Genomic DNA, 143,457 nt, shown 5'->3' with positions numbered 1-143,457 from the left:
TTTGTCAGTCGTGAGGGTTGAACTCAGGGCCTGGGCGCTGTCCCTCTTTTACTCAAAGCTAGCACTCTACCACGTTGAGCCACAATTCCACTTCCAGTCTTCAGGTAGTTAATTGTTTGATTTTTTTTTTTTTTTTTTTTTTTTTTGGCCAGTCCTGGGCCTTGGACTCAGGGCCTGAGCACTGTCCCTGGCTTCTTTGCTCAAGGCTAGCACTCTGCCACTTAGCACCACTTCTGGCCGTTTTCTACATATGTGGTGCTGGGGCCGTTTTCTACATATGTGGTGCTGGGGAATCGAACCCAGGGCTTCATGTATAGGAGGCAAGCACTCTTGCCACTAGGCCATATTCCCAGCCCTTCAGGTAGTTAATTGAACATTAGAGTCTCATGGACTTTCCTGCACGGGCTGGCTTTGAGCTACGATCCTCAGATCTCAGCCTCCTGAGTAGCTAGGATTACAGGTGTGAGCCACCAGCACCCATCAGGTTGTTCTTTTTCTAAGTAAAAACTACCCTGTTTCTGGTCACTTTCCTAAGCATGCTCAGGGCCATGCATGCTTTAGCTTACCCCACAGGAACTCCGCCAAGGGCTGCCTTTCTGACGGCTGTCTTCCTCCCTTGAGATGGAAGGAGGGCCACTGTGTCTCCTCTGTGACCCACTTCTCTGTGATTATTCCTCTGCCAACAATTAAATGTCTTTTCTGTCATTTATTGTGCTAAAATACACATAAACTTTGTCATTTTACTCTCCCTCCCCAGTTCTAAGCCTGGAACTCAAAGGCCTTGCTCTCACTTGGCTTGCTTCTTCTTGTCTGGTACTCTACCACTGGAACCATGCCTCCAGCCTGGCTTTTTGCTAGCTAATTGGAGTTGGAAATCTCTTTTCTGCCTGAGTTAACTTTGAACAATGATCTTCCAGACCTCAGCTTCCTGGGGAGCTAGAAATCACAAGAACACCCGGCTGCATTTTGCCTATTTTTCATTGAGTTGTTTGGGAGTGTTTTTGTTGGGGGGGGGGGTTGTAGGAATTCTTTATTAAATATAGTTATTAACTTCTTCCCAGATATATGCTCTGCAAATGTTTTCCCCCTCCTCTTCTCGTCCATTTCTATCATTAAAGCAGATTAGTGGGTGTGAGGTAATTTATATAGTAAAGATGTTTGTTTTGGTATGGTTCTGGAGGCTGGAAGTCCATGAGCAGATGGTTGCATCTGGTGAGAGGCCTTTGTGCTGTTCCATTGTCTGTCAGAAAAGAGAAAAGGCAGAGAGCAGTGAATATGGAGAGGTAACAAGTGAGAGCCAGGCTTGCTTTATGACAATTTGCTGTCCCAGTAACTAATCCACTTCTTTGAGGAAGCATTCGTTTGTTCTAATGCACTAATTACCTCTTTAAGTCCCTTTTCTTCTGACCACTCTTACATTGAGGGCCAAATTTCTGCACATGTTTTAGAAGGGACAAGCCACATTCAAACCATGCCTTTTCACTTTCGTTGTCGTGTTCTTTGGTGCATAAATGTTTTTATTTTTATTTTTGGCTGTACTGGGGTTTGGATTTAGAAGCCGTTTGCTTGCTAGGCAAATGCTCTACCTCTTGAGCCACTTCCTCGGCCCTTAATTTTGTGTGTGTGTGTGCCACTTCTGGGGCTTGGCACTTGGCACTGTCCCTGAGCTTCTTTGGCTCAAAGCTAGTGCTCTACTGCTTGAGCCACAGCACCACTTCCAGCCTTTCTGAGTAGTTTATTGAAGATAAGAGTCTCACAAACTTTCCTGACTGGGATGGCTTCGAACCACGATCCTCTGCCTCTTGAGTAGCTAGAAATAAAGGCATGGGCCAACAACCAGCACCCAGCTCTGCCCTTAATTAGGATGAAGTCCACTTTATCTAATTTCTAATTGCCTGTGCTTTTAGTGTTATACTTAACAAATTAGTATCAAACCTATTATCATAAAGGGTTTCCCTTCTATTTTCTTCCAGAAGTTTTATGGGTTTAGTGAATCTGCAAAACAAATCATATTTATATATATATATATAATATATATATATACACATACATACACTTACACACACATATATAGTAAAATAAGTTTGGTTCAGATATTTTCTCTAATAGGTGGAAGTTAGAACCAAGATATAAATATACATGAAGATATAAAGGGCCATATGCATACATCCACAACCAAACTGACTATAGTATACACAGGGGTGAGTTCCATGGTGTAACTTCTTTGAACAATTAACAGTCTAAGAGAATATTGGGAGGGCTGGGAATATGGCCTAGTGGTAGAGTGCTTGCCTCGTGTACATGAAGCCCTGGGTTCGATTCCTCAGCACCACATATATAGAAAAAGTGAGAAGTGGCGCCATGGATGAAGTGGCAGAGTGATAGCCTTGAGCAAAAAGAAGCCAGGGACAGTGATCAGGCCCTGAGTTCAAGTCCAGGACTTGCCACAAAAGAAAAAGAGAGAATATTGGGAATCTAAACATGTCTTGTCTCAGGCAGTGGATATTGAGGGCTCCAATGAATAGAGAGATAAGTAGTGAGTGAATACAGTCATAATACCAATGTACATTGGTACAGAGTACCAAATGTACTATTGGTACATTTCCTAGTTCCTGGGAAACTGGAACTGGGAAATTTTGGATGAGTAGGGTTGGGATAAATGAAGGATAGATAGACAGTGATCAAGACGCATGGTATACATACATTGACCTATTGAGTTGATGCCCTTTGTTCAAACAACTATTTAAAGGTAATTTTAAAAATTATTTAAAAAGAAACAAAATTAAAATATCCTGACACACACACACAGAGTTTTATAACTTTTATGATTAGATATTTTCATTTTTAATTCATTTTTGTACAGGGTATAAAGTAAGATCTAACTTCATATAATTATGTGTGGATATCAGTTTTCTTTGTATCATTTGCTGATTAGACTTATCTTTTCTACCTTGTCAAGCCCTAGAAACTTGGCTGAAACTACTTACCCATATTAAGCAGCTCTTTCTTTTTTTTTTGTTTTTTTTTTAAATTTATTTATTTATTAAACAAAATTTTTTGACAAGGTGTTGTGCAAAAGGGGTACAGTTACATAGTAGGGCAGTATGTACATTTCTTGTGCTATCTTACACCATGTTTTTCTTTCCCTTTCCTAGGTCAGGTAGACATATATACAATACACAATGTACCAAGAACATATACAGTAGCCACGTGGCCTACGCCAAAGAAAATTCACCTAGGTCTTTAAATGTAATGTCTACAATAGACAGTATGTCGACAATAGTCTTATTTGAACGTACATATATAGCTTTTGAGCTATTGTGATCCACTGAGAGGTCAATTTTTGACCTTTATATGTTGAGTAGTTGTTTGGTTTTAGTTACATAATATAGGGTCGCTGACCCAAACCTGTGGGAAATACCATTTGACAAGAGGTTTTTGGTTTCACAGACCTGGTCTCTACTGTATCCCCCGTCACCTCATCTTAACAGTCATATATCAGGGAGATCATGCCCCTTTGTTTTCTGTGTTCTAGGCTTGTCTTGCTCAACATTATTTGTTCAAGTTCTGACCATTTCCCTGAGAATAACAGTATTTCACCATTGCTAATCTCTATGTAGTATTCCATTGTGTATAGGTACCATATTTTTTGGATCCATTCATCTGTGGAGGGGCATCTGGGTTGATTCCATATTTTGGCTATTGTGAATTGTGCCGCGATAAACATGGAAGTGCAAATGTCTTTTTGATATCTTGGGACCTGCTGTTCAGGATAGATGCCTAGAAGTGGTAGGGCTGGGTGATAGGGTAGGTCTATATTGAGCTTTTTGAGAAACCTCCATACTGTTCTCCAAAGTGGTTGTACTAATTTGCACTCCCACCAACAATGGAGAAGGGTTCCTCTTTCCCTGTACCCCTTCCAGCATTTGTTGTTGCCTGAGTTCAGAGTATAGGCCATTCTCATTGGAGTGAGGTGGTATCTCAGGGTCTGTTTTTATACTAATACCAGGCTGTTTTGTTTGCTTTCTCTATTTCAATGAAGAATGTAACTGGGATTTTGATAGGGATTACGTTGAATTTGTATAACAATTTGGGCAATATGGCCATTTTCACTATATTGATTCTGCCTACCCATGAGCATGGGAGGTCTTTGCATCTCCTTGTGTCTTCTTTGATTTCCCTTATTAGATTTTTATAGTTCTCATTAAATAGGTCCGTCATGTCCTTGGTTAGGTTGACCCCTAGGTACTTTATTTATTTATTTTTTTGGCTACTGTAAATGGAATTGTTTCCATAATTTCCTTTTCTGCTTGTACATTGCTGGTGTACAGAAAAGCTGCTGACTTTTGTGGGTTGATTTTGTATCCTGCTACTTTGCCAAAATGGTTTATTAGGTGTAGGAGTTTGGGGACTGAGTTTTTTGGGTCCTTCAGATAAAAGATCATGTCGTCTGCGAATAGGGATAGCTTGATTTCTTCCTTGTCGATGTGGATCCCTTTGATGTCCTCCTCTTGCCTTATTGCTATGGCTAGGGATTCCAGCACTATGTTGAAAAGAAGTGGGGAGAGTGGGCATCCTTGTCTTGTTCCTGAGTTTAGGGGGAATGATTTAAGTTTAAGCAGCTCTTTCTTGAAGTCTTATCTCAAGAAATGTTGATGAATGACTTTTTCCTCTCATCTTGCTCAGAAAGTAGAGTTTACATTTTCTATTAATATACATCAAACAGTATTTCAGTTCTTCCATCTTGGAAAGTAAGAAAGTGAAAGTCTTATTTATGGTGTACAAGTTCACTTATCTTTCCTCAAAAGAACATAGCTAAGCCAGGTACCAGGTGGTCACACCTGAAATCCTAGCTACTCAAGAAGCTGTGATCTACAGAATTGCAGTTCAAAGCCAGCCAGAGCAGAAAGTTCATGAGACTTTATCTCAAAAATTATCAGCAAAAAGTCAAGCTGTGGGCTGGGGATATAGCCTAGTGGCAAGAGTGCCTGCCTCGGATACACGAGGCCCTAGGTTCGATTCCCCAGCACCACATATACAGAAAATGGCCAGAAGCGGCGCTGTGGCTCAAGTGGCAGAGTGCTAGCCTTGAGCGGGAAGAAGCCAGGGACAGTGCTCAGGCCCTGAGTCCAAGGCTCAGGACTGGCCAAAAAAAAAAAAAAAAAAAAAAGTCAAGCTGTGGGCATGGCACAAGTGATAAAGCACCAGCTGAGCAAGCAAACCTAGGAAGTGCATGATTCTGAGTTCAAACTCTGGTACCAACCAACTAACAAACATCACAGAAGTAATTAGAATATGAGTTTCTCTAATAATGCAAAATGCATTGCAAAGAGAGGGAGGAAGAGGAGAAAGGAGAAGGAAAAGTGGAAGGGGAGTGGACAAAGAGAAAGAGAAGGAGGAAGAAAGAGAAGTTGTGATAGTCTTTATTTGGGATTATGGCTTACCCATTCCACAAATGTTTCAGAGGCCCCAGGCAGTGGACCAATGGTATACACATATGCTATGCATTGATCCAACTTGGCCTGACTATAGCCATTTTGGTGACAACCACCACTTTGCCCACCAGGTAACACTGGCACTCTAAATCCTACAGGGCAAACAAAATGAAGATAGTATCGTGCTTTTTGTCACACCTGGACTATGTCTTAAGTGACATTTGACATGTTCATAGTTTTTTGAGAAAGTCCAGGGACATTTCGATTGATCTTTGTATCCTGTGTTAGGATGGGACTTCTGTCTTCTTGTTGCCAAAGACACATTTCTGTCCGCCAAGTCTCTAATACATTGCAACCTGTACAGTCCTCAGTGTGTGTGTGTGTGTGTGTGTGTGTGTGTGTGTGTGTGTGTGTGTGTGTGTTTCTATCTCTTGTCACCCTCTACCTTTGGTGGCTAGTTCTCCAACACAAAGGGTTTTCTAAAAACCTTCTCTGTATAAGTGTGAGTGTGGTGAGATTTTACCTGAGAAATTCCTTTTTCTACTCCATCTCTAACCCTTGCTCCTTCCTGAAGCAAGAGATAACCTGTGAGAGTGTGTCTCCTATTGGTTGTGATGTCCTAAACAGTGTGGGAAGTGGTGGAGAAAGGCAGGTGGTGGAAATGAGCAGGTCAGCTCTCAGGACTCAGGAGCTTTCAATGTATTTCTCCAGAAGTATGAACTTCATCTTCAATGTGTCTAACAAAAACCACATTCTTATTCCTTAGGGCTAAACGATTAAACAGCAAAGACTGACTCCCTGCCTCACTTCTACAGCATCCACATCCATAATCCATTTATTGCTTTCATCTATGACAGCCTCACAAAAGCAGGACTTGTTGAAAAGGTTGAAGTGAGTATTACCTCGCTCCCCAAGATCTCCAATATTTCCTTCCTCCAATTGACTCCTCAAATCAAAGAGAAACTTATTGTATTCTTTGGGCTTGGACACTGTCCCTAAGCTTCTTTTGCTCAAGGCCAGCACTCTACCACTTGAGCCACAGATCCAGTTCCAGCTTTTTTGAGTAGTTTTATTGGACATAAGAGTCTCATGGACTTTCCTGCCCAGGCTGACTTTGAACCACAATCCTCAGATCTCAGCCCCTGAGTATCCAGAATTATAGGCATGAGCCACCAGTGCCTGGTTTCTACCCTTCTTAAGAGCCATGGACACACACATTAGTTTTCTCTCTACTTTCTTCTGCTCTTGACTCTTTCATCATGTGTGTGTCTATTCTCTCCAGAGATACAGAGACTGCGTATGACTCTAGAATCTGGTACCTGGTAGTTAAGTTTGCTAATATTGATAGAAATGAAATAGGTGGCTGGTGCAGTGTGGGACCATTTATTTTTGAACAAAAGGAGAAAAAAGAAGAAGAAGAAAGAAGAAGCAGAAGAAGGAAGAAGAAGATGACAACCACGATTATGATGCTGTTTTGATCTCCATTTTAGGGAATAAGAAATAGGCACAGATTGGTTATGGAACTTGCTGGAGATTGTATAAGGAGTAGGTGTGTGAAGCTTGGTCTTCTACCATGATTCTATGCCTTCCTATTTCTCAGATTACACCCCACAAATGCCCCTGACCATTGTGAGGGTTAGATGAGTAGCACAATGTCCAGCACATAGCAGCACAGAGTAGATGCCTAATAACCAATAGCATCTTACCAAAAAGGTCTCATCTACTGATGCAGTTCAGGCTATCGAAAGCTATACTTGGCAAGCTCGTAAGGCTGGAGGAATTACCCCTGGCAAAAAGTATGCATAGTAATAACAGAATTTCCTTTCAAAAGCATTGTTGCTGACTACGTGAACTCCTTTACACCTTGCCCGTCAGTTTCTGTACGTGTGATGTGGCCCATGCAGTAATGTGGGGGACTCCAGTTGACATGCTCTGCTACTTCCTGCTGCCTGGGGCAGAAGTTGCTTCTCCTCTGTGACCTTATCTCCCTCCAAGTGGCCTTAGCTGTTCTACTGGACAAAGAGTGGCCACACTTCCTAACTAAGATGCAGGACACTGGTTAAATACAGAAAAAAATGACAGGAAACTAGCATTGTGTGTGTGCGTATGTGTGTATGTGTGTGTGTATGCATGTGCACGTCCAGGTATTGGGGCTTGAACTCAGGGCCTAGGAGTATGTCCTTTAGCTTTTTCAACTCAAGGTTAGTGCTCTACCATTTGAGCCATAGTTCCATTCCATCTCCAGCATTTAAGAATCTCAGGGACTTTCCTGCTTGGGAAGGCTTTGAACTGCAACCTTCAGATCTCATCCTCCTGAGATCTGAGCTAGGATTACAAGCGTGAGTGACCCTAGGGTCCACAGCTAACGCTGCCATTTTAACTGTTTTGGAGCATGAAATTTGGTGTGATTTAACAAATTTCATCTCTTTTGGCTGATGCTAGGGAGCTATCGTGCCAGCTTACATACTACTTCTTTTTTCTTTAAAAAAAAAAAAATTAGAGCCACAGAGCCACTTCTGGCCATTTTCTATATATGTGGGTGCTGGGGAATCGAACCCAGGGCTTCATGTATACGAGGGAAGCACTCTTGCCACTAGACCATATTCCCAGTCCTACATACTACTTCTTAATACTAGACATTATGTGTTATTTATATGACATTCATCTTTACCCAGTGAACATGGCAGCTACTCCTGAGAGCCCTAGCTGGGCACTCCATTAGTGATATGTCTCCAGCCAGGAAAGTTTTATTTAGCACATTTGTAACCAAATTGATTTAAATCTGAATAAAAGATCTAGAACAGGAGGTGATGGAATCAGTGGTAGGTATTAGGCCTTAGGTCAAACCTTAGCTGAGAAAAACAGCACACACACACACACACACACACACACACACACACACACACACACACACACGCTAGGAGGCCCCACCCTTCTGTAGCTGGATCCTGACTGCTGCAGACGGAGACCTACCCATTCTTCAATGACCCCCAGTCCAGCTATCAAAACCTCTGTGGGTGGGACGTCTCTTCTCACCAGCCCCTGCTTCCCAGAATTCCCCACTGCTCCACAAAGCAGGCCAGGTATGTCCTTCAGTCTCAGGTGTGCCCCCACCCCGACCCCTGGGGTGACTGGTTCCTTGTGCTCCTCCCTGGCTCCTGCAGTCTCCTCCCCTCCTTCTCCCCCGCTTCCACCCACCTGCCCCCCCCCACAGCTTCCCCCCCACACCCAGTGCCCTGCCTGTGGCACGTCTGTCACGTCCCTTACATCTGCCATCTCCTGCCCGCTCCCGCCCCCTGCCCCCTTTCAGCAGAGACAAAGGAAAGAAAAGGGTTGGCTCTGGCCACATTCAGTACTTTTATTAGTGAAGGCATGAACCAAAAACAGCTGGCCCTGCAAACGTTCCTGCTGAGCTGGGCTGCTGGAAGACAGGATGTGAACTTAGCATTTAGGTTTGGCCAGGGACTTTAGGAGCCAACTAATCAACTTACCATGTACAGAACAGGGGGTCCTTTCCCCAAATCAGAGACACAGACCCGAGACACGGGGCTCGGGGCCTGGTGGAGTGCATGGCTAGGCTACACAGCTGCCTGCAGGGACCAGACAAGAGTCCTTTTACCAGGCAGCTCTCAACCAATTCCTGGGCTGCGCCTGAGGCACTGGACAAGCTCCCACTGCTGTGGTGAGCCCTGCTAGGCACTTGTAGCACAGTCTGATGTCACAGGACCTTTGGTCTTTTTTCCTAGCAATTCTTCATGATTTAATTTTGGGAAGCCTTCGTCCGTCTGGCTTTTCTGCAGAGGCCATTGGAAAAGCAATGTTTTAGCAGATAGTAAGGCTGTCTGAGTTTGGAAAGATTATCCTGCAAGTGCAGTAATTTCTTCTCTTTGAAATGGCTATAATAATGGCCATGGTAATACAAGCACTGGGGAGTACTTGAAATTCCCGCCCCCCCCCCCCATAAAAGGAGGCATGTGTAGTAGCTGTTGTTATATTGATTATTTGAGAAGGCTTGCATTTATTTATTGTCAATCCTGGGGTTTGAATTCAGGGCCTCAAGCTCATTTGGCGGGAACTCTCCCACTTGGAGCCATGCCCCCAGCCCAATGTCTTGCTGGTTATTTTGAAGATGAAGTCTCTTGGTCTTTTCTGTCCTGGTTGGCTTTGAACCTCTATTCTCTGGATCTCAGCCTCCTGGAGGGTTACAGGCATGAGCCACTGGTGCCAGCTTGTGGATGCTATTTCTCCTCCTCCTCCTCCTCCTCCTCCTCCTCCTCCTCCTCCTCCTCCTCCTCCTCCTCCTCCTCCTTCTCCTCCTCCTCCTCCTTCTCCTCCCCTGCTCCTGTTCTTCCTCCTCTTCCTTCTGTTCCTCCTTTTTTTTGGCTGGTCCTGGGGCAGAACTCAAGGCCTGGGCACTGTCACTGAGCTTATTTTACTCAAGTGCTCCACTTCTGGCTTTTTTAGGGGTAGTTTATTCGCAATAAAAGTCTCAGACTTTCCTGCCCAGGCTGGCTTTACATTGACTAAACCTTCAACATTATTGTCCCCTGTTCTGGGCTGGTCTTTTAATCGTTCTGGGAATTTCTAAGTACTTAACTTCTTTCCCACTCCTTGTTTGCAGATGTAATAACGGCTGAGCTTGAAGTCCTTTCCAATCCATGGACTGAGCTTACACACGAGGCCCCAAAATACTAGGTGGGAACACTTCTGTCAAGTCACTCAACTAGTGGAGATTTGCAGCAACAAATATGAAGGGTCCAGTCTAGTCCAGAGCCAGTTGCTCAGACCTGTAATCCCTGCTACGCATGAGGCAGATATCAGGAGGATCAAGGTTTAAGCCAACTCAGGCAAAAGAATTCATAAGACTTCTGTCTCAATCAGCAGTCAGGCAAGTGCTCACCTGTCATTCCAGTGACACAGGCAGGGTAAATAGAAGGATCGAAGTCCAGGCCAGTCTGGGCAAAAAGTGAGATTTTAGTTCCCAAATGACCACTGCCAATGGGCTAGAGGTGTGGTGCAGGGAGTAGAGTGCCTGTCCAGAAAAATGTGAAGCCCCGAGTTCAAACTCCAGTACCACCAAGACAAACAGACAAGAACAGTCTACTTGAGCCAGTATGAGGAAGTTTGTGTTGTTTTAACCTTGTAAAGTAACTATAGGCTGGGAATAGAGCCCCATGGTGGAGGGTGGGCCTACTATGTGTAATACCCTGAGCTCCACCTTGAGCAATGAGGAAAATTAAAAGGAGAAACTGAGATAACCAATTCACTTTCTGTACCTTTGTTGTTCCACCAAGGCAGGGGGAATGAGTTGCCCAGGCACTGACTTCTCCCAAACCATTAATATTGTGTCTGACACATAGCTGGTGAGTGAATGGCTCCCCAAATCCCTCGGGCTTCCGGCAGGTTTATGTCCATCTCAGATGCTTGAATGCCATATTGGCTCATCTGGTCTGCTCGTGCTGGGTCCCAGCATGCACTGCGGTGGGAGGAGTTCCTTGTCTCAAAGAGAGACAGTAATCTGGGAAATGGGAAACACAGAGTAACAGGCCTCAACTGCCTCAAACACAGCATACTATGTTAATCTTACTATCTAGGTAGTGTCCATCTGTGGTCCCAGCTCACCGGGAGGCTGAGGCAGGAATGTCACGAACTCAGGATTTTGAGGTCAGCCTGGGTAACATAATGGGACACAGTCTCAAAAATAAAACATGATAACGAAAACAACACTAAGACTCCATCAAAACTGGATCCAGTGGACGTTCGCTCGTGAAGGCCAGTCACCTCTCACTTGGTGTTTGCTCCTAGAACGTTCTTGACCTGGGGTCAATTACCTTAACTTTGTCAGAGGTTTTCCTTCCTCATCTCAACAGAGGAGATAATAGGAACTGTGTTGAGGTTTGTTTTTCTTTTCCTCTTCCTTTCTTTCTTTCTTCCTTTCTTTCTTTCTTCTTTCCTTCCTTCCTTCCTTCCTTCCTTCCTTCCTTCCTTCCTTCCTTCCTTCCTTCCTTCCTTCCTTCCTTCCTTCCTTCCTTTCTTTTTTGAGAGCAATCCGGTTTATTCGGGAGGGGCTCACAGTAATATAGTAGTGATGACGAGGATTGAGCATGAGCTGCGATAGGCTGGCGAGCTTGTCCGTCCAAGAGCAGCTCCCAAGGACCTCCCTCATGGGCTAACGTCACTTCCCATAGTACCGCCCTGTGTGCTCGCTGGCGCAAGGCTTTCTTCCTTTCTTTCTTTCTGAATTCAGTGAAATTACTTCTGTAAATCACATTGCTATCCAGGTACTGGTGGTTCATGCCTTGTAATTCTAGCTACTAAGGAGGCTGAGACCTGAGGATCATGGTTTGAAGCCAGCCCAGGCAGGAAAGTCCATGGGGCTCTTATCTCCAATTAACCACCAGAAAACCGTTAAGTGGAGCTGTGGTTCCAAGTAGTAGAGCACTAGCCTTGAGCAAAAAGAACAGGGACAGTGCCCAGACCCCGAGTTCAAGCCCCATGAGTAACAAAAAAAGAAAGTCACATTGCTAAGAGACCAGTGCATAGTGGACCAACTAGGTGTGCCTCTTCATTTCTCCTCCCTTATCCTGTTCCTGCGTCCTCTCACTTTTTCTTGTTATTTACCAGCCAGCTTCCTTGTGCTTCTCTGAAAGAGCAATTAGCCATGGTTAAATAAATCCAGTCCTGCTTCCGTTCCTGCTATGGCTTGGATGTTGAATGTCCCCCCAAAGACTCATATGTTAAAGGCTCAGTCCCAAGGATTGTACTGCTGGGAGGTGCAGGAAATTCAAAGTTCTTAGAGAGCCACTAGCATAGTGCTTCCCCAGCATACACAAAGCCCTAGGTTCAATTCTCAGCACTGGGAAGGGGAAAAAAAAAGAAGCAGGACCTAGGGGAGGTCTTTAGGTTATTGGAGATGTTGTCATAAGAAGAATTGAAAGACCCCATTCTCTTCTTCTTGTTGTGTACTGGTCATGTGTTTTTTTTCCATAATATGCTGCTGCCTTCCCACAGGCCCCAAAGCAACAGAATCAACATATCATGGGCTAGAAAGTCTAAAACTATGAGCCAAAACAATACTTTCCTCTTTATAAGTTAATTGTACTGGTAGTTTTTAGTGCCAAAAAGCCAATGCAACTCCCATATACATAGAGAGCTGTTCACTTGGGCTGCAATTTTGGACTGCATGTCCTCAGAGCCAGAAGGTTCCAGGTTCAAGGCTCCTATTGGGAACTGTGCTCATTTCCAGCCTCCATGGCTCAGTATGTGCAGTGTGTCTCTCTAAATCAGGTGTTACTCTGGCCTTTCCTTGATCCCACTAGTGAGTAGTTGATGGGGTGAATGGCTGTCTGCTCAACCCTTCCCCTTCAGGCCACTTCAAAGGAAATTTCACATCCTCCTCTAGCTTATATTTTAACCAAATCATTTGATATCAGCGCTCTGGACTGGGCAGTAACATTTTTATGTAACATGGAAACAGGTAATTGTATATTTTCAGGAAGACTTCTCTGGGATGACACTAATAGAGAAGACTTGAGCAAGCTTGGGATTTGGGTTATTGAAAAGTCCTGAGAACAGGGTGGGGCCTGGAGGCCTGGCTGCAGCTTCCGGGGGAGGGTAGGTTAACTTCCTGTCTGATTAACTTCCTATCTGGTGTTGAGGGTAGCAACTGTGAGCACAACTTGGGAGATAGGAATGAAGTGATTCTAGCAGGTCCACCTCAGCCTTCCAAGGCTGGTTGTGTGATTATCAAGACTGACCCCCCCCCCCCAAATGAAATGTACCTACTCACCTCCCACTGTGGCTCAGAGGAGCCCAGAACCCAAAGGGATGGGGGCAGAGCCATCAACAAACCCCAGTGTGTGGCTACATCATACGGCTCTTATCTCTGCAAATATTGACTCGTGAGGATCAAACAAGTGACAAGAAAAACAATAATATTTTCCTCCAGAGAGAAGGTCCTGTTCCCAGCAGCCAGGACTAAGCAGAGTGGGCAGGCAGTGACAGACCACACACCTGGCAGATGACACACTCGCAAAGTGAAGGACTCCACACGTGGCTCTGTGAGACCCCCAGGGATTGTTTGTGAGAAGGGCCATCCGTGGCCCCAGATAATATAGACATCTCACATGCTGGATCATAGTTTCCAAAAGGCAGGAGATTGCCCTGAGAGGCCAGTGACCCCATAAAGACGCAATGTCAGGCATGGCACACGTCACGGTAGCCTTGTTTGGGATCAGATTCCTTCATGAATGATTCCATTCAGTCCTGACAAAAGCCCAGAAAAGAAGATGCTCTTACCCCTAGTTTGTAGAGGAGGAAACAGACTCCAAGCAGTTTGGTAAGTTGCAAAAAAAAAAAAAAAATCACCTGATGGGGCCAGAGTTTTTGGGTGTACTCCTGCTGCTGTGTTAAGCTCTGAAGTTCTTTTGTGTCACAACTCCAATGCCCCTTTATACATGGAATGTCAACAGAGCAGGAGTCTGGACAAAGAGCAGGCACGGAGGTCATTGACTTGGCTGAGCCTTCGGCTTGTTTATTGTTATTTTGTAAAGATGTGGATGGAAATAATGATTGATTCTCCATTCTGGCTCCTGGACAAGAGGCACAATTCGCAAAGTATTGGCAAATGCCCATTGCTGCTCTAGCATAGCTATGGTGTGTGTGTGTGTGTGTGTGTGTGTGTGTGTGTGTGTGTGTGTGTGTGTGTGTGTAGGTGACTATTGACTTGACTTTTCAGTAGTGGTAGATTCATTGTGACTGTTAATTTCCCCTTCTGCCCAGGACAAACCTTTTAATCTCCCCACCACTGCGGATCATTACAATATAGGAGAGTCAAGGCTCTTTCCTGAGAAAGCAAGGAGCTGTGTTTACAGAAGGAAGCCTTCAGCCAGAGATGAGGGGAGAGGGATGGGAGAATGGGGAGATGGAAAATACCCTTCTTCAGAAAGCTTGCAAAGAAGGAGGAAAAGAGAATGGGGGGAGGGCTGGGAATATGGCCTAGTGGCAAGAGTGCTTGCCTCATATACATGAAGGCCTGGGTTTGATTCCCCAGCACCACATATATAGAAAACGGCCAGAAGTGGCGCTGTGGCTCAAGTGGCAGAGTGCTAGCCTTGAGCAAAGAGAAGCCAGGGACAGTGCTCAGGCCGTGAGTCCAAGGCCCAGGACTGGCAAAAAACAAAACAAATATTAGGGGGGAGGGGGGTATGAGGGACAAGGTAACAAACAGTACAAGAAATGTATCCAATGCCTAACGTATGAAACTATAACCTCTCTGTACATCAGTTTTATAATAAAAACTTAAAAAAAAAAGAGAATGGGGGCAGAGAGAGAGAGAGAGACAGAGAGACAGAGAGACAGAGACAGACAGACAGAGAGAGAGAGAGAGAGAACTACAGAGCCCCAAAGAGGAATTTCCCTGGCGACAGTGTCAGGCTGGCCTCCAAAGGGAAGAAGGCACACTCTAGAAGGCTGTGGGTGAGAAGGGCAGTGTGTGGCACCCCAGAGACACAGCTCAGTCGCCTCCCATCAGCTTCATGCCCCGCCAGCCACCAGCAGCCTCCAGAAAGGCAGTTCCCAATAGCACCTCTTGTCCATGGCTGAAACCCAAGTTAAATGTAGAGCTGAGATGAGGGAGAGAGAAAGGAAAAGATTCCAGAAATGCTCTCACAAGTGAGGAGACAGCTGATGTCTTTCTCCTTTTGATTTTGCTTTATGAGACAAGGTCTTACTATACAGCCTATGCTGGAGCCACGTTCACGATGTGGTTCACACTGCCCTCCAATTAGCAACCCTCTTGCCTCTGCCTCCTGAGTGCTGGGATTATTGAAGTGCACCACTGTGTCCTGGCTGAGACAGCTGATTTCGAACACCTCTTCCAAAAGGCCCTCCTAGCCCTCTATTTAGGCTGAAGAGTTCTCCATTCTTCAAGAGGTACACTGTCCCTTCTCTGGGTTCACAGCCCCAGTGGAAGTAGAAACGGGGCTGTAGTTCCCTATAGACTCTTACTTGTATTTTTCATGTGGGCGTGTATTGTTTCTTTTAATAGTCTATACATCTCTCTATTTTTGTTGTATCTTTGCAGTTTCTGGTGCAAAGCTCCTGTTCTCTTGAGCGTGTATAGTACTTTAGCAATGGATGTGCTTAAAAACTTCCAATACTTACAACATTTTATCCTGTCCTCCCAAGCATGTCTTTTTTTTCTCCCCTCTTGGTGCTTGGGATTAAATCCCAGGCCTTAGAAACACTAGGCAAGTGCTAAGCAAGGACTTTACCAATACATTACACCTCCCAATTGTCCCAGTCCCTAGCCATGGCTCCTACTCCAAATTCTTTTCCTACTTGAGTTCTTCATACTGCCATGGCCCCTCCTAGAGTACTTCTTATGTCTTGAAGGCAGAGCAGGCATTTTCCAGATCAGAAGACTGAGCCTCAGAGATGGGCTTGTCACTTAACCTGAGCAAAAGATTAGAATACTTTCTACATCATATACCAACATACAGTGCACAACCTGATTTTTAGATGGTATTCCAAGGAATATCTCTGGGTTTTTTTAAGGTGCTAGGAATCAAACCCAGCATGCCTCAAGCATGTTTTCTACCACTGAGGCATATCCCTAGCTCTCAAGGGACATCTTTCTTCCTTCCTTCCCTTCCCTTCCTTCCCTTCCCTTCCTTCCTTCCCTTCCCTTCCTTCCTTCCCTCCCTTCACTTCCTTCCCTTTCTTCCCTTCCCTTCCTTCCTTTACCTCCCTTCCTCCCTCCTTCCTCCCTCCTTCCCTCCTCTCCTCTCCCTTTCTTTCTCTCTCTCTCTTTCTTTCTTTCTTTCTTTCTTTCTTTCTTTCTTTCTTTCTTTCTTTCTTTCTGTGTGGGTCCTGGGCTTGACCTCAGGGCCATGGGCACTGACCCTGAGCTTCTTTTGTTTCTACCACTTAAGCCACAGCACCACTTCCAGATTGTTTTTTTTTGTAGTTTATTGGAGATAAGAATCTCATAGACTTTCTTGCCTGGTGGTCTTTGAACCTCAATCCTCAGATCTCAGACTCCTGAGCAGGTAGGATTCTAGGCATAATCCACCAGAGCCCAGCTAAGGGACACCTTTTATTTACAAGTTATGCATTTTGTTTCTGTGTGTAGATGGAAGAGTCGTATATTAAACCCTTTCTCTCAGGGACATTGTTGCTTGCAATATTTTATTTAACGACATGAGCTGGTTTAAACACCAATTATAATCAAGGTTGCTCAAAGATAGGACAAAAATTAGAAGCTCAAACCTGTAATTCTAGCCACTGAGGAGGTTGAGATCTTAGAATCTTCAAGGCCAACCCAGGTGAAAGTTAAGGGTCTTACTTATTAGGGATAGCCTCTAAGGCTGATTCTTTGTTATACCCCACCTCATGGCCCAGTGTTCAAATTGGACTATTTAATCATTTCCTCCCACCACTCAAATCTTCTTCCTTTCTTCCTCAACCCTACTTGAACAATGACATTTTCACTGACTGACCTCTGATTGGTGGACAGAGACTATGGCCTAATTATAGAGCAACTAAGAAGCCAGACCTCTCTGTATATACAGGCTTGCAGTCTGTATGTCCTTTGTTCAAGCAGAGAAACAGATAGATGTAGTGTATACTAATTTTTCACCACCATCTAACAGCATTTTTTTTTCTTGATGACAATACCAGGGCTTGAACTCAGGGCCTAGGCTTTTTCTCTCCAGCCTGGCTGGCACTTTACCACATTAGATCCCAGCCTCCCGGAGTAGCTAGGATTACAGGTGTGAGCCACCGGCCCCTGGTTCCCGAGTAGCAATTTCTTCAGAAATCAAGTGTATATCTGAGAACTTCTTGTGGCTCTCTGCTGAGGTGAGAGATTTCTTGGAAAGGAGAGGTAAAGCAAGGAATATCTACTATTCTGTGGGGAAAGGCTAAAGACAGGGAAATGGGGAACACAGATCCTGGAGCCTGCTTTGCAGAAAGTCTCTGTCGTGGTTTAGGGTTTAGCTATAGGAGGAGCTCAACAGTGAGTAAAAGTGTGTGTGTGCATGCGTGCATGCGCACGCACACACACGTACCAATGGGGGTGATCAATGCCTATGGGGAGAACCAGACAAGCTGAGTGGTAAGTGTGTGCTTTTTCTTTGCCAGGGCCTTGGAAACACCAAGGCTAGGACATTTTCCTTCTTTTATTTGTTTAGCTTTGCCTGTTTCTCAGTGGCCTCCTGCGAGTGAGCGTGAGGATAACAGGGAGATGAGGTAATTGGGGGCGGGGAGCTGAACAAGTTTGCTCCTACAGTATTGTATGGCTGAGACAAAGCAGGGAGAGAGAGAGACAGACAGACCCTTCCAAGAGGAAGAGGAATGAGATACCAAGCACCAGCATGAAGGCCTGGATGGATGATCTGCTGGTCTGCAGAGGGCTGAAGATGGCAAGTGAGATATCCTCTTTGGTGAGGGCTGGGGAGGAGGAGCAGGAATTTGCCCAAGGGGAGAGGGGGACAGGGAATAGATTCAGAATGAAGAAGTTTGCTGTGTCATAGGAGCTCCCCCAGAGGAATAAGATGGACTGTTGTTTGCAGGGGCTGAAAGCAGTTCCAGATAGACTAGCCCCAAACAGATGTAGTCTTGTTCCTCGAAAGAAAGGCCTATGACTGGGAGGAAGGACCAGGCCCTGCTAATGGAGGCAGCGCCCAGCTCAAGTTCTTTATAGAACTGCCCAAGGAGGCCTGCTCTGTCCTGCTCCGATCCCTCTCACCGGGTCATCTGCCTTGCCTCTTTCCACTGTCTATCTCTCACCTTCCTTCTTCCAGAAGTCTCAGGGAGCGCCTTTTTTTTGGTACCCAACCCTGTCCAAAATAAACCAACAGGCTCTCTCTGAATCTGGCCAGTTGCCCAGTTGGGCTAAGATTGTCCTCAGGATGCCGGGGACTCAGAACACCTCACAGAGGGACACTAGGAGACAGTAGGGACCCAGAGAGTGGGGATCCTTGTGAAGTTCTTGACTTTGATAGAGTTGGCCCTCTCCATAGCCATCTTCCTGTTCCCTTGGGTTACAGAGTAGGAGGGCTAGATGCAGGTTGCAAGGTGATACTTCTGGCTCTCTGAGGGCTGCTGGACATGGGAGGCTTTGAAAATCTGCTGTCTAAAAGTGAAGGGGTCCCATGGCAAGGATTGGCACAATATAGTCTGTAGGACAATTCTGGCTGCCATAAATAAGTTGCATTGGAACACAGCCATGCTCATTTGTTTGAATATTGGTCCTTGGCTGCTCTTGACGATTATGGCAGAATTGAGTAGTTGTGATAGAGGCCATATGAAAACTGCAGAACTTAAGATACTTATTCACAGAAAACTTATCACAGAAAACTCCTAGGCAAGGCTGGGAATGTGGCTTAGTGGTAGAGTGCTTGCCTAGCATGCATGAAGCCCTGGGTTCGATTCCTCAGCACCACATAAACAGAAGAAAAAGAAAAAGAAAAAAAGAAAACTCCTAGGCATTTCTGCTTCAGTATCCCTATCCTTTTGTGCAGTGGGTCTCATGGTCCTAAATTCATTGAAGACTTTCACAACTCCTTGCTCTTAACCTTTCAAAAGCTCAATGGATAACCCTGTACTCAGTGCGTGGAGATCTGCAGTACTCTTTATGGCTGGATGAAAAGCTGCTTCATGGTTCAGATGGGTTGCCTCTAGAATGCAGAATGCTTGCCCCTTGCATGGCCAACAGTTTGAGAAGCAGAGGGCAAATGGAGTGACAGCTTGATGCTTCCGGAAACGACCTGGCTTGAATACAGATGTCCTCAGTAGTGAGGAGTGTACAGAGGCAGCCATCATTATGCTTTCCAGAGATAGCCTCGACCCTATCTTCTATCTCACATGCTATTTCTTCACCTTCTCCAACATGGGCTGCTTTAGCAGTGGAATGTGGATGATAGGACGCTGGGTGATGTCTGGGCACTAACCCCTTGCAACTTCCATCTGCTGTCTTGGGACACTTTCTCCTGAAACCCAGCCACCATGCTCTCAGAAGTCTAAGCCACTTGGAGGAGTCATAAGTAAGGACTGCTGTTGACTCAGCTCCCAGGCAGCAGCCAGCTTCGATGGATCTCTAGATGACTCCTATCCCAGCCAGTGGTGACTATAACCACAGGAAAACTACTCAGTTTTACAAAAGACAAGTGGTTGTTCAAAGACAAACTTTTGAGAGGTGACCACAGTAGTGGCTGTGTGGTTGAATGTGCCTCAGGGTATCTGGCCATTTGGTAAGTTCTATTGATTTGTTCCAGCATGGAAACAAGAAGGGGCTGGGAATGTGGCTTTGTGGTAGAGTGCTTGCCTAGCATGCATGAAGCCCTGGGTTCCATTCCTCAGTACCACATAAACAGAAAAAGCTGGAAGTGGCACTGTGGCTCAAGGGATAGAGTGCTAGTCTTGTGCAAAAGAAGCTCAGGGACAGTGCCCAGGCTCTAACTTCAAGCCCCACCACTGGCAAAAAAAGAAAAAAAGAATGGAAACAAGGTTTTTTTTTCATTGGTTGTTTTTCTTTTCTTTCTTTGTGTCTTGTTTGTTTGCTAATCTGCCTTTGGGAGAGTATAAGTGGAGGCACAGAAATGGAGGGACAAAGGGTGAACAAATGCAGCCATGGTACCCACTGGACACTATGTTGAAAAAGAACTATACAACTTGTCATTGGAGACAGGAGGGAAAAACTGGGAGACAGAGAAGGAGGGGGTGACACTGTCCAAAAAGAAATGTACTTGTTACCTGACTTAAGTAACTGTAACCCCTCTGTATATCACCTTTATAAGAACAATTTTAAAAATGTTTTTAAGAAAGCTATCTCTACTATTAGAACTTGGGCCAAGACTTGAACCTAGGTAGTATGGCTCCAGAATCAGTATGATTCACCCCCTAAGATTACTTCTGTAAGTCATCTTCTTCACCCAGCACCTGAGAACATCTGGTCAACCCCACCTTCCTTCAGAAGGACTCAAATGAACTTAGAGAATTTGAATTAGTGTCACAGTGTTTGAAGCCACCTACTTTGAGTTAGGGGGCTCCTCTGGGGAAGAAGAAATGTGGAGTTTCACTGTGCAAATTGGCTGACCCCAGACAGATCACCTATCCTTCCTGAACCCCCTTTGATTCTTATGAGAATAAAATGAAATAACACCCGTGGAAGTGTCTGCACAGCCTGACGGCTGTTGGCTTTGTTCCTTTCTTCCTCCTGCCACTGCGCTTCACTACCCTTTACTAAAGCCTCTAATTTATAGATGGGTGAAGATTCTACTGGGCTAGTTCCTCCAGATCGCAGTGTCACTGGGCTGGAAGTTCACACCTTTGCTTGAAAGTTCTGTGCATCTGGTTGCTCTTTGTCAGCCTCACCATACACTAAGAGACAATTCCCACTCTTTCTCCCAAGCTGTCCCCTGAATCTTCCCTCTGCTGCCAATATCTTCCCAGCTCTGTTAGAGGGAAGGGTAGAATGTTTTCCTGACCTTGCCCTGAGGAACTGTCAACTCTGTGCTCTACACTTGCATGGTATGAAGGACATGGGCCCCTTCTCATGCGAGTTAGGTAATAAGAATTGAAAAATTATCTTTGAAAATTGAATGCCAGGCTAGATTTCACCTTGATTAATTCATCCATTCTTTGCAGTCACTTTCTAAAACAGGTACTAGGATATCATCTATTTATTACAGATGAGAAAACTGAGGCTCGAAGTTGCATGTGAATCAAGGTACCTTGGCTCCAAATTCCTTTCTCCTAAACTGTCTGTCACTTCTGGGGCTTGTATTCTGATTCTTTCTCTCTTTTGTATCTCTATCATCTGGTCCTTTTATAGTCACCCAACCCGGTTTGGCAGAGATATATAAAGGTCTATTCTAGAGCCTAGGGAGGAGCACTGGCCATAATTTTTTGATTCAAGAATGAGGATGACCAGCAGATCAAGCAGCTGGAATTCAAGGCTGGTTCAGAAAATTGCCAAGGAAAAAGGAAGATGGAGGGTGAATAATTCCAAAAGTAGGGCTGGGAATATGGCCTAGTGGCAAGAGTGCTTGCCTCCTATACATGAAGCCCTGGGTTCGATTCCTCAGCACCACATATATAGAAAACGGCCAGAAGTGGCGCTGTGGCTCAAGTGGCAGAGTGCTAGCCTTGAGCAAAAAGAAGCCAGGGACAGTGCTCAGGCCCTGAGTTCAAGCCCCAGGACTGGCAAAAAAAAAAATTCCAAAAGTACATTGTAATTAGGTATGTAGGTGATATAAGGAATCATAGTAAAAGCTGTTGATGGCTAAGGGATGGAGCATGGGGGAAGAAAAATCAATAGCGTGGGCTATTCTGAGCTAACTATAATATATAACATATCTATATAATATATAATAATATAATATATAATATATGTGTTTATATACATCTACACACATATGCATATATATATATATATATATATATATATATATATAAAACAGAATACCATGGTGAAATCTCTTGGTGCAATTATACACACTATAGAAAAAAATGAATGACAGGAAAGTTAACCAGGCTTCAATGGGGTAATGGGTACTGTGGAAACCAGTGGGGTAATGGGGAGGACTGAGGAAGATGGTGAGTGAGTTTGAGTATAGTTGGAGTCATTTATTTATTTGTCTATATGCAAGTAGGACAATGAAAGCTGATGCAGTTGTTTTAAGAAGGGAGAGTAGGGTGGGGGAGAGTGGTAGAGGGGATGAGACTGATGGGAATAGATGGTATACATGTGTGGAAATGTCAGAATAAAACTGCCCTTGTAAAACTAATATATGATAAGAAAAATGATGAAGAATGAGAAAAAAAAAAAAGGAAAGCAAATCACCATCCAAGTGTGAAGTCTTGATCTTAGCACATTTTCCTGCTCCATCATTTCCATGGTGATGCTGCTCTGTCTTCCGTTATGGATTTCCCACCAAGTGCCTGAGGTATTAAAGCCAGATTTCCTCACCACTGATCATTTTGTTTCACACCTAACTGAGGAGGAGGTGGTGCTGATCTGCCGCCAGTTTCTCAGGAATATAGAGACTAGAGGACACTTCTGCTCCTATCATTTGTGCCTCTTTCCGTAAATCACACCAGCTGAAAGTCAAACAAAATCCCTCAAAATGAAATCAAAGTAGGCAACTTGTACATTTGAGGGTGTGTGTGTGTGTGTGTGTGTGTGTGTGTGTGTGTGTGTGTGTTACCTAAGAAATTCAAGGTAAGACAGACAGGTAGGATATTGGCCTTGCATAACACTGTGTGATTCCCTTAAAAAAGAACTTCTTATTCTAATCCTATCATAGAAAAACATGTTGACTGTCATTCATTTTCAGAATAGAACCAAAGGAACTAGAACTACATATCTGCTATAATAGAGAAGTCGAAGCTGGATAATGGCTCATGCCTGTAATCCTTGCTACTCAGGAGGCTGAGATCTGAAGATCATGATTCAAAGCCAGCCCAGGCAGGAAAGTTTGTAAAACTCTTATCTCTAATTAACCACCAGAACATCAGAAGTGGAGCTGTGGCTCAAAGTAGTAGAGTGCTAGTCTTGAGCAAAAGAAGCTCAGACAGCGCCCAGACTCTGAGTTCAAGCCCCACAACTGACAAAACAAACCAGTTGAGAAAGGATTGAAAATACCTACTGGTGGCAAAGATAGGGAACAAGGGCTGGGGATATGGCCTAGTGGCAAGAGAGCTTGCCTCATATACATGAGGCCCTGGGTTCAATTCCCCAGCACCACATATACAGAAAAAGGCCAGAAGTGGCGCTGTGGCTCAAGTGGCAGAGTGCTAGCCTTGAGCCAAAAAAAAAAAAAAGGAAGCCAGGGACAGTGAGTGCCCAGGCCCTGAGTCCAAGGCCCAGGACTGGCCAAAAAAAAAAAAAAAAAAAAAAAAAAAGATAGGGAACAAATAGAGACCACATGTACTGTCTATAGTTGTATCAATTCACCCATTTACTTGGCAAAATAGCTTGGCTCTGTCTCCTGCAGGCGAACATATACATACTGTATGACACAGAAATTCCACTTCTAGGTGTAGAATCAACAGAAATGGGTGTGCAAGCCTAGTGACTTGGGAAGTTCATACAGCTGTGCTGGCCACAATGAACAACTGGAAAATCTCTCCGTGAGCATCGATGAGTGGGAAGTAGTCATCTCATGAAACAGTACCCATAATGAGGAGAAAAGATCCACAACTACACCCAAGAATATAAGTAAGTTCCATCTTTGTGATGGATGCTGACAGAAGAATAAATCAATCAGAAAGAAAGACAGACTGCCAAAATAGGCAACATTCATCCAAGCTAATAGAAGTAGTGTTTACCCTTGTGGCAGTTGGAGGTAATGACAGCAAGCACAGAGAGCTTCTTTCTGCAAGCTCTGTGTGTTTTTCTTTCTTGGTCTGCATGCTTGTTAAATGGTCTAACCAGTTTGTGAATATTTATCAAGTTTATGATATGTGTACTTTTTTGCATGCACATTATAATCCAATAAAATGTTTTTTTAAAAAAATATTCCTATCTTTCTGATGACTTAAAGGGAAAAGCATCTCAGCGTGGGTCTGGCTGTCCTTTAGCATTTCTCTCACACTGGCTCATCTTCTTTAGCCAGAGGAGCCTGGCTGTACCAGGCCTGGAGGCTTCCGCAAGCAAGAATATCCAGCTCGAATCGAATAACATCGTTTTGTTTTTATTGTGTTTATTTTTATGGTTACCAGCTGTATATGGCCATCCTTACTGGGTTCCCATTTATGGTAATGATATAGAGTTTCCTTTGGAAATGGCCTCAAGTTAAAAAAAAATTAAAAGGAGTGAATTGACTTAACTTTAAAGGTCATGTGAATAATAGTACAGCTGGTGTTTAGTTATGGTAAGCTGTACAAGTGTGGAGTCTGAGCAATATTGTTCAAATGGGGGAGGGGGAAGCAGGGATTAGAGAGAATCAGGAAAACCAGTCTCATCTTGTCCCAGTGGGCACAGACAGACTGCAAACCCTATGAACATATCCTTTACCAAAGGCTCATGGGAAACTGGAAGTAAGGAATGTTTTAGGAACAAGGAGCAAACAGGAGACTAGAAACAGAGATCCTGAATTCACTCAACAAATACAATGATTGATTATGGGCCGGGCACTGTTCTGCAGAAGTAAGCAGACTGGCTATATGCAAGGTTAGCCCATAACGAGGACTGGAGACATGGCAAAGTTCCTCTAGGTCTCTAGGCCTCAGTTGATTAAAATGTAGCTCAATTCAAATGCAAAAAACAAGGGCGAGGGCACAGTACAAGGCCCTTGTTCAAACCCCAGTACTGTCAAATGCAGAAACAGTAAAGGCAATAAAATAAGAATTTTATTTGAGGCTTTAGATATTGCAGTTTGGAGGCACAGGATCAGAAAACTCTAAATAAGTCAGTATCCAGGAGGAAGGTAGGGAAAGGGAGTGTGCGTTATGGCTGATGGGAAGGACCCAGGGCCATGTGTCTTGTGAACCATGACTGTGACTTAAGAGGATAAATAAAGGCTGTATATATACCACATGCTGCTGTCTCACACCTATAATGCTAACTAATCAGGAGGCTGAGACTTGAAGATCACAGTGTGAAACTAGCTAGCCCAGGCAGGAAAGTCCATGAGACGTTTATCTTCAATTTGAAATGCTAGAAGTGAAGCTGTGGCTCAAATGGTGGAGTGCTAGTCTTGAGCAAAAAAGCTCAGGGCCAGTATCCAGGCTCTGAGTTTAAGACCCAGGCCTGTCACACACACAATAAAAGACTGCCTTTATTGAGTGAAAACATATACATGTTTATGTATATCCATAGCACATAAATCCTTTTGAAATGCATCCTGAACTTCTGTATACAATGTAATTTCTTTGGTCCTTCTACTTGACTTCAGTCAAAGGTTGGAGTTTATGGAAGTTATTGCCCCCAACAACTTGAGATGTGAAGTTTGACATAGGTATGCACGTATGTGTGTGTGTGTGTATGTGTGTGTATGTGTGTATGCATTTAGACAGGGGCTTGCTGTGTAGCCTAAGTTGGCCTCAAATTCACTATGTAGCCCAGGCTGGCCTCAGGCTCAAGATCTTCTTGTCACAGCCTCCAGAGTACAGTAATTGAAGACACGTGTCACCTTGTCCTACTTTCTTAATGACCATTGACTCCATTTATGAAAGCTCCTTTAATGTTGCTTCCCTCGTGGTTTTCCTTTTATTTTCACATAAAAGAAAATAAAAAGTCAAGCCCAGTGCCAGCAGGCTTTTCTAGAATGGGACTCTGAGGCTCATGGGGATTAGAAAAGAACTTACAGGGATGACGTTGTGTTGAGATGTACGTATGTGTCCTTGGGAGTAGCCGAGGACAAAAACTGGCTATTAACTTGAGAAGTAGAAGAAAGGAGTTAGGGTATGGTCTTCCGATCGATCAGAAAGAGAAATCTCAGCCAGGCATGGTGGCACACATCTGTGATCCCAGCCCTCTGGATAGGCTGAGGCAGCCAGGACTACACAGTGAGAGGCTGTCTTAAAAAACGAAAATAGAAACAAAAACAAAAGGAAAGAAATCCCATTGAGTACATTTGTTAAGTCAGCATTCTTTTGCTGTTCATCTCCCCAGTCCTTGGCTAAAAGATCAAGAACTTTTAAAGGAGATGGAAGGAACATGAATTTCAAAAGATAAATGAGCAGCTGCAGAAATGAGCAAATCAGTGCTTCTCTTAGTCTCCCAATAGATGTGTCCTTACTTTTAATGCCAACTGCTGGCCATGATGATGGAGATAAGACAAGGAAAGACCCTGCTAGGAGTAATTTTAGACAGTACTAAACTCATTCAACAGATACCAGGCACTCCAGTTTTGATCTGTGGCCTGCCTAGTTTGGTAACCACTGGCCACCTTGGCTCACTGAGCATTTAAATTTTGGATGGTTCAAACGGAAATGTGCTATACACATAAGGTGTGCATCAGGGTTTGAGGATTCAGTGTGAAGAAAAAGAATGTTCAATCTCTCATTAATAGGTGTAAACATCGGTCACTCATGACATGGTCATACGTGGGTTATACTGAGTTCAAATATATTATTAAAATGAATGTCACCGATTTCTTATTATATTTTACTGTGACTCCTAGAAAGTTTAACTAATAATGTAGTGGCTGCAGTCTATAGTAGATTTCCACCGGGCAGTGTGGTGCCACACCCTGTCTCTACTCTGAAGGAGTACTTGCAGGTGGGGGAGAATGGAAGCAGGTCTAAGACACTAGGGTGCCACAGAGCTCAGCCAGCCTGTGTCTTTTTCCTTCTGTGAAATCTGCATTGTATACAACTCTAGATTGCCTTGGTCAAGCTCTGTCTAATTTACCCTTCTGCTTGTACATATGTGGATGCTGTCTGTCCCTACCGTCCGCAAAATTAAGCCAAACTCTCACACAGCTTCCTCAGGCGCCCTGCCAGAGGATGGATGAACTTCCCAGTGTTCAAACTCACTGTTCCATCTCCCTGTCTTTGGTTTGGCTGGACCCTGTGCTCCCACTCCTGCTAACCCTCCATCTCCCCTAAGCTTCAATTCCTATTCCTCCAGGAAACTCCATTCTCCTATCAGCTCTCCATCTGAGTTAGTTCTCTTCCTTAAAGCCTCTGACGGCCAGTTATTTATTTGTCTTACCAAACTTCCCCATAATGCTTCCGCTCTTAGTTTCTTAAGATCCAGGACATATTAGGATTAGGAGGCAAAAAAGACCTAACCTTCAGGGTTAGGTGACCACATAATGAAAGTAGTGGCTTAGAAAGAATAGAACAAAGAGGTATGCCACCAGAAGAATTTGGGAAATCAAACCGAGACTGGAGGAACTTAGTGGCCCTGCAATGTGGGAATCTTTTTGACTAAGGTCTTTCGTTGTCAGTGTCACCACCAGTCCCAGGTTGGACTGATGGGGGTGGGGGTGGGGGTGGGGTGTTCAGCTTGGCTAGATGACTGAGTAAATAAAACAGAACAATGGTGGATGGGGATAACTTCCATAGGGGTTGGAGGACAAGAAAGGAGCAGATTTCTCAAGCATGCAGAAAACGCACTTCTGGAGTTCCGTTCTGTTGGGGGGGGGAGGGGGAGGTACTATTTGGGGCTAGCCTGCTCTGAACCTTCTCCGGACTCATTCAAGGTCATTGTTCCAAACAATCTGTCTCACCGAGAATGGTACCAGGAGGATGGAGGGGGCGGATGAGAGCGCCGCGATCCACCTGAAGGTCAAGGCCGGGCCACCGCGTCGAGTTCCCCCCCCCCCCCCCCCCGGCAGCTGGCTCGGCGCCGGCTACGAGGAAAGCGCGCAAAGTCCTAGCAAACTGAACTACAGGCAGGAGACAAAAGCCCGGCTCTTCCTCTCTCCCACGCCTCTCCTACCCAAGCTTGCAAGTTATTCTTAACTCTCCCGGGCGTCGGCGAACCCTAGAGAGACCAGAGATCGGGGAGGACCGGTGGACCCCACTGGACCGGGGAGAGCGGCCGGGTGGGCCGGGTGGGCGTGTGCGCAAGCACGTGTCCGCGCGCCGGCGAGCCGGGAGGAAGGGGGTGGTCTCCAAAAGGGGGAGGGGAGAAGGCAAGGGGCGGGGAGAAGCCGGCTTTTTAGGACCCGGAGGCGGGTGCCGGAGGAGAAGGGAAGGAGGCGGCCCCCGCGCTCTGCCCCGTGCCACCTGCCCCGCTCGCCCGCCGGTGCGTTGCGCTCGCCCACCGCCGACATGCTGCCGAGACTGGGCGGCCCCGCGCAGCCGCTGGTCCTGCCGTCGTTGCTGCTGCTGCTGTTGCTGCTCGGCGCGGGTGGCTGCGGCCCCGGGGTGCGCGCCGAGGTGCTGTTCCGTTGTCCGCCTTGTACCCCGGAGCGCCTGGCAGGTTGCGGGCCCCCGCCAGTCCTCACGGTGTCCGGGGAGGCGGGCGATGCCTTGACGCCCTGCACCGAGCTGGTCCGCGAGCCGGGCTGCGGCTGCTGCTCCGTGTGCGCCCGGCTGGAGGGCGAGACGTGCGGGGTGTACACCCCGCGCTGCGCCCAGGGGCTGCGCTGCTACCCCAACCCCGGCTCCGAGCTGCCCCTCAAGTCGCTGGTCAACGGCGTGGGCACTTGCGAGAAGTTCCAGGACTCCAGCCCCAGCCGTGACCAGGTGGCAGGTAACGCGGCGCCGGGACGGCTGGAGATGGGGGTTGGGGGGGGGGGGAAACTTGGAGGGCTGCGGGCGGTTTTGTAGGAGCGCGCGGCTCGACCTCGGGGATTGTGTTAGAGGAGAAAGAACGCAGAGTCCTTGACTCGATCCTGGGGGATTAGTGAGAACGGGAACCCCCCGCCCCCCGCGCCCCAAAGGCAGACCTGGGGGTAGGTGGGGGCAGGACTTAGAGTGGGCGGAAGAGCCCTAGCTACTAATTAGTGTGGGGAGATCTTCTTCCCCGCGTGGAACACCCCCCCCCCTCCCCGACTTGAGGAGAAGGGGTTTGGGGGTGGGAACTTCAGGCTTATATGGGGGACACAACCTGAGTAGGTGACCGATCGTGGAGTCCGGGCGGGAACGCTCCGGGACCTCGGTGGGAAGGGAGAGAGGGACGGAGGCCCCCCGGCCCTGGGAGGGGGCCCAGCCTTCTACTGGCAGGAGGAGGGCGGAAAGCACTTGGCGCATTGTGGGGGTGAATTGCATGCTCCTTGAGAGAACGAAGGGGGCTCTGGCAACATTATTAGATGAGAGTGAAGCAACACATAAGGGCGAGGGGACTTGGGAGGCCAGGAGGTGACCCCAGTCGTTGAGTCTGTGTGACTTAAGACGGGTCGTCAGTCAGCCACATTCCTGGAGGGGCAGACGGGCCTTGCGGCCGAGCCTCTGCGCCCCAGGTCTGGAGGCTGGAGGAGTCCGGGTGAGGGGGAAAGCCACGACTCTTCTGTGAGCGTTACACCCCTTCCCCCGGCTCCCCACCAAACCCAGGGACTTGCTCTTATCTCACTAAACGGGGGAGCCTGAAGTTCTTTGTTAAGGGGGCCTTCGTCCCTTTCCAAAAGTTATTTGAGGGGTGCATTCAGGTGGTAAGTTCACTTCAAACGACAACGTTATTTAGTTTAAAATTTTTTTTTTGTTATAAATCTTCCCTCCTCGGTCTGGAAGAAGCTGTAATTATTTCCTCTCCTCTTGTAGACAGAGCTAAGTCTTATGGCCCTGCTGCTGTTTTAAAAGGCAAACGTGTGTGCGTCTCCAAGTTTCTCAAACTGAGAGGGGAGATAAAAAACATTCTTGTTGCTTCAGTTGTCTGGTCGCCCCCCTCCCTCCCCCTGGACTCTGCATTTTCCCCCCTCTCCCTGGTTTTCCTTGGGTATGGAATTAGGGGTCAGGGTTAAAATCCTCTACTTCCCTCACACATTTTGACCTTGAGTACAAAGCAAGGTAGGGCTTCCTGTGAGAGGAACCCCTCTGTTCCTTTCTTCTTTCTCCTGGCCAGCTTTGGAATTAACCCTTTCCTCTGGCTTCTCTTTGAAAGTAATAAAAGGGGAAAAAAGGCAGAAGTCCTTTCCTTGACAGGAGCCTATCCCCTAGTCCGGAAACCACCCCCTCTGCCCCTTCTACCCCCACCCCCCACCCCACAGTCCTTCCCAGAGGCTTTGTGAAGGTTGGGGCGCTTTCTGAGCTCAACTCAGGCAAACTAAACATCTTCCACAGCAGGGTGAACTTCCTCATTGGCTCTGTAGAATCCTCTTTATTTTGACCGTTTTAATAAGGTGGGGTATGCTTTCCTTCTCTTCACTGAGGCTCACTTGGAGCCCGAGGTCTCAGTAGCTCTCAGGTCTCTTTTTGCAGGCGACAGATGTGGGAAGTTCTCTCCCTTCCCCCATTCCCCCCCCCCTGCAGCCTGAAAGGGGGGTGGGGTGGGGTGGAGGGGTTGTCAGGGAAGCTGGAGGACAATGGGGTGAGTTCATGGGAAGAATGTCACTGTGGATTTTCTCCCTGGTTATGGGCTCCCACCAGCTTGCCCCAGCTGCTCCTTAGGCTTTACCTAAGGCCTGGGATGCCATCCCACATTTTTTCTCTTGGGTCCCAGTCTGGAAGAGGGGATGTCAATCAGAGGTAGGGGGGTAAGGAGTCGGGTTGAAAGCACATTAAGGCTGGGGGAGGGGGTCCTGTGGGGAGAAACTTTGGCTTATACAGGGGTCCTAAAGGAGAGCCGGCAAGGATGGAAGTTCTGGACTTGTCTGTGGGAGTAGGTTTGGGCTGGGGAAAGGGGACTGGGATTGCGGTTTGGAGACTGTTGAGGTCTAATTTGGGGATAGGGTCCCCCCACCACACACACACCTAGACCTTCACATTGAGCACTGTCCATTGCTCATCTCCTTGGAGTACTCCCCTCCATCCCCCCCCCCCCCCCCCAGCCGGCATTCCTCTCTGAGCAGGTTGCTTTTGAGAATTTTAAACATACCCTCTTATTTCGAGGCAGCAAACCCCAGCAGTTCCGGCCTTGCCGCTAGCTCTTTTGTCTTTGTTCCCAAGACTCAGGGGTTGTGCTGCTGGCTTCCTGGGGATGGCACGGATGCAGGGCTGGGGGGGGGGGCAGTCAGCAGAGAGAGCCAGTGAGTGGATGGTGGCCATTCTGCGGTGGGGGGCAGGGGGGGAGGAGGAGGTGATGGGCAGGGGCTGGCTGGTTCACAGAAACTGAAAAGTCAGACTAGGGGGGGTAGGGGTGGGGAGGCCTGAAAGCCAAATGAAAGGACCCTGCGATTTGCCAAAAGTCCGGATCTTAAAAGTATGTGGGTGTGTGAGGTGACAGAGTAGGCAGAATGCCTTAGTTGGGGGGGTTGGGGTGGGGAAGTTGGGGAGGGGGATGGGCTTGGGCTAGGCCTGGTCCTTTCAGAATTCAGGCCTGGCATCTCCCCTCCTTCCCTCCTTCCCTCCTTCCCCCCGGGGTGTTACAATGCTGGGGATTATTCTGAGGGGCGGGGCGCCCAAGTGGCTGTCTGGCGCTGTGCACATAGAAAGGTACTATAGAAATGTGCAGTCATTCAAGGTCTCAGAGCCAACGGGCAGGCTGGCCCGCGGCTGGGTGAGGAGTGGGGAGGTCGCACATCTGCAGTTGCCGCGGGAGAAGGGGAAAAAGGCAGGCCCTGATTTACAGTGGCTCAAAAATAAAAAGGGGGTGGGGTGGGCGAGAAAACCAAGGGACTTCTGGCTCCCACTTCTGCTTTGCATCTCCTCTTGCATAAATTTGCATACCGAGTTCAAAGTCGTAAAATAGACTCTAGACTCCAGAATGAGCGGGACCCACTGTCGCTGAGTGTTTGAACACCATTACCTTCTGCCTCCCCTCCCCCTTCCCTGGACAGGACTGGAAACCAGCTCTGCTGAGCTGCTGGGGCAGGGGTGGGGGTGGGGGCGGGGGGACACCTGTTGGGGAGCACGTGGAGTGTCTTGGTTAAGAGACTAAGCCATGAGTGGCTCTAGGCCTTTGAGGCAGGGCCAGGGGCATCCAGGTGACCAGAAGGGCATTTACACAGGATGCTCTTGTGTCCTGTCTGGCCTCTGGCCCAGGGTTGGTATGGATGAGGTCTTTGGTTGGAGTCACCTATCTACCTATGTAAGCCTAAACCATTCCTGTATGGTTTCCTTTGCGTGGTAATAATGAACAAATTCCATAGACAAGGTGTTTGAGGGAGAAAGCACTGAGGGAAAAAAATAGCCAATATAGCATTGAAGTTGTTAGAAACTTACACCTACTTTACACAATCAGGGTAAGGCTGCTCTGAGTTAAGCAACTGGGAGAATCTGGGGAGAAAATTCACTTGTGGCCATGAGGGTCTACTTATAAAATTGTTCTTGATCTAATTGTATCATGATTGAGTGTCATGGCAGGCGCAGGAGGATGGATGGTCAGATGGCTCTCACTGTGAGTCGTCTACCTTAGCTTTGAGTTTAAAAATAAAATATCCAGGTGAATAATGCCTCTGAGGTAGGAGACTCATGGAAATTAGTCCCATTGAAGTGCTGTGGATTATCTTTGGGGGTGGGGGTGTCATGCCTCTCTTATGCCTCTTTCACTATAGGCCCAGCTGGAATACCTACCTCATGCTAAGTACATGGACAGAACTCACAAAAAGGGACATGGAAAATATCTTGGCTTCCATCAGAGTGATACCACATAGGTGACGTGGAGACGGCAACAGGAATGTTGAACAAACCTCAAGTCCTTGAATGGGGAGGCTCGGTGACTGGCCAGGCCCAGGCTTGGGAGCAGCTATAGGCTGAGGACGAGGCAGTTTCCTTCTAAGGCACCCATTATGTCTCGTGCTGCGTCCACTAAAATGAAGGCACAGAAGAACCGGGTTATGCTATGCTTCTCCAAGGGAGCCTGGGATGTGGCTGGCAGATGTTCTAGGCCTCTGCTTCCCTTTGTTTTCTCTGGCTGGAGTTTTCTTCAGGTGGCAGGCTGCCATCAGAAGACAGTCATCCCGGCTCTGTCCTGTTGAACTGGTGGCCTCTTCCTGCTTGGTCTTCTGTCTCTTAGACCCTTTAGGGGAGGGAAGGTTTGTACCCCCATCTCTCTCATTAGAAGAACTAAGTAAGGAGAAAGTCACCTGATTATCTATTGCCTCCTTCACTTTCTGCTTCCATGGCTAAGCCAAGGATTGGGCTGTTGGCAACAAAAAGCTTTTGGACCCCTTGGTCAGAAGAAGTTCTGTGCCTGGACACGGGCATTATAGGACGGCCCATAGTACATCATGGCCAGATTTTTGGTTATTTGGGTTTTCTTGACTTTTTAGAGACCTAAATCCTAGAACTAGGAAACCTTAAAAATGTCAGTGGCCAGCACACAGTAGTTAGAACAGAAAGATACAAGACAGATGGGTCTTGGAGGGTCTGGCTAGAACAAGGAGCAAGAAGACAGCAGCTCATGGCAGAAGCAGTCTGGCCTTTTGCTATTGTTGACCTGGTTCCAATGCAACGTATGTCAAAAACGTGTATGTTGAACAGGGGCCAGGGTTAGTGAAATAGGAACGATTTTACCCCCATCTTGGGGTGTGTGTTGGGCCACTTTTGACTATCTATGGAAAGTGTCCAGCACTTATTTTTATCCTTATCCTTAATCTTGGTGCCATCTCTCTGATGCTCGGTCTTTAGGTTGAAGGCCGAACTAGACAAGTCAGGCAGTCTGCTCATCTCTGGAGGGTCCCATCCTAGATGTCTACCTCTGGTCACTGGATGCAAGAGGCTGATTTTATTCTGCCTGCTATCTGTAAATCAGAAATTGATGGTCACCTCTACTGGGTCTCACACTATGTGGTATATATGTCAAAGGAACTAACAGATGAAAAGCTCATCATTTGCCCTTGGTAGTGAGTCACATAATGCCCCTATCTCTACCTATAAAGAAGGAATATCTATACTTCTTTGGCTAACTTTTCTGGAGCTGTGGTGAGTCCTTTTGTGGAAGAGGTAATGAAATTGTACTTTAAATTTGACTGATAATAAATTGTTCAAAGGTAGCTAGCTTTTTTTGGGGGGGGGGCAGTCCTGGGGCTTGAACTTAAGGTCTGAGCACTGTCCCTGGCTTCTTTTTTGCTCAAGGCTAGCACTCTGCCACTTGAGCCACAGTGCCACTTCTGGCCATTTTTTATATACGTGGTACTGGGGAATTGAACCCAGGGCTTCATGTATACAAGGCAAACACTCTTGCCACTAGGCCATATTCCCAGCCCCCCCTTTTTTTTTTAAAGTGCTAACAGCTTAAACTCAGGGCCTTGTGCACTTATTTGGCTTTTCTTCAGCTCAAGGCTTATGCTCTACCACTTGAGCCATACTGTCACTTCTGGCTTTTTGGTGGTTAGTTAGAGATAAGAGTCTCACAGACTTTTCTGCCTGGGCTGGCTTCAAACATTGATCCAAAGATCTCAGCCCCCGAGTGGCTTTTATAGGTCTGGCTTGCACTATTTTTATGGTTGAGCTAGGCAGTGTGTGCACTTTAGAGCCCGTGTCCTGTGTCTGGGCATGTAGTTATACTTGGGAGACAGAGATGGCCCAAGAGAGCTAGAGCTGTCTTTGCTGCTTACAAACATATGGCTGGGTCAGGTCCTATCTTCACTTGGTCAGCCAAACTGGGAGACTGGCCTTTTAGCTATTGCAGTCTGGAGATGACCTGAGGCACACGCTGGGTGGCAGTGGGGGAGGTGGGTGGAGGCTACTCTCTATGTGGCCCTTAGAGGATACCCACTAAGACCCAGCTTTCAGAAGTAGAGGGTCAAGAACTAATTGAAGTGCTTCTAGCGCATTTGGTACTTTAGGTGGTCAAAGCCACTGAAGAGCTTGGAAAGATGGCTCCAGAAAAATGGCTCTTTCAGACTGGCATCTCCGAGCCTAAGATGCCCAGAAGTTGAACAAAATCCTGGCAAAGAAACTGGATAAATCTTTCCAAGATGATGACTTCTTACATCTTCTCCAGAGCTGACTTCACTGCTGACGGGGAGCAGCCTTTCATTTTGTAGAGTAGGGGTGCAAAGCTCCATAGGCGTCTCTGGTTGGGACAGTTTTCTGGGCACCGGGGCCCCAGAAAACCCCATGTGGTGTCCTGTGAGAGTACACCACGATGATGATAATGATGATGATGATGACTGGATTTTGGCCTCTGGTGAAATTTGGCCCCAGGAAAGCAGGGAAAGTAGATGCTTGTCTTTGGGATTGCATATACTTAGGGTGAAATCCAGGATAGTAGAGACACAACATTGCATGTGCCACTCGGAATGTGGGCGAGATAAAACCCTTATACTCTGGAGCCTCCATGGTGGGGAAGGGAAAGGAACGACCTCTTCATGTCTAGATAGGCCCCTAGGCCCACGGAGATGTGCAGGTTTTCAGATTACCTGTATAACTCACTCCGTAATTAGCAGAACACATAGGATGTGGAAGGCTTTTCTTTTTGTCTCACGTGTGGACCATCTCCCATGCTCTTCCCCATCCTTGGATATTTGCCCCTTCCCCCTTTTCCTTCAGAAAGCCAGGGAAGATCTGGGCTGGCTCAGCCTGGTGTTAGTCAAGCATTGGAGGGAGACCATGCTCAGAAAGCTGCACCCCTAGGACAGTTGGCCACAGTGAGGCACATTTTTTTCTCTTCCCCTTATTATTTTTCGGGGAGGGGGCAGGGGACACTTGGAAGGTTTGGGGCCCTTCTGGCTGCCAGCCCCACATCCCTTCCTGGCTGTTGGGAAGCAGGGCTGGAGGAGTGAAGGCTGGAGAAGGGGGCAGGAGCTGGCAGATCTCCAGCTGCCGGTCAGAGGAATTGGCCCACAGGCCCTGGTGAAAGTTGGCTGGGAGCGAAGCCTGGGGAGGTTTCTAATTAGTGGACGGCCGTAGGTGTGTCAGCCTTGTGTTCATTCAAGGAACTGAGCAGAGCCAGGAAGTCGAGGAGGGAGGAGGACTGAGTCCTTGAAGGTTTTGGCAAGTTGAGGGGCGATAGGGGGGAGGGGGGAACAAGAGGAGCCTGATGCATGTGTTCATCTAGATGATGTGTGAAAATTAGGGGTTTCTAGCTCCAGGGATCTGAGGCTGACTTGTGGAGGTACATGGCAGTAAGCAAAGGGTACCCCCTAAAAGCTAAGTGATAAAACAATAACAATTCATATGATTTTGTTCTAGGTATCTCCTCCTGTTAAAGAGTGCCCTGCTGTTGCAACACTTTTTCCCTTTGCTCTGTTTTAGCCTAGGATTCTTCACAGTTGTCAGATGAAGAAATCGAGGCTGCTGCATACAGGTTCAAGAGCCAAGGCGAGCACAGGTCTCTGGATTCCTCTTCCAGTGCTCCATTCCATGAGACTCACACCCGCGCAAAAGCAGTGATTTATAGAGAAAAGCTCCTTTTCCCTGGGAGGCAGTCATTAAGGCATAACTTCTCAAAAAATACTCCTTTCTGCAACTCTCCAGGAAGTTTCCTGTAGGCTTATGTCTTTACTTCTGGAGCAGGTGCCAAGTTGCCTCTGGATGGCGAACTTGCTTTCTAAAGTGCCGGAGGCCAAGAAAAATGAGAAGGGCAGCTTCCCTGTTCCCTGGGCCTAGCTTGCTCCCATGACTTGTCATTTAGCTGCACAAGAGGTGGTTTCTATAGCAACAGTGGAGGAAGGTGCGGCAGGTAGGATAAAAGGATGGGTGGGCAAGTTTTACTGGGTCGTAAAGGCCTTTGGGATTAGCTGGCATATGATTGGCTTCCTTCCCTAAGGAGATGGAGAACAGGGATGAAACTTTCAGGGGTGGGTAGTGTTCTGCCTATGGGGTTGTAGAAGAACCTCAAAATCTTTTGACATGTGTTGGACAGATGGTCTGAGACCATCTGTCTATATTGCTAATTTCTCATGATCTTGACTTGATGTTATAAATATCCATATGACCTTGGGCCAAAAAAAAAAAAAAGGCTTTCTACCCTAAAGATTAGATGACGCTGGTGACTAGATGCCCTTCTGATGGGTTAAGAACTATGGAGCCAAACAACCGGGTTTTTAGTTTTTGCTATGTCACTGGCTTTGGGTAGCTGCCTTTCCGTGGGTCTTTATTATCAAGTATAAAAGGGGATAAGAAATTATCAACCTCAAATGTTTGCTTGACCACCAAACAAAGTTCCACAAATAAGTCATGTGGCATGGAAACTCAGATAATGAAATGACATTATACACATTGTGACCCCTTTCTTTTCCCTGTGTCAATACAGAAGCCAGGTCAAAGGCAAATGTTTTGTTCCTGTGTGTTCTGATTGGTCATTTAAGAATCCTGTTATGGGTGTAGCTACCTAGATAAGCTGCCCTCTGCATTGGAAAGCTTGCAGTGAGACAAAATTGTGCAGGTCAGTGGTAGAGAGGTTCTGTGGGGAGTTGTAGCCCTGAAGAGAGATTTGTGCTCAAGGCTCTGCTAGTTGGCCATACTTAGTTTTCTGCTTCTTGAACCAAAAGAGCATAGCCAAAGAAGGTGACGGATGTGTGCAGTATTAGATGAGACACAATCAGTGAACTTTTCCTTGAAGAAAGTGAAAAGCATGGTGACCTATTTAAAGACACTTATTTATATTCAAGACACTTCTTGTGCTGGTTTGAGAGGGTGGCTGGCAATCCTGGACATCTTTGCAGGTTTTAAATTTCCTATTGCATCCTTGGGTTCAGTGTGTCAGGCAGGATGGAGTACTGGGTGCAGTGTTATGGGAACTGAGCGGAGGCTGGCTGAGGGAAGGTGGTGGGAGAGAGGTTGGCAGCTGGGTGGTTGGGTTGCAATGTAGGGATAGTGCTTTGCATATGGGTGCTAGGAGAGGCAAGTGGCCTTCCTCCCTGCCATCTGCTCACCGCCTTCATTACCCCTAACCAGTCTTACTGCTATGGGCCTAGAAGGTAAAGGAGAGGCCAGAGAAAATGTGAGAATCAACGAGAAGATCCTCTAAGTGGGAAGCTCTTAGCTTAGTCAGCTTTTTTTAGTGCTTTAAACACTGACTATGGGCCTATGGTGTGCAAGCCAGCATATTGGTTGGAGGAAAAGTTCTTTTTTTCTTATTGTTGTTGGTGGTGGTCATGGGGCTTGAACTCAGGACCTGGGTGTGAGCCACCAGTACCCAGCTGAAAAGTTCCTAATATCACCTGCAATGCATGCTTTTAATACCAGAAGGGGCAAGAAGAAGTGTGTGTGTGATACACACACACACACACACACACACACACACACACAGGTCAAATTCATCCCTTCTATATAGTACTCTTGCTTACAACTCTTCCTCTAGGAAGATGTGGCTATTAAAGAAAAAAGTCCTTTTATATGGTGAATAAAGGCATAGGTGTAAAGGAGTTGGTAGATATCTGTTCCTTCAGTTTTACAAAAAAACTCGTCTTTCTTTCCCCTCCCCCCACAAAAACCAAATCACCAAGTTGAACACACAGAATATTTCCCTTCCTGTCCTTTGCACGGGTTAAGTAAAAATATTAAGACTCTATAGAGACTTAAGACCAAGCTCATATGTTCCAAAAGCTTCTGTCCTTCAGAGGAGGAGGAGAAGCCACAGATCCGCTGTTTTTTTGCTGATGGGTTCAGGCTCAAGTGTGGGATGGAAGTGGAGTTGAGTTATTGGGGTGCTTTCCCCAGTGACGTCTTTCATCCTCCTGATCAAGTGGCCCTTGTGGCCACATTGTTCACCTTTGGTCTACTTCAGATGGTCTCCCTTATACTATAGCAGGGGAAGTTGGGAACTTTTTCCCGACAGTCATTTGTCATTTCTTCTTTCTCGTGACACTTGCAGTGATGCTGTTTTTCTGTAAAGTTGTTTCTCCTCTGGTCCTTGAGGAGACAGCAGCTGTCTCCTTTCTCTTGGGTATCTCTGGCTGTGGGCGCTCCCACCGTTCTGTACCTGCTGACCTCCTGATGTCCTTCAACCAGGAAGAGTGTGTCCTGTGGCTTTCTATTCTCTGGCCTGAGCTGCCTTTATTCCTGCATCTTGCCCTTCTTCAGTCAGTGTCCTCTCTCCATGCATCACTCTTGTCCCATTTCTCCCTCCGTGTCATGGAGATGTGACAAGGAGGCTTGGTGGGCAGGAACCCCGGTAACACTGCATGAGCCAATGAAAGTGGCATTAAAGTCTGCCGGTGGTATTGAGGAGACATCATTAGGCTGTCTTCCAGCCAGGAGCGTTCCAGGGTCATTCTTAGTTTACCTATCACTAGTACCTTCCATTTGACAAGGAAAGTGGGGTGGATGGCAGAAATTCAAGGCTGGGCATTGAATCCAGAGACTCATGAATTCTAAGCAAGTGCGCTACCAACTTTGCTACACCGTTAGCTTTAAGAGATGACTTTTTTTTGGGGGGGGGGGTGGTACTGAGGCTTGAACTTAGAGCCTTATGCTTGCTAGGCAAGTGCTCTACCAACCAATTGAGCTGTGCTCCCAGATCTTAGTCATGAGCCACTGGTGCCTAATTGAGAGATGACTTATTTAAAAGAAAAAAAATTAAATGCAAAAATGTACTAAGAATAATGTAATACCAGTCTGCCATATAGACCTTCAAATGGTGATTGTTTTGTCTATTGGTTTTGTCTAACATGCAGTACTTAGTATTTATCTTGGCTAAGCAGATTTGTATACATATACATGACAGATGAGACATATGAATGTATTAGCTTGTTATGCATTAATGCACATATGCTTGCATGTTTATGGATGATGGATGACTATCATCAGCGAATTTATTTGTATATGATGGATGACCCCTATTGGTGAAGTTTTTCTCTGAAAACAAGTCAAAAAAAATATATAGAAAGCTTCATTTTCCCTGTCAACATTAGGTTCTTGAGATTTACTCATGTTCCTAGACACAGAGAGGAGCTAGTTTTCCTTATTGCAGTGTGTCATTGATCCTACTGATTGTATTTACCTGTTCATGTCTTAATACTTTCAGGTCAAGTTGCTGACAGTTTACAACTACAAACAAGGCTGTAACGAACATTTTTTGTATGTGTGGTCTGTGGATTTGTGGACACAAGTAGAATTTCAAGGTCAGGTGCATTCTCTCTTCACATAGCCTGTGGTCCAAACTCAGGTTCTACTTACTTTCTTGGGCCTTGGCTTAAGTTGAGCTATAGGGGAAATGTTCAGGAGTGAAAGCTGAGAGTGTTGTTTGCCATCTTGATATCACTTTCTCGGACTCTTCAAGGACAGCTTGGCTCACAGAGTCCCAGAGGACCTGGGCTGAGTTTGAGCATGTTTTTGTTTTCTCCAACTGTCTGCCTCAGCCCTGACCCTCCCCAGGTCTTCGCGATTCCAGGAATGACCCTGGTGTGTATAAAGCAAGCCCTTTAGAGCGTGCGCAGGCAGGGAGGCTCCAGGGAGGCTCCGGAAAGGCTGTGCTGTTTCTCCTCACTCAGGGGGAGCTCGAGATGAGACGGCAGTGTGAGGGGCATGCTCTAGAAATCTCCATGATGCCTGGCCAAGAAAGGCCCCCTCTGCATGTGTCCAGGCATGCACACGGGCCTCTTACAGACCCAAAGGCCAATAAGGAGAAAGCTTGGGAGGCTGAATCTCCACATTCTTCAGGAAAGCCAGGCAGGGGACAGAGAATCACAAAAGGAAAGGGGGAGGATGGGGCTAGAAATGTCAGCTTGAAGGGTCTTGTTCAAAATACTGGTTCCTTGGTTCTTACTCAGGCTTGCTCTCTCGGAATCTCCAGTGTGCTCTTCAGATGGTCTCTGGTGGTTGAGCTTTGTTCGGAAGCCTTGGGTCTAGTCTAAACTGCCTCAACTTACAGATAAACACATTGAAGACAACCTTAGCCTCTCTCCATACTGACATCATTCAGCTTCTTGAAGAAAGTGTGGGTCGGACTTTGGTTCCTCTGACTTTCAAGCCAGCAGTATTCTTGCCAGATGAGAACCACCCGTGAGTTAGTGTTGCAAGGAAATGCACCAAAAATTGAGGTATAGGGGAAAATCCTTGGCCAGTAGGTTGGGCGCTCTGCCCTCCTTCCCTGCCCCATTATTCTTACATGTGCAAGGGTAGTACTGGGCCCTGCTTAACTTTCCATTAGATAGTTAACGGAGATCTTTAGCCATCAGCTGGCGTCAGGCTTGTGGGAACTGCGAGATGGCCACCAGGTAAGTGGAGACTTGTAGATCTGTGAGATGTATAAAATGACAAGTTTCTTTCCACAAGGGAATTCCTAGAGGAGAGAGCTGTCTGCTGTGGGGACCCTGGACTGCTGGCTGAGGGTGAGTTTTCCCGGAATGTAGTGGCATAGGAGAGACGTAGTGGCATCCCTTGAAGGGAGCAGGGCTTCAGGATTTGGAATTTGGAACAAATCTGTAATGTCTGCAGGAGGTAGGTGAATCCCTCCATTGAAAAGAGCATTTGTTAAGTGCAGTGTATGATGAGGGCCAGCCTACAGGGTGATTGCAGACCCCCTTATGCGTTATTCAGAATTCCATTTCCGTGGGCCATTGTTGTCTGTGACCTGCTGCCTGTTTGTTGTCTCTAACCTTTGGGAGCAGGGAGGAAACAGAAGGTAGGGAGAAAGCACTGACCATGTTGCTCACCCAGAGAGACTGAGGTCCTCCAGTTAAACTTTAGCTTGAAAAAACCAAGTCTTCCTCCCTCCCTCCCTACAGCACCAAATGCACAGCCAATTAATTAGTGGGTTGGGTTATGGAACATTGTAGATATGTAGATGGAATTTGGTAGCTATGTCAGCCATCTAAAATCCAACAAAAGCTGTTTCCTGTGTGTGTCAGCTAGTTTACCCTTGCTTGCAGGGCACTTAGGAACTATGGCCCCCTGTGTTCTCTGTCTCTGTCTCTGTCTCTGTCTCTGTCTCTCTCTCTCTCTCTCTCTCTCTCTCTCTCTCTCTCTCTCCCAGTCTTGCCCAAATACTTGCATCAAATGGCGGAGAACTTGGACATTTAGAAACACACAGTTTATACTCAGACCAGGGATGTGGCTCAGTGGTAATGTGGGTGTTTCTTGTGTACAAAGTCTTGGGTTCAATCCTCTGAACCACAGACACAAAACAAAACCACATCATCTGTTCTAAACGTCCACCAGATGCAAGGACTACTTTAAACGGTAAATAAATGAGTACAGTGAATAAGTGAATAAGGCAAGAAAAAAATTTAAAAGACAGGGCTGAGGGTATATATAATTCCATGATAGAACACTTGCTGAGCTTGTGCAAGGTCCTAGGTTCTATCACCAGCACTGCAAAATTAAAAAAATTAAAAACAGTTAGAATTTAACCAACAAAATCAAGCTCTAGAAGAAATATCCAAAGAGAGACAGTACTGAAGAACTATCTTATAACTGCCTTTTCAGTGTATTAGATCACTTAGCAGTGGATGAAGTATCGCCTACCCTTGTCCCTCACTAGCAGATCAATCTTTCATTTACCCATTCGAGAAATAGAGCGTTCATAATGGAGAAGGTGAGGGAGGGAGAAGGTGGCTGAAGTAGTTGATTGGCATGTATGAAGATAGGACAAGAAAAGCTATTGAAATGGTTTTCAGAAGGGGGTAGGAGAGTGATGTGGGTGAGGTTGATGGAGTACATTCTTGGCAATTAAGAAAATGTCACAGGGGCTGGGGATATGGCCTAGTGGTAAGAGTGCTTGACTCGTATACATGAAGCCCTGGGTTTGATTCCCCAGCACCACATATATAGAAAATGGCCAGAAGTGGCGCTGTGGCTCTAGTGGCAGAGTGCTAGCCTTGAGCAAAAAGAAGCCCGGGACAGTGCTCAGGCCCTGAGTCCAAGGCCCAGGACTGGCAAAAAAAAAGTCACAACGAAATCTTCCTTGTGCAACTAATACATGCTAATAAAATCTTCATCAATAAAATAAAATTTAAGAGGGGGGAAGAAATGAGATAATTTCTTCTAAAGCTTAATTTTGCTTGCAATGAAAATTGAAGTGATGTTACTGAAATGATATCCTTTTTAAACAGTAGCTGTCATGTAAATAGGACTATTCCTGTTTTCCACATATTAAGAGTTCAGAGAAAAAATTTAAAGGATTTGGTCAAGATCCTAGTTGAATGGTAAATGGCAAGTTTGCTAATGGGTTATTCATGCCATAGGTGTTAGTAGAGAAGTTGTCCTGGTGGAGGAGTGTGGCAAGAGGAGGGAGAGGGGGAGGGGAGGGTGGTTAGTATTCATTTGCCTAGCTTCTATCAAGGTGAAGTGCGTCCGAGGAGGAATTCACAGGGAAGGTGCCATGTAAGTTCTGAGCCCAGCCGGAGTAGGATCAGGAAAGCAGCCAGCATTCCTTCTTCTGGCCCAAGACTGGAGCAATTCTTGAAAAGCCTGGAACGCAGAACCTGTGGAAGGAGGTAAGGCTGCTGCAGACCACAGTGGCCAGCTTTCCAAGATAATCATGAGAGACAAGGAGAAGGCTGGGAAATGGTTAGGGTTTCTTCCGAAGGAATGGGAGGGTGGCGTGTTGGGCAGTTAGGAAGATGCATGGTAGTGTGGGGAAAGTCTCCTGTTTTCACTAGACCTGGATGAAGAAGACCAGGCAGAGCCTCCCATTTCAAACTCGGGTTTGCTTTTTAGATTCCCCAGACCTCTCTTTTTAAGAGTGCTTTGGAATTTCTCACAGGTCAGGAATAGCAAACTACCAAGCTGGGCATTGAGGTCAAGAACGGGGTGCTAGGAGAGAGAGCCTTGTGTCCACTTCTATGCATTAGTACCTCACTTTCAAACTTACTTTGGGCATATATGCCTCCCCCCGACCCCCTGACATAACCTGTTCAATTGTAGCACTAACAATCTCCCTCGGTGAATCAAAAGTGTTCGTGCTCCTCCAGGAAACTAAAACAAGAGATTTATTCTTGGTTGCTGTGCTGTTTTTGTTTTCTTTTCTTTTTGTCTTGTTTATCCGTCTTTGGGAGGAGGAGAGTGAGCACAGGAGTGGAGGGACAAAGCGTGAGCAAATGCAGCAGTGGCACTCATTAGACAACGTGGAAAATGAAGGACACAACTCGTGGGTGGGGATAGGAGGGGAAAACTGGGAGAGAACGAGGGAAGGGGTGCCATTGTCCAAAAAGAAACACACTCCTTACCTGACTTGTGTAACTAGCCTCGACCAGGTCTCCACGGCCGGGTTAGTATGGGGGGTGGAGAGAGGGGGCGTACCAATTGAGAAGCATCTCTGAGGAGCTTCTGGTAGTAGGGAAGGTACCTGCTTTCTGCAGATCCAGATGGCACTCTTGCTGGGCCTCAGATTTGCCACCTCTAAAGTGGCTCAACCCTCCATTTCCTATCATCCTAATTGCCTTTCTCGCCTCTGGGTGCTTATGACAGAAAGATGGGAGAATGTAACTAAGGCAGGCTTGGGCGCTTCCCACGCAGGGCTACTGAGATCAGCTTTCGTCTTTCCCAGTTCTCTTTAGAAAAGTTTTACCCTCTGTATATGATTATGAAAGTCCCTGCCTCAATATCGCAGCGCAGGGGAGAAGAGGTAAGCTTACCAACCCATAGGAAGAAGTCTTGAAATTCCTTCAGGGACCTCATGAAGAGTCCCTGTTAGTTATATCCAAGCCAAAGCCTTTTTCCAACTATACCCATTGGGTTGCTGAGAACTGTTTCTTTTCCTTTCTTTCTTTCTTTTTTTTTTTTTTTTAATTGGCCGTGGGGCTGGAACTCAGGTCCTGCTTGCCATCCTTGCTTTCTCGCTCAAGGCTAGCATTCTACCACGCTGAGCCACAGAGCCACTTCCTGTTTTCTGGTGGTTAATTGGAGATGAGAGTCTCATGGACTTTCCTGCCTGGGCTGGCTTCAAACTTTGATCTCCTCCAGATCTCAGCCTCCTGAGTAGTTAGGATTACAGATGTGACTGAAGGACTGTTTCTTATAGTTACTTCTGCACTGTGGCCTGCTAATCTGCATGTATAAGTGGTTGCTCAATAAATATTATTCTAGATCTAACCCTTAAGCAGAAAAGAATGCAAGATGGTATTTTTTTGTTCTGAGAGGAAAATTCCATCTCTAGTTGGAATTCCACATCTGGAATGTTTTCCTGTGGATTGTTCCCATAACCTATAAGAGAATGTATGGGGGTGGGGAGGTCTTGTGTCAGGATGGTACTTGTCCAGTTGAGGTGGAGGGTTGGCAAGGAGGGAAAGAACCCTCTGCAGAGGTACTTCCACTTGAGACACTCCCTGAAGCCTACTAGGGTTGGGTATCATTTGTCCATTTCTTATGGATGAGTGGTGGAGGCACAGAGCACTTCAGTAACTTGTTCAAGACTACAAAACCAGGATTTAGGCTTAGTGGATCATGGTTTGGACTTGAGCTCTTGAAGATATTTGGAATAGCAACAAGGCAGCCAGGCTTTGCTTAGCCCACTGCCCTTTCCTATATCTACTCGGACAACATTGCATTGACTTCAAGATGTGTTCAGCGCTGGTCACAGGACTTGGGTCTTAAAGCCTGTTCTAGAGAAAGAAATGGATGCTCTTAAAAGAGCCCATGTCAACAAGCCAGGCCTGTTGATTTCCTCATCTTATTGCTATGTTGGTTGCCGTGGTGAGATCACTAAAGGAATGGAATGAAACATCCTTGAATCTAGGTGCCCACTGTGAGGGTGGATAGGCTAACCTTTACCTTAGTGAGGTCTGGGGCATCTCAGGACAGGAGGCTACTTCTATGCTGCCACTTCTATGCTCACCACAAGCCCTAGATATTTTGTCTTTGTGGACTCTGTCTTCCAGAAAAGCACCTAGAAATCATGTTACAACTGGCTATTTATAAATGCATCATTATGTATTAGGACTTTTCTTTTTACTGGAAATTTTTTTCCTTTGGATTTTAATAAAACATTTTCATAATCTCTTAGCACTGCACTTGTTGTGCCTGCTGGATAGCTTGGCCCTAAAGAGCTTAAGCTATGAATGCAAGTAGATCTGTGTGTCCCTCTAGAAGCTTTTTTTTTTTTATGGTACTGAGACTTGAACCCAAGATTTCACACTTGGTAGGCAAGTGCTCTGCCACTTGATTCATATCCCCAGCCCCGTGTGTGCCCTCTGTTTCTTCAAATACATTTCCACTCATTCTGAGTGTTAGATGCTGGGCTAACCTCCAGTACTCAAAGGATGCTTTCCTGTGGCTTGACCACTGTCTGAGCTACAAGTACCCAGAAGAGGGGAAAGTGGGGATAGACTTCTTCCACATTGTCAAGTGACCTTCTGAAAGTCCTGGGCTTCATTCTCACAGAATGGAAGAGTCTAGAAATGATTGTTATACTAAGAGATTTGCAGTGACCTGGGAGACAAGATCTTGTTCTGTAGCCCCCAGCTTGTCTAAAACCTGCTGTGTAACCAACTCAGGCTGCTCTTAAACTTGAGATTGTCCAGTCTAGGCCTCTTGAGTGCTGGTGTTACAGGCATGTGTTATCATACCTGGTTATCCCTCCTTGGCTTTAAACTAGCATGTGGTCAGAACATAGTTTCTAGCCTAGAAGTGCTAGGAAGGTCTCCAGAAATTCTTCTTGCTTCTGTTGGCTGAAAGCTCTGTGGTAGGTGACAAGGATTTAGATGAGGTCAACTGTGTATTTGAATTTTGCTTTTCTCACTTTGATCCTGGGTGGTTGCAAAGGTACGATGCTGTTGGGGACTTTTCTAGTCACCTTTTTCTCCTTTGGTAGTGTCTGCAGCAAGGGAAGGTGAGATCCTGCCGCAGAAGGTGGACAGAAGCGGGACCTGACGTGGCAGCAGGATGGGAGTGGGGGTGGGGTGGGGCTGGGGGTCAGTATCCCCTAATGTGCCAGCACCTTCACGATGCTTCAAAGGTTAGTTTTAGGGAGGTGATGGAGAGTTCCCTGCATCGGTGCACTCTCTAGAGTTTTCCAGGTTTACCTCATCTCACATCTCCCTGAACCTTTTCTGACCTGCACTTTTGTGTCCCTCTAAAGAAGGCTGAGATAATCTCCTCCATGGTTAGGCCCAGCTTCCTGACTGAGTCCCTGAGGGTAGGTAACCAGGTAACTGCACTGGGACCTGGTGGTACTGAGGAAATCATGCTTTGTGACAGGGTGACTTGCTGTTCCCATTCTGGGGAACCTGGAAGGCAGATGTAGTGACTCTTCTGGGGACCTTGAGTTTCCAAGGTCCATCTCAAGGGGCAGACTGTGCCGAGCTGGGTCCTAGGTCTGATTAGACCCTGTTAGAACAGGATTCCTCTCCAGCCTGGATTGAGTGCTAAATCCTTAGCCTTCCCCTGCTGTGTGTGGTGCTGGGGCTGCTGAAATGAGATTTAATCCGACTTGATGGATAGTGAATCCCAGGCTCTCCAGCCCCACCCCCCCCCACCCCCGGGGAGATAGCCTTTCTACATGGAAGAATTTTCCAGGTTTCTGAGGGTTTAAATATTTAAACACATCATTTAATAATTTTGGAAAGAAATCTTTTCTAAGGCTGATGACTCTCTTGCTTTCTGTGATACCCCAAGTTTGTCGGGACCAGTAAATACACTTCATATTCTAGGGTATGAAACGTGGGAGTCATCAGTGGTTGTGACATTGTTTGCCAGGTGTGAAAAGTCCTCAGAGTTGTGGGGGTATTTTTTTCCTTTCTCTTTTTTCCCTGTTTTTGGGTATTTTGTATATTCCTTTTTTCTTTTCTTTATTATCTTTAAGTGGCATAAAAATGAGTTGTCACTCAACTAAGCAGTTTATGAATAACACTGCCTCTTGATCAAAGTGACTCCTTTCACCGTTCTCATGCAGTCCTCCTAGCCCTCCCCTTCTCTCGCTTTTCTTCATTAATTTTTAATTTTGCTTATTTTCTTCTGGGGGATTTTGGACATTAAATATCTAGAAACCAGGCTTGCTGGAGCAGTTGGTATAAACCACAAAGGTTCTTCATGATATAGTTTTTGTGTGGAAAATGCCAAGAAATTCAAATGCATTCATATGGGCACAGCTATTATATTATCCAGTCTTGTTTGCCTCTGCTTCCTGGTTCTTAGTCATGTTCCACATCACAAGTAGTGGACATTGTCATCGTCATTGTCTATCTCTCTCTCTCTCTCTCTCTCTCCCTCTCTCTCTCTCTCCCTCTCTCTCTCTCTCTCTGTGTGTGTGTGTGTGTGTGTGTGTGTGTGTGTGTGTGTGTGTGTAATTAGCAGTCCTGGGGTTTGAACTCAGGGTCTTGTACATGCCTTGCTGGCACTCTATCACTGTAAGCTATACCTCTAGTCATGTTTGTTTGTTGCTGGTTATTTTAGAGATAGAGTCTAGTGAATTTCTTGGCTCTGGCTGGCCTCAAACTGAGGTCCTTCAGATCTCAGCTTCCTGGGCAGTTAAGGTTATAGGTGTGAACCAGTGGTATCCAGTCGCAATTCATATTTGAATTGCTTTGCCTACAACCTATTCTCTACAGTTCTATGAGGAAAAGAATATAGTTATTCTGCCATGTGCCATTAGGAAAACAGAGGCCCTACACTGAGAAACATAGCTGATAAAGTGGCAAGGCTGAGATTTAGCCTGAGTACACCAACCTTAACCAGTGAGGCTGTGGTGGATGCTGCTGTAGCCAGTGGCACGGGGCCAGGTGTCAGGCCCAGTGGGAAAGCAAGGGAAAGGAATAGCAGCAGTTCTACTGAATGCTTGCAGGTGTGAGGTGCTGTGGGATACCCATTGCAGCAGGTGCTGCTGCGGTATGGTTCCCAGTATTGTACTTGAGCTAAACGCCCCGCAGTCAACAGCAGGGCTAGCTCTTCCCACCACACAGCAGGGCCCCACCACTTCCTGAATTCTCCAGGGTCCACCATCTATAGGTCCCTTGCCTCAAACCCTCATTGAGCAATAGTTTAAGAACCACTTCTATTTTGTGATCAAGACTTAAGGTTTTGAGGAGAAAATGCAACATATGTTGAAAAATACCAACACTGCAGACCTAGGGATCAGAAGGTATGCAGAAAGTAAAGGGTGGGTTGAGAGGGATGGGTAAGAATGCTGAAAGGTGTGACATTGATTAAGATGCATTGTATTCATAAGGTGCTTGTTGAGTGGTAACTCCTTTGTACAACTAAAGATAAGAAGGAGAAGGAGAAGAAGAACAAAGTCCAGAGAGACTTAATGGATGTTCTGTGGACAGATATCTTGACAAAGTTTCTAGCCCTGGGAGAAGCTGAAACTACTAAATGAAGTTTCACTGTTCTTGGGACCCTCAATATAATGGGATACATTGCACAGATAGACTTGGAAACAGTCAATTGGCTGGTACTCTCGCAAAGCACTATGGGAATGTTCTGGCAGTGGTAGGTTGGCAAATGAGGAGTGATGGGAATTCTGGAACTGGTCCTGTCTGGCAGGTGTCTCTCCCACCTGGCGTTCCCTTGCTAGCTATGCTTTGGCTCATTGATCTTCATGGCACCTAATCTGAACTGTTCAGACCATAAGTGATGTAGGGCTTGAACTTGCTATCAGTGATGTACCTGGGAGGTACTGGACGGAGTCCCATTCCATGTGAAGGTCCTGCAGATGCCTTCGTCCTGTCCTGGGCTGGTAGGATGGGGCAGAACAGTGGAATCCCTGTCATTTCACTGGAGTCACGCAGCCGATCAAGGAAATTGGGCTCTCAAATCCCCAACTTCTCCATGTGGAAAAAGTTGAGAGATGTCACCAACAATACCCAGCCAAGAGTCACTGGGAAACTAATGTAGTTTTCCCACTAATAAAAAAATGTGGATTCTGGTGTGCCTCTGGCTTTCAAAAGATGTGCCAGTCATTTTCATCTTCTACGTTCTCCGTCATGTCAATCTTCATTAGCAAGCGTCCAGGAGAACCCCCATCTTTGTGGGACAGTGGGCCTGGAGTGCTTCTTTTCTTCTTTCTGCAGACAATGGTGATGACCACTCCGAGGGAGGCCTGGTGGAGAACCATGTGGACGGGACCATGAACATGTTGGGAGGTGGGAGCAGTGCTGGCCGGAAGCCCCTCAAGTCGGGCATGAAGGAGCTAGCTGTGTTCCGGGAGAAGGTCACCGACCAGCATCGCCAGATGGGCAAAGGCGGAAAGCACCATCTCAGCCTGGAGGAGCCCAAGAAGCTGCGGCCCCCACCTGCCAGGGTCAGTGTGTGTGTGGGGGAGGGGGTCGTCCTGTCCACGGAGGAGTAGGAGGAAGCAGAACACATCGGGGCCAGGGGACATTCCACTCTGATTCACACTGCTGAGAAGGTACCCAGCTACACACTCAGTATTTTGGCTGTGAAGTGGCTGGACATAGTTGCTTCCATTTCAAACATTACCAGGCAGGCATGGTGGCTTAAGCCTGTAAGCCTAGCTACTCAGGAGGCTGAGATCTGAGGATCACAGTTCAAAGCCAGCCTAGGTGGAACAAAGTCTGTGAGACTCTTTTTTTCCAGTTAACTACCAAGTAGCTGGAAGTGGACCTGTGGCTCAAGTGGTAGAACACTAACCTTGAGCACCAAAGTGTTCAAGCCCAGAGTTCGAGCCTCAGGATCAGCAAAAACCACAAAACCCTTCACATTTCTATTTGGCTTTGGAACACAGGCAATAAAAATGATCCTAGAGATGGAGGTGAGGCTTTGTCCCCCTTGTTGTGATGTGCTCTTGGCACTGGGCTGCGGCCTTTCCTTCCTAGCTCAGCTTTAAAACCCAGGACTTGGCCCTGGTAGGATTATGGTGATTAATGGCGTTTGAACCATGGGTTTGGGCATAGGCTTTTGGCCCATGAAGGCCTTCCCCACAATTGGAGGTACGTTACATCCATGTGACCGTCTGTAGGGGTGAGTTGGGTACAATGAGGTCACTGGGCTGGTTGTCACGGGTCATACTCCCTACTTTCTGAGACTGCATCCAGCCTCTGTTTTGTGGGCTTGCTTTATTCTCACCCCAAGTCCTCTGTGCAGACCCCCTGCCAGCAAGAACTGGACCAGGTCCTGGAGCGGATCTCCACCATGCGCCTTCCGGATGACAGGGGCCCCCTGGAGCACCTCTACTCTCTGCATATCCCCAACTGTGACAAGCATGGCCTCTACAATCTCAAACAGGTAAATGTGGATGGGAGGAGTTTCTCCTCAGCTCTAGGCCTTGGTATGCATGCTTCCTGCACCCCCTGTCCTGCAGTCAATCCTCCCAGGCCTGGGAGCTGAGCTGAGACACTCTCCTGACCTTGAGGATGGTGGAGGTGACTTCTGGATTTCACGAGGCCGGGGCTGATCTGTGCCTGGTGTCCAGATTGGGAGCCTCTTACTAGTTCGGTGACCAGGGGCAAGTTACTTGACAATGCTGGGCTTCAGACATGTTGTGAAATGGGGATCGTGGTGCTTCATTCACAAGGTGGTTGTGAGGCTCATGTCAGTCTCCATCTTAGCTCTGAGCTGAATGCTTGGGGTATAGGTTGGCTTACACAGTGGCTGGGCACACTAACTTTATTGTGACCAGAGGATTTCGCCTTCCACTGTGGCTCAGGCCCAATGGACTGGGCTCCTCACTGGATGGAACCTTGCTGACAGTGGAAGCCCAGTCTTTCCTTAGTCTTTGGGTGCCAACAACAGCCTCGTGTACAGGAGCGTCGCTTTGTAGCCACATAGTCATGCTGGATTTCAGGGTCACCCCAGTCCTACTGAATGATTCCCAATAGAGGCTCAAGGCTGAGAAGGGTCACTCTGGCTGTGGCTCGGCGGAAGCTCGCCGCCCAGGGAACCCAAGGTGGAGGGAAGGAAGGAAAGCGGATGGCTCCTCTTCACATTCTCCTCCCTCTCTCTTCGCAGTGCAAGATGTCTCTGAACGGGCAGCGTGGGGAATGCTGGTGTGTGAACCCCAACACTGGGAAGCTGATCCAGGGAGCTCCCACTATCCGGGGGGACCCCGAGTGCCATCTCTTCTACAATGAGCAGCAGGAGGCTGGTGGGGCTCATGCCCAACGGGTGCAGTAAACCATAGCCAGCCCATGCCTGGCTCCCCCACCCCAAACACCAGCAGAAATGGCGGGTGCTTGGGCAATGAATGGGGGAGGATTTCCCCAGGAGTCTTGACACATGTATTTATATTTGGAAAGAGACCAGCCCCGAACCCGGCACCCCTCTGCTCTCTCTTCCCTGGTTGGCAATGCATTCAGTGTCCCTTCTACTTGCCCTGGGGAGGGAGAAGGCAGTACTGGGGGAGCTGGAGATGAGTTTGGGAGGGGGGGGAAAGAAATTTTTATTTTTGAACCCCTGCGTCTCTTTTGCTTAAGATTAAACGAAGGAAAAATAATGTATGTGTGTGTCTTGCCTAGGTCTTTGAGGTCTCCCTGGGAAAGGACTTGGAGGGCCTGCTGAGCCTTCTGTCCATTTGCCCCTGACTTCTGGGAAAACTGGAAAGGTATTATTCCCACCATAAGTAGGAACAAGAAGGAAGGAAGACCTGTAGCCTTCTGCATCCAGATCAACCTTGCAGGGTAGCCAGGAATGTCCTGGAAAGGCTTCCAGCCCCTTCTTTACAACTCTCCTCCCTCCAGGACCCTGGCTGGTCCTTTATAGAATGAGTAATGGCTATGGACATATGGTAAAACCCTGTACTCCCAGCATTTAGGAGACAGAGGCAGGAGGATCAGGAGTTTGAGGTCACCCTGCACACATCCAAGACTGCCACAAAACATAAAGACAAAGAGGCCTAAAGGAGCTGGTGGATCTTGCCTATAATCCTAGGTACCCAGGAGGCTGGGATCTGAGGATCACAGTTCAAAGCCAGGCTGGACAGGAAAGTCCATGAGTCTTATCTCCAGTTAACCACCAGAAAACTCGAAGTGGAGCTGTGGCTCAAAGTGGTAGAGTGCTAGCCTTGAGTGCAAGAGCTCAGAGACAATACCTATGCCCTGAGTTCAAGCTTCGTGACTGACCCCCCCCCAAAAAAAAAAAAAACAAAAAAAAAACAGATGACACTGCAATGGAAAATAGGAGACCTTGGGTGTGAGATTCTCTGGCTCCTAAAATAAAGGAGCACTCTCTCGTCCAGGAACTATTTTATCTGAGCTCCAAAATTGCTCTTCACAAGGAGGTCATCCCGGAGAATTTATTAGCTGCTCATTAAGGGGCTCAGATACTTGCCTCACAGAATGCACATGTTAACCGGATACCAAGACCTGTCCATGGGTAACGGAACACAGGCCAAAGGGACTATGGAAACTAAGTCACAGTGCGGGAGCAGGGAGGTGAGGCTGTTTCTTAGTAGTTCAGTCACTGTGTTCTGTTTATTCCTAAACTCATGAAGCGCGTGGAGTGCTTGCACCTTTGCATGGGAAGAGGAATGCCAGCTTTGTCCAGTCCATTACTCTTCAGACCTTCTATCTAGCACGTCTAGAGGCTTAGGGATGCCTGGAGGCTTAGAAGAAGAATCACTTGGAATGCAACAAGTGTCTAGGTTCCCCAGACAAGATACAGAAGACCCCTGCTAGGAAGGTGGGTTTCAGGCTACACCAGCCCAGGCTGCTCTGGGAGTTCATTAATTCAGTTAATCCTCAGGAAGTGATGAAAATGGCATTGTTAATTTCATTTCACAGATGAGGGTATGGTTAGGGTCCTTAGGGCTGCCCCAATTCCAGCATTCTGTGACTCCCACCACCTCCCCCCCTTGTACTGGGGCTGCTGCTCACCCTGAGTTATGCTGCCCCCTGCAGGCGGAAGCTGTGCTTGGCAAGCGTTGTGCATGGGTTGATCTGGCGGAGGTGCAGGGTGGTGGGCATTGAGCAGCAGTCCTACATGGGGTCTGATTTCCTTTTATCCAAATGATGAATAAAATGGTAAAATGAAAAAAAAAAACAAACCTCTGACATTCTGCTTCCTCATACTTTCTCACCTGCTGGAGGGTTCTCAGGTATGTAGAGCTAAGGATGAGGAGAGACAAATAGAAGTCAGGACGTCCGAGTTTAGATTGTGCCATTCGTGACCAGGTCGTGCTTTCGGCTGTACGTGCATCACATTTTCTTCCTCCACCTAATGGGGACATTTTCAGCTCCAAGTAATGGAGTGGCATCCAGGGGAGGCTGTGGGTATGACGTGCTTTGGGGAACTAGAGCACAGTAGAATAGGGAGCTCTCCTGGGGCTCATAAGTCAGTTCTCACAGCAATATAGGCCCCAAGGTAGCCACCTTGCTCGTGTCCTTTCCTGAACATTCTACAGAGGATTTCTAAGGATGTCCCAGTTTCTTGGCCCATTTCATGTCCCTTGCCTATAGAAAGGGCTCATAGTACATAGCATACAAACAGCACCTCCACTGTGACTAGCCACAGTTACTGACCGACGGGCCCATATATGACTTGAAGGTACAGTTGTCTTTATGTGGACTGGGGATCTTGCTTTCTTGTAAGACTGACTCAGGCCTGGCTGTTGGCACACTCCAGGGCTTTACTGCCTCTGTGTGGCAGTTTGGGGAACTGCAGCCGATCTCACTTTGGACCATGAAGAAGAACCCAGGAACCAGAATGAGTCAAATAGTGCAATTTTTCCTCCGGATCTCTCAGGCTGCCTGAGTTATGTGCTCAGAAAGGACTTACTATCGCGTTCAATTTAAATATTTATCCTGTGCGTTAACTCTTTTTTTTTTTTTTTTTGCCAGTCCTGGGCCTTGAACTCAGGGCCTGAGCATTGTCCCTGGCTTCTTTTTGCTCAAGGCTAGCACTCTGCCACTTGAGCCACAGTGCCACTTCTGGCCGTTTTCTGTATATGTGGTGCTGGGGAATTGAACCCAGGGCCTCATGTATAGGAGGCAAGCACTCTTGCCACTAGGCCATGTCCCCAGCCCTGTGCGTAACTCTTACATAAGAATGATGACTTAGATCTGCAGGACTCTGTGTGGAATGCCTTGTTAGAAATCCCAGAGAATTTCAAGTGACAGGAAAGCATTACACCAAGCCTGGAGCCCTGAGTGTTCGCACGGGTGGGTGCATGCCACTGAAACGGATCCAGAGACAGAGAGTGGAGCTTTGACCTCTTGGAGGATAGAAGGCAGAGCAGACTAGGCCGTTGGATTAAAAAATCCAATAGGGGAGACCCCTGTAGGTAAAGCCATTTGTGGCTCTTTTCTCTTGCGCTACCATAATAGACTTGAGTTGTAATGGGAGAGAGTTCCAGCTTCAGATTTAGATATGGTGGCCTCGAGATCCCAAAGCTCAGAGTGTGGCTGGAGTGGATGGAGGTGAAAAGAGAAGACATGAGGAGGGTAAGCTGCCATGGGCTGGGGGTGGGGGTGGGGCAAGCAGGTACTCAAGCCTAAGTCCAGCCTCCTAGCACTGCAGGTGCATCACAGGCATCGATTCGCTGAGAGCTAGCGTGTTCTGTGTGGCAGGCTGTGTGTAGTTAGAAGAGGAAGGTTATAAGGATCTGGACAAGCAAGCCTCTGGGGAGAGAAGGAATGTGGGGTAGGCTTGGGTCCATCAGGAGACTCCGGGGCCGTGAGCCCCAAGGAAGAACAACTCAGAGAAGAATCTTGGCACCCAATGCATCCAGGCATCATACAGTGAGCAGTCTGTTTCTGATGCATACACCCCAGTCTTTACCATCACTGCCGGGCACAGTTTGCAGGTGACTGAGGGCAGTGGATGGGTGACAGTTTCCTGGTCTCTTTGGCTTTGTGAACTGTAATCAACACTGATACTGAGAAGTCTTGGGGAGGAGCTTCAGTGACTGCTGAGGATGTATGCATAGGAAAGGGCCCATCTGGCAAGCAAAGACACCCCCAGTGACCCCACTTGCCATGTGACCACAGGGCAGACATGAGGGCTTCTGAGCGCTTCGGTGTTGATCTGTCTGTGCTGAAGGCCTGGGAGGCTGATGTATCAGTGGGATACTCAAGGGGTGCTGTGCTGTGGGAGACACTGAATGGAGATGGGGCTGTTGGAAATGAGGGCGGCGGGGACGGGGGAGAGCCCCAGGGTAGAAGCAGCCTAGGAAGAAGGAATACTGCAGAGAGACTGGGACAAAGAGCTGGAGGATAGGATTGAACTGAGCACGCGCAGCTGCAGAGTCTGGGTAGAGTTGTCATGGGCCGAGAGCTTGCAAGGCACTGACTGGAACAGATGGTGGGGGACCATCTTAGAAATGCTTTTCTTTTCACCAAAGAGAAGAGACTTTTGGGGGGGGGTGGTCATGGGGCTTGAACTCAGGGCCTGGGTGCTGTCCCTGAGCTTCTTTTACTCAAGGCTAGTGCTCTACCGTAACTTGAGCCACAGCTCTACCTCTGGCTTCTGTTTTTTTTTTTTTTTTTTTTGGTAATTTATTGGAGATAAGAGTCTCATGGACTTTTCTTGCCAAGGGTGGCTTTGTACCTCAATCCTCAAATCTCAGCTTCCTGAGTAGCTAGGATTACAGATGTGAGCCACTGGCTCCTGGCTGAGAGGAGACATTTTAATAGTCTCAGAGGTGAGCTGGACATGGAGGTTGAGGCTCGTGTTTTCTGAGGGCTTTGTTGCCTTTGCTCCATGGGTCTTGTTAATACCCACACAGTGGGGCTCAGATGGGTCAAGGGGTGAAGGGGTAGGTGCTTAGGTTTGGGGGAGGGGGCTCATCTGTGAGGAGCAGCCTTTCTTTCTGCACTCAGGGTCTTCTTAGGAGGACATACCCGGGCCTGAGTTCTTTCTCCTCGTGTTCTTGTTTGGGAACTGAAGAGAGACCCGGCTGCTGCCTCTCCCTCTGCCTGCTTCCCTGAGCCCCCGGAGGAAGCTGACCCAGGCTAACTGAACGCATAACTTTATTAAATAAATGCCTTGTCACGACAAAAGACAAAGATGAAGGAGTAACATAAATTATAAGTTGAATAAATAGTATACAGCAAATCTTCACTGTTTAATAAAACGTGAGATCCTCGGTTGTTGGTTTTTTTTTTCTTTCTTTTTTATTTCCTTAAGTACAAAATGCTAAACAGGAGCCAAACTTCCGCATTCATGTAATTCCTTTTCTTTCACAGATGGATTTTGTTGGTTGCTTTTATTATTACTTTTCTCATTCTTTCCCTTTTTTTTTCCCCACTAGTAATGATCATGAGCATTTATTTATTTTTATTTTAAGTTGGAAACAAAAAAGAGAAGAAAACAAGAGCTACGGTATGCCTGTATGTAACACTACAAGGAACTACAGTAATATGTGTTGTGGTTATTACTGTCTTAAAACAAACCAAAAAAAAAAAAAAACCCAAAAAACCTAAAAACCAAAAACAACTGGTAGGCAACTCGGAATCTGAAGGAATCTTGTCTGAGAACGGTGCTATCCATGTGACCAGCTACTGTGTGACGGTGGTAGTGGTGGTGGTGGTGATGGGGCTGAGGCTGGTGAGCAGGGCCCAGATAGGTGGGGTGAGTGGGTGCAAGGTGGCTGAGGACCCCTCCCCCTTCAGGCCCTTCCCCCTTCCTTTTCCCCATCTGGAAGGACTGAAGGTGAGGAGGCCAGAGTCTGTAAAGTAGAAACACCATATACTCCATGAAGAAACCAAGAAAGTATGTTTTACAAAGGAAATAAAAATCAAAACGAGGAAAGAAAAAAGAAGTGGAGAAACAGTGCAGAATAATTCTTGCACTTTAGTGGTTTTTTTTTCTGTTTTGTTTTGTTTCAAATAAGGACAGTACAACACCCAGGTTGCTGGTTGGTCAAACCCTGATCCTTTGTCCCACCAAATACTGGGTCCCTTCCAAGGTTTAGCCTCCTTTCTTTTGGAAACCAGAAAAGTGCCTCTCCAAGACTCGAGGTTTCTTCTCCACAGCCCCCACTCCTCTCTCAGGTTCCCATTCCCAACCGGAGCTCTCTAGGGGGTCTGAGTCGGTGAGTGGAGGGGGTGCGGCCCCAGTGGGGGCTTGTCACTGCTAAGGAGCTGGGTGGAGGGAGGAGGATGGTTAAGGCTTGCCTCCATCAGTGGAGGTTACCATGGTGACAGAAATGGTGATGGGAAGAAGGGGTGGGGGAGAGGAGGAGTGGCTACAGAGGGACCTTCTGGGCTCCCCTATGCAGGGCTTATGTCCCCAGGCCAGTGTGTCTAGGCCTGGCTGTCAAAAAATATATATATTTGAGTCTCCTTCACTCAAGGTGCCCTGCTTTGCCAGGTGGGTCCAGGTAGGCTGGGCAAGGAGAATCAGTCTTGAATAGTCCTCCCCCCCCCCCCATTTCCTGACAGTCATGGGGGAAGACAAGAGGTATCTTCTCCACTGCTCTGAGGCATGAGTTCTATGGGGATGGAAGAGGCCTTCGCATGAGGGTAGACCTGGGCACAGGCAACACCCAGAGTCCTCAGCTTCTACAGGACCAGAGAGCGGGTCAAAGGCTCACCATGACACACCTCAGTGGCTTCCTGAACTCAGCTAGACCTCCCCATTGGACAGACTTTTCCCCCTCTATTCATGAAGGTCCAGCATCCTCTAGGGAGAGGTCCACTACCCCACCCACAACCCCTGCAAGCCAGGGACAGACTCACAGGGGCGGGATAGGAGGCTGAATGTGGGAAGCCCAAAGGGTCTGGCAGTGGAGTAAACAGCCATCATCCTCCGTCTGTGGCTGATAGCGAAGAGCCTAGGTCATGGGCAGAGGCCGCTTCAAGCTTGAGCAAACAGTGGGGCAAAGAGAATGCCCCTGTCTGGAATCAGGGCAAGGCCTGGGAGAGGCAGGCAAGGCATCATAAGGTAATTCCTGGCTCAGTCTTTTCTTAGGGGGAAGAGCACCCCAGTATCTACTTGGCAGATCCCAGTTAGATGACTGCTCAAGATCCAAAGCAAGAATAGCAGAAAGAAGGGTTTCATGAAGAGGGGTTTAGGGTACTGGCCTAAGATATAGGGAAGTGTTGAGTCAGGGGCTTGGGGACAGTTGTGCAGAGAGATGGCACATGCCACCCCCCCCTCAAAGTTCAGTAAGTCCTCACAGCTGCCATCCCTGCCGGACTCTTCATCTCATCATGAAGACTGATCGCCTCTTCCATCCCCAGCCAACTGTCCTGTCTGGGAGAACAGGAGGCGACAACCCTCACGTTCCAGGCTCTCATGAACGAACATACATTGGCTTCTTCGCCATCACTCTTTATGGTCCTCCACGTTTGATGCTGGAAGTAGTCTTCACTGTGCCATGCCATCAGGAGAGCAGAGAGAGCTGTTTCCATAGCAACTAAGGGCCTTCTTTACTAGCGTCCAAGTCCTCTCTGGTGGCGGCCCATCTTCAGTCTTACAGGACAGTCCCGAGGCCTCTCATTGGCTGAACAAGTTGGTGGAGAGGATTGTTCTTGGATCAAAATTTGGCTGTCAAATGACAGCCTCCTTGAAGCTTCCACTCTCAGGTTGTCCTAAGCCTTGCTTCCCTCTGCCACCTCAGCAAGGAGGAGGAGGGACTGGCTGTAGTAGACGGAGTGGAGCTTGCAAAACTCTTTGGCCTTAGTCTTTCATGGTGGGCCGAGGCTGGGGCATTAGAAACATTATTTTGGCCTTTACATGCATGGCTGATCTGATCGTCTTCCTACCCAACTCTTCAAATCTAAAATCCACCTCAAATTATCCACCTTCCCTCGTTCTATGGCCTGGATGGAGCTCATTTCTATCCTATAACCTAGTACTCCTTTTTTCTCTCTCTCCTTGCTCTTGAATCTCAAAGGGGTTTCTAAGGCCAGAAACACAAGGTTTCTATTGGCTTTTCCCTCTTTCTCTTGCTTCCCTGTCCCTCTACTCCATCTAAAGTTTTCTTCTATTGAAACCTTTTCCCTAGAACCTCCCTCTTTGCCATCCCTTTTGTCAGTTTCTCTCCTGCTCTGCCAGCCTGGTGAATAAGAGAGGGTTTCACATTGCAGGTCTGTCCAGATAAAGGGAAAGGCTGGGACAGGACCAGAGGTTTAGACTTGGATCTGTTAGGCTTGTTTGATGTGGTGGCCACAGTTATTTCCTGAGGGCTTGAAGACTGAACATGGAATGAGCTGGGAGTGTGGGACACAGGCCATGGAGTGCTGGTTGGGTATCCAGTAAGCAGGGAGGGAATCACGAAAAGACTCCTAAAGAGCTGTGTGTACAGCTCAAGGGAAACCTGTGCCTAGAGGCAGAAAATCTGGTTGATATGGGTTGTATTAGGACAATATGGATGTTCCTGGTTTGCCCAGAATGAGGAAGCATGTCCATGCTCCTTAGGAACTACTTTGAAGAGGTATTGCAAGCCTTTGCAAGAAAGGAAGAAAACAAAAAGAAGAAAGAAAATAGATTTATATGCCTATATATGACTATATGGAGCCTTGTTGGTAAATACAAGGCCATCTTTTTTCTTTTTTTTTTCTTTTTTTCTTTTTCCAGCCTTTCCTCCGCCACAGAGGCTGCAGTACTAGTCGTGAACTGGATAAAAGCAGGAGCTGGAAACACATGCCTCAGCCTATTTCTTGTCACCCCAGAAGAGCAAGTCTTTCCAAGGGGGGTGGTGGTGGTGCATGTTGATTTCTAACCTCCTGCAGGAGGCGTGTAAGATGCACATGCCTTTAAGTCTCTGCTTAGGGAAACCTATTTAAACACCACCCAATTGTGAATACATTTTGTTTTCAGAGGAATGGAATGCTTCTCAATGTTGACAAGTGTGGAGGAGAGACATCACTCCCCGGTGAGTGAAAGAGGAGGAGGGAGAAGGGTTAGGGCATCGACATTGCTGGCTGGAGAAATAGACAAACCCTAGAGGGGCCCTGGCATCTTTTGTCTTTTCTTTTCTCCCCCACAGATCAATTAAAATTGGGGACAAAACAATCCAAGGGTGTCACTGAATGTCCCATTTTGGATCACACCTTCTGGGGCCCCAACCCTCTCCTCATTGCAAGCCAGGGCGAGACCTGAGCAGCCCTGACCCTGGTCCCCTTTCCTTCCTACCCACGTACCTCTCTTCTTCCTTTCCTTAACTCTACCATGTCTTCCTCTTCTATACCAATGCCTTCTCCCCTTCTCTCACTTTTTATTTCTCATTTCCATTCTCTGTTCATTCAACTTGCCTCAAAAAGAAACTCTTTTTTTTTTTTAAAGGGGAAAGGGGGTCTCGCTCTCTCTCTCTTTTTGCATCTCTGTTGTTGCCATTTCTACCGTTGAGCCCTTGCTAGAGATTCCGAGGCCCTCAGTTTCCTCAAATATATAATAATAATAATAAAATAATATATTTTTCCCTTAAATGAGATGAAATGAGTGGCGTCCTGGGGGGGCGGGGGGGGGGAGAGAAAGGTGCTGGCTGGAGTTGGGGCTGGGGGGTGGGGAGGGGGACGCACGGGGAAGGACGTGTCACTCCACATTGCTGCTGTCGAAGGTGTGGCACTGAAAGTCTCCGTCGACGTACTCCATGCCTGGCAGCTTCATGCCATACTTGTCCACGCACCAGCAGATGCCACGTTTGCGGCCACGGGATGGCTTGCACTGGGGGAGGAGGTGAGACATCGTATCCGTGAGACATCAATACCGAAGGACCTGCTCCTGTCTGCCCTCCCTCTTCCCCATCCCAAGAGAGTTAGTGCCAAAGACTTGAGGGGCTCTTAGGTAACTCTTGGGGTTCTAGGATACCGATTTTATAGGAGAGTCTAGAGAACAAGGCTAGTTCAGGTAGTCTGCCCTTGGGTAGACTCTATAATTTTGTTAGAAAATTACCTACTTAACAACAACAACAAAAGCTACCCAATTTGGATCCTCCAATGTGACATTCTCCAAGGATTCTTGAGAGAGGGACATGATCTGGTAGACAAGGTCACGGCCATTGGGATGGTCAAAGCATGTGTGTGGTTTTCTAGGTGCTGGACACTGACCATGTGGCAGGAGCTGCTCTTCGTGTTTTTAATGAGGATGAATCACTGACTCCTCCAGGAGAGGGCAGTATAGACTTTGAGCCCCCATTTTACATGAGGAGCTGAAGGCACCCGGGATGTGCAGAACTGAAGTGAGGAGACACAGCTAGAAGGGGTGGAGTCACAATGTGCCCCAAGGCAGTTCGGCTCTGAACTACTAAAATCAGTAACAGTAAGGAATTCCCTTGAAGAAACCACGGGGTTCCTTGGGGGCTTGTTAGAACTGTAAAACCGGGCTGGGGATATAGCCTAGTGGCAAGAGTGCCTGCCTCGGATACACGAGGCCCTAGGTTCGATTCCCCAGCACCACATATACAGAAAACGGCTAGAAGCGGCGCTGTGGCTCAAGTGGCAGAGTGCTAGCCTTGAGCGGGAAGAAGCCAGGGACAGTCCAAGGCCCAGGACTGGCCAAAAAAAAAAGAACTGTAAAACCCTCAGACCTGCCAATCAGAAACGTGAGCAAGACTCTGAGGGGCTTCTGAGGCCCTTGGAATTTGGGAAGCCAGAAATCTATGTCTGTCCAAAAGTGGGGTTGCCCAAAATTGAGCCTGCCTCTCATTGGAAATGGAATGATAACAGACGGTCCAGGGAGAAATTTGTTTGAAAGTTGTGCTCTGTGTGTGTGTGTGTGTGTGTGTGTGTGTGTGTGTGTGCAATGTAAGGAGCACAGACATGATAAGGATGAAATGTTTCAGTGAATCCATATTGGTAAGTTGGAATCATGACAAGCTAAGTAGATTTTGCTGGGAAGGGAATGAGGAAAATCACAATTGTGCCTTGTCAATAAGTATTTTGAATTTGGGAAATCCTGTCATTGACAGTGGAGGTAGATTTCCCTGGTGTTGTAGGGAGCAGAGATGACTCCATCTTGACTAGGGAAACATGGTAGGAAATGTTGGGGGGAGTAGATTAGGTCAACCTGACCCCAGGGGCTGGGAATATGGCCTAGTGGAAAGAGTGCTCGCCTCGTATACATGAAGCCCTGGGTTCGATTCCCCAGCACCACATATGTAGAAAATGGCCAGGAGTGGTGCTGTGGCTCAAGTGGCAGAGTACTAGTCTTGAGCAAAAAAAGAAGCCAGGGACAGTGCTCAGGCACTGAGTTTAAGGCCCAGGACTGGCCAAAAGAAAGAAAGAAAGAAAGAAAGAAAGAAAGAAAGAAAGAAAGAAAGAAAGAAAGAAAGAAAGAAAGACTAACCTGATCCCAAAATTCTGCTTCTGTAAATGGCTTGCTTAACTTGTTTGTTGCTTGCTCTGCCCCGTGTCAGCCCCCTACATCTGTGCCTTTATAAACCCCAATTTGAGGACTGCTCGGGGTCACAGTGTTAGCTCCCGAGTCCGCAGTGTGTCCCTGGCATGTCAGTTGGCTTTATGCTTCCCCAATAAATCCATCTTTTTGCTTGAGACTGTCTCTGAGTGGTGGACTCTTGGAGGGATGGGGAATCCCTTCCCTCGAACCCCATAACACCCGGCAGGTGTCAGGACCTATCTGAGCCTGAAAAGTGACGTGGGGCCACCCATACCTGCTTTCTCTTGTAGAATCCTTTGCGGTCACAGTTGGGCAGGTACACTGCACGGGGCACCATGCGTGGGCTGGCTTTGAGCTCCTGCAGCGAGGCCTCCATGTGTCTGCGGCAGGGGCCCTGGTGGACAAGAGGATTGACAAGTGACAACCTGCCCAGATGTGCAGATATCCAGGCCAGGGGAGGGGAGCAGGCCTACACGTGGCCAGTCACAACCACGGTTTCCTTTTCATTTTCCAGGAGAGCCCCTTCCACGTTTCTGCCTTTCGGAGTCATTTGTGTGAGATGCTTTGGTTTTCAGAACCTCCAGGAGCTGTTCAGCCTCTTCCTGGGACTGCACACAGTGCCAGGGCAGTTCACAAACCTGCTATGGGACCTGCATGGACGGCTTCTTTCTTTGAATGAATCCTACTCCTAATCCTGCTTATTTGCACAGAGCTCTTTGTTCTGATCAAAGCAAGCTCCATCAATTATCCTCTGATAAAATTATCCTCTGGTAGGTTCTCCTCAAGATCTGCACTAGGTATCTCCTGCTACCACCAGTATCCAAATGAATGCAAGGGAAGGTCAGATGTCAGGTCAGTAGGCAACATCTCAGAGACTCACCTGCTCCGATTCCTGTCTCATCTCAGGTGCGGCGATGACCCGGGGGTGGGCAGTGTTCTCAGCGCCGCCCACAAACTTGGACTGGGTCAGCTTCTTTCTGCGGTCCTTCTTCACGGCCTCGGCCTTCAGCTCGGAGATGCGTGTGTGCTTCGGGCGGAAGATCTTGGGGGAGTAGGTCTCCTCAGCCATCTCGGAGGTGGTGGGTTCCTCATGCTCGCGAGAGTCTCTCTCTGCAGGGAGAAGGGCTGAGAGGTCAGCCTCAGAGGGCCAGGAACCCAGTGCTGGGAGATTTGGGGTGAAGGGAGTAATACAAGCTGAGGAAGATGAGGTCTTCACCCTCCTGCAGCTCAGCTGACTGGAGAGAGCTAGGGAAGAACTGTCAGCCCTTGCTCAAGTAGGGGGAGGGAGGGAAAAAACATCTTGACACAGTCTCATGGCTACTCCGGCTGGGTTGTCGGGCTGTGGTAGTTGGAAGGGAGAGAGGAAGATAGTTTAGGGGCAGGAAGAAGGTGGAGGAAATGGCTCATATAGCACAAGTGGCTAGGCAGGGGGTCTGGCTTAGTAGATGAAAGTAACTGGGGGAGTGGTGTTGAGATTTAAGAACCTAGACGTGGGTCAAGGTAAGGGGATGGGGCGGCCCTGGGTATGAACAAGGTCAGTCTCCTCTGCCCTCCCAGGGAGGCCCTTCCAAAGGCTTTCATCCAGACACATGTAGACTTGGGAAATCCGGGCAGGAAAGCCTCAGAGTCATGGGGATCATCGCGGAGGAGATGGGAGAGATGGGAAAGTCAGAAATAGCGGAGCTAGAGGGGAATGGAATGGAGGCAGCTGACACCCCGAGACCTTGCTTCCTGGCATGGCTCAGAAGTGACACTATGCTAGGCTCCAGGACCTGGGAGGCTGGGATATTACTCCGCTCCAATCCGAGAGTGGCTGACAGCTGGCTGGAGCAGGAGTGGTTTATATATAGGAGTGACTGGGTGACAGTCTATACTTAGCTGACTTATGACCTTTAGAGGAACAAGAACTTGTTCATGGTGATCTGTGAATTCCTCCCGCCTAGCTCTTCCAGCACCACAGACAGCCAGTCAATTCTTTTCTCATCTCAGCTCTGAGACCCCAGAGTACAGAGCCCTTAGCTTGTTGTTCCCAGATGGGCAGGGTGTGACTAGGCAGCCTGCATGTGGACCCGGTGAGAGCGAGAGGCCTAGACTTTACTGCCCCATGTGCGTGTGCGTGTGCGTGTGCGTGTGTGTGTGAGTGTGTATGTGCGCACGCACGGCCAGTGCTGAGGATTGAACAGAGGGCCTTTCCTTGCACATGCTAGGTAGTTGCTCTACCACTGAGCTATATCCCCCACCTTTTTCTTTTCAAATATTTGAAAAAAGCAAATGGGCTTTGGGTGTCTGCCACCTCCCCCCCCCCCAAAAAAAATACTGAGGTGAAATAAGATTTTAGTTCAATGATCTTGAGATACCCAGGAATTGTGATAGGAGGCCTCTGGGGTGGTAAAATAGAAGAGGGTGGAAGAATTGGAGGTGTGGGCACCCATGGATGTTGCCAGAATAGCAGCCTTACGGGAAAACGCTCCTCTATGTTACCAGGGCAGTTCAGAGCCTATGTTCCGAGCTGCTAACTGGGAGGAAGCTCAGCATGTGTTAGGAGAGGCACTTAGAGACCTGGCCAAACCTGGTCAGGATGACGACCTGAGCCCTGTTCCTCCCTGGCTGAGTCAAAGCTTGGAATTGATCCTGGTGGTTGGTGGGCTTGGGTGTTTTCTTGCAGGGGAGGAAGAGAAGTACTTCCTGGAGAGGAAGATGATGGAAGGAAAGCACATTGCAGCTCTGGGGAGGGCTCATCTATGGTGCACTTCCTGGTTCTTAAAGATGCCTAGGATGGTTGTGTCATCCCACCCTTCTCTAGTTACCTATTCTTTTTTGTTGTTGTTATTTTTGGTGGGTGGGTTAGAAAGTGCCGTTCTCCAGCTTGTCCTCTCTTTTGGGCCTTGGTGGTCATGGAAGCCTGGAGCTCACAGCCTTTCTGTGTCAAGACCCTTCACTCCTAGGTCTTTTTCTAAGAAGGTCCCTGGGAAAATTTATTTGAATCTCTTGGCTCCTCTCCTCTCCTCTCCTCTCCTTCTTTCCTTCCTTCCTTCTCTGCCTGTACTAGGGCTTGAACTTAGGACCCTTCCCTCTCTCTTGGCTTTTTCCCTCAAAGCTAGCACTCTACCAGTTGAGCTATAGCTCCACTTTTGGCTTTTTCCCCTCTGGTTGATTGGAGATAAAACTCATGAACTCTTTTATTCTGGCTGGCTTTGAACCTCAGTCTTCAGATCTCAGCCTCCTGAGTAGCTAGGATTACAGGAGCAAGCCCTCCCCCCCCCTTCCGCCCAGCTCTCCCCCTCCCCCCCGCCACCAACTCTTGATCTTTTCTTTCAAAGTGTTCAGTTATTGCATTGGAGCAAAGCAATGATGATAATATAAAACACAATGTAATTCTGGTATCTTTCTCCAAAGAACTTAGAAGACTTTTGGAAAGCCCTAGCCTCACCAAGACAGGGTGCCTTCTCCTCCTTCCCCCTCAGTTTACAGGCTCTTTGGCTGCCTCTGAAAGGCAGGCTTAAAGGGTTGGTGTCCCTCCTAGTTTTTTGGTGCCACTTAACCCCATGGGACCTATTACTTAGGCAGCGGGAGAGTCAAGTATCAAAGATACTAATCAGGGTCTTGTGGTCACCTGTAGGCTCCAGGGAGACAGTGGAAACTTGGCTGGCAGCCAGTGGAGAGCCACGAAGATTAAAGGGCTGGAAAGCAATCCAGCACTGGAATACCAGAGCCAGCTTACCCTACTCAGCTACTTTGTGGCTGAATCATAAATAGGCTTTCAATTTTGGACGGGCTTGAGTTTTTGATGCTATGAGGATCCCTGAGCTATGTTACCAAGAGAAAAAGAACTGAGGTTATGGAAGGGATACAAGGGAGGACTGCTTGGTGAGGACTGCCCTGTAACACAAGCAGTTACAAGGAAATGTAACCGTGGGCTCTGGAAACTCTTTGACAAGTAGGCCAATACCTCCTGGTGGCCAGTAGGTGGCGTAGGACACTGGGGTCCCCCGCAGCCTGTGCTCATTTTTAGGGACTAAAGCCAATGGTAAAATCTGATATTTAGATGCTACCCACTTTTACTGTCCCTCTTCTTAAATATCTTCATTACACATTTACACTCAGAGAGATGGGCAAATGAGGACTGTGTGGGAAGAAGCAGGTGTAGGGGCTAGAGGAGAGGGGGCAGAGGGTATAAAATCCTGCTGTTTATTTTGTAAGGAGAAAATGACCTAGGAAGGGAGACACCCCCTGATCTCCCTCTCTCTCTCGATTCTGAGAAGATTCATTAGAAGACAAGAAATATGGAGCACTTAACATGAGTTTAGGGGCATCCATAAAGGCACTGTGCTTGTGCCCTTCCTTCCTTCTTGCCTTCCTTCTGTTCTTTCTTCCTCCCTCCCTCCCTCTCCTTTTCCCCCCTCGCCTCTCTTTCTTACTTCCTTCTTTCTGACAGGGTTTCCTTACATAGCACAGGCTGACCTTGAACTTCTGATCTTCCTGCCTTAGCAGTCTGAGTGCTAGAATTACAGGCTTGCACCACTATCCCTGGCTCTCTAGCCTCTTCTAGCCAGAAAATAAGGTGAGGATTCCCCAAATCTTCTCAGGAATAATGAAAAGGAGCACTGGGTTTCCTCTGGCTTTCATTCTACCTCTCTCAATAGATATAATCTCCTTCCCCTCCTCCTCCGCTTTCTTTTGTGTAATGCCAGTGCTTGGGCTTGAATTCAGGGTCCGTGAGCTTTGTTGCTCAAAGCTAATGCTCTATCACTTGAGCCCTGGGTCCGCTTCCAGCTGTTTTGGTGCTTAATTGGAGATAAGAGTCTCACAGACTTGGCTTTGAACCCAGATCCTCAGATCTCAACCTCCTGAATAGCTAAGATTACAGGCATGAGCCACCAGAGCCTGGCTGGATTTAAACTTCTTAAGGCCAGAGCTTTGTCATGTATCTTTGTCTCCTAAGTAAAAAATTATTTAATGAGTAATCTTTAAATGCATGGGTGAATCTGATCAAGAGGCAAAGAGAAATAGGTCTAGAAGCATTTTTTGGGATATAAGTGAAGTGGGGGGGCAGTAGAGGCCCTGAGAGGTCATTACATGCACGTCCACACCTTGAGACAAGATTTCCTTGTAGAGAGGCACAGGAGGAAGGGAGATGAGTAGAGTGAGGGTAGGTACTCCCCTCCAGCCCCCCCATGGCCAGACTTTCTCTTTGTTCTAAGCTCTTGGTTCCAATAGAACAGCCAGGAGCTGCTGTGGCTTTTTCAATGACTAAATATGAAGCAAAATTAAATTTGAGTCCTCAGTTGCTCTAGCCGCATTTCAAATGCTCCATCTGTCATGACACAGGAGTAACGGCTACCGCATAGACGTGGACACTTTCACCATCGCCCAGTGTTCCACTGGACAGGGCTCAGGACACTCATCTGGGCCCGGGTAAGGATGAAAATAGTAAGACTAGAGCCTGAGCAGTCTCCCTCCCTCCCAGCCTGTCCTGTCTCCCAGCCAACACACAGCCTCCTGCTTTGGCTGCAATACAAGGCTTGTGGGAGAAGAGGGACTGATTGCTCACTGTTTAAGAGAATGTAAGACATGTCTCAGTCTCCTGAAGCCTGACTGACCCCCCAGCTGTGGATGCTAATTAAACTCAATTGCACTGTGTGTGTGTGTGTGTGTGTGTGAGAGAGAGAGAGAGAGAGAGAGAGAGAGAGAGAGAGAGAGAGAGAGAGAGAGAGAGTGCGTTTGCATAAAGAGAGGACACCAAGGGTGGGTAAGGAAGGGCTGTGGAGCCTTCTAGAGCAGCAGCGACCTCCCCTTCTCCCTAGTCCAAGCCCTGACCACCATTTGCCTGGCTCCAGTCTCTCTTGGAAGGCATTCATTTTTTGTTTCCTCTGTGATCAGTAACAGATGTGTGTTTTGACTGTTTTTTTTTTCTTCTAAGTGGAGAAAGAGTTTCGCCATATAGCTCAAGCTGGTTTTGAACACATGATCCTTCTACCTCAGCGTCCCAGTGCCTTGATTATAGTGATTATTATGTCACTGTGCCCAGCTTCCTGGACCCCCCCCCTCTACACACCTTTAACCAGACTTATGAGCCAAGTCAGAAACAAGTGTTGACCTTCCAAGAGGAAAGCAAAGGTAAGCCACTGTCATCCTGAGGAAAGAGGGAGGAGGGAGAGGGCGGAGGGCCAGAAAGGCTGCAGTGGATAGATGGGAAGAGTGGAGGAGACTGAACAATGAAGGCTGCATTCACCCAACTGGGTTCTTCTACAGCCCCCATTCAGGGCGGGAGAATGCAAAGGGTTAAGTGCTCTAGAACCCCATCCAAGTTGGCTGAAATGGGAATACAACCCCTTTATTCTGACTGGAGAAACATGTTCACCAGACAACATGGTGGGTAAACATTTGGAATAAGGAGCTAGACGACTAGGTTGAAATCCTAACCCCGCTACCAAGTCGCTATAATAAACCTAGTGGAAGATGGTGTATGGAGCTGTTAGTGATGGCTGAATTGTCCTTGGTGCTGGTTTACTTTGACTTGACTTTCTTCTTCTCTGTTTTGGTTTTCTCAGAGTTATGAGGAGGATGATAATAGCCCTTTCTTCCTATGTGGTTATCATAAAAATTAAATGAATCTATACATGTTATTGGATTCTTAGCCCAGGACTCTGCCTTTGCTGGTCTCGCTTATTTTCCCTAATTATAATCAACTAAAACTTTGGTTGCATGGTGCCTGGCTGACAGAAGTGTGTGAGTGGATCACAAGATTGAAAGCTCCTTGGATGTGGGAAGATGTCTCTCTCTTCTGGTCTCCTTTGAGTCTGACTGCTACCCTGGGCGAGAAAGACTTGGCATTGTGCTCTAAGCCTCCAGGTAGAGAACCCATCCTGGGAGCTCTTCTCTCAGTCTAATCCCGTTCCTTTATGTTGCATTAAGGTCATTGGGCATCCTTCTCCAAAGGGAGAGAAAAAAAGGATTCAACATGCTCTAATGTGTTTGTGACAGATGTCAAGCTGGTACTTACACAGGTGCCACTGTCTAGGGACTAGAGTTAAAAAATTTTTTTCTGTCTCGCTGAAGCCAAATTAGGATTCAGAGCAATGATTTTGGTGTGGATTTGTTGGTTGCTGGGAGGTAGTTGGTGATGAACGTATATAGGAAAGAAATACTACGCGCAGTCTCCCACATGAGAACCTGCAGGGAGTAAATGCTCCACAGAAATAGTGACTAAATGTGTGTTTCCCCAGCCGCCAAACACGCATTTGTCTCGAGTGGCCAGAAGGGGGCAGCAGGGAGCACACAGCAGCGCTGACTCTGGACTTGGAGAATATTTTCTAGGGTCAAACAAGGGATTCTTGTCTGTCTGTGAAAGCTCAGGGGCAAGAGGAAGGAGGAGAATCGGTGGAGGAGGAGGGAGGGAGAAAGCCAGACACTATCTGAGAAATAAAACAAAAGGACTGGGTGTGACTCAAGTGGCAGAATGCCAGCCTAGCAAGCACAATCCATTGAATTAAAAAAAAACCCAACAACTCCAACTCAAACCCTATTTAGTTGAAACCTAAGAGTTAAGCTGACAGCCCCAACCTATTGGTGTCTCATGTTATCTGTCTCCTTTGCAAGGATCCCCAAAGGAAGGATGGGCTGGTCACAGGTGTCGGCATGGCCGGAAGATCAACCTGAGCTTCCACCTGTACTCTGTAAGCATTTTTTCCACTCCACCTGCAGCAAGATCTGGACATAACTGCTTATGCGCTCACACACCAGTGGCCCTCTTGCTTTCTTCTTTATCCACATTTGTGGAAGATGGGTCCCCTTCTTTCTGGCCACTGGTGGGCCCTCACTCTACCTCGGCCTGCCTGGGATCCTGTCATCCTGCTCATCAACCCCGTGGAGGCCTGGGCTGTGCAGGCAGGCAGGTTGCCAAGGGGAGCAGACCAGGGGGCTACTGTGTTCTCTAAGATGCTAAGGGCAATGAGGACACCTGCCTGCCCACACCAGGAGTGCACCTCGACTGCAGGAAATGTGGTTTGGCATATGCACCCCAATGCTAGGCTGAACACCACCTTTACTGACCTCTGATTCCAGACCACGGGCCGGGCTGCAAAAACCAGCTGGCGCCCATAGGGAGGAGCTGAATGACTCCAGTCCAGTCCTGTCTCTGCCTCTCGCCCCTCCCTAGTCTTTGGCAAGTGATTCCCATCCATAACGCGAGGGCCTTCACCGCGCTGATGGCTGTGGGATCCTTCCAGCTTTAACAAACATTCTTTGGTCAATACCCAGACAATTCCTGGAGAGATGTTAAACAGGGTAGCCTGGCAGAAAAGGCCATTTCTCTGTTTCCAGGCATTTCTAATCACTCCTCTGGATTTATGTTGAGAGAGAGAAAGATGGGAAGGAAGGATATGATAACAAATCATGGGAAGAAATAGAACTGAGAAGAAAAAGGGAGATTCACTAGATACTGGGGGGAGGGGAATAGGAATAGAGACCTTCACTGGCTCCCTGGTTTATTTGCCTACTTATTTCTGCAAATATACCATCAATGTTATTGCTTTGAATAACATACCCAGATTTGAACTGTACAGATAGTCTCTGGAAATTTGTAACTGCAGTAAAAATGCAAAATGGAAAAGACACAAACTCCTCCCACTTGCCCACTTGTCTCTCCTGGCAACCATTTTCTGTCCTCTTTCTACTAGGGGTCCCTTGCTGGGATGGTTATTTATGGAGTTCCCCCCCCCCTCCCCAGTTTCTCCATGCAGTGGCTCTGGTGTATGGGGAATCTGTTCTTCCAAGGGTTACTCTTTACACATTAAGTAGCTGAAAGTTTCACGGGCATTGCCACTGCTCAGGTACAAAGGGTAAACTTTGCCTTTGGAAAAAATCTTGCCTCCCGTTTCTGCTGGAACTTCCTCCAGGCACCCACCCTTCTGCAGGGCCCTTTGCTTTAACTGGCCCCCACCCCCTCCCAAGATGACCTCGGCTGGAAGGTCAGCAGAGAGGCCCTCCCTGGCCACTGTGGGCCCACCTGCTTACTCTTAAGCCAGTTCAAACCAGAAGAGGAACTGGCCCTCAGGGGATGCTTTAGGGGGAGGGGGGAGGGGAAGCTAAAGAAGGGGAGGGAGGCAGAAGTAAGAAGGGGGCAGAACAAATGGAAAGCAAAGGAGCCTTACTGGGCCAGCTGAGCTGGTTCCTCCCAGCTGAGCTGACACAGCAGAAAGAAAGGAAAGGTGGAGAAAAAGGCAAGAAAAGTCAAGTTAAAGCCCATCCCTGGCCTTCTCTCCCTTGCATTTTGGTTGGCCCTGGCACAGCCGGTTCTCAAAGCCTTGTTTCAAAGGGAGGGAATGGGGGCGGGAAAGGCATCTGGCTGAAGTCCTTCAGTTTTCCACGATCCTGTTCAACCCAGATATAAATTTGGCCAGCAACCCTTCCTCTGGAACTTCAGCCTCGGCCTGGGAGCCAGGATGATGGCGGCCAAACCCCTCCAAGGAGCAAATGCAGAATTCACTTTCATGTAGGTAATTCCCCCCCCCCCCTTGCTGTCCTAGGAGCCTATTTTCAGCCTCTCTTTCTCTCTTAATTCCTCAATGACAGGACTCAATTCCACCTACATCAGATTCTCTGCCAGCCCAGGAAGGTGTCCTGGATGTCTAGCCCATAAAGTCACAAGGCCCTCGCTCAGACAAAGACCGCCCCATTCATCGACCAGCTTCAGCTTGACACCCCCTCTTCACCTTCCTCCCCCTCACTCACCCCCTTCCCCCTCCCCCCCCGCCCCCGCGGCTTCCATACCCATCTCTACCCCTGAACTGGCCAAAAGGAAAAGCTGGGCCTGGCGCGGGCTCCCAGCGCCCGCCCTCTCGGCAGGCACGCCCCTCCCCTCCCCCTCGTTGCTCAGCAACCGCCCAGCAAAACACGAAGTCTCTACCCGCCCCTCCCCTCCTCTTCCTCCCGGAAACTCTGTGGGCCGGCCACCACATTCCCCTTTATCTTCTTGTGATTCTAGAAATGAGATTTTTTGTTTTTTTTTTTTTAAGGGTGGGAGGTAATACGGAACATAATGAATAATTTTGTTTCTGATATATGAACGTACATATCAGTATATGTGCATTTATATATCACATACGTTTGTATCTTGTATGTACAGTCTATAACCTACGTATCTTGCAACCACTGGAGGGAAAAAGAAATCTACACTGGCATTGTGCAGATTTGGATGGAGGGATGAGGGGGGGGGGCAATTGGGGACCAAGAATTTTGGCTAAGAGACTCAAAGGACACCTTTTTACCTCCTCCCCTCCCCCCCCTCCCCATGATCTGGATGGGGGCGGGTGGCTCAAGCCTGTAATCCTAGCTCCTCCGAAAGATGTGATCTGAGGATCCTGGTTCAAAGCCAGCAGGGGCAGGAAAGTCAGCGACACGCTTTACCTCCAATTAACCACCCAAGAGCCAGATGTGGAGCTGTGGCTCCGGTGGTGCGGAAAAAGCTCAGGGGCAGCACGCAGGTCCTGAGTTCAAGCCTCAGTTCCAGGGGGGGAAAAAGTCTCTCGAGCCAACTGTAACACTTCTGTGTGCAGTGGTGCTCTGCAAAAACGACCCACCCAGGCACCTGCCTTAGTCAGGGGAAGGGAGGCTGGAAAGAGGAGGGGGGAAGGGAGGGGGGAGGGGAGGAGAAAAGGGAAAGGAGGGGGGGGAAGGATGGGGTAGAGGAGGGGGAGGAAGGGGGATAGGAGGGAAGTGGGGGGGAGGGGAAAAGGGGGAGAAGTGCTGGGGCTGGGCGCGGTGGAGGAGGTTACTCCTGATTGGCCCAAAGGCACCCTGAAGGTGGAGACTGAGAAAGAAGCAACTGAGAATTCTAAAGGGGGTGTCTAGCGCTGGATAGAAGTCGAGCACGCACCGGCAAGTGTGCGAGCCCTCGGCTGGGCTGGGAGTTGGATGCGCGGGCTTGGCGGTCCCAGCGATTGGGCGGGCGCGCGCGCCTGCGCCTGCGCCCTGCGCCCTGCGCGCACCACGGTCACGCAGCCGGGCTAATAAAAGAGAGGCCAGGCTGCGGCCAAGTGATAACTTGCACACTTGCAATGTGATTGCATTGTTACCCAGAGAGCCAGCTTCCGAACTAAGGTCATCGATTTACTCCTTTCCGGAGGGAAGGATCCTAGTAAAAATAACTCCCAACTCTTGTCTCCGGGGCCGGCCGTCTCTCCGGGTTTCTCTTTTCAAGCGGGAAGCTCCCTTGCCTTTGACAACCGCGGGCACACTCTTTTCACCTTCGTATTTGTAGTTTGCGTTTTCGGAAAACTCACATTGGGGGTGCCCGTGAGTATTGCAGGGAGACAAAAGAGCTCGGTCCCAGTAAGAAAGGACGCCACACAGACATCATTTGGCTAAGCCTAAACACCTTCGGGAGAGAATCAATAACCAAATGAAAGTCTCAGAACCCAAACTTCTGCGTATCGCTTGTGCACAGTATACACACAAACATGCGTGTATAAATATGCAAATACACGTGTATGCAGATGTGCATATCATTGGACTTGGAAGCTGCAGAAAGAAGCCCCGCTTAGGGAAGCAGGATGGTTCTGAAGGAGCAAGTAGCTCTGTCAATCATTAAACCCTGGACTCTAGGCGCTGAGAATTTGGGGGCGGGGGAAAGGGCGGGGCCAGCCGGGGGGGGGCGGCTCCGGGCGCTCCGCCTTTTCGGTCTCCTCCCTCGGATTTTGCATTCTGCAGTTCCTGGGTCCCCCCGGGCTGACACGCCACACTCACTAGGGATCTGGTTTGAGGGACGGAGGGGGTTGGGGGTGGGGAGGGGGCTGAGGTTTAGGGAGGAATGGAAGGGTGGGATTGGAGGATCAGCCTAGACCGGGAAATTGCGGGTATCTGAATCTCACCCTCCGCCCCCCTCCCCCCCCCCGCCCCCAAGCCTTCCAAACCTATGTTATGTTCACAATTTATCGCAGGTAAAATCTGAACTCTGGAGGCGAAAGGAGGAGTCGATATTTAGGGAGAAACACTCAACAGCGAACACCAAGTCCTCCCTTCCTAACCCCTACATGTCCTACCCTTGCGCTCCCCCCTCCCAAAGTGTTCATTTGTGTTTTGAGAGGAAGAAAAAAAAAACACCTGGCATTTTTCAGTTTAATGCGTTTGATCTTGCACCTCAATCAATCATATCCCGTCAAAAGCAATTAGTGTGCAGGTAGGCGGGGCCTCAAGGCCCCCACCCAAGAGACATTTAGCTACTCAAGATTGCGCGCAACCGGGTGCGGGGGGGGGGGCGGGGAGTCGGGGGAAGGAGCCGGGTCAGCGCTGCGGAGCGCGAGTGGGTGTAGGGATGGAAGGACAGACACTCTGGAGGAGTTGGGGGCGGGGAAGGGGGGGCGCTTGGAGGAGACAAAGGTAGAATTAGCTCAGAAGATGGGCAACGCCTCTCTAGGCTCTAATTTAAACTTTTGTTTTTTTTAAACAAAGAGAATTTTCAAGTTCAGGAAAAAGAAATCCCTCAACACCCTACGTGTGGGAGAGGTGGGATGGAAATGTAACGCAGTTTGAGACTGGATATTGGGTACCACCGGGTTTGGACCTTCAGACCGACTAGGAGCAGAGTCGCTCTGTCTGCTGAGACTGGAGGGGTGGGATTGGGCAGAGTGGAGGGATGGGGGTGGGGTGGGGTGGAGAAGCAGCAAAAACTGGGACAGGCTCCTTTGGGCAGCAACCCCCCGAGTAGCCAGAACAGCCAGTCCAAGGTGCAAGGCGCCACCTCAACGACTCCCAGGATACACCCGCTCTAAGCCACTTGCTGCTCAAAGCTTGCGAGCGCGCGCGCGCACGCGCGCGGACCCAACCCATCCAGTGCCCCCCACCCGAGAGCCTTGCCCCTGGCACACTGAGCGCGCTCACCGATCTTGGCTTGCTCGCGGTAGCTCTTTTCGTTGAGGCAAACCCCGCGGCCGTGCAGCAGGGCGTGCAGAGGCTTCTCTTCATCCTGCCGGGGGAGGCAGCGCAAGCCCTGGGCGCAGCGCTCGGTGTAGACGCCGCACGATTGCCCCTCTGCCAGGGCGCACGTCATGCAGCAGCCGCAGCCGGGCTCTTTGACCAGCTCGCAGCCCAGGGGGCTGGGGGGGGCACATGGAGAGAGCTTTCTCATCGCAGGGCTCGCAGTGTATGAAAGAGCCCAGGCCCTGGGCTGGTCCCACATAGGCGGCCAGCAGCAGGAGGACCGTGGTGAGCACCATCTTCTCCGAGTCTCCCTTTACTTCGGGGCGGGGCAGGCGAGCGAGGGTGCGGGAGAAAAGGGGCCAAGAGCGCGCCTGGAGATTTCTCTCTCTTTTTAAAATCTCAGGCAGGTCGAGCAAGGTGGCCTCCTCCAGACACTTGCAAAATGTAGGGAGATCTGTGCAAGCCCCAGTTGCAAGGATTAAAGACTCGCAACAGGTTGGGAGGGGAAAAAGCAAAAGCGGAGCCGCGCCAGGTGCACGCAGCGAGCCCGGGCGCAGACAGCCAGTCGCGGACGGGATTCGGTCAGAATTGCAGGGCTGGGTGGGGAAAAGCCACCAAATTGCTCACCCCGAAAACCACCACCGAAATAATGAGCTCGGAGGCTGTGCAGAAGGGTGTCTGTGTGCGTTAGGGGATGAGGGTGAAGGTGAAGGTGAGGGAGGAAAAATGAAATTGTCTTCAGAAAAGATTTGCTTAAGATCTAAAAGCACACCTCGCTCCTTTCCAACCCGCAGCTGCCCAGCGGCGCGCGCAGGCAGCCGCGGAGCAGGTAAGAGGCGGTTGGCGGCCGCCGAGGAGGTGGGAGGAAAATGTGGAAATGAAAGAAATTAACAGCCAAAAGCAAAAAAAAAGAAAAAAGAAAAAGATTACATGGAACCCTACCTAACACTTCTTTTCTCCCACTCTGCTACCACCTCTCCGAAATTCACAGATTTTGCGTGAAGTTCGAAGAAGGGATACAAACGCGAGGAGAAAAAAAGAAGAAAAAAGAAAAAGAAAAAAAAAAGGGGGGGAAAGCCCTCCACAGCCTTAGCAGCTCTTTCCTAGCTCTTTCCCCTCTGGCAGAAGTTTCCAAAGAGACTGCGGGCTCCGGGCGAGCAGGCGCTTTTAAATAGACGGCCCCTGGCTGTCAGCCAGTTTGTAGTTGCAATTTGAGCTCCCCATCACCCAACCCAGCCAAGGATGCCAAGCTTTGCTGTACAAACTCACACGGGGTGGGGGTGGGGAGAGGCCTTCGAGACATGGGGGGGGGGGGCGGGCTCCCCTTCACTCCCAGAACAGCGCCCTCCTCCACCAACAAAGTAAGAAATAGAGGATTGAGGGGACCAGGCTGGGATTTGTGGGGAAAGGGGTGGAGAGACTAAAGGAAGAGAGAGAAATCTTCCCAGACAAGCCAGTACAATATAACTTGGTTTCTCTCTCCTTCCTTTTCTTCAACTAGGCAGAATGCCGGCTACAGGGAGTCACATTTTCTTAGTAACCAACTGTGTGTGTGTGTGTGTGTGTGTGTACACACATATATTCATCCAAAGCTTTAGAGAGAACTGTCTGTTGGTATCCCACTTATCAAGTAAGATTCTGTGTGTGTGTGTGTGTGTGTTTGGGGAACAGGTAGTATAAACTTGCCAGTTATGGGTGGTGAGTTGAATTGACATGAAAGGGCTAAAAATAAGAAGGAAAACTGGAAACCTCTGCTCTCCAAAGCCAGAGGAAAGTGATTTAATCAGAGTATTTTCTAATGGTGGTAGGGAGGCTGTCTTTGGCTAGAGGGTCAATTGATCTGTGGCCACTTTCCTAACATGGTTGGCCCGACAAGGTGTGTATGTGTGTGTGTGTGTGTGTGTGTGTGTGTGTGTGTGTGTGTGTGTGGTGTTGCCCTTGCAGGAAGGGACATCCATCCAGCAGTATTGTTGAGAGCAGTGTCTGACTCTTGTGAGGAAATGCTGTTGCATCTGTAAACCCTGTCTGATGCCCCTCGAGGTCCTGATGTCTAATTTTACGTGGAAGCAAGGTGGATGGCAGTGACACCATCCATGCTACTCTGTAGGTCTGATTTTGATGTGCAGGGTGGTCTCTACGGAATGGGTGCCAGATCTAGGGAGACCTTGTCTTGAGGTTGATGGGTACAAACAGACACATCTCTAGGATGTGAGCTGACAGGGCCACAGGGCCCACTTGACAGAGATTCTGGCCAGGAACTTCATCATACCACTTAAAACCTCCATCTATGGGGCACTAAAGAAGGCCGTCTTTCCTTAGGAAAATGAAAGAAACTGAAGCCATAAAGAAGGAAGATGGCGATTGTAGCTTTCTCTGAAAATGGCATTATGGGTGGGCTGTGGACCGCAGGGATTAGAAAGAAATGACCCATCCTTGCTGCTTTTTGATGAAGCCCTTGGGATGAGGCTGTTCCCCTTTGTAAGTTTCCCTTCCTGCCTTGCAAAAGCACTCTAATTTTCCTTGGGAGAAGGGGCTGCATTTCATGAAGTTTGCCACTAGACTGCACCCTTATCTATGATAAGAATTCTTTCTGCAAGAGTGCTTTTAGGAAAAGAGTTCCCTTGCTAGTTTGATTTGGGAGCATCTCACTTGGTGCCTTTCACCCCACCCCCACCCCTAATCTCTCCTAATCTCTCACTTATCTATTTGCCAAAAGGCACATTTTAAAGGAGCCTAAAGTTTAAAGTTGTGCTTCTGTGTGAATTGCCAAACGGGTTTTAGGTGTTGACTGGAAGAGAGCTGTATGTAGTGATTTAAAAGGAAAAGAAAAGAAAAGGTGTGTGTGGGGGGAAGAAGCCTGGAGCTGATTCCAGTTGCTTCTCTCTTCTGTCTGGAGGCTGGGTAAAGCAGGGAGCAAATTCAGGTTCAAAACGTTGGTGGAAATCTTTCAGAAGTGAGGGAGATCAAGTGTCATTTTCTCATCTGCGTCAAGTTCAGACTAGAAGAATGGCAGATCAGTGCGCGGAGTGGTCTCTGGCAGCATTTGAGATGAGGCTTCTGTAGAAATCTGCGTTGTCTGGTGCCAGACACCCTGCATTCTCAGAACATGGCCTCTAGTGAGGTCTCTATTTGTCAAGCCAACATCCAGAACATTATGCATAAAGATTGGTGAAAGGAGGAAGAGATGTGAAGGGCTGAGAGAAAGAAGAGACCGAGGCCAGTGGGGGGAGGGGGAGGGGGCGGCCTAGGGGAGGGCCGCAGAGTCCTTGTTGTGCAATCATTCTTTATCTCCTCTTCCGAGTAGGCTCAGGTCAGGAGGAATTCAAGGACTGGTGCTACTGCCCTCCAAGGACAGTGGGCAGGCTTCCCGAGAATGCATAGGAGAAAGAACTCCCAGCATCCTGACATTGCCTACAGTGATTTCTTCCCAAGATAGGGAACTTGCAGGGTAGGTTTGGCTTCTAAGTCTATAATTAGTATGCAATAGTGGAGTAAAAAGAAGTTGGATGGTGGGGTTACCTATGGGTCGCCTTTCCAGTCCCTTGGCACAACTTCTTGTTCACCATCACCTTTAGAGGACTACTGGGAAACAGTTTCCCTCAAGTTCCACTGGGAGAGACCGGTGCATTTCTGTTAGATACAGATGTCAGCAGCTGTGTTCCTGTGCAAAGAACTTTGTTGCTGCTCACTTGTTTTCGCTGTTATGAGCTTTGCTCCTCTGGCTTTGCTTTGTTATCTTTGACCATGTCTTTCTAGGTGAAGTAGGAATATCACCTATTTGTGTCTTGTTTCCCCAGAGACCACTGCCTCTTTGCTTGAAAAGATCAACTGCTATCTAAAGTGTTGAGAAATACAGTGCAGTGAAAGGTTTGTGCTCTTTAGCTTGGAAAACTTTTGAAAAGGCAGCTAACACGTTTACTTAAAACATGTCCTTCCTTGTGATCATTTCCTGTATGTTTCTAAGTAATTTCCAAGGGAAGCATAATGGCCAAAGCATCGTTATATCATTCTTTTGGGTAGAGGCATGAAGTGGAGAAATATGATGTTGTAGGTAACAAAGCACCACAAAGTCTGCTGGTTTAGCACTAAACACCCTAGCCAGGGGGCTGGTCTTCCTTCTTTTCCATGTCGCTATCACCACAGTCTCAGAGAGGCTTATTTATCACATTGATTCTGTTTTCTAGTCTTCATGACATTGACTTCAGTCCCTTATCCAGAGATGAATACATGTTGAGTATACTAATGCTATGGTCTCATCCATGTGCCAAACTAAGGCAAAATGACCTTCGATTAAAAATAAAAGAAAATGAAAGCATGCAGTCGTCAGGTCTCTCTCTCACCAGATAAGCAAAGATCAGCAGGTCTGCTGGTCTGTGCAGAGCGACTGTTCAAGGCAGCTTTGGTGTAATGACACTGTTGAAGGCTAGGTGGCAGAATAGATACATTTAAAAAAAGAGAGAAGACTCAAAGGTTGGGAGAATTTAACAATGGGTATGGGGGCCTCTGGGCAGGGAGGAAGAAAAAGCTTGGATGGAAAGACACACGGATGGCAACATCTATGGGTCCACTTCTATGCCACCTCAGCCTCGTCACTGCCATGTATATCATAATGGCAGCAGCCTGAGCTGCCAAATTGTTCGAGCTGTACCAGCAGCTGTATTCATGATAACTTTCCCTTGGGGACAAAGTTTTGCCAACTCAGAGCTTGATGACTTGGGTTCATGGAAGGATATCCTAAAACTTCTCTGATGAATAATTCGAATGTGATCTTCAGTCAAAGCCCTTTTAAAGCATTGAAAATGTGAACCAGGACTACTGTATACATTAAAAGAACAGAACGGAGTAGCTATTCTATGAGCATTTGGTCATTGTGGGTAGGATTTTGTTAACACATGGCAGTTCACCTGCCCTTTCCCATCCCATCTGATCTTGGCAGTGGCCTCTCTTCAAATGGCCCTGCATCTTTTATGCAGGATTGATTTCTAGGAAGTGTCTTACAGAACAGAGGATGCTTGAGGGTCAAACCATGTGCTGCTTTAGAGTTAAAATGTTCCATGCAGAGACTGTTTAACCAGAGTCTAAGTTGACCCTAAGGCTAACTGTTACAATGGAGCTGGAGCCAACAGAGTGATTTGTGTCCTTAGGTAAGCAGCTTGCATGTTAATCGTTTTTAGCAATTGATGTTTTGGAGGTCTTGGAGCAGATCCAGACAGATAGGGCAGAACAGGGAGAGCTCCAGGAGTACAGTTTCGGGTTGGAGCTCTCTTGTCTTCCTGGATCACAAATCTGGCGTGTTCCTACGATGGATAGCTCAGAAACTGTGTTAATTTTGGAAAATAAGATTAGCCAGGAAAAGTGATCTGTTGTGACTTGCAAGACAGTGGGGGTAGGTCCAGATCTAGGAGGGAGAGAGAAAAAGAAGGTGGGGGAATGGACTAAGAGGAGAGGGACAAAGTGTTAACAGCTTGAAGCAAGTTTAATACGATACACTTGAGCTGTAAAAAAGCCAAATAAAATCACAGTGACTAGTGGAGTGTAAGTTTTATCACAGCTTATTGATATGAACTCACAGGGTAAATTTGTGTGAATTAGGAAAAGGTGCTCTTTCTCAAGCTACTTTCTTCCTAGTCATCAGAAAATCGTTATAAGATACACATTTTTTATTCTGAAAATAAAAATAGATCCCAGCCAGGCACTGTGGCTCACACATGTAATCTTAGTTAACTCAGGATGGTGAGGATTTAGAAGCAAGCCAGGCAGAAGAGTCCATGAGAACTCAAAACCCATCCAAAATCCAGAAGTGGGGCTGTGGTTCAAGTTGTATAACACGAGCCTTGAACAAGAAAGTAAAAGGACAGTGCCCAGGCTCTGATTTCCAGCCCCGGTACTGGTGGCACACAAACAAAAAATTGCAAGAGATTCTTGTTGTTAGACTTAAACTATGTTAATTGTAATGTATCCTAAATTTGTATAAACATACTAGGGTCTAAATTCTGTATGCTTATGTCATGCTAAAAGCCCAACAACAAATGTAAATAAAGTCAACCAAAGTTACCAACCTCAATGAAATGCACAATGACAATTTAGATTTAGTGTGTTGGTGGTGTCAGGCTGATGTTTCTCTGAGAATAAATCAATACTTCTTTTGTGATTATGGTTTATTACTGTTAGGTTGCAAAGTTTTTGAGCTTGCTTGGTGTGCACAGGGTTGATGTCCTATTTGGTGATTTCATCCTTCCATTACTTTAAAAACAACAATGGAGTCATGTCCTACATGGTGGTTGGTTGTAAAGTCAGCTTGCCACACAAATATAGGGCGTAATCAAAATACCCCAGGAAAATTCTTTAAATCACTTTCAATACAAAGCCATATGGGGAAACTTCACCTTTTTTTTTTTTTTTTAATACAGCAATGTGTCAGTCAGCCTTCCCTTAGCTTTTTCCCATTATCTCAGGACCATGGCCCCTTCTGCTCTAGCGAATGACAATTATAGTAGGGTAATGAAGGCTTTGATGCCATCAAGACTGGAAAATGTCTTCCACAGCTGCATTAGAAGGCAATCATCCAGATGACATAAAATACATTTCATTTTCAACATTGCTAGCGAAATGAAAATGCATTTTAATTAAGAAACACTGTCTTCTTCCTTCTTGAATCCAGGGTAATTATGTGCTCAAGGGCAGCCTGAGTGGCATTCAATGACTATGTCCCTCATCTAGGGTCATAGATATTCTTAAGAAGGCAAACACTTGACCATGGACCCAAAGTTGGGTTCACAGTTTCTCAGACCCTTGAACTATCTAGACCTCTAGGAAGCTTATCTGAAGAGATTCTGCTCCAACTCCTGGCCTACTGATTAGACTGTGAATTTGCTCAATGCAGTCAAGCAATCAGTAGCTTTTAGACAGACTTAGAACCTGTCCTCCAAGAGCCCCTTTCTAGGCTGGACGTTGACAGGCTGAAGTAAGGACTCTACACTCATCTGAGGGACAAGGGTTGGATGAAACACCAATGAAACACAGGTACCTAACATGACCAGTGTATCATGACTGGTATACAGTGTATCATGACAGTATATTATGGCTGGTATATGTATATCAAAGTATATCTAAGGAGGTAGGAGATATTGTACATGATATAAACATCATGATTTACCAAGACTTGCTTCTGTAGACTTGGAAACATTTTGTAGATGGTGTACCATTTTGACCACCAAGCAGGAAATAGAGACTTCTTCAACATGTCAAATCAAGACAGCATGTATCTGGAGCAAGAATTAAAAGAAAGATATGGTACCTACCCAGTCAGTATAGACTGAATGTGGGGGATGGGTTAGCTTGATAACAAGTATTTGATCAAGCTGCTCAATATTGAACATAACATTTAACCTTCATCTAGTTCTATGTTTTCTTTTTCTTCTGTAGAACAGATATTGTCTAGCTACTTAGGAGGCTGAGACTTGAGAGGATCATGGCTGCTTGCCAGCTCATGCAAAAATCTTAGCAAGATCCCATCTCAGCAGAAAGAACACAGGTACAGTAGTGTATACTTGTCATCCTAGCTGTTGTGGAAAATATAAATAAGAGAATTGTGGTGTAGTCCAACTTGGGCAAAAAGCAAGATCCAGTGACAAGGGTATCCAGATTGGAAAGAGTTGTAAATGTGGTTGAAATGGTAGAGTATTCGCCTATTCAATGCAACACACTGAATGCATGCCCTAGTACTGCCAGAAAAAAAAGACCCAACAACTTACAAGCTACCTAAACATTTATAATAAGCAATGAAATAGTGGTAGGAAAAGGGCTGTATTGAAGAATCAATGGGTTTATTGCTGACTTTACCAGACCTTTAAAGAAAACTAATACCAAAGCTCTATTTCATAAAATAGAAAGAAGGAGAAAATGTAATTTAATAAAATTAGAGATGAAAATATAACAAACACCAATAGATTTCAGAACATTAAAAATGACTATTGTAACTATTATGGGGTTATCTTGAGGGTTAAATGGGGCTTGCATTTCATACCTATTATGCAGTGTATCAGTTTACCCAAGCTGCTATAGCAGACTTTCTTACTGAGAAAATTTAGACATCATAGCTTTTTTTGGGGGGGGGGGGCTAAAATTGTAGCTCTAAAGGCTAAAAATTCAAGACCCAAGTATCAGCAAGGTCAGGCCTCTTCTGAAGGTGTTGAGGATGCTTCCCAGGCCTCTCTCCCATATTCTGGTAGTTCCTTGTTTTGGAGCAATGTAAGTTCAGTCTTCATACAGTGTTCTTTAAGTGCATGCTTCTCTAGATTACCTCCTTTTTTATAAAATTGTTCATCATATTGGATTAATAGTATTCTACTCAATATGACTTCATTTTAGCCCATTACATCTGCAGTTATCTTATTCCCCAATACATTAGGGTATGTTCTGAAGTGTTAGAGCTAATACTTCAATATAGGAATTCTGGGGGGTTTCTCTGACATGGTATCCACTTAAGTAGTTATTATTATGGTTATTGTTTTAAGGGGTCTTTTTTTTTTTTTGCCAGTCCTGGGCCTTGGACTCAGGGCCTGAGCCCTGTCCCTGGCTTCTTTTTTGCTCAAGGCTCTGCCACTTGAGCCACAGCGCCACTTCTGGCCGTTTTCTACATATGTGGTGCTGGAGAATCGAACCCGGGGCTTCATGTATACAAGTCAAGCACTCTTGCCACTAGGCCATATTCCCAGCAAGGGGTCTTTCTATAAAGCCCACATTGGCCTCAAGCTCATAATTCTCCTACTGTGCTGCCTCCTAAGTGCTGGAATTACAGACATGTATCACTATGCCTAACTTATATGGGTATTTTTTACATCTACAATATTCATATCTCATGTTCAACTAGAAAGTACCTCAAGAGGAGGTGGTTCAGCTGCTGTGTTCAACAGCAGTGGGCGCATCCTATAGACACTCAGCACATATGTGTGGGTAAATGAATAGGGTTTACTTTTTTCCTCCCTTTCCTTCTTCTATTTTTTGATTAATCAGTAGCCAGCCCCTCTCTCCTTTGCTATTTTCTTCTAGATCACCAAATTATCAAAAGCAAAAGAAACCAAACAGATGTTCATTTCTCTTGCTGAGGATCATTAAGTTCTCCTTAGCTCTTGTTCTCTGGGGTCAGTTAGACACTAGTCAGATGGGGAAGGCTGGGGGCGGGGTGTTGGGGGGGGGTTGTCTGTGTTGGAGAACGCTGGAGTCCACTTTGGGCATTGGCAAGGGCTGAGAATTTGGAATGTTTTGGAGATCAGTATAAATCTAGAGGTTGAAAGTCAAAGATCAAATGAGGAGCCATGAACTTGGACAGGTGTAAGAATGATATGCAATGACTTCCTGGCTCACAGGCCCTGTGAAAGCCCCAAACATGTGACCACCAGGATCTGATGGTCCCAGGTCATCTTGTCCATTCCACACAGCTCTGTTTACTCTCTCCATTCCTGTTGGCTAAATTAAAAAATTATTTATTTATTGTAAAGGTGATATACCGAGGGGTTACGGTTACATAAGTTAGATAAAGCATACATTTCTTTTTGAATAATGTCACTCCTTCCCTTGCTCTTTCCCAGTTTTTCCATTCTAAAATGAAGTCAAGGAAACAACTAGGTCAAATCATGCTAAAAGGAGATAATATAGTGTAACCAATGAGAAATGATTAGTAGAGTGAGGAGTTAAGAATCCTATGAAGCCGGTACTGGTGGCTCATACTTATGATACTAGCTACTCAGGAGGCTGAGATTCAAGGATCAGGGTCTGAAGCCAGTCCAGGGAGATTAAATCTGTGAGACTCTTATCTGCAGTTAACCATTAAAAAAACCAGATGTAGAACTGTGGCTCAAGTGATAGAGTTCTAGCCTTGAGTGAAAAAAAACTTAAGGGATACCCAGGTATTGAGTTCAAGCCCAAGTACTGGCACACACACACACACACACACACACACACACACACACACACACACACACACACAAACACACACGAATCCTATGTAGTTAATTATTTTTTTCTGAGAATATCTAAAGCATCTGTTCATATTGTTTCCATGAGTCCTGTTGTTAGACCTTATTCTACATATAGTTTTGATGACCTTTATGTCAGTGTCAGTTGACAATGATGCTATGGGATTGTTCATAATGGAGCTAAAAGATTCCTTTTACCTAGAGAAATTACAGCCACCATCACAGGACAGTACAGCAACCTTAGTCATATGCTTATGGTGTAAACAAACCCAGTATATTGCCAGCCATAAAAAAGTAGAGTGGTGCAATTACAAATAACACAGAGTACTTGATGCTGACAATAAACAACTAAGTCATTGATTTATGTATTTACTATGCTTTTTATTGTTAGAGTGAATTATGAAATACTTGTTATCTATGTGATGTCAACAAAGCTTCAAATCTCTTGGGTTTACTGTGACTTTTTTGTGTGGTATGAATTCAAGGCTTCAGACTAGCTAGGCAGGTGATCTACCACTTGAGCCACTTCCCCAACAGTACCATGTCTCTTGATCACATCATTTTCTCTTATGCTTGATTTAATTTTATATTGTTCTATCCATCATGGCCTTGAAGGAGTGGGCTATCCCATACTGTGTGTGTGTATCCTATATACATATACATGTGCATACACATACATTAGGGTTATGTATACAAGTATACTCTATGTGATGAAATTGCCTAACAATGCCTTTCTCAGAATGTATTCCTACTATTAAGTGAAGTGTGACTGTATAATGAAAACGTGGCCCTTTAGCTTCAAGTATGATGTTGTATTTATGGAGTGTATTTCTTCTTATGTCCCAATATTCCTTAGTAGTAAGTAGAGTCATAAATGATTTCCTTCTATACTGCAGAGAAATCATTTGTTTGGTGGCTAGTGAAAGTGAGTATTTGGGAAAAGAGTTCAATGGAGGATGAATGACCTTGAGGCTCCAGGGTATGGACATCTGAGAGTCTGGGTGGGTACAGATGATCTGGGCAGAAAAAGAACCAAAGAAAAGAGATTGGGGACAAAAGGAGTGGGTACATTTGGGTGAAGGACTCTGAGCACAGAGGAGACCGCAAGGCTTGACAGAGCAGGCCTGGAGGGGCAGATTTAGGACTTTTCCATAAAAGAACATGGCAACATCAGCATCAACTCCTAGAGGGTATGTACCATCACGCCCAGAAAGGCTCCTAGATCTACTATAGGAGAACACAAGTAATTGCTTAAAGGAAAAGGAAGAGCCACCAAGAAGTACAGAAAAAGGGAAAGAAGAAACAATTAGAGACTTGTTCCTATATTCTTGAACCTAGGATTCCTTAAGAGAAGGAAAAAGTTATGATGATGATGATAACACTATTTGCCTTTTTTATTTTTTTTTTTGGCAGTACTGAAGTTTGAACTCAGGACTTTGTACTTCTTAAGCAGGCATTCTACAGCTGACCCAAGCCTTAAATCTTATTTGCCTGTTTGTTTGATTTTTTTTTCAGTCAGTCATGGGGCTTAAACTCTGGGTCACAGCACTGCCTCTGAGTGCTTCAACTCAAGGTTAGTGCTCTACCACTTGAGCCTGGTTTTCTGGTGGTTAATTGGAGATAAGAATCTCACGAACTTCCCTGCTCAGGCTGGCTTTGAACGGCAATGCTTGTATCTTAGCCTCCTGAGTAGCTAGGATTGCAGGCGTGAGCCACCAGCACCCAGCTCTATTTGCCTATTTTTATAAAAGGCTAATTATATGCTAGCCACTTGCCATGCGTTATTTCGATCATCACTATAATATAATAAGGGAAACCACATTTACCAATTGCATTATATAACTGAAGAAAATGAGGCAATGACTGATTTTAAACTAGCCCAAGGCTAGCCACTAAGAAGAAGAATTAGGCTATGAGCCTAGGCAGAGTGAGTTGATAGTCTACATACTGAAGCATGTGCTAATATGGCAGTTTACCTGGAGATGATGAGGTATAGTCACAGAGGCCCAAATTCAGGGAAAGCTCAGCAGGTGGATTGCTGAGCGAAGAAGTCATAAGAGCCACCACTTGAGCACAGACCAACTAGACTGCCCTTGAAAAAGGAAAGAGAGATGCACAGTGGCTAGCTGGATGACCATGATTAATTTTATGCATCATCTTGATAGGGGTAAGGGATACCCAGATAGCTGGTCAAGCATCATTTCTGGTATGTCCATGAGAGTCTTTCTGAAAGAGATTAGCATTTGAGTTACTGACTCGTTAAGAAGACTGATTCTTAGCAATGTAGGCAGGCATTATACAATCTACCAAGGAACAAAAATAGTAAGAAAGTGAGGAAGAGTGAGTGTTTGGCTCTGACTCTTCCTGAGTGGGACATCTGTCTTCTCCTGCCCTTGGACATTAGAGCACCTGGTTCCTAGATCTTTGAACTCGGAGAATGATGCCATTGCATCCTTATTCTCTCCATCCAAGTGTGTAGGCCTTTGGCTTTGGCTCTAGGAAACCTCATTCTCTGCAAAATAGGGGAGGAAGGTGGAGACATGGGTGATGAGAGAGAAGTGATGAAGGAAGGGAATTGGAATAGATATTTTTTGGTGTGGGAGCAGGTGCCTGGGTTCTGGGTAGTCAGCCACCTTCTCCTCCTCTGAATTGTTCAGATAGGCAGAAGGTGGTACTGAGAGGAAGGAGTGGGCAAAGGGCACCTACTTAATTTCATCATGGTAAAAGATGTCAAGAGTTGGTCATGATGTCAGTGTGGGAAGAGAAGGGATGAGGAAGACCTGTGGGGAAAAAAGGAGCATTTGTAACAGTCAGGATGTCCTGGATAGAGGACAGCCTCCTAGAATTGCTTAGAAGTCACTTAAACTGGGCCACCAGAAAAGTGTACAGCTATGTTTTCAGTTAGTTTATGCTAATGGTGCAAGTTGGTTAATGGTAAGGAATTTCAATGTGCCATTCTTATACTTGTATGCAGATGTACTTTGACCATATTCACCCCATTTCCCTCTCCTTTCTTCTCTATTTTTTGTTCTTAGTGCATCTCTTAATTTTATGTCTCTCATATTCATTTTTAAGATTTTCACTGAATATTATAACAAACAAAAGTGTTAAAACCCCAAGTTCTCAATGCTTGGTTTGCTTCCAATTGTAACTTTTTAAACCACAAACTCGTTTTACTACAAGAACTTAAAAAATGACATTTAAAGATACATATGCATGTGCTTTGATTACATTCAATACCCATTGCTTTCTCTTGTCCCCTTTTCTTACTCCCATTGGTTTCTTTCTTCTTAAATATTCTCCCATCTACCTTCATTAAAAAAAAAATCTAGGTTCCACAAGTGGAAGAAAACATGATATTTATTTTCTGCATCTGGCTTATTTCACTTAACATGATGATCTCCAGTTCCATCTGTTTTCTTGCACATGAAAAAAATTATTCTTTTAAATGAATGGATAATATTCCATCATGCCTGTATTTAGATTTTCTTTATCCACTTATGTGTTGATGGGTATATAGGTTGACTTAGACATTGGCTATTAGGAATAGTGCTATAATAAACATGGGCATGCAGATATCTCTATTACATGTTGATTTCTATTCCTCTGGCTATATGTCCAAGGATAGTATAGATCAACCATATAGTAGTTCTCTTTTCAGGCACTTTTAAATTGAATCCCATAGTTTCCGTTCTACATAGCTGTCTAGGGATTTAGACTTGGCCTTGCACTTGCTAGGCAGGTAAACAAGCTACATCTTCAGAATTTTTGGTTCTATATTCAACAAGAACAACAGATTTTTAAAGAACATTCTTTGGCATGGATTATTTGGTTAAGAGAAAAAGGAAGAGGGAGTGGGCCAGAGAAAAGAGAGACAGAGGGTACCTGGGAGCAAAGAAGGAACATGAAGAATGGACAGAGTCTGCTAAAGGGACAGCACGCACACCAAGGGCAAGGGAGGGGGTGATATAGGAGGAGCATGCTGGCTGGGGTGTAGCAGCTGTCCGTCATCTCGCCTGTACTCTGCATCATATCACTATCCCTGAAGTTCTCAGAGAAAGACCTTAAGATATCCATGCTTATATTCCAGGCCATTTGGGATAACTCTGGTCCTGGTTTTGAAATATTACCTGTGTGTGTGTTTAAGACAGAAAGACAGGTAAGAGAAAAAAGGAAATGATAGGGAAGAAGAGAGAATGGGAGGGAAGAAGAGAAGGAAGGGAAGGAGAGAGAGAGAGAGAGAGAGAGAGAGAGAGAGAGAGAGGTTATTTGCTCACATGGGAGCAAATTCATTTTCATCAGATTCTTATGGCGGTCTTTGTCCCCAGAGTAAGAACAGTTCTTCCCAGAGGCACTGTTATCTTGGGGAGAGAGTCTTACTGTTAGCTTGGGGAGGGAGTCTCATTGTTATCTTGATAGAGTCTCAAGTTCTACAGTGTTTCAAGCAAGTCAGAGGAGGCCACTAGCAAATGAACTCATCAGCAAACATAGAATGAGATCACTTTAGGTACTGTGCTTTACTTTGTATTACCAGGGACACAAAGATGATCAGGTTGCCTGATGGTAGACCTGTTTAGTTTTCCTATGGGAGACTGGATACATATAATTTATGCAATGCAACACAGGAGTGATGCAGGCAATCAGTTGGTGGGGGGGCATAAGACCCACACCCAGGAGCATCCCTACAATATATACCTTTTGATTGATGTGCCATCTTTTTGGCCATTTATCCTCACACTGCTCTCCCAGGTCTTTCTGACTGTCTCAGAGATTATGACTAGCTCCAGGAGACTGTTACTGCATGCCACACTTGGACACTGGCTGACATCTGGTCAACCTCTCAATAATGAAGCCACAGAGACCTTGCAGGGCAGAGGAGGCTGACAGGTTCGGTGAAAAATTAGGTTTTCCCACTTCTGATTTCCAAGGGTTATTCAAAGTGTGAGGGAAGGAAGGGAGGCAGAAGAAAGACATTCAAGCTAGTTGATGAGGAGCAGTTGGGTTGGAGCCTTTTGGAATCTGCTTCTGGCTCTCAAGGCTGGCCCTGCCTGCTCCAGCTCACTTGGGTGCCTTTGAAGTATGTTACCTGGATGGTGAGCTAAGCCAGCTTGGCAGGACTGGGAGAGAGGCTGTGTGGTCTGGCAAAGCACAGAGCAGAGGGGCAAAGGGATTGAGCTTGAATCTGTGGCTGACTAACAGTACCTCTATTGCCAGGCATTTATTTCCCTACTGGTCCAGCTGGAAAATGAAGAAAAGCTCCAAAGCAGGATCTCACTGAGAAATCCAGATGTCCTTCATGAAAATAAACAAGGCAGCTCTCCTTTCTCCCTCTGGTCTCTCTTTCTTTATGTGTGTTCCTAGGTGTGTGTGTGTGTGTGTGTGTGTGTGTGTGTGTGTGTGTGTGTGTGTGTGTGTTGGAGCTTTGAGCGTTTTTCTTTGTTCCTCTCCTTCCTTTCCTGTGGTTTTGGTTGATTCAGGCCTTGATGTTGGTCTCTGCCCTTCTCATGTGTTCAGGTGTAACTGGGCAGAGCCCATGGTGCCCCTGACATCTTTTCAGCCATGTCTTTGACTTCCCGTCCAGTTCCTGGGTCTCTGCTGTGGCATATGGGTGGTATGCATCTACAGGCCTCTGCCCTTCTTTCTTTGCAGTACAAATGTGGGGAAAGGGGGGGAATAGGAAACATTCTTGGCTTGCGAAGGCCTTGCAGAGCTCTCCTTCAGTCTGTTGCTGGAGCAACTGAAAAGATTTTTTTTTTTATAGGCACTTTTGGTATAGGAACAAAGCACAACAACAGAATCATTCCTTTCAAGTGAGTGCTTTTCTAAGGCCCTGCATTCCATTTTTCCCTGCAAAATCCCTACTTCTTCATGAGGTCCATGGCCCAAATTTCTTCTGTCTTTGGACCATTGCAACCATCCCATTCATTTAAGGAAAAAGAACAATCCCATTTTCTTCTCTCTGGCCTCCCCTGCCCTTCCTTGCTTGGAGTGATTTGGCAGATTGCCCTTTTCTGCTGCATTTCATTTGACTCTTTTTTCAGAGAGGGAACCTTGCTCTGTGGCTGATTAGTTGAAGACACAGATCTCTGTCTTGGACCAGAGAGCCATCACCAACTGGCTAAATGACCTTGGAAACTTGATGTTTCAAGCTTCAGTTTTCCTTTCCTATAACATGGAAATAGTTTAGCCTACTGGGCAGAGTTGAAGGGAATATGAAACTAGAGAATGCATGTGAAATTCTTAGCAAACTTCCTCATAAATGGATGTGGGCTTTTGCCTTGGAGTTTCAATTCTTCCTCTTTATGTGAATAGTAAAGAATAGGCTCCCCCCCCCCCCGTCTCCTCCACCTATTCTGAGGCTTTAACTCAGGGCCTAGGCATTCTCCTTGCACATGTTTTGCTCAAAGGCTAGCACCCTCTACCACTTGCTTGGAGACAAGAGTCTCACAGACTTTCTTGCCTGGGCTAGCTTTGAATGGTGATTCTCAGATCTTAGCCTCTTGAACAGCTAGGATTACAGATGTAAGCCAATGGGACCCAGTGAATGTTCTCTCTCTCTCTCTTGTTCTCTCTCTCTCTCTCTCTTTTCTTGGTGCTACTCCTAGGGCTTGAACTCAGGGTCTGGGCATGTCCCTGAGCTTCTTTGTGCTCGAGGCTAGTGCTCTACCACTTGAGCCACAGCTCCACTTTCAGATTTCTCTGAGTAGTTAATTGGAGATAAGAGTCTCATGGGCTTTACTGCCTGGGATGACTTTGAACCATGATCCTCCCATCTCAGCCTCCTGAGTAGCTAGGATTAGAGGCATGAGCCACCAGTGCCCAGCTGAGTGTTCCCTTTTGAAAGGAAACTTTCTCAATGCATTCCTTTTCTCCTTTTGTGCCAATGTACTTGTCTGTCCTGCCTAATGGGGCCTCAGTGCCTTGAACCCTCGCTGCCTCATCATAGAGACAGGCTCAGAGTGAGACCTCCATCCCATGAAGGTCCACACATGAGTGAGGCTGGACCCACTAGACTCTCTTTCATAAATGTGAGGGAAGGACCAGTTGAGATGGTAGTGGGATCCGAGAGGTCTTAGGAGGCTTAGATATTGGGACAAGGACAAGAGGCACACACATCTAGTAGCAAGTGAAGAGGATGGTTCAGTAGGCCAGAGCAGAATACAAGAGGCCCTGAATCATGATATCTTGGCTTTCCTCTTCCATATACCCACAAAACTACCTTCCTGATCCCACAACATTCCTGGTTACCCTTTAGCAACCCTTCTTTTCTCTTGACTTGTCTGGAGAAGGTTTCTGTTCTTTGCAACCAAAGGAGAGTTTATTAGAACATCTTTCTAGGTGTGTGTGTGTGTGTGTGTGGTCCTGGGGCTAGAACTAAACTTTTTTTGCTCCAGACTAGCACTCTACCACTAGAGCCACAGCTCTACTTCTGGCTTTTTTAGTGGTAAATTGGAGATAAAAGTCTCACACACTTTCTTGCCTGGGCTGGCTTTGAACCCATCCTTAAATCTCAGCCTTCTCAGTAGCTAAGATTACAAGTGTGAGCCACTGGTGCCCAGCTTGACATTCTTGACTTTCTGGTTTTGACAGGTGCTTGGCTGCCAGTGGAGTCTTCTTCTCTACGCATCTTGAAGAGTGGGGTGATGTACTTTGTAGCATGCTGCAGGGCAAGAATTCGTTCCACTGAGTCTTCATGTTAGACATCTGTCACACTTAGAAAAGTCCTGATATGTCAGCCATTATTCCTCTCGCTGTGGACAGAACTCTTCTTTCACTTTTTTTTTTTTGTAATTCCTCAGAGCACCTTGTTACTCCATCTCTTTTCTCTAAATTGGTTGGGTTTTAGGAAACTGTAGATCAGAAGACTCTTATGTTGTTAGATACTGGAGACTTCCAAAATGGATTGAAAGGTTTGATTCCTATCTTGCTGTTGAAGATGACTGATGCTTTGCATCTCTGCCCTGCCAGGTATTGAGAATGCATTAGATGTTTACCAATGTGATTTCTGTGGTCCACCTTACAACACCTGGCTAGTTATATGAACCTATTCTACCTGCATGGAAGCAGAAGCCCAGTGGAAGGCTAGTTGGCAGAGTGAGTTTCTGGGGCCTGCCAGTTTTGGAAACCTAGGGAGATGCCTCCTTCCCCCACCATCCCAGGCTCACTGCCAAGCTGCCAGTTAGAGACGGGGTGAGTCAGAAATATGAGGGAATCTTGTTCACACGTGCCCAGCAAGGGAAAAGCCCCAAGGGTGATGCTTCAAGAAGCCCTCTCAGGGGCATGGGAGATTGTTCATCCTCTCTGCTAGGAGAGGGAGCCCACCACATGCATGGTACACAGCTTTCTAGTCTATGAGAAAAGACTTTGAGGTGTCCTTAGATCTTCCCTCCAGCATCATGGTTAGTCTTGTTGGAGTGCAGGGGCAAAGGTTATTCTCAATAGGTGCAGAATGCTCCCCTAGCCCTTTAGCAACAGGTCTGCTAAGACAGCGTGCTGCTATGCAAGACACCTCTGTGATGTTGCCTTAAGAACCAGAAAGAGCAATCTCAACCACTTCTTTGATTCCCCCCACCCCCCAGCACCTGGGAGGTAAACTCTGTAAATACGCCAGTCATTTCAGCCCTTCTTTAACCTGAACTTTCCCTCTCAGGACTGCAGTTGAAGAAGAATTTGAAATGGGTGAGATAATAATCCTCTGAGATGCCAAAGGTCTTTGACTTTAGTGGGTTTGAGGATCCCTTTCACATTGCTGAGTGAGATAGATCAGGAGCCAGGCAGGTGGTAAGAGGCCCCGAGAAAGCCTGTTACTCTCTAGATCCTCAGCCCTGGACCATTTTCAGATGACTGTGTGAACATACGGAAAAGTGACCATGGATCAAATAATGTTCATAGGGATAATATTATGTACATCTCAAGAAGAATATCTCTTTGGAGACCTAGAGAGCTAGAGATGCCAGATGAAATCTAGGATGTCTATTAATATTTGTGTTTCAGATCAATAAATAACCTGGTTTTAGTATGCATATATCTTATTCTATACAATACTTATATATATATAAAAAAACATGGGGCTGGGAAGGTGGCTTAGTGGTAGAGTGCTTGCCTAGTATGCATGAAGCCCTGGGTTCAATTTCGGAGCACCACATAAACAGAAAAAGCCAGAAGTGGCACTGTGGCTCAAGTGGTAGAGCGCTAGCCTTGAGCAAAAAGTAGGCAGGGACACTGCTCAGGCCCTGAGCTCAAGACTCAGGACTGGCAAACAACAACAAAAAAACAAAATGTTTTGTCATTTATCTAAAATTCACATTTAACTGGGTGTCCTGTATTTTTCTTTATGGTCCATGGCAAGTCTTTGTGTGGTGGGTATGACCCCTGGCATGTTCAGGTTTGGTGGTTGGTGAACATGTTTGCATGTAGGAAGCTGGCTATGCAGGCAGATCATCAGCAGGTATGTGTTAACACGTACCTGTATCTTAAGAAGGAGCAATATCTAGTGTCAGAGGGCATTCCCATGTTCTTGTGCTTTTGGCTTTTTGAATGATTGCACCAATATTGAGCTTTCCATTTCCAAATCTTTGGAGATTGCTGGTGAATTTCAAAGGCCCTCTTGAAACTTGACTGATCTTTTTAATTAAATTTCCCACGAGATTATTTGAGCTAGCCAGGACTCTTAGAGTAGTCTGTAGGTCTTTTCTTCCTTTTGTTCGATCATTATTTAGGATTGCTATCATTACATTCTCTTTCTCCTCATTGAGGAGCCATGGAGAAAATAAACTATGAAGGCAGATATTTTAGAAGTTTCAATGTACTCAAGAAGGGCTTTGTGTGTATAGCAAGAGCCAAGGCTCTGGGCTAAGACTCAAGGGAATCTGGCAGGCTTGAGTCAGATCTCCACAGGTGTAGGGATGGAAAACTCCTTAAAGGCCACTGGCTGGGGCTGTGTACAGGGAGTGGCATGGGAGAGCTTTTAGCCACAGGCTAAATCCTAGAGGAGGGAGGGAGAAAAGGAGAGAGAGAGAGAGAGAGAGAAGGAGGGAGGGAGAGAGGTAGGACAGCATTGCTGGTTGTAATGAAGTCTAAATGATTGCTCAGAGCACTTTGGTTGTCCTGGAATGGTAATGTCTGGATCTTTCTGTTCAAGACAGATCTGCCAGTGTTTGATGCTAGTTGTCAGAGGACCTGACCAAGATTAAGTAGTGTTAAGTGTGGGACAAGAGTGAGGAAGCGGGCTGGTTGCAAAGTGCCAACCCTTGTCCATAGTGTCCAGGCAAGGGTCTACTCCTCTCTTTCTTGGCCACGTTGTCTGGGATACATAGGTCCTAGCTCATTAAGACACATTCCAATGAGAGACCTGGGGGTCAAGGAGGGGCAATTCAGCCTGTCAGTGTCTCATTCCCCAGATTCCAACAGCTTACCTGGCGTCAGATCCTCCTGGAAAAGCTTGGGTTGGGTCAAAGTGGAGCACTCCAGTGGGAAGGCAGAATTTCTGTTGGCTTCCTTAGGCCTCCGGCTTATTAGCCGACCTGGCCACTAGCCAGTTCTCTGCTGACCCTGCCAAGGCATTTCCTTCTCTTTCCTGCATCTTCAACTTCCATTTCATGAAGGGCCACAGATAAAGTGGTATGGCCCTTTGGCCCCAGTGTGCTCTTTTGTAAAGTGAGTGACACCTCATTCATTCTGGGCCTCCAACTAGACTTCCCTTCCTTAAACTTATGTGGATATAGATGTAGAGTTAAGCATCTTTGTAGGACTTGGAAGTGTGGCTCAACTGGTAGAGTGCTTTCCCTAGAAAATGCAAGGCCTTGAGGTCACACCCCAGTACTATCAAAGAAAAGACTATCTAAAGGCTCTTGGGATTGTGTTTACTTCTATTTTCTTAAATTTGGTGATTTACAAAAACCTTCAGATACCATTTTTGTGTCAAGAGTTTCTTATATAATTAACAAATTATTGACAGTGCACTGTCTCTGGTTATTGGAGCAGTGTATAATTGTTTTTAAAGAAAATTAACTGGGGATGGAACCCAAAGCCTTGTCTGCACTAGGAGAGACTTACACCACTTGAGCTTTTCTCTTTATTTTGCTTTGGTCTGGCCTTGAACTTTCTGTCTCTGCCTCTGGAGTAGTTGAGGTCACCATCTTGCACCTCCATGCTTGACTTCATGGATGATCTTGGTTCTTCTTTGGGTTCTGTGTGCATTAGTGTACATTCTGTAGACATGGGGAGTCACAGCATTTTAAAAGAGTTTTCTGGGAAGGAGAGGTCTGTGCCATGTGTCCACCTATTTGTTCAGGATGTCAATAGATGAGCAATGATTCTGTATGAAGAGGCAGAGATGCTGTTCTGCGGCCACTGGCGGGTCTTTCCTGCACGATGCCATATCCACAGCTCTCTCTGCTAATCTATTCCTACCCCAGGAGCACATCACTAGTAACTGGAGGAGTTAAAAAGGGAGAATGGGACTGGAGGAGAGAGAAAGGGGGAGGGAGGGAGAAAAACGCGTTGTCACCAAAAGTTTGAGCCCTTCCTTTCAACTTTCCCTTATAATTACTTGGCACAGCTGGAGGGGCAGAACTGGGGAGTTACAACTTGTTGGGCTCTAGTCCTCAGGACACGTTCGACTGGCTGGGTGTTGGGGGAATGCTAGGTTCTCCATGGCTCCTCCTCCTCATCTTCTTGTTTAATTCTAGGCCTGGGAGGGGCTTGTGAAAACTTAAAAAAACTTATTACTGTCTTTAGCCAAAATGCCTTTTCCCTGGGGCTGACCTGGAGATGCAGGGCAGGGCTTGGTTGAAGCAAGTTTCTCTCTGCTGATGTTTTGGGGGAGGATAGCTCCTCAGAGGCCTGGTGGGGCAATAGAAGAGTGGCTAACGGTGGAAGGGGGGGCTGGGGTTGTGCAGGGCCCGAGTTACCATATGGACATCTGCCATCTCTCCTGTGGCAGAGGCCCTCGTGAGCCAAGGAAGGCAGAACAATTTCTTTGCACTGTGGGTCCTGAGGCAGCATGTCCTTATGGCCTGATAGAGAAAAACAAGGATTCCAAAGTCAGATGACTACACTGGAATTCTGATTTTTCTACTTGCCACCTGTGGCAAGTTACTTCATTTCTTTATCTTGGTTTACTCATCGGCAAATGGGCTTGATGGTGTTGTTACCTCCTTGAGGGGCTGCTCAGCATAGACCTTGGCACATGATGAAGACGTAAGAGATAAACAGCAGTTGTTATTGCTGTTGTGGGTGTTATGGTGGGCACATCTGCCTGCTTGCCTTACTCAGGGCTGGGGTACAGCAGGAAGCATTGGGATTTGCTGAGTGCCAGAGTGAGCTTCTGGCTACCAGCAGGTGGTATGGCTCCTGAGGTGTGGCCTTAGCAGGGGACTAGAGGAGGACCACTGAGGAGGTGGCTATATGTGGAGCAGAGTAGCTTGTGGGTGCTCTAGCTGACATTGCTCCTGTGGTCAATGCAATCCAGCATTGCATGAGTTAACTTCCCTGATACACCTGAGCAGGGCCAGCTTGGAGGATAGAAAAGGTGGAGGGGGAGTAGAGAGATTCTTCAGGATTATTCCATCTGTCATATGGGGCTTCTCCTTGCAATAACAATACCTCACGTTTATGAGATGTCCACCGAGTTTTATACACATTCCACCGACACCTCTCAATTTTGCAGCAAGTCTGTAAATAAAGGAACCCATTCCCCCTTCATCAATGACCCATTAACACTTGGTGAACTGAAGGTATGCACCTTAGATCAGACAGAGAGTACATGTACCAATAAGGATGGTAGCAAAGAATTGGGTGATTTCTAAGCTTTGGTTCTTCCTAATACAAAGAGCAAATGTCATTCGTGGATCTGTTGCTATGTGGATTATTTTGCTTTGACAGCAATTTAGAACAGCTGGATAATCCAGGACGATCCCCCTCCCCCCATCTCTAAATCCTCGGTTTAATCTACAGAGTTCTTTTTGTCATATAACAACTTTACAGATTCCAGAGACTAGGATACCATGGATACCATGGTGGGGTGGGAGATATTATTCAGTTGACCACGGGTATGACTGGTGTTTCTATAACTTTCTTCCACGTACTTGTCCATTATACCAGCAAACAGAACTACATCGATCAAGCATAGTTCCTTTCCTGGTGTGGGACTGAATGTTCTGTGTATATCACCTCACGGACTCCTCATAACCTCTTAGGAGGCTGGTACTGGTATTTTTGTTCCAATTTTACAGAAAAGGTCACACAAGGAGTAAAACAAGGACCTGAGATTTGAGCCCGGGTTCCAAGGTCATTCTATTCGATATTACATTTTCTCTGTCATAGCAGCCTGATCATTCCCTTGTGTAGACTTCTTCCAAATGATCCAGGTTGACAGTGTGATTAGAAGAATGCCACAAAGTGGTGGCATGTGTCGTTAAAGACATTGTAGCTTTTGCCTTGTCTATTGGACACTCATTCCAGGGCAGAGTGCTAAATCATGAAGACAAGCAGTCCTATAGACAGGTGCTGTTGGCAAGTAGTTAGGGCCTCTTGCACACAATTTCCAGCATTAGTTCTCCAGTCATGTGAGTGGGCCACTGTAGAAGTAGGCCTCCAGTCTCATTCACACTCTGAGAGATCGTCACCCAGCCAATATTGTGACTCCAATTTTGTGAGAGACCTGAAACCCAAACTACCCAGCTAGGACATTTCCAAATTGCTATTTTGTGGACACAGAAACAATAAATGTTTATCTTTAGTGACTAATTCTGTGTGTGTGTGTGTGTGTGTGTGTGTGTGTGTGTGTGTGTGTGTGTGTATGCACTTATACTGGGACTTGAGCCTCATAATCTTGTTTGGCTTTTTTTTTTTTTTAAACTCAATGCTGGTGCTTTACCATTCGAGCCAAAGCTCCATTTCTGGCTTTTTGCTGATTGGTTAGAGATCAGAATGTCACAAATTTGTCTTCCATGGGCTAGCTTTGAACAGAGATACTCAATTTCAGTCTCCTAAGTAGTTAGGATTATAGGCGTGAGCACTATTATCCAACTTAGTCATTAATTCTTTTCTTTTCTTCTTTTTTTTTTTTGTCAATTGTAGGGCTTGAACTCTGGGCCTGGGTGCCATCTCTGAGCTCTTCAGATCAAGGCTAGTACTCTACCACATGAGCCACAGCACCACTTCTGGTTTTCTGGAGGTTAATTGGAGATAAGAATCTCACAGACTTTCCTGCCTGGGCTGGCTGTGAACCTCAGTCCTCACATCCCAGCCTCTTGTGTAGCTAGGATTAGAGGCATGAACCACCAGCGCCTGGCTTTAGTCATTAATTCTTGAGGTAACTAGTTAGACATCTATTAAGCAGTATGAGGCCCAGGTTCTAGAAATCTAGTTTCTGGCCCAGAGAGGTGCCAGTCAGTCCCTGGATTTCTAATACACACATTCCATTCAGGCAGATTGGTTTCTGGCTCTGGAGATGCGAGCATAACATTTCCAAAGTATTCCTTGTTCCTGAGCCACTTCTGGGTGTGTGTGTGGGACATTTCATCTATTATTTTTCTGCTCTGAGCCCATCAGTCACTCCTTTGTGATCACATGTCTTTCTGGAGCTCAAACTCTCTACTCTGTCTTTTCCTGTCCTACCCCCTTTTATGGCTTCCCTCCCTTCCAGTCTCATTTCCCACTGCTGCTCACACAGACCCCTCAAGAATGTTCAGAACAAAGATCTCTCTGCTACTACAGTTTCCTCTTGGCCCATTTGTCATACTTTGATTTCCCGACCTGGCTGCAAAGAGATGAGATATGCTCAGTACCAGGGGCCAAAGACTAATGCTTCTACATATACTACCTCCATTCTCACAAGAATGCATTTTTACAGATAAGGAAATTAAGGTTTCATACCATTCCCAAAGTCCTAGGGGGAAATGATGGAAGCAATGGAATTAGCTCTTGGGCCTCGTTTAGCCCTGTGGCCTTGAGTTCAGTATTTTTCCCTACCTGGTATTACATCTGACACATTTGTTAATGGAATTTCATAGTCTGTGAAACCCCTACTCATTTGTAATTTGTATTGAGTATTGCAATGACCCAGGGAGATAGATGAAGGCAAGAATCATTCCAGATGATAAACCTGAGACAAGGAAGAAGATTTGCCCTCAGGAAGCCAAGCATTAGAGCTGGAATTTCCAATCTAGATTTCTGTTTCCAGACCTATCAGTCTGCCATCTGCCTTCTCTTTGTACTCCCTTAAGCAACCCAATGTATACCTGCTGACTGATGGTTTATTTCTTGGCAGTGCCAAGGAGCCAAGTCAGGAGGGACTGGAGCATGATAGCCAAGTTCCCTACCACTGAGCTATCTTTCAAGACCATCCTTTCATGTGTTCTTCAGTAAATGGTGTAAAAAAGGGAGCCAGTTAGCTAGAGAATTGTCTATGATGACTAAATAACACTATCTTAAAAAATGAGCTTAGACTTTGACCGACTTATAGTTTAATACAATGCATACCAGGAAGTTGAAACATATTTTGTCAGAAAAGGGTGGGGTTAAATGGGTGGGAGGCAAACAAATAGCAAAGAGGCATGGTGAACGAATACAGTCACAAAATTCAATGGAACATATGTGAAAATGGAACCTGGTAACTTTAGGGGATGGTTGAGGTTGAGACGCATGGAGGAGGAGAATGATGGGAAGTAGTGACACTGATAAAGGTGTATTGTATTCATCTATTGACATGTTGAATTGAAAACCTCTTTGTATGGGGCTGGGGATATAGCCTAGTGGCAAGAGTGCCTGCCTCGGATACACGAGGCCCTAGGTTCGATTCCCCAGCACCACATATACAGAAAACGGCCAGAAGCGGCGCTGTGGCTCAAGCGGCAGAGTGCTAGCCTTGAGCGGGAAGAAGCCAGGGACAGTGCTCAGGCCCTGAGTCCAAGGCCCAGGACTGGCCAAAAAAAAAAAAAAAGAAAACCTCTTTGTACAACTACTTAAAGATAATAATAGATAATAATAATAATAATAATAGAACTACAAAGATCAGAAAGGTTCAAAGTCAGAAGTCTGATGATAGAGCTGCTGGTCACTGCACACTAAACGTGAGAGGCTGTGTAGTCAACTGTGCTGGGGAATCTCTAAAAATGACTCCACTTCTTGGGATGACAAAGGAAGTACTGCATCTTCTTAGGGCAGGGTGAGGGACAATATGAGCAATGAAAGGCCCACAAAACCTGGCACCCATGATTTGATGTGGCGAGCCTCATTGTCATCCAAGTCACTAGAGCACAGCAGAGAGGGAGAAGGAGTTTCTCTTGTTCTCTTGGTCTGAAAAGGGGTTCTTTGAGAACAAAGTGCTACATGTTTAGAATCTTTGGGGTTATGAGAGGTCTTTCAGTTCTGCCCATGGACTTGTCTTTGGACTAGCATGAAAACATTCGTATGTAGTAAATAAATAGTTGCTGAATGATTGGATAGATCTCACATAAATGGGTCACTGTGGCTTTCTGCTATTTCTGCAGTATGCCAATATTTCACAGGTTTACAGTCTTAACTATATTTTCAGGGCTTTCTTCAACCCTCTAACCACATGCTAGGTAAGCCAGTGGGCTTTTATCCTGCCCTCTGTGGACCAAGTGGATGATAGGTTGGGTTCAACCTAAGATCACCTTGACCTGCTGTTTCTTTCAGACTCTGAGTGAGTCAGAAGAATGAGAGATGACAAGAGACTTGGGGGTGGCACAGAAACAACCTGACAGCAGGGTACCCTTGTACATTGGGCTTCCTGTGGTCAAGATTCATATGTCGACTCTGTTGTCGTGTGTACAGGTCAATGGTAAGGTGAATGGGTCCCTCCCTAGGTCATAGTCAAGATGGACTGCCACCAAATCCTTCCTCTGTGAGCCAGAGGAAGAGTGGGGGGGGGGGGCAACTTCAAGATCTGCTGCACATGAGCTGGCAAGCCGACCATAATCAAGTTTTCTTCTTTGAGGGTGCCAGATTCTTCCTGAGAATGAATGACTTCCTTCATTTCATCCTCCATTTAACAACTATTTTTCAGAGTGCCTCCTATGTGCTAAGAACTTTGCTAAGACAACGGTGAAGCCAATGCAGTTTCTGTAATGATAGCATATCCCAAGAAGAGAGCAGACAAAACCTTAGCAGCAAGTGAAGAGGGAAGGAAGGTATACACAGCAGTATCAATGGCTGACAGTCTGCGGTGGGCCTTTGATGAGGGGGTCTTGGAAGATGTCTCCCAAGAGGCAACATTTGAACAGAGACCTGAATGGAAGGAGAGACTAGTCCATCATTTATCTGGAGGGATGGATCTGCAGAAGAGCAGCCATACCTATAAGGCCATGAGATAGGAAACTGTTTGATTTATTTGAGAAGCAGAGAGGAGGCCTGCTAGGAATAGACTACAGAGACGTTGGTTCAACAGGAGCCATGGGTAAGGCCCTCAGATTATACCTTGGTGACCAGGGAAGCGACAGAAGCCCTGAGAACAAAGGAGTGGCAAGGTCTGACTTGTGTGTGAAAGGATAAGTGGATGCCCAGGTTCTGTAGCTATTGGCTTCTCTTAGCCTAAGGTTAAAAAAGTCTGGCTTAGTAGAGAACAGGGCGGGGTCATCCCAAAGCCAGGTCCTGCCCGAGAGGCAGACTTTTCATACCGTGCCAGGACAGATGAAGGAAGCTGCCTCCTCATGCCTCGTCCTGTCGCTGCCCTGGAGCTTCAGCCTGAGACCTTGCACATGCAGGAACAAAATGTTAGTTGACACATCAACCCCCACTGCAAGCCTGATCCTATAGTAGCTGTTAGGTTGTATGTGTTGGGGGAAGGGGTACTCAAAAGCCACATTAAAAACAAACAAACAAAAACTTCCTCAGTTTTTCCCCCCTTCTTTCTCATTTCTCCTAGACCTATCTTTAGTGTTTTTTCCTTCTTTTTCAATTCTTTTTCTTCCTTATCTATCCATTTTTCCCAGGGATTGTATAGTAACCCCTAAAAGACAGAAACTATCCTAGCAAAAATTAACCAAATGTGATCCCTGGCCCTGAACAAAGCTAAGTACTTGCCTTGGGTCTCAAAATGGGGAAATTATAGAGTTTATATGAGAATCAGGTAGTGTGATTACAGAGTCCTGTGTGGACACCACCATTTATTGCTCTTAGGGGTCCCTGAGATGCACCTGCTCTGTTAAGTCCATGCCAGCTCATCGTAAAGCACTCTGGGAGCATGAAGAAGGGAGCAGATGGTGTACATTACAGAGGGAGTGTCTTCACAGACAGAGAGGGACACCTAAAATAATAATAATAAAATTGTTTGTATTTGTATATTCTTTGTAAGTAACTACCACTAAGTAAACAGGATAAAATTGTTATAAATAATTTTAAGGTAATACATGAGATGAAATGTTTATGTTATGTTCTAGTCAATGGGTAAATAAAATGGGGGAGGACAAAGAGGAAAGGTTGGGGTCAGGGTTAGGGAATTTCCTGTTAGAGTGGTGTCTGGTCATTCAGAGATATTTGATCACTGAGAGGAAAAAAGTTTGGGACGCTTGATTGAAAGCCCCTCCCCCCCCCACCTTACACTAGGTTGGAAAATTACCTGTCAAGTCTCCGCATCTCTTTTCCTAGAAATGCTTCCTCATTAAGAGTATATAGTACAGAAGCAATTGAAAGAGGGGAAGTTCTGATTTATCACAATACCTGGTGCTTACACCACACCTTTCTCCCAAGGAGCTCAGATTGCTGTGGGGAAAGGATGTCATTCATTCCTCCAATTTTATAACCTGCCTCCCAGGCCCCCAACACTTCCTGCTGTTGCACCCTGGGGAGAAACAGGTGCTGCTGGTCACAGATTCTGTGGCCTGATGGTGATCCAGGGGCATCTGCTGGGATGGGAAACACTGACCTCCAGGTCTCAGGTTCTAGGACTCTAGTGTCTTAGCTCTGCTTTCACACCAGGCCTACATGAGAGCACAGGGAGTCTATCTGTCCCCTGGAAGGCAACATGAACTAATCATGCTAGGAATATAGCAGGCTCCAACTTTTCTGAAAAATGTCCAGTAAGAAAAACACAATGATTTTCTTTGAAATGACCACAGCCCCAATCAATAGAGAGAGTTACTGATGTCTTACTCAAATCTTTTCAGCTATAGTTTAACCCTGTTCTGAATGCAGTTTGTACAAAGAACAGGTACCTTACTTCTTTTCCTGTACATGTGGAAGAGCACCTGTAGCTTTCCTTTGACTGAAGAGAGAGAGAGTGAGAGAGCGAGAGAGCACATTTGAATAGAACCTAGAGCCTCCTGCATGAGTCTCATCCTACATATTGCAGAGGACATAAGTCAGTTATGACATGGTCATTGTCAAGGAGGGGTTTTGTGGAGATGACAAAGCATGCATCCACAAGAAACTAAACATTCATTTAAGAACTATAAGCAATATCTTAGATAACACATGAGCAATATCCTAAGGGAGAGTATAATGATAATAGGAATAATACCTACTTTTAAAAATTAAGCATTTACTATGTGCAAGGCCTGTTCTCATGTTTTATGTCCATTACATCCTTCCGAGGTAGAAACTGCTATCCTGTCTTACCAACTGGTTCTTAGAGATACTGAAAAATTTGCCTACAATTATAGTGAGTAAGCAGCAAATCTCAGATAATTTAATGCTACCCCATGAATGATTACCTTCTTTTTTTTTTTTTTCTTTTGTTGGTCATAGGGCTTGAGCTTGGGGCCAGGGTACCGTTCTGTGCTCTTTTACTCAATGCTAGAGCTCTACCACTGTGTGCCACAGTGCTACTTCTAGTTTTCTGGTGGTTAATTGGAGATAAGAATCTCCCAGACTTTCCTGCCTGGCCTAGCTTTGAACTGTGATCCTCATATCTCAGCCTCCTGAGTAGCTAGGATTGCATGTGTGAGCCACCTGTGCCCAGTTGAATGATTAACTTTGACTAGAGTGTAAAAGCAGTTTTGATTTAAGAAAAAATCATAACACTTGTTTGACTGATTGTTTAGTTTTGTTTCTCTTGTACTCCCTTCCTGTGGCTGTACCCTCGCTACCACTGTATCACATCTGAGTACCCTAGATTCTATTTATATGGGTATTAGGACTAGGGAAGGGAGAGGGAATACCAAAATTGAGAGTCAAAGAACAAAAAGACAAACCATTCAAAAAGCAACACTTGCAAAACCATTTGGTGTAAACCAACTGCACAACTGTTGGGGGGAGAGAGGAAAGGAGAGGGAGGAGAAGGGGGAAATGAGGGAGGAGATAACAAGCAGAACAAGAAATGTACTCACTGCCTTTCATATGAATCTGTAACCCCTTTGTATCACACCTTGACAATAAAGAAAAAAAATCATGACAAGACATGGGACAGATTCTGACGTTTTGTAATGACTTCCATGTTGAAGTCTTGGAGAAGGTTTTATTAAACCAAACTCTGCAACTGACTAAGCTACTGTGCCATCTTTAACTTTTACAGGGCTAAAGGTGAAATCTTTCAGCTTCTCTGCAGAAATCTGAATGGTTCCTGAATCAGGGTGTAGAGGAGAGAGTGAAAGATTGGAAGATCAGTCATTGCCTTGCTGGGACCCACTGATAAATGTGTCTAACTGTTGCACTGAGAACCATTCTTTATCATTGTGTCATTGACCAGAAGGTGTTCCATTCTAATAACACATGTCATTGAAGCTGGCTTAAACCAAGAAGGGAATGTCTTAGTTTGTAATACCAAGAATATGTAATATCAACTGTACGTGTGGGGCAGTCAGCACTCCAGGTCCTCATGAGTCTCTAAGCTCTACTTTCTTCTAAGTGTTGGCTTGTTCTATGTTTAGCTTTTCTATAGTTTCAAGATGGCAGCCCATTGTTACTGATGTCTAACTCAAATTTCTTCAGTTATAGTTGAGTTATATTCTTTTCGATCCTGAATACCATTTGTGCTAAGATCACGTACATTTCTTACTTCCTCACTATGTGCTTGTGCTCTTCACTATGGCTGTGTGTTCCCATTGCTCTTGTCTACCCTCAACCAACATGTCAAAGTCCTGTGCATGATGGGGTGATTATTTTTAGGGACCTCCAGATGAAAGAAAGAATTTGGGCCCCTTAACTAGCAATTAGAGTTTTAAATAGTCAAAACAAAACCATTAAATTCAGTCTGGGGCCTTAGTAAGTGTGGGGCGGTCTGTGACTCCCTTATTCACACGTCTATGAAGATGCCCCTGGCCCTGGGATTCCCTCTCATTGTGCCACCTTGGACCCATCACTGTGACTGCTTGAGGATGCCATGGCCAATTAGATTAATTCATATCATTGTTCATCTCTGAACCAATTCTTGTGGGAAATTGATACGATTATTTCGCTGGTTTAGGCCTTTCTGGACCATCTTTGGAGCAGAGAACACCTCATCCAAGCTATACGAGAGACCATTGTGCCTCAGGGGCTCTGTGTATGGTTTCAGGTTGGATGGCATGGGTGGGGTCTTGCTAACGGTGGACCATTTAAAGTGGGCTCCCCACGTGAGAAGCTTTTTTTTTAAATGTGTTTTCCCTCTGACCAAGGGTTGCTTACAGTTTCTTCTGGCATGCAGTGAAGGCCACAGACTTCAGGCAGTGTGGGGATCATGGAATGAACTTCAATTTGCATTAAGAAAACTGGGATTCACCTCTCTACTTTGCTTCCTACTAGCCTTATCATATTTTGGGAACACATCTTGATTTTACTAATATCATTTTCTTATCACCTCAGCCAGGTGACACCCAGTGTGTGGTATATGAGAAAAATACCTTGCAACCTGACAAAAATGGAAATGCACTTGCTGCTTTTTATTTCAAAACTTGGGCTTTAACATTTTGGACATCCATTTGCTAGTTTCCTTTAGATTAAAAAATTTCTTATGTGAATGAACTAATTTTTTAAAATTATCTTTAAGTAGTGTACAGAGAAATTCCAATTCAACCTGTCAGTGTATGAATGCAATGCATCATCCTTTAGATTTTAAGTAGGAAAGAAAGGGCTAGGAAGTGAAGTTTGAAAAGATGCATTGAGCAGAAAAATCGAGAAAATCATGGACATATTCTTGAGCTTTAAAAATGAGAAGACTGACTAGTATGACATCTAGGCTACAGAACTTCTTGTCCAAACAACAGTTGCAAAGGAAATAATTTCAGTTTTCTGACATGAAAATTACCTCTTGGTTTTTGCCATTATATCTTTATCTTATCATTATCAGCCTTCTTCTCTTCTCTGTTCCTCCAAAACATTCCTACATTGTTCTTACTGTCCTATCACTTTTCTATGTCCTCTAGCCATCCTCGAAAGAATTACCACTTGCCAGTCCCTGAGAGTCAAGGGTGAGGAGAATGGAGCTAAGTTCCAACAGGCTCCCAGAGCTCAGGCCTCCCTTGGACCTCAGCATCTATCATTCTTGACAGGTGTTTGCACAAGGAGGCCCTTTCGGAGACTGTAATCCCAGGTGCTCCAAGAGCAGGGCAACTTGCCTGCAGCCATCCACACCCTTCGATGTTTATCTTGACATGTGCACCTGCAGCTCTGAACATATCTGTACATAAATTAGACATCACCCATTAAACCTGCAGCTGGTTATCCCAACGGCTCACTCCACCATACCCCTGCCCTTCCAATCATCACCACAGCAAGAATGCAACCTCTTGTTTTCTAGTCTCACAAAGAACTCCCCCCCCCACAGTAATAGAATACTGAAAATGCTGATTTGCCTCAAATCTTGTACATCTAGAAAGAATGAGTAAAGATGTTACTTGGTTGGCTCTTCTAGTCCTAGTTAATGTTCTATTCACACGGTCCTAGCATGGGGTTTGTAGATGATTTTTCTTAGGAAATTCCCAAATGTGATTCGCTACCTGCCTTGGGCCATCACCTATTTCTGTGCTTACATTCTGACAGGTGGTAAGACTTCATAATTATAAGGGACACTTGGGTATTGGCTGCTTGACCTCCATTTTCTTGTTTTCTGACATCACTACCCTAATTTTGTGTAACAGAATTACCCATAAGCACAAGCTTGGCCTCAGTAAAGGTGGTACATCCAAGTCTCAGCAAAATGTGAGTCCATGTCCCAACCTATGCTGGCTGTGTTTTCTCTCCCAGGACTTGGCAGAAGTTAATAAGCCGGATGAGCTGACTGCTTACTCTACAAATGTCTTGAACTACTCTGGATCTGCTTTGTCTAAGCAGAAGACCAATTCTTCCTCTGATTCTTTGAGAAAAGAATTCCTACTCTTCAAATAATATCTATTCATCCCCCAAATGAATTTTGTGATTTCGTTATTGGTTTCAATTCTTCTAGTGCTAATTTTTCCCTTTTTTTAAAAAAGTTGCTATTATAAAGGTGATATACAGAGGGGTTACTGTTTCATAAGTCAGGTAATAAGTACATTTCTTTTTGGACAACGCCACTTCTTCCTTCACTCTCTCCTAGTTTTGCTTTCCTGTCCCTACCCACAAATTGTATCTCTTTCTCTTTTGATTGTTTCTCTTCTTTTCTTTTTTAATGTGTATACTAGCCCTGGATCATAATATTTCCACCCATGGTTTTAACAATCCATGTACCAGAATTTAAAAGTTTGATTTTAAGCCCTTGATCCATTGCCTATTTGTAGACCCATGTACCCAACTGGAATAGGCTTTTACACCAGGATATACACTCTCATAGCCAGCACCATACAGTTCTTCAATGGATATATATATATATATATATATATATATATATATTTTTTTTTTTTTTTTTTGGCATATAGTAGGTACCAATTGTCATGCTTATTAGAGACCTAGAAAAATGCCCTCTGCTGGGAATCTGCCATCTAGAGCAAGGCACAGAGGAGCAAGCTCTATTCTAACAAGGTACTTTGTCTTCAGCTGGGGATAGGTGGAGCTTCCAGCCTACACGTTTAGGAAAGACTTCTAGGAGACAAAATCTGGGAAGCATCTAAGGGCAACTAGAGTCAGGCAGGTAAACAGGGATTCGTTCTTGTTCTCTTTGGATCCTATCATCCTGTTGGCTTGTTTACTATCTGAAATGACCTCCCTTCCTGGTAGCAGGGGCAACACTAGAGAGCCATGAGCTTGATTTTTTGCTCTCTTCTGTGTCTGCAGAAAGAGACTAGTACAATGTCAATGCTAAGCAAGTTCCGCACAAACTAGACCTTTCCTGAAGGGCCCTGCCTCTGCCTCACCTTATGCTCCCTGGTCCATCAATATGGTGGAAGTGGTTCTTAGAGCAGAACATCGCATTCTCAGGACACAAGTGCTGCAGGCCTTTGCCCATGAGGCCTTTAGAGCTCTTTCTTCCTACCTTGGCCAACTGGTCATTGTTATGTTTCTCAGAGCTCCAGCCTAGGGGGTCACCTTTGATGCCTCTTTTATTTTTTAAAGTGAGACATCATGTTTGTGTATTTTCATGGAGACGTGTGTATATTTTGATACATTCACATAATATGTAATGATAAAGCCAGGGGAAGTGGCACTTTCATTTTCTCAAACAGTAATCATTTTGATGTATTGGAATTTTTACACGCTTCCTTTCTAGCTATTTTGTGGTATATGATTTTTTTCTTTTCTTTTTTTTTTTCCAGTCCTGGGGCTAGAACTTAGGGCCTGGGCACTGTCCCTGGGGTTCTTTTGCTCAAGGTTAGCACTCCACCACTTGAGCCATAATGCCACTTCTGGCCTTTTCTGTTTATGTGGTGCTGAGGAATCGAACCCAGGGCTTCACGAGGCAAGCACTCTACCACTAAGCCACATTCCCAGCCCTATTATCATAGGGTTGTTATAACCAAAAGTTACTTTTCAGGGATGGAGAAGACCCCAAATAAATTTGTTTTGTGCATCTTATCTGACGTCTTTGCATCCTTCCTCTCCCTTGCCCTTCTCAGTCTCCAATGATTACCATCTTACTCTTTTTCCTTTGAGATCAACCTTTGTTGCCATAAATGATTGAGAATATATGATACTTGTCTTGCAGTGTTTTGCTTATTTCACTAACCCAATGGCTTCCAGTTCTGTGTTGTTGCAAATGGACCGAATTACATTCTTTTTCTGGCCAAATAATATATGTGTAAGCCTCACATACCTCTTCACTGTTCATCTGTTGATGGTGAAGAAAACCTTGGTTGATTCGTTTATCAGTGGTAAGAAATAGTCCCACCATAAGCATGGGAATTGGAATTATAACGTCATATTTTTGATTATATAACTCACAGAGAGATTCTTGTGTCACATGATGGCTTTTTAAGGAATCTCCATATTTTCCATAATGGAAGCCTTTATTTATATTCCTACTGACAACGCCTAAAATTTCCTCCTTCCTTCTTGAGGGCATCTGTTACTTTTTTTGTCTTTGATGATAGCCATTCTAACTGGGATGAAATAATCCTTTTAGATAATGCTTTCATTGATGAACGGTGATACAGGACATTTTCTCACAGACTCCTTGGCCAATTGTATGTCTTCTTTTGACTCAGATCTTTAGCCCATTTTTAATTGGATGATGATGATGATGATGATGATGATGATGATGATGATTGGCATTCAGGTTTTTGAATCCCTTAAATACTCCAGATATTGCTCCCTTGCCATTAATTCCTCTGTACACCTTGTCTGTACACCTTCCCCTTCCATAAAGAAGTAGAGTTCCCTCTCTTTTCCCCATGTCCACAGGACTGCTTAGCCTGCGACGCTTCCTGTCAAGGCTGCCAGATTTGGCATATATAAAAAAGAAGATGTCTGAATTTCATGTAAGTCACTTTTCTTCAGAACAAGTACCTCTTATACTTGAGACTTCCCACTACTTAGGACATACTTATTGAGTTATTTCTTATCTGCCTCAAAAGTAGAAGTAATCTGTATTTCATCTGACAACATTATGCACTTTTGGTCAACCATTTTCCATTATCCCCTTTCACATCAGGCACAGAATATTCCTTCTTCCATGTCTCTGCGGACTGTGTCATCCACTTGCTCACTTCTTTCCTTCAGGTTCCCCGTCTTCTGCCAATCCCTCACGGCCATTTCTGCAGCCAGGGACGGGAATTCACGTGACCTGCAGGCTCACTGGCTGCCTCTTGTCAGGCCCCTTGCCAGTATGTGGGGTGGGGGAGAGAAGCAAATAGCTCCCCTTGTTTACCATCGGGGATCATTTTCCACCCAGATTCCCCTAGTCCAGCATTTCCTGCAATCACTATCCTTGCATCTCTACTCACATTCTTGGGTGTATCTTAGGTTTATGGAGTGCCTTAAAAAATAACCTCACTTAATTCCCAAAGAGCAATGATCATCAATTATTGGATCACTGATCATCATTAACTAACAGAGCTATAAATCAGGGGGTGGGGAGGGACTTGGAGTCAGACAATCTCAGCAAGTGTCTCTCTATGTTCCGACTGTCCTGCTCTGGCACTGAGCTAGGTAGGATAGGGCTGCGGATCTTGAGGGTAGAATCTTGTGACCATCCTCATCTCATCCATAGCATGGGCTAGCATTTTCTGGAATGTGATTCTTGGCCATGAGTCCCTGCTTGCAGTGGGTCTGGGAAGTCAAAATTACTTCCATCCAAAATCATTATTTGTCCTTTTCACTTCCATTCCTTCCTGAGGTATGATACGTTGGACTTTTTCAGAGGCTCACTGTCATATGATATTGCAAAAGAGTGAATACAGAAGTAGGAATGAGAATACAGATGTCTTCTATTAAACTGGAAATAAAGAGATTTGCGAAAGTGTGGAACAATGCCACTCTTTTCACTAAATTTTTTAAAAATGTTATTTTTAAATGACAAATACATTACTTATGTTACTATCAAATTAGGTTATTATTGGCTTTAAATTAATCAAATACTTTCTGTATGAATTTCCAGTATAATACAGACCAATAGATACAAGCCAACTGAACAAAAGCTCTCTGTAATTATACATAATATATATATGTATATATTTCACCCACATCTGTTATTCTTGAAGATACCATTCTAACTGGGGTAAGGTGGCATCTTTATGTTGTTTTGATTTGCATTTCCTTTATGGCCAGAGATGTTGAACATTTCTTCATGTGTCTTTGGACAGTTTTACTTCTTAGAAAAGTCTCTACTTAGCTTGTTTGCCCATATATTAAACTGGGTTGCTGGTTCTTTGAAAGTCTAATTTCTTAAGCTCTCTGTGTATTCTGGCTATTAGGCCATTTTCTGAGGTATAGTTGGCTTTTTTTTTTTTTTTTTTTTTTTGGTCAGTTGTGGGGTTTGAACTCTGGGCCTGGGCACTGTCCCTGAGTGCTTCAGCTCAAGGCCAGTGCTCTACCATTTGAGCCACAGCACCACTTCCCATTTTCTGGTAGTTAATTGGAGATAAGAATCTCACAGCCTTTCCTGCCTGGGCTGGCTTTGAGCCATGAGCCTCAGATTTCACCCTTCTGAGTAGGATTATAGGTGTGAGCCACTGGTGCCTGGCTGGCTTTTTTTTTTTTTTTTGTACAGGGGTTGAATATGCTACCACTTGAGCCACACCCCAGCCTTTTTTGCTCTTGTTATTTTTCAAATAGGAACTTGCTTCTTTTTTTGTCAGCCCTGGGGCTTGAACTCAGAGCCTGAGCACTGTCCCTGGCTTCTTTATGCTCAAGGCTAGCACTGTACCACTTGAGCCACAGCGCCACTTCTGGCTTTTTTCTATATGTGTGGTGCTGAGGAATCGAACCCACGGCTTCATGTATACGAGGCAAGCACTCTACCACTAAGGCCATATTCCCAGCCTAGGATCTTGCTTTTTTGCCTGGGTCAGCTCAGACTATAATCCTTCTATTTATGCCTTCTGCATAGCTGGGATGACAGCTCACATCACCATGCCCATGGTCTTACTGGTTGAGATGAGAATCTCATGAACATTTTTGTCTGGACTGGCACTGAATTATGATCCTCCCATCCTCAGCCTCTGGAATAGCTAAGATTTTGAGCATGAACCACAGCATCCTGCTAAGTTTTAGAACATTTCAAAGAGAAGTTTGAAAACACCAGATGTGATCTGGTGGCACCTGTTGGCCATGGAAGTGACTGGAGTTAGCCCAATCAAGTTATGTCTATTGCATGCCTGGTGGAGAACTTGGTGCTTTCTATGATTGGGTGTGGACATTTTTTAGTCAGCACTGCCACTATGGCCTTGCGGATAGAAAGGTGGAGAGAGGGAAAGGAAAGGAAAAGAAAGGAAGGGGCTGAGAGGCGGAGAATATGACAGGTGTGCACACTGGAGGCTTTGTGGCTTGCAGACATATTGTGCAGGTTGGATGAGAGACAGATTGGCAAATATGGCTGCCATGGAACTGCAGGACTAGTGTGTGCTTTGAGAGCCAGGCTTCCTAAGAGGCCTGCTTCACCTTTCTGTGCTTTCTGTTGCTCTACTTCTCCAGATCTCTTGTTTACAAACCACACTGTGCACATCCATTTGGGATGGATAGACTCATGGAAAGTTTGCTCCAAGACTTGGCAAGTCGAGGGATTAAACTCGAGAGTTCTGGGACTGAGGGAAGGTTCTGATACCCAAGACTCATGCTGTCAACTTGAGAACAATCGGTGCACAACTTGGGAGAGAGTGTCACCTGTTCTCCCTGGGGAATATTTCAAGTACCCTTTTCTTCTGATGGCCATTGTGTTCGTCTCTGATATGCTGTTTAGTTCAGGAATGGCAAAGGATCTGGCTGATAACTTTGAATTCAGTGAGGAGATGGAAACTTGAAGAGAACTTCTCTACCTATCTTTGGGAAATGGCATGCTTGCCAGTTTAGTGACCGTCTTTGACTATTTGAAGGATGGGTCATGGTGCCATCACCAATACCTTTCTCAACAAGACATTATATCCATGTCAGGCACTTCCTGGGAGAGCTAGGGGAACTCTTTGCATATTTCCTGATGCCTTGAGCATGCGTAAGAGCCCTAAACCTCTGACTTGACTTGAAATTTCTTCTTGGTGGGCAGTAAGTAGAGAGAAGACACATAAAAAGAGTTAGGTCATCTAAAAGGACAGATTGAACTTTTCTCTAATAAATTCAAGTGGGATTCAAAGATCTATAATGTTAGAAGGATACTAACATTGGATAGAAAATCCTTGAACTTCTTTTTTTTTTTAAACAAAAAAAAATCACTCTGAAGATACAAAGCCCATTATTAGACTTGGAGTAAGAGCCAGGGAGAATTTATGTCCAAGTTAGGATGATCAAAAAGAATTTAATGCTCTTAGTTCTACAATAAAACTAAGACTATATCCTAGCAATAGATGAAGCTGCTTAAAGGTTAGCAAATGAGATGGCCATTTGTCTTTAGGTGTTTATATCTATTTGCCTTTTACATTGTATGCTGTGCACTTTTAAAATTTCAAATAATTGTCATGACTAATTCTCTCTATCATTGTTCTAAATTGCCAATAAGCATGAGGAATGGAAAAAGCATTAGCTAATCTTCATTATTTACTTCTTTGCTCTCAGGGGTCCTGGAAGCCACAGAGAGTCTGTTAGTGAATTAGAAGAAAACCACAAGGTAATTACTTTCTGGGCTTCTAATGCAATCTGAGTTGCTTTTCATTGTGAGAATGTTGAGAGGTTGCCACAAAATTAAACCAATTAGGATAATAAGGGGAGAAGGAGAAGATTAAATTTATTTCCATTTGATTTAGCTTATTAATTTCTCAGGGGAGAAGGATTTGCCTGCCATTGACCTTCCCATTTTAACCCATGAGCTTCTGCTCTCAAGACATACTTAGGATTTACTTTTTCTCTGACCACAGGCCTTTCTACTTGACTCCAAATGCGTGTGTGTGTGTGTGTGTGTGTGTGTGTGTGTGTGTGTGTGTGTGAATGCTGGGGTTTGAACTTAAGGCCTCCTGCCCTCCCTTGACTTTTTTTTTTTTTTTTTTTTTTTTTTGCTCAGTTCTGTAGCTTTACCCTTTGAGGCACTCCCCTACATCCAGCTTTTTGCTGGTTAATTGGACACAAGACTCTCCCAAGCTTTTCTGTCACACGCTGGCTTTGACCCATGATCCTCAGATATCAGCCTTCTGAGCAGCTAGGATTACAGGAGCTACTAGTACCCAGCTAAAAGCCTCTATCTTTAAGAAGGAAGTTTGGGGAATTTGAGTCAGTGAACAGTTTGTTTGCCCATCAATCAAACTTATTTCAAGCTTCCACTGTCTGCCAAAGCATGTTGTACTTTGGGAGGATCCAGTGGGAATCCAAGCACAGATGTTCTCAGAGGCAAAGCAGATAATAGACACCTAAGCAAATGGATCAATAAAATAATTGATTAGCACTGCAGAAAACATAGATTAGGGAAAAGTGAAAACCACTACCCAGCAGAAAGAAGAGATGCATTAAAAGACACACTGGGTATGTTTGAGAGAAATCCCGGGTGACAGAGGGAGTATTGAATGTATTTCCTCTTCCTTCACCTGTGTAGCCAAAATGTCCCTTGCAAGCTGTATCAAGGAAGCTTCTTACAAAGAAAAATGCTAAAGAATAGCTGCTAGCAAATTTCTCACACTTGGCCCTGCTGTTGGTCCTAGCTGCATAGTAAGGACACTGCTGTCTCCTCTTTCCTAGCACCTTAGAGCACGTGAGTTTCTTGTTGAGCTCAGGGCTTGATTCAGCTATAGTTACCTTGTGGAGGTGATCAGCTCTTCTCAGGACTTCTCTGAGCTGCACATAGTGTAATTCATTCCAGTGTAGATCACACCATGGATCCACTGGAGAGCTGGGGAGGAAGGCTGAACTTCCAGGAATGAGTCCAGATATTATGTGGGAAATGCTGCTGCTGCTGCTGCCATGGTCAGGGTTGGCTTCCTGAGGCAGCAGCCACAGCCCTAGCTGGCTGTTCAAGGCCCACTTGCCTCTTTTCCAATTAGCTCTGGCCAAATGGACCTTGCATATAGGTTCTTTCTTTCCTCCTATCTTGATGGCAAATCAGAGTCTTGAATGGGTGAATCTGGTCAATAGGCCTCAAATTGCTTCCCAAAATATTAGGGCAGGCAGTGAGGTTGATGTGAACAGGAAGGAAGGAGCTCATGGTCACAAGATTCCATTTCTTCTTCTTGGAGACAGAGTCATAAAGCCTCAGATGGCCTAGCACCCTGGGCCTGTGATCAGGATAATAGAGCTCTGTATCATCTTTGTGTGAATTCCACCTATCAAGGTCATCTTCACCTTGAGGGAGGGTGATGACCTTGAGTCACCTTCCACTAGCAATGCTAAACCAGGAAAGGGAAAGAGGAGCCAGTGCTCAGGTGTCTGCCCTTATCTCCTCAAAGTGCAGGCATATAGATTCTAATATTTAGCCCGTCACTGTGCAGTCATCAAACCATTTCAGGAGGGCTTCAGTTTCATACCACCTAGTGACCTCATGTTATTGGTTAATAAAAATCCTCCAACCCTGGAAAACTTTAAGGAAGCTGACCTCCATTTGAACTGCCCACCTCATATCACAAGGTATACTTTGGCTTTCTATTAAATCATTCTTTTCTATCTTCTTACTTTTTGTGATTCTTTTGCTATACTCTGGGCACCATCTCCAGGTTAGACTCAAAGATGACCTCATCTACTGGTAACACAAACAAACAAATGAACAAGACAACAACATGTTGACTGGGTAGGTATCTGAGCAAGGCAGTTTTCGAGGTTCTGTTCTCTGCAGTTGATGAAAGCCTATTAGAGCTGGAATAGGCGCTGAATGATGAAATATACTGAGTGTGCCACCTCAACTGTATAAGGCCTGTGTCATCTGCTTGTGGGCCCTGGGACTCATTCCTGAGGCTCTAGACACTTTCTGTCCTGTGCATGAAGACTGAGACAACCACAAAACCACACATGATTTCCCGTTTCTCTATCTCACATTCAGGTTGGTGTGCCCTTGCTCTAGAGTTGATCTGAGTTGGGCTGGTGTAACCTGACAGAAGAGCTTAGAAGAAAAGTGAATTGAAAGAGAGGACATTCAGACTTGAAGATCCAAAAATGGGCAGTTCCAAAGTTGTTTTTTTTATGGCTGTAATACTAACAAGGTGCTTGATAATAAATATTTATTAAGTATATGAACAGATGAATTAACAAAAAAGAACAGAGAGAGGAGCCCCGGTGGCATTGAATATCAAGCAAAGTCATTTGAGCTTGTGTTTGTTTAGCAAATACTAACAATTCTGGCTATCTGCTAGGAACTGTACTAAGTGCTTCGTGAATATTAACTTACTTAGGGCTGGGAATACGGCCTAGTGGTAGAGTGTTGCCTGGCATACATGAAGCCCTGGGTTCGATTCCTCAGCACCTCAGCTGGAAGTGATGCTGTGGCTCAAGAGGTAGAGTGCTAGCTTTGAGCAAAAAGAAGCCAGGGACAGTGCTCAGACCCTGAGTCCAAACCCCAGGACTAACAACAACAACAAAAATACTTAATTCTATAACTGTTTTATGTGATATGCAAGATTATTAGGCCAACTTTAAAACTCAGGTATGGAGAAGTCATGTATGTGGCTTGCCAAGGTCACATGGAGGAGTGGTAGAGCTAAATCCCTGGACTGAGTTGCCTTGAATACCTTCTGTTCTTTTGCCATTTAACTATTATTGACTTGGGTCATCCTGAGGTGCTGATTGTGATATTCTGTAAATAAGTAGGTACAATAAGGCACACAGGGTTTACTTTTGCTAATACATTGAAATGCTTCCCCCAGTCTCTTCCAGTCTCCTTCAGGTTCTGCCTACCCAGGTATCTTTCCCTTGGTCCTTTTCCTGCCCGGATGGGCCAGGTGAGCCTCTCTGATGCTGCACGATCCTCAAGGAGGCTCCACCAGCCTGGGTGAATGCCACTGTGTGGGCACAGCTGGTGAGGGGTCAGTCCTGGTTCACTTCAGAGCTGAAGACTGTCGGCACTGACTGCCCGCGTTCCTCTGGAAACACTGGGAGATCTGGACTGAACACAGGACATCTACCCCCTCACTGCCCACAGGGTCCAGGGTCCAGCTTTGCCTTGGCTAGTTTTTTTCTTCTTTTGGGTAGGGGAGAGAGCCCAAGAGAGCACAGCATTTGCAAGTGCTCTGGAGACGTGGTTCTTCCTATAAGCACAGAGGGGATTATTTGCAAAAACAACAGAGAATCCGCTGGCATTCTCACAGATAACACAGGGAAAAGCATCCTCTTTGCCAGCACAAATAACAGGGTTCAGGAATAGGGCTGGGAGGAAGGGTGTGCTCTTTCCTCCAAGTTTATTCCATCCACCCCCTGCCTCTGTGTAGTACAGCTACTCCTAAGATTAGACAGACCTCGTGAGGTACCTTCATTCTGAGAAGGCACCTGGTGGTGAGGAATCTGCTCTGATAATGTCATTGCTGGCCCTGGGGCTACTGAATGATGGGAAGTATAGCCCAATGTGCTTCTGAGAAATGGGAAATGCCAATGTATGTAGATCTGCTGTCCCCGGAAAAGGATTTCCCATAGTATGAGGGGTTCGGGATCCCTGAGCACGGCTTTGGGGGAGTCTTTGTGACTTTGTAGCAGGCCTAGGAGATGCTAAGCCCAGGAGCTCTGGACTTTCTTTTCTTGGAGTCCTTGTGAAGGCTATTTTTTTTTTTCTTGACTTTTCTCCCTTTGGTGTTTACATGAACTGGTTGAACCCATCACGTGGTGAGTCAGTGTTTATATTTGCAGAAGCACCCGCTAGGGGAAATGGTGTTTGTATAGAGGTCAGCCCCTCTCCGGAGCCTGGCTGCAGCCCCATGCTGGGGTTTCAGCAGCAGTAGCAGAGCAGGAGCACATACCACAGCCCTCTCCCTTTTCCCTGCTTTATTTACTCCCAGGTTCCAGGTCCTGATGGTCCTGGTCCTGGACTAGGAGAAGAGGAAGGCCCACCTTCCTCCACCCCATCCTCAACTCAAGCCAGACTTCCCTTTGATCTTGCTGGTCTTCTCTTGCACAGCTGGACTATTTTCTGTGGTGTTGGAGCTGGCCTTGGGTTGGTGGAGTCCTTGGTACAATTGAGCTGCTTTGATTCTGACCTCCCTTCTCCTGGGCTGACTATGAGGAAGGGCTGGAACCATGGACTTGTGTAATCAAACAGAATTGGGGTGGCATCAGGTCGGCCCAGCCACTAGCTAGAGGGCTTTGGACAAATATCGCTAAAGCTCAAGGTCATCACCTCAAACAAGTATAATAGCACCTACCCCTTAAGTTTGTTAGGGGATTTACTGGGGGGTGGGGGAGCTATTACGTTTCTGATGATGATGATGACAACAGGAATACATAAGTAAATAATTGCTTTCATTGAGGTGAAGATTGGCAAGCTTCCTTCAGCCCAATTTTCCTCCTCTGTTAGAATGGTGTTTCTCACCATTTTTCCTTTCTTTCTTTCTTTTGTGTGTGTGTGTGTGTGTGTGTGTGTGTGTGTGTTTGTGTGTGTGTGTGTGTGTGTGTGCTTGGTACCTGGGCTTGAACTCAGTGCCAGTGCTCTACCTTTTATCTTTTTTCACTCAAGGGTGGTGCTCTACCACCTGAGTCATATCTCCACTTCTAGATTTTTGGTGGTTCACTGGATATGCCAGCCTCATGGATTCTTCTGCCTATGCTGGCTTTGAAGCTGTCAACTCTTTGTTATCACTTCTGCAAGGAATCTTTGTGGACATTGCTTTTCTGATCATTTTGTCTCATCCTCTAACATTATATCTGTTCCTGCACTGCGATACTTTTGCCACAAATCATTGCAATAACTAAGATGTTTTTATTTCCCCAAGACTCAGGGTCATAGAAAAATCACCTCTGTTGAAAGTTCATGCATTAGAGAGTGGCTGTACCATTGGAGACAGCCTGTGGGTTTTCGTTAGTCTTTTGGTTTGATGGACTTAGAAAGTAAAACCTCACTGTAGCCCTTTTGCGGGCTGGCTGTCCACAAGAGACAGCCCCACAGGCTGTGGACAGCCCCAAAGAAATCAGATGCTTGTATAGTAATGGGTACCTACTGACCATTGAGTGGGGAGGGATGGTTTATATGTGCCCAGCTTCTTCCCATTCCTACTGTCACTCTTGCTCATGTGACTGAAGCCCTCTCTCTACTGATGTCTGAAGCTGAGTGGTAACCAGCTCATGACAGCCCTATCTATACAGGTAAACAGGAGCGATTTAGGAAACAGAGGCCTCTTTTGTATGGGAGGAAGGGGCTTCCTAAGAGAGAGAGACATTAAGGACACAGAGACTTGAAGCAGCTGCTCAGGGAGTGGAGTGGGGGACGAGGGCAGGCTGACCATGCCCCACACAATGCCGGAGAGTCTTGGTACAAATGGTGTTCTGGAAGTTGTGCAATATGGCTGCCTTGGAAAATTGACCTCTTCCTGGAGGAAGCCTGAGCCTTATATGGCTGCCTTTGGAAGCTAGAGGATCTACTGTCCCAGTTCACTGCACATTAATCCTGCGGAAACAATCACTCCGTTTCCTGTTTTAATTAAGCGCAGCTTGCTGTATTTGTTGTGTGGTGGCCAAGAACAAGGAGAGGAGTGTTGGACCATCTTGAATCCTCTTGAGTTTCTATAGAGAGGGGGTAATAATCTTTTGGAAAGGACATACTTCTAAATACCTGGGTGGCCAGAGGGTAGTCGCAGATGGGAAGAGAGTACAGAACATAGAAAAATGCCTGTGGTACAATGCAAGACACAGAAGACATCACCTTGCCCAAGAAAGTACAACTTGTATGGAAACAGTTGTACATATTTAAAAAGATACATAGGGAAGAAAATGGGAAAGAAGATACCCAAAGTGTACCTATTATGAAGTTTTCCTATTTACCTCAGAATCTTCCAAGACTTTCTAAATGTATATATCACAGAAGGTCTTTTCTTTTCTTTCCTTTTCTTATTTGGTCCTGGGGCTTGAATTTAGGGCCTGGGTGCTATCCCAGAGGTTTTGTGCCCAAGGCTGGAGCTTTATCACTTGAACTACAGCTCCACTTCTAGTTTTTTGGTGATTAACTGGAGATAAGAGTCTTACAGATTTTCCTGCCCAGGCTAGCTTTGAACTGTGATCCTCACTCTCAGCCTCCTGAGTAGCTAGGATTATAGGCGTGAGCCACTGGTGCCTGGCTTCCGAGTGTACTTCTGTTGGAGGTAGAGTGAGGTCATATCAGTCATACAGATGCCATTGTCCCAGGTCCTGTGTCTGCACATTTAAGAACCCTAGGAGGGAAATCTTCCTTCTTCCCAAAGAGATTTGTGGGCGATTTTCTGGTTCAATACTTATGACTGATTTTCCCCTACATGACCTTCATATGTGCACTTACACTTAGGTGTGTACACACACCTGCACACATGTAGCTTGTAGCCCAAGCTGCACGTGTAGGATGGCAGAGGGGTATCTTTGGGAGGGGTGTCTGCACAAAGGCCAGCCAGCTGGTCTCAACCCTCTTTCTAGCCACTTGAGATGGTGGGAACTTGGAGTTGGACGTGGGAGAATTGCAGAATCCACTGGTGAATTGCTCCTTTGTTCTCCTCCTAATCTTCTAATCCGGGGGAACAGAGGAAAAAAAAGTTTCCCGGGCCCTTGGGATTTAGCGCTCCAAATCCTTCTGTCTTTGACCCCACCCTGGGCATTGGGGTGGGGGAAGGCAGGTGGGGAAGCTACCAAGGAGAGGGTGGTGTTAAGGCTGGAGAAACTCATCCACAGCCACACATCATCTTCCTCAGGGGCTAGAGTTAGCTGGACCTCCTGTCAGGATCCCTGTCTTTCTCTCGGTGGCCCTGTGCCCATCACCATCCTATGGCTGCATCATTGCAGGGCTTATGAGCCAGGGAGCTGGGTTATACCTTTCTTACCTATGTATGTTCAAACCTGAATTTTTCCCATTAGTAGCCAATCACTGTCCAATAGTCAAGCCATCTCCCTAGCTTACGTAGGTATTATATGTGCTTGATTTGCTGTATTTATTGGCTCAGAGTCCTATGCAAAGAGAACACGTTTGTGGTCCAACTTCCTGTAAAAACCATTGAGCCCTGCTCAGGCCCGTAGCCACTGGCTGCTGCTTTCTGGGGTTTGGCAGTGACTTTTGTTCATTTGTGGGACCAGTTGCAATGGCAACAATGGCTAATGTTTATGAGGTGCTGGATATTTATCAGCTACTGTTGGAGCAGGGCATGGGCCAACTCACTCAGTCCTTATCCCAGTTAGAAACGAGGTTCTGGGCTTGGCTCTGTTTTGAGGATAACAAAGCTGAGGAGGTCGTCAAGCTTGGAAGGACTGTAGCTTTCTTTCTTTTTTTCTCTTAATATTTTTATTGTTATTATAATGGTGATGCACAGAGGGGCTACAGTTACATAAGTCAGGTAATGAGTACATTTCTTTTTGGACAATGTCACCCCTTCCCTCGCCCTTTCCCTGTTGTTCCCTTCCATCCCCACCTACAAGTTGTGTCCTTCATTTTCAACACAGTTCCCAGTGAGTACCACGGCTGCATCAGTTGTTCATCCTTTGTCCCTCCATTTCTGTGCCGGTTTTTACTTTTTTTAAGTACATATTTTATTATCTTTAAGTAGCTGTACAAAGGAGTTGCCATTCCACCCATTTATGAATACAATTCCTCCTCCATCCTTCCCAGTCCTACCTACCTCTCCCTTCAAATTTTTAAAATTTTGTAGGATATATGTTGAATTTTATGACTGCACAGCTTCCTTTTAAATGTAATTAATGTGCCTTCAGAATTCACTTTCTTCTTTAAAAAAAAAATATTGGTTCTGGGGCATGGGAGCAAACACACTGCTCTCAGTATATCCAGCTCTGCCAACCCTTAGCTCCAGACACTGGCAAGTGCTACCCAGGGGCTCTGGAGGGGACAAGCAGGGCATTCTGGGTATTGACATGCAAATACACAAGGCCCAATCTGCGAGTGTGGGTGGAGGGACAATAGCTTGCAGGTTGAGAGTGTCCTCAGGGGACCGTCAATCTCCCTAACACAGTGGCTTCAGACTAAGTGGGACAGGGAGAGGCAAATGCCCAGGAAGAGAAGGAAGACAAGCGTGGGCAGCAGTGACAGCCAGCTGCTGGGACACAATGCTGCTTCATGTATTTTGGGGACTGCTAGAAGAAGGACTTGGACAATTCACAGTAGAAGCCCGACACCATTCAGGATGGCCGTTACCCTGCTGGCCATTCAGGCTTCTCTCCCATCCGGCTGCATCAGTGGTCAGGATCTCAACTCCTTCCCTCTCTACAGCTGCTCTCTGCAGCTCCCGTTTGTCCTTGTAAACAACAATGACCCTTGTTCTCCCTTGGGGACTCTCCAGGCACACTTCAAGCTACTTGTTCCTCCTGTCTCTTAGCTCTTAGGGTCTTGGCGTTCCTCTTTGGCCTCCCTTCCTCCTCCTGTCCAGTTCATTCAAGACTCTCGGCAGTAGGCCACCCTCAAAGTTCACAACATCAAATGGATGAATGATTGCCAAGTTAACTCAGCACCTGGGGACCCCCTCACCCTCTCTTTCTTGCTAAGACAACTCCTACAATTTGTAGCTCCAAAATTGCTTCTATCTATCTATCTATCTATCTATCTATCTATCTATCTATCTATCTATCTATCTTTGTGCCAATGTTGGCACATACTTTCTTGGCATTGTTTTTTTCAAAGCTAGAGGTCTACCATTTGAGCCGTACTTTCATTTCTAGTTTTTTAGTGGTTAATTGGAGTTAAGTCTCATAGATTTCACTGCCCAGGCTGGCTTCAAACCATGATGCTCAGACCTCAGCTTTCTGAGTAGCGAGGATTACAGGTGAGCTGCCAGCACCTAGCTCTAATAGTACTTTTTTTTTTTTTTTTTTTTTTTGGCCAGTCCTGGGCCTTGGACTCAGGGCCTAAGCACTGTCCCTGGCTTCTTCCCGCTCAAGGCTAGCACTCTGCCACTTGAGCCACAGCGCCGCTTCTGGCCGTTTTCTGTATATGTGGTGCTGGGGAATCGAACCTAGGGCCTCGTGTATCCGAGGCAGGCACTCTTGCCACTAGGTTATATCCCCAGCCCCTCTAATAGTACTTTTGAATCAACTGCCTGGTAAGAACCATTTCAGCTGGGTGGGTGAAGGCTATGCTGACCAGCACCCAAATCTCAGTGGCTTCACACAGAAAGCGTCTATTTCTTGCTTGTGTCTCCCAGGAGGAAGGTTGGAATTCTGAGGATGTGAGTTGAGGTGTGGGGCTCTGTTTCATGAGGTCCCAGCCATCCAGTGGCTCTTTTTAAATTCCAAGACTTCCGGCTGGTACTGTGTTCATACAGAGGCAGCAGTGAAGGCAGCGGAGGACCATCCAGGAAGATTTTATGGCTCAGGTGTTTGATGGTGCTCACTACCCCTGTCCACATTGCCTTGGCTGGTGCTGGAGGCTACAAGGATGCTGGTGTCCTGAGGATTAGACATGATGGTCTGGTTGTGGGCTAAGTGGTCATGGCTAGAATGACTTTGGGTGTTCAGGTGTAATCCTTGCTGTCAGGAATCCTGAGGCTGAACATTCAGCCCAAATGGTATGCAAAGAATGATATGCCAATTAGAATAGTGAGACTACTTGCTTCAATGTTTCACCTAGAAAAAAGAATCTAATGGTATACAAGAGGGTAGAAGGGTAAAATGATGTTGTTGATGCTTTTTAGACCTTGGCACATCAAGGACTTGTTAATGTCCCCTGCCGTTGTTATTGCTATGAAGGGTCATTGTTTTTGTTGCTTTGTGCTTAATCCTGTCATGGGAGCTGGGGTCAAAAAGTTAAGCTATGCAGAAATTATCCCTCAAGGGTCTCACCATCTTTTAGAGGAGATAGCATGGCAAGCAGTGGTTGCAGTGTGGTGACATTCCTTTGCGAGAGGCATAGTTGTGGCTAGAGGGGATGAACACCTCAGCTCAGTGAGTCCAGGCAATTGCTAACCTCTGAGGTATAGTTTGAGAGGCTGAGGTGGAGAACTTTGAGAGAAGAGGGAGGAGGTGGGTGATTGCTACTGGGGCTTAGGAGGTGGGAGAGGCAGTAAGCCCAGGGGGGTGATGCTAAACAGCCCTTCTAGGATGAAGGGCTAGATCCTAGAAAATGCACCTGGATAGGGGCTGGGATACAGAGGAGGATAAAGGGAGATTAGTTGGAGTCAGAATAGGAAAACAGAACAAAACACAACTTGACTTTGGCCTGCAGACAGTAGTTGGGTCTTTTATTTCTTTTATTTTGGCAGTCCCTGGCTTTACCTTTTGCTTGCCCTAAAACTAGCCTAGGCATGTTGTCACTTTGAAAATCCAATCATCCTGTTTCTGAAGAAGGGGAAGCTTCTGGAAGAGGGTATATCACACCCCACATAACAAAATGTTCTATGCCCTCCATAGCCACCCCTGCCCTCCCTCTGGCCATTACTGTTGCATTGGCACCGTTTCTCTCTGTCTATAGTCCCGCCCTTTTGGTTTCTACTTTTCTAGCTGTGCACCAGGGCCCAAGCCTCCTCCGCTGACTCAGTCTCTGGAACCTTTCCCTGGGTCCATCTCTCTCTTATGCCAAGCAACTAGGTACCTATCTGCCATTTCTATGCATGCTTTGCTTCCTTTCTAGGAAATAGTGGTCTTCTCTTTGTTTGCTTACCCTTGCCCTCAGCGGTAAGCAAATGTTTTTTCCTTCCTGTCAGACAGATGGGTAGAGCTCTCCATTTAACCCTGTGGAAGACATGATATGGTGGTCATTAGGGCTGTTCCCGGGTTGAAGGGTCCAATTACCTTTCTCTAGCCACTTGAATTTAGATGTGATCAATTAACTTGCTTTGGCTGATGGAGTGTGTGTGGGAATGATGGGTGTCATTTGCTGTTAGAAGCCTTAGCACTGAAGTGGGTCCAGCCATGCTTGTTCCTCATTGCCCATCGCTGACGTGGACCGTGACCGAGCCATGGCAGCTTTGTCAGCCTGGGTCCTGGAGGAAGAAGAGGGCCACAGTGGCTACAAAGCCAAAGCACAGGTAGTGAACAGAACAAACCTGGGTTGTTTTAGCTTTCTTAAGATATTTGGGAGTTGTTTGTTACAGAGCATAGCCTGTACACCTGGTAATTGGTAGACTGGAGGGCCCATTATACACAGAGCGAGAGGCGAGCCCAGTGCTCAACAGAGGAGGGTTGCCAGTGTGTGACCTAGGCATCTCGAGAGCTGCCATCCAAGGAAATGAGGTGGCAAAGGCAGCTGTGGTTGGGCTGTCTTCCACAGATCTCAACCTGAAGCCCTTGCTTGTTCTCAGCATTGTTTATTTCCCGCATTCCCACATGGTCTGCACAGTCTCTCTGCAACCTCTGATTATGCCAGGCAACTTGAACCGGGCTGGAAAGTCATTTCTGGAAACAAACTTTACGCAAATGATTGGATCCTTTAAATTATATGTGCTTTGGGAGGTGGGGGAGAGGCTGGTGACAGGGGGCAGGAGCAGAGAAAGAGCTCAAAGGACAAGGGTAACAAACTTGCAGTGACTGGTGAGGACAGAATCGAATGGGGAGAAGGACTCAGGAGTGCAATGAGTTCAACCTTCAATGCCTCAAATCTACGTTGTGTATTCTTTCTGTGTATGTATGTGCCCATACTGGGGCTTGAACTCAGAGCCTTGCACTCTTACTTGGCTTTTTGTTTTCCTCAAGGCTGGTGCTCTTCTATTTGGGCTATACCTCCACTCTGGCTCTTTGGTGGTTAATTAGAGATAAGAGTCTCATGGGCTTTTCTGCTGGTGCTGGCTTTGAAACAGGTTCATCAGATCTCAGCCTCCTGAGTAGCTAGGGTTACAGGTGTAAGCCACCAGCGCTTGGCTAGATCCACTTTGAATTCACCTCCTTCATTCATTCTTCACCTGCACTGTGTTCAATGCTATGAATTTGAAAAGAGTTTGGATGTGGCTCTGGGCCTCAAGAACTCCTCAACAGAGATGGAAATTCTTACTGAACTTCAGTGTGATTAGGGCTTCTGGGATCTGCAAATGAACAGGCACGAAGTGGTTGAAAAGCAAAGCTCCCGCATTGCTATGGGTCCTTGGGAAATGAACGGATCCTTTTCTTGCCAAGTCTATGAATAGGGGCTTCTCTTTCCCGCCAAAAGGGAATTTGAAATGATCCCTCAAACAAGCAGCAGAGAACACTGGGAGTCTAAGATCTTAATGCCTGGATTAGAGCGAAAGTGGCTGGAGCTGTTCAAATAGGGGCAAGCTGTTTGCATGGTTGGTTAGCAAGGCAGGATTTACGCATTTATTTGTTTCTACAGCAGGTTTTCAAAACAAACGGTGGCAGCTGGCGATGAGAGATGGACAGGCAAGGGTTGGAGGGGCTGTGAGTACAACTCAGAGGCCAGAAGATCAGCTTTGTACAACTGTTTCCTTAGTGTTGAGGTGTCTGCTGGAGCAGTGAGGTGTTGGGCTGAGTAGGGGGGGACTGACCACTGACTGGCCAGCACCCCCATCCCTGGCCTGCCAGACTGCATTGCTGTTTTAGCAAGATGTATGCAGAACCAATGTGAGCTCTGCCTTCCTCATCAAACCTTTTTACCATTTTCAAAAGTCACAGCTTAGGGTTATTGATGCCAGTCCGTGAGAAACTTGCCTGACAACTCTCTGGCTTCTGGATCCTAGAGGCACAGCGTCAAGGGAAGAACTTTTTTTTTTTTTATTGTATCTTTGCCAGGTTGTTCTTACCCCAGAGGGCTTGTTTTGCACTGGTAGGGTGGTGGTCCCAAAGGGTCTTCCCAAGATGATATGGCTTGTGTTATGATAAAGCTTGCATTGGGCAAGGTTGGTTCAGGCTGAGAGAACTCCGTGTGTGTGTGTGTTTGTGTATGTGTGTGTGTGTGTGTGTGTGTGTGTGTGTGTGTGTGTGTGTGTGTTATGGGGCTTGAACTCAGGGCCTGGGCATTGTCTCTTAGATTTTTTTTTTCCTCAAGGCTGGTGCTCTACTAATTGGGCCACCACTTCACTTCTGACTTTTTGGTGATTAATTGGTGATAAGAATTTCATGGAGGCTGGCTTCAAACCATGATCTTCAGGACTCCGTTTCCTGGGATTATAGGTGTAAGCTACTGTTCCCATCCTGGGAGCTGTTTTGGAAGTGCATGGAAGGATGGACAAACCCACTCAAAGTCAGGGTGCTCAAGAGCTGAGGATGACTGGAGCACAGTGAGCTCTACTTCTAAGTCTTCTTTGACCATTTCAGGATCACAAGGTGGCTACTAAAATGGCCATAGTTTGGCAATCTGGGGCCAGGGAGGCCCCAGGACAGCCAGCTGGATTTGTTCTCAATGCTCTACATATAAGACTGAGCTTCATGGTAAGTCTGTACATACACTTGGTCACTTGATGATTCCCTTCCAAGCCAGACTCTATTCCAGGCCAGCCCCTCTTAAGCAAGACTTGCTTCTTTGGGTTTTGTTCTATGACCGGAATGCTATTTATAAATGATGGCATTATATGATTACAGCTTCTTTCCTTCTTTGGTGAGACCTTAACTAATTAGTGTATGTCACAATGAATGGATTTCAGATCTGATGAGCTATCATTTAGTTGGTTGATATATTTCCTTCTCCAAATCCTTTGGAGCAACCTCATCTTGAAATATTCATATGAATTTCTCTGAGTACTTTTCATTTGTTGCTGTCTTATTGCTCTGTCAAAGAATTCAGCTTAAATGGACATCGATTAACTACTTGCCAGGCCCCCAAATTAGCATTCTCAAGACTTAATTCATATGTGATAACCTTATTATTATTGTTTTTTATGGTACAAGTCCTAGGGCTTGAACTCAGGGATTGGATGCTGTTCCTGAGCTTTTGTGCACAAGGTTAGAATTCTACCACTTGAACCACAACTCCACTTCTGGCTTTTGCTGGTGATTAATTGGAGATAAGAGTCTCACAGACTTTCCTGGCCCAGCTGGCTTCAAGCCACAATCCTTAGATCTCAGCCTCCTGAGTAGCTAGGGTTGCAGACATGAGCCACTGGTGCTGGCTTTAGAATTCCTTTTTTTTTTTTTAATCCATGGTGAAGATTATGACTCAATATACACATATTTGAAGATAGTTTAAAGTAGTGAACTGAAAATGGAATGAAGATCCAGTAATAGAGGATTGGCTAATAAATTGTGTGGCACTTGTATGACAGAATGCCAGGTGCAATGAAATGTTAGGTTGGAGAAGATAGACATGAATGACAGGAGACAAGATTTAGAAAGGACGAGACCTGGGGAATAGAGACGGTGGTACACCAGATCTTATGAAGGAATATTATAATAGGGGAAAGAAGACCTCTGTGTAGATATGGGCTTTGTTCTACTGTACAGCACAATTATAGCCCAGAAGTCAGGGGGTCAGTGGATGGAAATTTATTACTAAGTGGAAACATCAGAAAGGAAAGGGAAATTCTGGCTAAAAATTAGACTGGATTCCTGCTGAAGGCTGTCCAAGGTGATGAGTTACCAAGTGTATGTGTGTGGGGATTATAGGGAATTTAATCAGATATCAAATTATAACCTGACTTAGCAAGAATCTTGTGGCACTGGGCAATAACAGGCTTGAGAAGGACAGATACCCAAGTGAAGGCCTTGGGCTAAACGATGTCTTTGTCAAAACGTACATGGTATTTCTACAACAGAAAAGTGGATTAGATCTCACTAGGTACAGAGTGATCACGGTTTAACATCATCAATGTTAAAAAATTTAGATAGAGGTGTGCCTGGAGAATATGAGAGTTTTGTGCTCTTTCACTTTTCTTCTATTGTCCAAGTTTCTACACTAAACTCATACTGTTTTTATAATTAAACAACAACAACAACAAAAAGCACGTTAGTTTATTATACAAATTTGAGAGGTGGGAAATTTATTTTTGAAAACATTTTTATTGTTATTGTAAAGGTGATATATGGAGGGGTTATGGGTAATGTAGATTTCTTTTTGGACAATGTCTTCCTTCCTTTGTGCTCTCCCAATTTTTCCCTCCTGTTCCCACCCACAAGTTATATAGTTCATTTTCCACATAGTGTCTAGTGAGTACCACGGCTGCATTTGTTCACCCTTTGTCCTTCCATTCTGTGTCCCTCTTACCCTCCCAAAGACAAATAAACAAGAAAGACAAAAAGCAAAGCAAAGAAAACAAGAACCTCTCGTTTCCATTTCCTGGAGTTCATTTAGATCAATATTATTTTACATGATCAGAGGCGCGTAGGCATTGAGTCTTTGTGTTCCTCCCTCAAGAGCATCCTCCTTTGGTCTCACTGTGTGTGTATGGCTACAGTCCTATAAAGTTTATCATACCCTGGTGTATTTTAGATCTAGCTTCCACATATGAGAGAAAACATGCGCTTTTTTTTTTCTGTAGTTTTAGGAACAGAAGCTTTAGTCAGGTGCAGGTGGTTCACGCCTGTAATCCTAGCTACTCAGGAAGCTGAGATCTGAGGATCATGGTTTGATACCAGCCTGGGCAGGAAAGTCCGTGAGACTCTTATTTCCAATTAATCACCAGAAAGCTGGAAGTGGTACTGTGGCTCAGAGTGCTAGCCTTGAACGAAAAAGGCCAGGGACAGCGCCCAGGCCCTGAGTTTGAGCCCCATGATCAACAACAACAAAAAACCCCAGAAACTTTGTAAGCCACTGCAGAAGACAGGGGGGTTGGATGAGAGAGAAAGAGAGAGGAGCGAGGGAGAGGGAGAGAGAGAGAGAGAGACAGAGACAGAGACAGAGACAGAGACAGAGAGCGCCAGTATTGCCAGTAGCTTTGGCAAAAGGAAGTCTAGAGCCGGAAGCCACCGTTCTGCAACTCCTCCAACTGTGAGGCATCCCATCCTAGTTTCAGGGTCTCAAATAGATACAACTAAGAAACTCACTCTGTGATCCAGCTGATGGAGGAGCTGCTTTCGTAGAAAATCTCTCATCCTGACCCTAGGGATGCTGAGGAGTTCTATGATACACACCCAAGACACTGTTCAGGGTGGCACCAGGGTCAAGGTGGGTGGGATTTTCAACTCTACCTGTGACAAGGGAGCACGCCTAGAAGTATAACATCGGTAATTTTAAAAAAGAACTTAAGAGCTGGCTCATGTGTATATAACCCTGACCACTTAGGAGGATGAGATTTGAGGATCTTGTAAGAGCTGGCTCATGCGTATATAACCCTGACCACTTAGGAGGATGAGATTTGAGGATCTTGATTTAAAATCAATCCAGGTAGTTCTGCAAGACTCTTATCTCCGATTAACCACTGAAAAGCTGAAAGTGGAAATGTGGTTCAAGTAACAGAGCACCAGCCTTGAGCAAAAAAGCCAAGGAGCAGTGCCCAGGCACTAAGTTCAAGCCCTGGAATTGGCAATTCTCCTTCTCCCCTACATTTATAGCATAGGCACATTATAGTTATTAATTGTGCTAGTGTTTCTTGACTCACAGTCCCTTTTTCTCTACACAGTCATCTGGTCAGCATCCTTAACTCCATCTGCAACTTTCATTCTTCTTTGCTGTATAATCTGTTCCCAGGTTCTGGGGATAAAGGTGTTGACACCTCTGAAGCGGAGAAGAAGAAGGAACATTATTTTGTCATTCAGTACTTGGTATTGTTCTGGGTCCCTCTTCACCATGTGCTACAGGACAGGACAGGTTTATAGCTCAGCAATTCAGTTCCATGAATTAAAGCCTTCAAGACACGCCTAACCTTCAGCTTCCTTCTCTTTCACCTTCCAGTTCACATCCCTGGAAGTAGGTCAGAAATAACTTGAGTGAAAGTTTAATGCAATACACCACGAACCCTGCCATTATCCTAGACCCCAGCAACTGGCTCCTGGCCATTTATCCTCGAGAGATGAAGACCTATCTTGACACACAAATACAATGTGTGTTGACATCAGTTTTATTGGTAACAGTTGAAAACTCAAGACAACCAGATGTCCTTCCTCAAATGAATGGATAACCACGCTGTCGTCTATCTGTATGACAGAATATTACTTGGCCACCAAAAAGAATAAACTAATTATACTTCATGCAACCACCTGACCAATCTCCAGACAACACCATGCTAAGTGAAAATGGCAACATCTAAAGGTTCCACATTGCATGCTTCCACTTACAGAACACTCTTGAAGTAACAAAACCAGGGAACTGGAGGAGAGATGAGTGGGTGGCCCTGACTTAAGGAGAAGAGTGAGAGGGACCTGGCTATGTGTGTAATATGGAGGTCAGATCTGGCCAGCGCCATATTGGCCACGTGGCAAGCTTAACCATGTGGTATTTCTAGCATCTTATCTTTATGGGCATGCCTGGATTCCTACAAGAAGGGAAGTCCCATCCCCAGGTAATGGGTGTTCCTAAATCCCAAGAGACAGGGGCAGGCACATGGCCTATAGGTTACTGAACCTGTCTGTCAAGTGCTTGGGACTGGGAGCTTTCTGTGACCCACTCCCCTGACCTGACCCTATTTAGGGGCAGGCCAGCTCAGGCGCCATTACACCATGCCACATGTCTACATGTTCGCGTCCTGTGTCTCATCCCCTTGGTGTCCCAATTCAGCTCTCCATCGGAGCTGAATTGGTTTGTTGGTAAGGGCATGTAATCTTCCAGAAGGAAGTCTCTGTGCCGCTGTCCTGTTTTGTGTTATGTTTTTCTGAAACCTGGGACCGGTCCATCCAGAACTTCCCCCAACAAACCCATCTTTTTGCTTGAGACTGTCTCTGACTGGTGGACTCTTGGAGGGTTGGGGGACCCCCCCACTCAGACCCCATTACAATGTGAGGTTCTTGTGATGAAAGCATTCCATAGCTTAACCCTGAACCTATATCACAGCTGTAACCTTGTGCTGTGTTGTTTTGTATGACATTACTACTGGGACAACATGGTAAAAACTCAAGGGATCTCTCTGTCTATCTTTTCCATTGGAGGTAGGACTTGAACTCAGGGCCTGAGCATTGTCCCTGAGCTTCTTCATGCAAGGCTAGTGCTCTATCACTTTGAGCCACAGCCCCACTTCCCATTTTCTAGTAATTAATTGGAGATAAGCATTTCATGGATTGCCTGCCCGGGGCTGGCTTGGCACAGTCATCCTTACATCTCAGCCTCCTATGTAGGATTGCAGGCATGAACCACTTGTTCTCTGTATTAGTATCATTTCTTAATAACTGCATATTAATTAGTTTTCTCAAAATAGAAAACGAACACAAAAATAACAGGAAAGGCTGATTTCCCAGAGCCAGCAATGGACGTGGGGAGAGGGTTCTGTGCGGAAGAAGGAGTTCCCAAAAGCTTCCAGGGCTCCTGTGAAGATGTGTCCTTTCCCTCCATTTCGCATATGGGAAATGAATTCGTTTCCTCCCATACCAAGAAATTATTGATTCATTTATTTTTATAAATAACATCCAGTTTAAGGGGCCACAGAGAAGTCTTGTCACTAATGGGGGGGGGGGACACAGGAGGACGCATGCTCTGTGAGGCAGCAGCCCCCTGCCCTCCTTTGTTCCTTTTTCATACCCAGGTCTTTCTTCCTCCCTTCCACACCTCACCAATCCCTGCTGGGTAAAAGGAGCCTGGGCAGAGCCTGGCTCCCCGGTCCCCCTTCCGCCCCCTCCCCACCCCTCTGGCTTAGTTGCTAGAGGCAGGGTGAGCAGCAGGGTGGGGCTCCCTTCCCCCATAGGCCTGCAGCAGCCACGCGCAGCCTGGGGTGGAGGCCAAGGGGTCAGGTGCGGAGGAGGGGCTGGAGACGGGTCAGCAGCAGCAGCCTACTCCTGGCTGGCTCCCTGGTTGCGGGCTTCACTCAGGGAGAGGGGGCCCGTCAACGCTGCCCTTTAGAAAATGAGCAACAAAGGAGGAAAGCAAAGAAAAGAGAAAGGAAGTGGGGAGGGGGGAGCCGGGGTGGGCAGGGGGAGGCCCCGCTGAGGGAACAGGTGGGGACTATTTAAACAGAAGTCCTGACTCAGCCCTTTCCTTTCACTGACTTTCCAAAGGACTGTTTGTTTGAGTTCCCCCAGGCAGTGAGGGGGAGAAGAGCCACCCCCTCCCCGGCTTTGGAGGAGGGGGTTTTTACCACAGCCCCTGCGGCTCTCCTATCCCGATAGATTTAGGGGCTTCAGTTCATTCACTTTCTGGTTTCTGAGCTGTAGAGTTTCCCACTGGGCAACTTGGGGACACCAGGGGCTGGAGAAGTGGCGAGGAGAAGCTTCTCGAAGTGTTAGGACATCCCGTTCCCCCACTGGGATAAGGATATTTCCTTATAGTATGGATAGAAAGAGCAGGGAGGGGAGAATCCTAGGCGTCCTAGTCTTGATAGTCAGACACTAGGATGTCTGTCTTTTTCCTCTTTCCAGAATCCCACCACCTTCCTGAGTGCTTATCTCCACAGTTATTGTCATGGACAAGGCAGAGTTTGAGAGTTTAGCCCTAACAAACCACATCTCAGGCCACCCCTACAGGGATGACCTTTTGTATTTGGACTAATTCTCATTGATGGACATGCATATATATACATATATGCATATGTATATACACACACATATACATACATATATATGTATGTATGTATATGTGTGTATATATAGAGAGAGAAAGAGAGAGAGAGCGCTTAGGAGTTCATCGATGTTGTCTGTAACAGAGAAGTACTAAGAACACAGCGGAAGAGGGAGAAGTAAGAGAATCAGTGTTCTTCTGCTTAAGCGAGATGAGCTTTCAAAGCCCAGCCTTCTTGGACAGCATTGGTGTTTAAGAATCAATAAAGCACTTTTAAGATTCCATAGATTTCTCCCCAGGGAGTCAGGCTCAACCAGAACTCAAGCCTGAAACCCTTTGGGTCTAGATGCAAAGCTGTATCTAACACTGCACATAAACCAACAAATGAAGGAGAAGGGTACACAGGATTTGAATCAATCTGCTTGCTAACTGGCTCTCACCTTCACACAGCCTGGGAGATAGTACAGGAGGATCTTAGCCAGGTCCTTCACCTTGTCTCTGAGTTGTGTTGAATTACTCCTGTGCCTCTTTCCTTCTCCCTTCCTCTACCAAGGTAGTTAAGCCTGCCTTTGCCTGCGTATGTCTGTTCCCAGAGGGTCCGGGTACCTGGAGTCTTTTCTGCATGGGATTCGGTGCTGAATGCCGTGTGCATTATTCTGATTTAAGTGTGGATAAGGAAGTAGCTCTGGGAACAGACCAGCAATAGTTTTGCTGAATATCAAATCTGATTCCAAAGACAAAAAATACTCGTGAATTTTCACATTCCATCCAATTTGTAACTTAACCAGGAAAATATTTTTGGGAGGATCAAAATGCATGTCTCTAGTAGTAATCATGCTGGTAGCAGGAAATTGAACAGGGGTAGGGTCCCTCCTTTCTAGTTCTTTGGTGACTTCAGACTCATCACTTCTCTGCTTGACAAAGAGAGATTGGACAAGATAACTCAATCTTTTCCTGTTTTCCCTCCTGATATGATGCAAGGGAACCAGTGATCTTTTTTTAATTATATGAAGTCTGTGTTAGATCTTTGCAACCAGAATCCTCAAGGATACTGTTTTATATTTCTAGCATTTAAAACTACAAGCTTCATTGTCCATGAATGCAGGAGATATCTGGTGCTTACTCAATAGTTTATTTGATTCCAAGAAGAAAAAAACTACAAGAATATTGCTGTTAGCTCCTTTACTATACGCCCATATGCATAATATTCATCCTCCCGAAAAAAATCCCTTGAAGTACTATTCTATAGTCACTCCATCTATGATACTCATTTGATTTTTATTTTTAAATCAAGGACCACAGTACGGTTTGGAGAAGAAGTAACTTGCCCTAGGTCATATATTGGGGCCTGGAGTGAAAGAGAGCTTTACTCAGCAGAAGGCAGCTGGGGAGCTCTTGTAAGGATGGACAGCAGAACTGAGGCAGGCAAGGTCCATGGTTGTCATGGCTATTTATAAGACTGGCCCACTTGTTCCCCCCACTTCCCCCTGAGGGATGCACCAAGACCATCCCAACTCCTCACACATGACCATCAAAAAGTACTGATAAATGAGCATTCCATTCAATAACAAGATTACCTGTTCAGCAAGACAAAATTCCCAGGAATATGGCCTAATGGTAAAGTGTTCACCTCATATACATGAAGCCCTGGGTTCGATTCCTTAGCAGCACATGTATAGAAAAAGCCAGAAGTGGTGCTGTGGCTCAAGTGGTAGAGTGCTAGCCTTGAGCAAAAAGAAGCCAGGGACAGTGCTCAGGCCCTGAGTTCAAGCTCCAGGACTGGCACAAAACAAAACCGACCAAGACAAAATTCCCTTTAATGCAGTACTGTGCTTGGCTGTCCTTAAGTGAACTTTCAGGAGAAACCCCCTAATTAAGGCTTCATGATAATGCATCGCATCTCATTAATATTATAGCAGAATGCACCGTGGGAATGCACGTGCACATTCACATTGGAGCACTGTTACCTAACCTTTCCTTGTCACTCAAAACTGTCATCACCTAGGGCCTCTCCTGTGGGAGGGACAATCTGACCATCCCCTCAGTCCAAACCATCCTTGTATTGTTCCAGACATCATTCCTCAGGGCCCTGGAGCTTTCTTGCTCTGTCCTCCCATGTTATAACACGTTCCAACTCTACTCTTGACCTCTGACTCCAATAAATCTGTGCTCATCTCACTATTCATGAGTGTTTTGCTCATGTCCAAGATGCCAAGAACCTGGAAAGATACACAGCCTTAATCACCATCCAGTAACAGAACCACGGTCCTGTGGAGTCTAATTAGCATGCATCAAAGATGGGGGGCAGAAAAAAAGGTGGGGTCTGAGCAGTGGCAAGCCTGTGAGTAGGAAAGCTTGGGGGAGAGTAGGCAGCCTCTAGTTCCTTTAACTCAGTGCCCTGGCTTTGTAGTTGTACCATAGCCAGGGTGTATCCCAGAAAGTAGGTGCTGCTAAAGAGCGAGCTGGCTGTGTCTCTCCTCCTCTCATGCACTTCTGCTGGTTGCACCATGCATAAAAGCATGGTGTTAGTGGTATTAGTACTTGTCTGCCCCTTCTATTCAATTAGACAGCACTTCTTGGAACCAGTGACCTTGCCTTTCATTTCCTGGTGGCTCTGCCCAGATCCCAGGATGTGAAGCATTTGTTAAATGCTTTTTGTTTGTGCTTTCAATCTCCTTATCCCTTCAATTCTTTCTTAGGCTTCTGGAGGAGAATTAATGGTTTGGAGACACATCTGGCCAATTTCCACAAGCTCTTGTAGCTCCAATGGTCAGTATTTGCTTATTTCCTTTAGTGCCTATTATGGAACCAGTGATAGAAGATGTCATGTTAACAGTTGTCTCTGCTTATTGTAACGTGATTCCAGTGGTTGAAACGCAGGTATATGGCAAGCATTAATAGCTCTTTCATACTTTGATTATATATTTTTTCAAGAGGGGTAGATAATCTACTTCTCTGTTAGATGGCTTATTTCAATTCAGGCAGTGAGCACTCATGGAAATGAAGTCACACTAAATGACATGAGTTGTGAAATACATGTACTTGGAAGAGTGAAAAAGAGTGGGCAAGTTTACAATGGTGTGCATGGTAACATGAGCCTAAGATGGGTGACGTCACATCTGTCACCACCGTCTAGCCTCTGTCCCCAACCACATCCCCAGGGGAGGCCGTCGCCAGGTGGAGTGTGAGTCTGCAATTTATACCACAGTCTCTAAACACAGCTCAACCACTTCACTGTCTGTACAATCAAAGAAATGGATCTCTTCCCTCAACGGGCTTAAAACACACTGGGCAGGCTTACTGTGAGGTGGCTGCTCCCTGCTATGGTAGGAACAGAACGCTTATCTCAGCCATGTGAACTTCTTTTCCTCCTGAGACAGACTTTGGAACTCAGTTCCCATGGAAAATATTCCACTGGACCCACTTCTTGTGGCCCCAGTGCTTGTTACAGTGATGGAATGAGAAAGGTGCAGCTCTGAGGGAGCTGGGAAACACTTTCTCAGGCTTTGTCTCTCTATCTGGCCTATTCACCACTACTGGTCCCTAGCCTCCCACCCCCTGTGCTCCTTCCCAGGTCTCCACCACATCCCTTGCCCCTCTTCATAGATGGTCTGACAGGCGAGAGTGGGAAGACAGATAAGTAGATGGCTTCTACTCAAATGTGTTACTCAATTTTTGTTCAAGATGCCGAAAATCATGCCAAAAAATCTGGATTGATACCTCAGCAAGACCCCTGTTCAGTAACAGAACCCAGACCCAGTGGAGCTTTGTGACAATGCAAACGAGCTTGACTCTCCCTCTTACACTCTATAGTGGCTCACACAACTTCACCAGTTTCACAATAGTGAATTTAAACAATTAGATTCTTCTGCATCATCCATCCATCCATCCATCCATCCATCCATCCATCCATCCATCCACAGTATGCGTCCATCCATTCACCCACTTACCCCGGCACTTATCCATCCAAACATTCATATATCTCTACCTCTCTCACCTCCCTCTTCCCCTTTTTCTCTGTCCATCCATCCATCCACCCACCCATGAACCCATCCATCCATAGCAGCTACCTACCATTTACCCATCCACCTACTCATACATGTTTTTATGCATGCAAATCAATATGGAATCACTCTTTTATTCATCTACCGACCTATTAAGTGCCAGTTCTGGGGCTTACATCAGGGCCTGAACACTGACCCTGAACTTTGTTTGCTCAAAGCTTGTGCTCTACCACTTGAGCTACAGTTCCACTTACAGCTTTTGTAGACAACTAGAGGTAAGAGTCATGGACTTTTGTGCCCTGTGCTAGGTTCAAATTGTAATCTTCAGATCTCATCCTTTGGAGTAGGTAGGATTACAGGTGTGAGTCCCTTGCACTTAGCATAAACTAGTTTTATTTCTCACTTTTCTTTGGCACTTTTCATTAGGACTCAATGCTGACATTGTTTATAAATGTGACTTCCCTTGCTTTTGATAGCTTTATTGAGTAACAACACAACAATGAAGGAAAGATATTTCATTTTACTTATGAAAACTTACTTAGTTCATGCAACAAAATTGTAAGGCAGGTAGTAGCTCCCTTTTTCAGATGAGGACAATGAGTCATAGAGAAGGTTGCAGCAGTCAAACTAGGATCTGGAATGGCCAGCTTGGTGCTGGAGCTCTCAACCAGCCCAGGGTGTAATGCTACGTCTCCTGTGGCCATCTGCTTCTGTTGCCAGCTGGGCTGTGATATTCCATACATTCTCATACGAAAGGCTCCTCCTTCTGAGCTGGGTTCTGCCTGCCACCTCTGTTGAGGTTAATGAAGCTCAGACAGGATTTGAGAATTATATAACCAGAAGTCCTGGAACAAGCATATTCCTGAAGGGAACTTCAACAGTTGCCTGCCACACCACCTGACTATGGAAAAATAGGGTCACAGACTGTCCTCATTTCTGTGCTCTGACAGATTTATCTTTGGGAGTCCTGCACAGTCTTCCCTCTAGTTTTGACCCCCCGCCAACCCACCCCAAATCCTCATGTCTCCTGCCCAATTTGGTCTAATAACCATCTTCCCTGGAAGATACTATCTTCTAGCCTCTGTCCTGGCTCCCTGCCAAGGTACCTGTGACTTTGCAGGTGTTGTCAAAGGCAGCGATGTCCCAGAAGGCAGCCAGAGGGGCTGCCATCATGGATGTTTGTCTGCTGTGAGATGGTCGGCTGTAAGAGTCTCCCGGAGCTTGAAGAGGGCACTCAGGGGTGTGGGGAAGCCTTTTGGATCTGGGACTGGCCGCCCTGAGACCTTGGATGGGGAGACTGGTGGTGGGTGTGGGCGCAGCTCTTCCTGGCCAAGGAGATTATCTCAGACAAGACACACAAATGTGTCACCTGGGACTTGTGAGTTGTGTTCAGTGCCAAGTTCAGAGCTTAGCTGGTAGGGCTGCTCCTGGTTTGTCATGGATTAAAATCCTACCTGACCCAGCAGGCCCCAGGGGAAGCTTGTTCTGGGAGCTAGCCATATTGGTATTTATCACCCAGGAAAGAGCAACAGGAATTGCTGAGTGTCAGCTGTTTGCCTCTAGCCTTGTTCTCCACTGACTGGTACTCAGAAACTCTCTTCCTCAGGCTTCTTAGAGTTGGGATTCCTAAGTGGTGGTGGTGGGGGGGGTGTCTCCCCGAGAAAATGTAGAGAGCCCCCAACTTCCTGGGGCTCTCATCACTGCATTCGGCTACCTCTCTGAGCCTGGGATCCCCACCACTACTGGTTTGGAACTGGGGAGCTCTGAGGTCTCTCTGCTCTGGGGAAGGACTTGAGGCAGAGACTTGTACCTAAGAGGAGGGGCCACTGGGAAGTGGAACCGCCCACCTTAGGGACTGGGTAGGAGTTCCTTGGTGTCTATAAACAAGATTCAATCCTTGTTTTAGGAAACAGAAGTAGCTTAAAAATGGAAGAATCATCCAGAAGATTAGATGCTGTGCATGGAGGTTCAGTTCCAAGTTCTCATAAGAAACATGGTAGCACCTCTAGAGATTTTACAAAGTTCGGGACTATGCTGGAAAAACACAGAAGCTGAGTAGGAAGGAGAGGGAGGTGGTCCCTAAATCTACTCCCAGGGGAGGGCTCATGAGGTCCTCTCCCTCCTCAGATACCCTGTCTACCCTGGCCATACCAGCTGCAGCCCCTTGTCTGGCTCGACTCTGAGTACAGCTGTCTACATTGAGCTGGAGGAATGGTGTCAACTGATAAGGAAGCTCCAGAGGCCTGAGGGGGAGCTGGAGAAGGATCAGAGAGAGGGGTGCTTGGTGGTGATGAAGTGGCTGGAAACTAAGAGCCCAGGCAAGGTCAAGTGGCTGGGCCCACAGCTCACCTGGGAAGGAGGGGAGTGAAGGAAGAGCCAAGTACCAAGGCAATGGCTATTCTGGGTTCTTGCGGGAGGGAGGGGGGAGCGGGGGGGGGGCGGGGAGGGGGGAGTGAGATCATGGTGTGGCTCTGCCCTTGATGGTGGTCCTTGCCTTCAATACCTCCCACAGCGGGGAGGAACAGGGTCAGATTATCAGCACCCTGCTGAGCAAGAGGCACTACTAGTACGGGCAGCCAATGCAGGAGGGAAGCCTTGAGGATGGTTTTGAGCAGGTGGGGTGGCTGCCTGGTACCCATCAGTCACCCTTTGTATGAAGTCACTTTTACAATGGACCCTAGAAAGATGGGAGCCAGGCTAGAAGGAGTGGGTAAAGACTTTTTTTTAAAGAGGGGAACAAAGTTTTGCAATGGGGCCAAGTACCTGCTATGAAGGTGTCTTGCTTGTAAGAGGGATCATTATTATTATTACTAGTATTATTTTCCTTTTTACAGATTAGGAGCTAAAGGCCAGAAAGAGGTGAAGCAAATTTGCCCAACCGACTTCGCATTTGTGAGTGTAGAATTGAGATGTGACCCAGAGAAGTGGCGAAGGAAATCTAGAAAATGCAGACTGATGTTCCCCCTGGCCCTGGCAGGTCGCCAGGAGTAACCCACACTACATCCCTAGAGTCCCTGCTGCTATCCAGAGAAGGCCAATGCAGAAGTTGTGGGGTGATCCTCCTCCTGTCTTGGCTTCTAGAAGGTCCAGTCTGGCATCACCCCAAGGTCCCTCTTGGCGTGTGGAAGGGAGGATGTCATTTCTGTGTCTAGAAATGGCAAAAGAGATACTGGCCCAAGCGTGGATTTTCAGGGTGTCTGGTTGCCCGAGCTGGGAATCTGAATGAAACCATTTTTTTTTTCATGGCAAATGAACGATACAATCCAGCCCACAAAGGGAGCAGCTCAGCTATGTCCGTTCACCAGCTGGGGGGTGGAGGGGTTTGGGGAGTGTGGGGGGGTCAGGGAGGTACAGGGTGCTGGGAGGGGAGGGAGGAGACTGCTGGCGAGAAACTGACCTTCTCTTGTCTCGCTGCCCCCATCCCAGCCTTGGGGCTTGGGAACCTGGAGGGAGGCTGGTCTTATTTCCCTACCATCTGAACGGTGGGAATTTTCTTGGTGGCAGATTATATTTTCCCGAGGTGGTTTGAATTACACCTACCCCATTTCATTTAATGAGGCTAGTGCGGCTTGTCTATTGTGTCCACTGGCCTTCCTGCATGAATAAATAGTAACATGTTTGTTTTCTTTGGGTGGGGTCCTTTTTTTTTCTCTTAATGGTGGGGTTTGCAAAAGAGAAGAGAGCTGTAATGATGAAGTCATTGGGAAAGAGTTGGAGGCAACCCCCCCCAGCCATTGCTAAGTAACCCTCTCCCCCTCACCCCATGTCTCTGCACTCTCACTTTTTTATACAATGCATTCAGAACCTCCTATGTTCACTCCTATTCCCCAGGCAAGCTTTCTCTTTCTTTCCACTAGACCTGGGAATTAGGTACTTCCTCCTTCACTCCTGCTTGTCTTGCCTCGGTCCTTCTCATTTTACTGTAGTTTTCCATCTAACCCTTCCCCCTCCCCACTTCCTTTCTCTAGCTTACGCTGCCACAAGGTCATCACTAGGGAACTTGTTTAACTAAGCCGCCATATGGTCTTGTCACAGAATATTATGCAGCCAAGAAAAAGAATATAGAGACCTATACATGTGTCCACATGGAGTGCCTATCAAGGGACACTATAAAGGACAATTCTGTAAATAGTATATTCCACTCACATAATAAAGGGATACTTATA

The 143,457-nt window shown here is 46.2% G+C and overlaps 2 protein-coding genes across 2 annotated transcripts; one reads left to right on the top strand and one right to left on the bottom strand.

Moving 5' to 3' along the window:
• Positions 1-28,095: 28,095 nt before the first annotated feature.
• On the top strand, positions 28,096-52,142 carry Igfbp2 (insulin like growth factor binding protein 2). The gene is made up of 4 exons (XM_048344794.1): positions 28,096-28,593; positions 49,775-50,004; positions 50,808-50,948; positions 51,672-52,142. The coding sequence occupies exons 1-4, from the start codon at positions 28,170-28,172 to the stop codon at positions 51,834-51,836; spliced, it is 960 nt and encodes a 319-aa protein (XP_048200751.1). The 5' UTR covers positions 28,096-28,169; the 3' UTR covers positions 51,837-52,142.
• A 5,336-nt stretch (positions 52,143-57,478) lies between these two features.
• On the bottom strand, positions 57,479-77,009 carry Igfbp5 (insulin like growth factor binding protein 5). The gene is given in 5 exon segments (XM_048344793.1): positions 57,479-61,268; positions 63,214-63,333; positions 63,820-64,049; positions 75,819-76,041; positions 76,043-77,009. Coding segments are annotated over 5 exon segments (816 nt in total). The 5' UTR covers positions 76,154-77,009; the 3' UTR covers positions 57,479-61,136.
• Positions 77,010-143,457: the final 66,448 nt, after the last annotated feature.

This window comes from Perognathus longimembris, chromosome 4 (assembly GCF_023159225.1).
Source record: "Perognathus longimembris pacificus isolate PPM17 chromosome 4, ASM2315922v1, whole genome shotgun sequence".
NCBI classification, from domain to species: domain Eukaryota; kingdom Metazoa; phylum Chordata; class Mammalia; order Rodentia; family Heteromyidae; genus Perognathus; species Perognathus longimembris.
The sequence above is the reverse complement of the archived record's forward strand: the minus strand, read 5'-3'. Positions and strand labels throughout refer to the sequence as shown.

Coding starts and splice junctions, on each gene's coding strand:
- Igfbp2 (XM_048344794.1), top strand. CDS start 28,170: ATGCTGCCGAGACTGGGCGGCCCCGCGCAGCCGCTGGTCCTGCCGTCG. Junction 28,594..49,774: donor CAGCCGTGACCAGGTGGCAG/GTAACGCGGCGC, acceptor TTCTTTCTGCAG/ACAATGGTGATGACCACTCC. Junction 50,949..51,671: donor GCCTCTACAATCTCAAACAG/GTAAATGTGGAT, acceptor CTCTCTTCGCAG/TGCAAGATGTCTCTGAACGG.